Source organism: Pagrus pagrus (genome assembly GCF_965226575.1).
Source record: "Pagrus pagrus genome assembly, chromosome: 16".
Classification (NCBI taxonomy): Eukaryota; Metazoa; Chordata; class Actinopteri; order Spariformes; family Sparidae; genus Pagrus; species Pagrus pagrus.
Window position 1 is genome coordinate 24,276,430 of NC_140200.1, and position 107,889 is coordinate 24,384,318.

General features: G+C 40.6%; 1 protein-coding gene across 1 annotated transcript; it reads right to left on the bottom strand.

Annotated features, from left to right (window-relative positions):
• Positions 1-15,545: 15,545 nt before the first annotated feature.
• Positions 15,546-76,693, bottom strand: opn5 (opsin 5). The gene is made up of 7 exons (XM_084377053.1): positions 76,513-76,693; positions 60,072-60,218; positions 42,214-42,333; positions 33,146-33,316; positions 32,567-32,901; positions 32,212-32,456; positions 15,546-18,204 (listed from the first exon to the last, which is right to left on the bottom strand). The coding sequence occupies exons 2-7, from the start codon at positions 60,193-60,195 to the stop codon at positions 18,138-18,140; spliced, it is 1,062 nt and encodes a 353-aa protein (XP_084233179.1). The 5' UTR covers positions 60,196-60,218; positions 76,513-76,693; the 3' UTR covers positions 15,546-18,137.
• Positions 76,694-107,889: the final 31,196 nt, after the last annotated feature.

Genomic DNA, 107,889 nt, shown 5'->3' on the forward strand with positions numbered 1-107,889 from the left:
TGCTGGCTCTCACCATCATCCTGATGAAGTGCTTTGAGAAACTGGTTCTCCAGCACATCATTGGTGATTGGAAAACTAAACACTCTGGGCTTGAGTACAACACTCAGCAATTGGATATTGGACAGACCCCAGAGAGTACTTATTGGCAGTCACACCTCCTCTACGTTAGTGCTCAGACCCGGAGCCCCCCAGGGCTGTGTGCTCAGCCCCCTACTGTTCACATTGTACACCATGACTGTACTCCCAGGCATCAGGAGACGACACCACCATCATTGGCCTCAATCCAAACAACTGGAGTAAATCAACAATCTTACAGAGTGGTGCACAGAGAACAATCCACTGCTCAATGTCAGCAAAACCAAAGAGCTGATTGTTGGTTTTAGAAAGAAGGCGGCAAAGACACTCACTCCTGTCTACATCAGTGAAGCTGAGGTGGAGCAGGTGAACAGTTAAAGTTTCTTTGGAATTACCATAACTGAGAACCTATCATGGTCATCACACATCGCCACCCTGGTTAAAAAAGCACAGAAAAGGCTCTACTTGCCAAGGAAACCTAAGAAAGCATCACAACTATCATGGTTCATCATGGCCCAGGACAGGAAGGCTCTACAGCGGGTGATTAAAACCACCAGAACATCACTGATACCATCTACAGAGCACCAGTGACATCAGTGAAGTGAGATGTCTGCACAGAGCCCAGAGATACTAAAAGACAACACCCACCCAGCCACAGTCTGTTCACCCTGCTGCCATCTGACAACAGATACAGAAGTACCTGCTGCTGTACCACCTTCATTCCCCAGACTGTAACTCCAATTCATCATCAACACTCCACCACACACTACAAAATAGATGAAGCAGGACTCAAACATCATTTAATTTTTCGAACCCCTTGTGATTTAGTAGGCCTGCTTGATCTATTTGATATTAACGAGCGTAAAACCATTTTAAAAGGAGAGCATACCACTGAGGAGTGCTATATTAGAAGAGGGGAACACTGAATCTGTATTAGTGTGATCATTCTATTTATTGATCATGATAGAAATTGTTGCGGCTGTTTTTTGGTTGTTTTGGCAAATATCTAAGTGGTGTCACAAACATTATTATCCCTGCACTCTAAATTGTAGCGTTTCATTAACTTACTGTCATTCAGTGCTTGGAGAATATTTATCCACCCTCTCTGTCCTTCCACCATCTTCTCCTCTGCTTCAGACACTCCTAAGGCTCTTACAAGTCCTCTTCCCCACTCCTAAAAGATGTTCACCCCCCAACTCTCTGAAGGGTCCCTTTGCAAGGATCAAGCTTTTATGTTAAGTCAAAAATTCTTAGAAAATTCTCAGAATTTTCTCAGAATGTCATCACTAGGAGCACCTCTTAGTTCTAGGAAACTTTATGAATACGGCCCCTGATTTCTGGGACTGTGGGCAAAATGGAAGTTTTAAAGGCTGCTCTATGCTTGAAGGGTGCACACCGCACAGACAGTCAGGGGAACAGAGATCAGAGGGGGCAATGGTTCATTTTTGCCCCTTAGTGCAACCAAGGGAAAGAGAGCAAGGACATTATGTAAGAAGCAGCACTATGAAGACTCTTGGAGCCTCTGTTTTTCAGAGGAATAAAAACTCATATGGTGGATTAGATTATCTAATTTAATGTTTAATAAGATGATGTGAGTAGCTTTTTCAATTCATCACTGTCCTTAGATGTAACTAGTGTTAACACTAGTTTGGGTCCACCGCGCTTGTCTTCTATCATCGGTTGTAGAAATCCAAGATTACAGCAGATAATATGATGTACAATACTGTCCACATATAACACAAGTAGGATTTTAGTTTTCATAGTTGTGTAGTTGTGTGTAACTAACTGAAGTGAACACCACCGACACACAGAGCGCACTGCTGGAGACAGCACTGTGGCTGCCACACACACACAGCCTTCTCCAGCCAGCTCACCTGGTACATCTTCACCACCTGCACATATGGATTGTATAGGTTACAGATGCGGATAGGGCATGAAAGGGAGACGACTCACGGATGTGTTTTCCTGCATTTATATTTTATTCATATATATATATATATATATACATATATTGCTCCTGCCGAAGACAATAATACACAGTAATTGCCTTCTGGTCTTTTCTTCACCTCGGTTCCCCCGGTAATGCAAGGCGGCACTGTGTTATCAGTCCATTCTTTCTTTTTTTTCCCCTCCATACACATACAAATACATTAATTTAACATTACAATACATTCTCAGTGCACTGTGTACATTGCTAGCACAGAACTATTGGAATTGATAGGAAAACATTTAACCTTTTTTTAACCTCAAAACCATGAGAAACAATACACAAAAGGGGAAAACAGTGACCCCTGGTAGGCAAAATAAAATGGTGCGTGGGTGAAGGTGACTTAACAGAGACAAGGGAAATAATGGCAAAGAAAAGCACATGCCTGCAGAAGACAGTAATACACATTCATTGCCTTCTCGTCTTTTCTGCACCTCGATTCCTAAACAGGCACAATAACAGAGTTTAACACTAGGAAATGGATGCTGAGATCTCTGCAGCGACGCAGGGCGGCCATCCGTGTTACAAATGATGCCCAAAAAAGTTAGATGAGAACATCTACAAACTTATTATCAATGGTCAGAACAGCACAAAACACCTAAGATGTAATAGTTTTAACAGTAACCAATATACAGTAAAGTTTACAACATAAACGGTTCAAATTCCCAAAGAGCATTTTTCCACACAACTTACCCCCAGCAATGCAAGGCGGCACTGTGAGGGTCAGTCGGGGCTACGGAAGCTCAGGAGGTACAGAAAAGATGATGTAAGGAAATAGGAAATATTAATGAAAATAATGGTAAATAAAAATAACTCAATGAGATAAAATTCACACATACTCAACAGAATCATTAAGTGATAAATAAAATTCACAAAAACAAATTGGAAATCAGAACTAATAAAGTGCATTTTAACTCTGTTACATATAAATGATCAAAGCCTGCAAATAAAGGCAGCAACAGCTCTCACACGTTTCACTCCATGTCCTCATAGCGAGTTCTAGTCATAATGCAGACACCAGAATAAAATCCAAATATATATATTTTAAATGTTCTTTAAATGATATCCCAGGGTGGTGGGTACCAGTAATGCTGCAAAATGGATGCACTGGCACTACTGAGGACCACGCAAATGGAAGGATCAGAAGGGAGAGGGTAATCAGAGACCACGGAGATTTACTGGCCCATGATGATGATGACTGGCTAATAAGCCAATTTAGATTCCCTAGAGCTGTGCTCTTGGATCTATGTGTTGAGCTGGGTCCAGCATTAGACAGGCCAACCAGAGGCAACCATGCCATCCCTGTATAATTTCAAGTACTGACTACTCTGGAGTTTCTGGCAACTGGCTCAAACCAGCAGGAAGAAGCCGACAGGTATGTTTGATATCATACCTACAAATTCACCTTTCTGTTTGAAGCCCACTGTGGAAATAATACAATTCTGTTCAATTGTGTCCTTAGGTCGGGGATATTGCGATTCTGCCTGCCCTCCTGAATGGTATTATTCATTTGACTAGTCGATACATTAGATTTCCCTACTCTGTGGGAGAACAGGCCAACAATAAAAGACAATTTGCAGTGATGTCCGGTTTCCCAAATGTAATGGGCGCAATTGACTGCACTCATATTGCTATCAGGGCTCCATATGACAGTGGATTTGTATACGTAAACCAATACGTAAACCAGTGGCATGATGGCCTGACTCAACACATGACTCTTTCATCCTGGCACACAGCAGTGTGGGGAAGCGACCGCAGGCAGGCACTGTGCCTGATGCCTGGCTTCTTGGTAAGTTACTAATGTAAATGTAAATGTACTTTATTTATACAGCCCTTAACAACAAACCTTTCAGTGTCCCAAAGTGCTTTACAGCCAGTAATAAAAATAATAATAATAATAATAATAATAATAAAATAAAATAAAATAAAAAAATAAACACATTGTAAAGCTCTTAACAAGTCAAACATGTACTGTATAATGACTCTTTCAATATGACCTGCAGGTGACAGTGGTTACCTCCTCAGGCGCTGGCTCCACACCCAGACCCACAGAATGCAGAGGAAATGCGCTACAGGATAATGGTGCTCATGGCCATGTGCGCTCAGTGTGCCATCGGCCTACTCAAACGCCGATGGCGGTGTTTAAATGCCTAAGGTGGCAGACTTTTGTACCACCCTGCCAAAATGTGTAAAATAGTCAGGTCATGTGGTGTTCTACAGAACAAGGCACAGAGGCTTAGCCTTCCTCTTCACCCTAACCCCCTCACCCCCAGCATGAGGACCTTGACCCACAGTGAGAGCGGTGAGAGGCAATCCTCTTTTTCGCCTCCAACTTAAGGTCTGACCATTTCTTATAATTTCAGGCATGGTCCTCTCTGACTTGGCTCACAGCAGCAGCAATGTGTTGCCACTCACTGCTTTTTCTTTTATTTCTCACCCCGCTGCTGTGGCCACCAAACAATATGTCTCTTCTCACCTCCACTTTACCAACAAGCACTTCAACTTCGGAAAAAGTTCCTCTGTTTTGTCTTTTTCTCAGTAGTCGCCATGATTCAACTATTAAAAACCACTGATCAGCAGGCTCATTTATATGCATCAGCATTCAGGAGGTGACCATTAACCATTTTTGGTTGAATGTAGGTGTGTAGAGGGCGGGATATGAGGGCGGTTTCATGTGTGCACATTTCAAGGTGGATTGTGATTTATAAAGGAAACATTGACTCAGTCCCGGCGGCATGGGCGGGCATTGGCGGGCCGTGCCCGCCCACAGAGTCAGCCGTGCCCGCCCGGGGCTGGAAGCTGTTTATTTTATTTGGGTTTTGTTTATTACCTCGGAGTGGCCAACGCTCTATTATTCCTATCTCGATTTGTCGATCATACAATTCAACCAACGAACGAAGGAAACGTGCTGGTCAATTACAGGTGGTGGGGGGGCGGGTCACTGAGTCATACTCATGAGAGGGTAACGCTGTTAGTACTTGACGTTCATGGTCGCAGTTGCTTATAGAGTCGCTAGTTAGCTGTGGCGTTCGCATGGATTAAAGTTCTCCGTCGCTACGACGGACTTCCGTCATTCAAACTTAACAGAGGCGACTTGTGAGATCAATGTAGATCGGAGGAGAACTGTTGGCTGATGTTTATTGACAGATTGTCACACTCTACAGCCAATGGTATCGTTAACAGCGTGCTCGCCTGACCAATGACAGTGTAGGGGCGGGATCTCAACACGGAGCGGCGCTAAAGTTTAGCTGCTTAGCTAGCAGGGACTCGTCGCGCTGCTACGTTATCAACTGAGTTCAGTCAGCACGTGAGAACTCGTCTGACACGGAGAGTCTCCTGTTGTGTGCTACATGTGTGAAATAACAACTATAGTCTGGACTTTGTCTGCAGTGTATCTGTGTAAACGGCTTCATTCAGGTCTCTCCCTCCCCTCTGGCACCGTGAGTTACCATGGTTACAGCCCTGAAACTTTATACTGATGATCAATAATAAGCTTTTGGTTAGTTTGACTGTACAGAGTCATGAATGTTGCCTGATTGTAGCTCAATGCTGAAATCTTGTATTATAACATATAGAACAAAGCCTCAGAGCTTCTTTGATTATAAACAGCATGTTAGTGACGACAGAAAGTGAGAACTCGCCATCAGACTGACAAGGCTGCAAAAGTTGCTGCTTGTATGATGTATTTTTCTGTTAAACGATAAGAGGCTCACTTTAAACAATATTATTAATAATAATAATTAATGATAATGATGATGAGAAGAAGTAGAAAAATAGCGTACTGAAAAGTTCTGTAGATGGTTGATTATTTGAAAGAGTAAAACTTGATAGAATTTGAATAAATGCTTGAGTTGAATAAATGGACACAGCACTACACTATTTTGTTTGTTTGTTTTTTAGATTTTGGGATGAACTGCCCCTTTTTAGTAAGAGGAAAATTATTTCTCCGCACTGTAGGAGTGGTCACAGAGCCATTGTTCAGCCTGAAGCAAATAAAATGTAGGTTGAAAAAGTTTGCCCCCCTGAAAAAATGTAATGCCCCCCCTTAAATTGTTTTCTGCAGCCGGGTCTGCATTGACTGCAGGTGTGCACAGTTTTTTTAAATCTGAGGGTTTTTTTTTTTGCTGCACACCATTCTCAGCTTTTGGGCAGGTACACTTTAATTATGGATCCTACGCAATGTTTTATAAATGAGACCCCTGGGAGGAACTCAGACAACAGGCCTGATCTAATCAAACATGTCAGGTTAGGGTTAACCAGGGGACAGGTGTGGGAGGAAAATTAAGGCTGGTGAGGAGCACAAGAAAAAGGGCAAAAATGCCACAAAAAACTTTTAAACACACAGAACACACATAAAGTGAAACTGAAATGACAGGGCCATGACATTAGCACAGATTCAACATGTTCTTAAGTTGTGAATCCAGCAAAATGATATGATGAATAAGGAAGCACTTTCTGGTCAGTCACCTTTCCATTATATGAATATATTTATGAAGTACTGGCACCAGGAGGTAACGGTATTGAGTAGAATACAATCAAGCTGACGACTGTCAGGTTGGTAAAGTGGGATATCATGACTTCTTCTCTAAACAACAACATTCAATAAGAACCAGTTTCCAACAAGCATATCTAAAAACATTGAAACACCTCAAGCTCTTCTGATCTGTATCACTAGACAGTGAGAATTTCCTCTGACGTCAAAGGTCACAATGTTGCTTTTCATTAAGTGGAAATTCAGCAATTGACATTTACATTTCAGCAACTTTTCTACCACAATCAATAATGAAAATTAATTATCTACTCAACCTCATGGTCAGGTGAAGTTTCATAGTTCACAGAATGTTTCTGGAGCTGCGCAGCAAAACAGCGTTACAACATTGTCCTAAACAACTGAAATAATGTTAAAGAAAAACCTGAAAAATATCACTCCATGGTCCGTGTGTGTGACATGTTGGGAACCCCCACTGATCAGTTTGCCAAAAGACTAATCTGCTATGTTGTTACTGGCATGCTGGTCCTACTAGTGATCATTTGTCCTCATCGACTCATTAAAAATAAAAGTAAACAACCAGGATGAGGCAGATCATTACTGTGTGTTTTAAACTGGGACACAAAACCACACCAAGTGATCGCAAGTGAGCATCAGCTACACAGAGTAACGTCTGTTGTGTTCCCTATGTAGTATTTATCTATGCTAAATAACATGTCCTGCTACTGACCCGTTCTGCTCTGTTTAGGATCTCCAGTCATGCCTCTGCAACAGTAGGTGAAGCATGCCGGTCCTACAGTGACCGTTGGCATCCACAGATATGTTTTTAACTGGTGTACAATGCCAAACTAAGTTAACTTTTTTGTCGCAGCCGGCTGTGAGATGGATAAATAACACTACAGGTAAGAGGAAAATATGCGCTTTTGATTTTCAGGTGAACTGTCCCTTTAAGTACAAAACCTAAGTATACGCACTTAGTTACTTTCCACCACGGCTTTTACCTCAGTGATATTAAAGTACTCCTCTCTGTAATCAGAATGCAGTATATTAACAGAGATTATACTGTATTTGTGTTTATGTCGTCTGAATATCTAAATCAATATCAGTGAAAACATGCTGATATTTGTATACTTAGTTTCCTGCCACTGAAATGCTCCACATATTCAGAGAATTGTCTGATGTTTCGATTCAGCCACTAGGTGCTGCAGCAGGACAGGACAGAGACTGACCACAAGCTTAAAGTCCATCCTAAAGCCAAATCCACTCAGGATCTGTCAGTCCCAAGTGACATCAGGCGCTGGCTCATCCTGTTCTGTCCACATTCCTCAGTTCAGAGTTACAGCAGCTTGACCTATTTCCTTAACAGAATTTTCAATTTCTAAACAGCACTACTTGTTGGTGTCACGGGGCAGATGGTAATGGGAGAATTACATTTAATTAGCCTGCCAAGGTTCAGTCCTTGGTGGTCTAGAGGCCTATCGGGTACTGCTTGATCCCTAGTCAAGCAGTAATCCCTGATTTCCATCAGGCTCGTGTCTATGACATTATGTGTGCGCCGCTATTTTCCTCCATCCTCCACGCGAATGCATATCCCACCGAGAGCGTTACAGGAGCGAAGCTTGCCGCTGGCTGCTACTATAGACCTCTTGAGATTTTGCTTATTTTGTCACATTCTCCTTTTTTACTATGGGTGAGTGAGTAGGCTATGTACTTAAATGTACTTAAATGTTCATTGTAGTGAACTGAAACATGATCCTGAACCGTTAAGGGTGTTTTATTTTGAAAATTGACCGGGTGCACTATGCTGTTCCTGTGTTTGACTTCCTGCCCAGCACGATCTGCTCTGTTCAGCTTGATGCGACCTTATCGCAGCTGTGGCGGTCCCAGTGGAAACTATGGGTAAGACTGGTTTAGGAAGAGCTCTCTTTTAACTGGGAGGCTTTTCAGTCCTCACAGAGAGCAGTCTCTTGAGTGTTTTAGCTACTGAAAACACAGGAGATTATAAGAACTTGTTATCAGTGCTGCTGTATTGCAAGTCAAGGCCATCCTTAAAATTATTCATACCAAAAATAGAATGTAGAGGCACAAGATAGAAATATTTTGGATGTGGTTTCTACCAAAAGTATTTCTTAGAAGTCTGGGCCTTTTCCCAGCACAATGGCCACATTATTAGAATTTCGTCATGACACCCAAACTTCATGGCCATAAATGACTGTTGAACATGTGAGTCATGGCTTAACTGTTTTTCCCGTTAATTTTAACACGTTTCCTGAAACTCAGCTCAAATTCTCAGAACACTAAACAGAAAACTGAGAACAGTTCCGCATTTTGTCGAAAACTCCACAGATCTCTTGCCAAATGTGACACTGCACTCAAACCTTGTCCTGTCTCCTCAAAATGTATTCTTTCCACCAAAACAATACACACAGCTATCATATGAATAGTTCTTAAAGAGCATCATTGAAACACTGGTGTGATAAATATAAGACCATCAAAATATTTTTGGCTTCATGAGGCCATCATTGTAACATTAAGTTAAACACACACAATTAGAGAAATGGAGATCACCTCAGTGCAGTGAATGTGTCTCAAGTGATTGTAGTAGAAAGATACCTGTGTCTGAAGGGGACAGCTCATGGAAACAAAAACATTTCCAAGTCACTGAACATCCCCCAGAATTCAGTTAAATCCGTCATTAAGAAATGGAAGGAATATAGCACATCTTCACAAACTGAGTGACCGTGCAAGGAGACTAGTGAGGGAGGCCACTAAGACACCTGTGACTACTCTGAAGGAGTTAAAATCTTCAGCAGCTGAGATGGGAGAGCCTCGCATACAACAACGGTTGTCCGGGTTCTTCAGTCAGAGCTTTATGGGAGAGTGGACAAGAGAAAGCCACTGTTGAAGAAAGCTCATTAAATCTCCTATAGCATTCACCCAAAGGCATGTGGGAGACTCCAAGGTAAACTGGAAGAAGGTTCTTTGGTCTGATGCTTCTCAGCAGTGGGCCCTGGAAGGCTTGTAAAGGTAGAGGGTAAAATGAATGCAGCAAAATATAGGGAATTCTGGAGGACAACCTGATTCAGTCTGCAAGAGAATTATGACTTGGGAGAAGATTTATTTTCCAGCAAGACAATGACCCAAAGCATACAGCGAAAGCTACACAGACATGCTTTAAAGACAACAAGGTGAATGTTCTGAACACTTATGCAATCACTTATTTTACATTATAGTTCTAATTAATTGACATTACTTTGTTGAAATCTGTTTTCACTTTGACACTAAAGAATTTATTTTTATAAATTCTTGTCAACAAGTCATTGTGATTCCATTTATAATAGCAGTAAAAGGGGAAAATATCCAAGGTGTTACTTGTTATAGGCACTGTACATATGATGAGGGTCAGCACATCTAAGTCTGAAGCCATGCGCCTCACTAGGAAAACGTGGGATTCCCCCTTCCGGTTCACCGGTTCATATTATGGTGAGCTGCTGCCCCATGTGAAGGAATTGAAGTATCTCGGGGTTTTGTTCACAAGTGATGGGAAAGTGGAGTGTGAGATGGACAGCCGTGATGAAAAGGGAGCTGAGCTGAAAGGCAATATAGCTTTCAATATATTCTAGTTTTTGTGCGTATGCAACGGATAAAACTGTAATTTGCTGCCATAGACTCTGAATAGACTCTTGTTATGTCAGGCTCTGCACAAGATCTTCACAAAGATAGACCTTGACTGTGGCTTGGATCAAACTAATAAGTCATCATACCAGTGTTACAATAGTTTACACATTTCACTTCAGTTAGCAAACATGGAGGGTGGAAAGGAGGTCCTCGGGAATATAGCTGACCACATGGGTGACTGATTTTATTGTCTTTTCATAAATATCTGACAGTGTTGACAAAAACTGTTGTGATGTTTTGACTTTTTTTGACCGAAAAAAAAAAATATATATATACACACATATATATATATATATATATATATATATATATATATATATATTGTTTGAAAATTCACTGCTTTTAGTTTAACAGATGTTTTACATTCTACTCATCTGGAATATGTATGATATATTTTACTTGATTTTTTTCACAGTTTTTATCAAATTGAAATGTTATTCTCTTGTTTTGGGACAACTGGCGGGTACTGGGCTGACATATAATCATATAAATTATTTATTTTTTAAACAAACTTCTGTAAAAATGTAACCCATGTGCAAAAGACCCACTAACGATCAACCATGATTATTTCAAACAAGAAAATTCATTCATTCATTTGTTTTCAACAGAATTCACACTTTTCTTTGTGGGACAGTCTCAAAAACCACCAACCTCAGGTACAGAGAACTGCCCCTCCCATGAATTCCTGACCTGATCTAAACCTGACAACTCCCAACACCTCAGACGAAGAGGATCTCTCCTCCTCTCACATCCTGATACGTTCTAATCCATACATTGATTTCTGAATCTAAAACTGTTTAATTCCCACAGGAATGATTCAGTGAAGAGTGAAGCAATACAAAACTTTTGCATAAACTCTTGATGCTGTGGTCAGTCAGGCTCTGGATCTTCGGCACTGCTGTATATTTCCTACTTTTTCCCTTCTTACCACTCATATTGTCAATAAACCACATATTATGATGTTTTCTGCATTTTTGTCATTTGGTTCCGCTGGTCAGCAGTTGTCCTTTGTTGTTAGGGTTCAGAATTAGCCTGGAGGAAGGTTTAAGCATAAAAAGAAGTCATTTTTTATTTTTGTGAATCTGTCTGCATCAAAGAAAATCAAATGAGGCCAGTCTTTCACGCTGCACACTGGAGTCTATGAAGCCGGTCCTCGCTGCAGGGACTTGCACTCATGCAGCCACATGAGCATGAGCGAGGTCCAAAACTGATGTTGGTGATAAGACCTGACTCACACAGCCTGTTGTGGTCGAGGTCGGGGCTACGTGCAGAGGCCGGTCATGTTCTTTCATACCGAATTTGTAAAAACCTTCTCTGTTTAGATCAACTGTTGCTCCAGAGCTGGAAGCACTCAAAAAAAAGATATTGAGTGCTGCAGTGTTTCCTTTACTGAAACTAAAGGGGTGAGAACAAACCATGAAAAATAACCCAGGTCAAAATTACACACGAGTGGGCAGCTGTGTCAACATATAATGTATTGCTAGTTCCTGTCACTCCACAGGAGTTCATGATTGACCAAGCACAAACATTAGCTTTACCTCAAACTGTTCTGACTTGTTTTGAAATTCAGATAAAACATAAAACCAACAAGATAAAAATGTTTGTCATATTGAATCCCTCTTTTCATGAGGTCAGTTTTACTGATCCAATTGATCATCAGCATTCTGGTGTATGTATAACGTTTGCCAAATTAACAAGAAGGCCCAAATGTAGTATTTGATGTCGTCAGTTTATGAAGCTCTTCCTAACTCAATTACTCACAAAACAGCATTTTTTCAGGGTAGTCTGGAGACTTTTTCCACAGATTTCAAAGAACTTGTCTATATTTGTTCACGGTTTACTTTATTTGCAAAATGTGACATGTTTACTGTCATTTAATGTAGGTGGTATCGTACATTTTGTGTAAATGATGAAATCAGTTGAAACAGTGAGAAAGTGAGTTTGTTTGTTTTTCTCAGAGATTCACTTGACTGGATCGCTGGTGCTACTGTTGCGACAAATCCAGAGTGGAAAGCAGATCAGTGTTAAAGCTGGTAAGTCAGTTGATTCACAGGTTTTTGACTCAAGAGAGCAGCTGTGTGATAAGAAGTGATGAGTGTGAAAGATGAAAAGAAACACATTTCATCTGAATATATGTGCACGGTTGCACCTTTATTTGCACTTTCATACATTACATCAGTGTGAATTAGGTTAAATGAATAATGGCATGCCTTTTCATAATAATTACAAAACGGACTTAACACTGTTCAGCTGTATCACTGAATACGACAATAAAAAACAACAGTAATTTACACTTTAATTTTTCATAACAGGGTTTATGTGCAACACATTGTTGGCACAAATGTAACCCTGTGCATCTGCATCGACCAACAGACTAGAAACAGACCCAACTACCTCTAACCATTTCCTGAGATTCAGTTTGACGCCAAACAAGGACATCATTGCAGTCTCCACCATCTCACAACGGGCTGCTTCACCCTCACTTCAGCATTTCAAAAATAACTCCTGTAATGTAGTGTTATCTTAAGGCTTAAACATACAAGGTACGCAGTATAGTTTGCCTTCTAGAAAAGTAAATGTCAGTTTCCTTTTTGTAGCAGTGTCTTACAGGCCTGACTGAAATCACATTACCATCAGAATCAGAAGCAAATATACAAAAAAGTCCTTTAAAAATAAAATATTTTATCAAATAGTCCATCTATAATTGTTGACAAAGAATGCCAGCAGCAGGTCATGCGGGTCCAAGTAGACTAGAAATATTAGAAAAATGCATAAAGTGCAGAAAAAAAACAATGAGTTGGTGTCACAGCGGTGTTTTAAGTTTAGTGGAAGTGGATTATTGTGTGCAGAGAACATGGAGATGTTTGATTTTACAGCATCTTCAGTGGCAGAAATAACATAAACACCAGAACATTATAAAGTAATGTAATCCCATACAATAAATACTCTTGCTATGCTTTTGTAATTTTGTTAAATTATAGATGGTAAAATGCTGATTTTAGCAAGCCACTATTTTATACTGTATGTATAAATTGTGGCCTTATCTGAACCACTGTGGCTGTTGTAATGATAGGTAGTAACATATTATTTTATGAATGAATGAGCTGCTAAATGTCTCATTGGCTCTTACAATGATACTTTTTCCTCAATCATTCTGAATTGAAGAAACATTTTTGTATTTTTTCACTAAACTTAATTAATTTATTTAGTAGTTATTTTCATATTGTAGCATTCAGTATGGGCACACATTTATAGACTATGTATGTCGGGTTGTCAGGTATCGAACATCACACTCATGAAATATGGCTTCTCTTTTACTTGAAACACCCTCGAACTGATTTTGCCACATTTGGAGAAGGATGGATGGACATTAGCAGACCGGTCTTTCCCTGGTTGTGACACGTTTAGACAATTTATCATGACATCGAGTATTTGTAAGTGAAAATCATAGACCAAAGCACATTGACAACCTATGGTGAATTGGTATATATGGTGAAACTGGTATAAATCTGTAACATGTTAGAGTGTTCTCTTAAAGCGTCACCATCTGACCACAGACTAATTGAAATTGGGAACATTTTTGGACTCATACCAGGTCCAAAGATGTGAACATCGTGTCTTTTTTTTATATTTTCTTTTATTAAATACAACCAACATCTGGCAAATGTCTTTCCAATATATATAATATTTGGGTAAATAAAAAGAAAGAAGCAGGCATGTTTGTTACAATACAACAGTTGCTTCTAAAGAACTGTCTCTCCTTGTGGATACATTTAGATTAGAAGGATAGGTGGCACTAAAGGATGGCTAGAGAATCCACAAACTGTCCGACCTACTCAAGATGCAGTCATAATGGAGGTCAGTCAGGTGTTAAAGACAGTAGGGCATGTCCAAACACTTGTGCTTCAGCATCAGAGTGCTGACACATGCAGGAAAACAAGAGGCTCTATGCTCCATGGTTACAAAAGACTCGGCAAGACAATGACAAACAAGGTTCAGCAGGAAAGGAAAGGCGTCATCGCCTTACAAGTGAAAGCCTGCCAGAAAATGCCACAAACAGTTGGGAGAGAAGTGTCATAATGAAGGGTTCATTGGCAACAACTGAAGAATCCTAGAAACAGAGATCTGCACTTTACTACCGTGTGTTACTGTTACTATGACTGATTGCTTTGGCATTGTCAAATATAATATTTGAGGTAGGTTCAAATATGTTCTGGTGATTGATTTCACTACTAAAACTGACAAACCACTATTCTACCCTTATATTTAACTGTGGTGGGACAATTTCATTTAATAGTGTACACCATATGTGTTCAGGTGTTTCAAATACTGAAGGCATGAAGATGTGGGCACAAAAACACATTACTTTTCTCTTCTTTGTCATATTTGTATTTGTTTCAAAATATGATTGAGCAATGTGGATAATATATGTATTTTTGTGGTATGTATTTTTACACCACCATATCAATATATACCAGGAAATAGTAAATCTTCTTGTACATTATTTTAGATAGAATAACCATATGGAAAATCGTGTTTAGTTAATGCAATAAACTTGAGACGTATGCATAACAAGGGAAGTCCCCTAGTAGAAACATTCTTAATGGTTGAAAATTATTGCATTGGTTTTACCATTTGCAAAGAGAAAATCTTAAACCCACTAGCTATAGAGAATAGCGGGGATGACGTGTTTTTGTCGGCTAAATCAAGCTCCTATGGGATTTTCTAAATGGATTTTGGATCATTCCGAAAAATAATCTCTGTTCGATGTCTCCGCTAACTAGAACACTAACTTAGAACACTTTAAATTTCACAACTGGGGTATTTGGTGTATCTTGTGTTTTAGAGCAAAACTAAAGCTTAGGGTAACCACAGACTAAACCTTGGGCGTTTAACCAAAAGTCCATTAAAAACACCCACTGACTTTGAGACGAGGGAACTAGAAGTGCAAAAATGCTCCTTCCCAGGGCTAGGACTAATTCCTGTGGCATTCATGACTTAAATACTGCAATATTCAACTTCCACTGGCAATTTATGCCATTTATATCATGTTAGCTAGGGATAAGTGGCCACTAATCTTATCTGTTTATGTTCAGCCACCAGAATGACCTGTATCCATATCCGTACTCCGAGTAGGCGAGGCGCAAATTGATGCAAGTTGATCAGCTGTCGCTATAGTTTTGCCTCAGAGTTGAGCTTCAGATCAATGTTTTCTATCTTATAGGTTTTTATAAACCTGAATGAATAACTTCAGTCAGCTACCCAGTGAGCATTTTCCTTCATCAAGAGTATGGATGATTGACACATGCTCTTGCTACTCGTTCTTGTAGAGAACATAATCTGTACACTATACGTGCTGGATACTCATTTCAATCAAGTGCTCGCTCAAACTTAATGTTAGTCATAACCATAATCTTGCAAATCAGTGTGTAGTTGGTGTCTAGAATAATTACACAACTAAATCTGATCAAAAAAATATTGAGTGAAGAAACTTATAGAGCTCAATGTGGATTCATACCCTCAGGTCTTCACTCGACATGAACTTCACCTGCTGAAGTATCTCAGGCATTATGATCACACCAGAACATTTCATTAGACAATTAACACAAATGAACCTGAGCTTCTTTGTTCTATCTGCTGATTTGATCAGGCACAATGCTGTACTCATTTATCAGGCACTGTGCCATCACTCCTCTTTGCCTCCACAGTAGACATGTGAGCAGTGACCTTTGATTTACCCTGATGCTGCAGGCACCATCTTTCCTTATTTTTCCCACTCCACCCACTTCATTCCAGCTAATCCTGCTGTTGAACCCTCTGAGCACTCATGAGCCTCCCTGTATGTCAACAGAGAATCAATCCCCTTCATTAACTTCCTTCCTTTCTCCTAGTGGATGACATTTTGAAAAGCTTCACATTAGTGCTCATTAATGATTCATGAAGTGAAGGACCGCAAGAAAAGACACAATTTTCATTGAGCAAAGCCAATTTTTTTTTTGAATATTGCTTATCTTCATTCCAGTAATGTGCATACATGAACAATAAACATGAATTTAAATAACATTTTCATGAATGCGACCCCAGGTGTGTACAACAGAGGAAAATGCTTAACCAAGTAGATGTTCAAAAACAAATTCTTAGATGCTTTTTCTTGTGAAACATGCTTATTTGCTTTCTTGAGATCGGGGTACTCAAGTTAGTGCTTTATCATGCAACAGACTCATTTACACCATTCTCATTTATCTCCATTATGCATGGAGCTGGAGGCAGAGAAGGGTTAGCCTAAAAATGGGTGTTGGGGGAAGTGGCTACCAGTATCTGACCAAAGTTCAAAATGTAGCCCCCAGACGCTCTGGAGCTCATCGATTAATATGTTATTTCTTGTTTATGGCTTATTTATTCTATCTGTCGACTAACTGGAATTTCTGACAAGAAAGCGAATAAGCATGTTTCCTAAAATGTAAAACTATTAATACAAGGAAAGGAGATAACTGGTTGCTCTATATAATTCAATGTAGATCAAAATGTGTTAGGTGCTCTTGGGACATGGGGAAAAAAACAGGGTAAATCAACCAAAAAGACAATCCAGGCTCTATGAAATATAAGAAAATGCAACAAACAAGGAAGGAAATATTAAAAAGCCTTAAGTGGCTAAATCTTCAAAAATACACAACATGCTCCGACTACTGCAGGTCTTTGTCAGGGTGAAGCCCTTATATTTGGAGTGCCTGCATTGCCTTTTTGTATGAGGTACTCCATTTCTTTGATGCATCATGAAAACAACACTGCTATCTCTGGCTGTGGCAAAAACCAGACAACAAACAAACAAACAATAAATAGATTCAAAATGGTCCCTGAATTAATCATAATTGTTCCTGTGGCCACAACTGTAGGTCTGGTATTTAGTGAAAGAGTGACATAAACTTTTCTCTTTTAATGAACATGTGAATCCACTATATGTATATATGTGTGTCACACAAAACTGTTATAAATGCATATTGAATGGTTTTCGCAAGTAAAGTGCAATTATCCTGTGTGTGTGTTTTCTTTTGAACTTCAACCTCATTAGTTTCTGATAAATGCTGTAAAAAATGTCAACACCCTGTAAATGCAACGTTTAAGTCTCACTCATTATAGTCACATGAAGTCTCCTTGAGTGCAGTTTAACAGCTGATGAGAACATAAGCTGGAGTGAATCAGTGCATCCTGAAACATATCTATACAAGCCACAGGTGTAGGAGTACAAAAGACAACAGCCTGTACAAACAGTAAAAATACAACTTTGAGCTTGAACGTTACACTCACGCCTGATTGGACACGGCTCACATCAGGATGATTGTTTTCTATTTTAGAAACATTGTTGAAAATAAATTCAATATCTGAACATTGTGTAGCAATTTAACACTATAGCTCCAGTTGTCACGTGACTTTGGTTGGAATCCTCCCACTGTTTCAAACCTGAGTGGAGCTGTATTATGAGAACATCACTGTAAGCAGTCAGCTGGTGTCAGGTCGATGTGTGTTGTCTCTTTCATAGCAGTGACAGAAGGTGTGTCTGTAATACTGAAAAACAACAAAGTCGAGACGCTCACACAACATGTCACTTGTATGTTATAACCACTGTAAAGACAAGGCAACTCCACACATTAAGGAAAACCTTGCTGGGAAAGATGTGTTTCCAAGGAAGAGGAGATGGAGAGCTGCGGGAGCACACGGAGATCCAGCGTGGGTGCAAGTACAAGCAGCGAGACTCTGCAACCACCAGCAGCAGAGGTGAGCGAATGATGATGTCAGAGCAGGTGACAGGCAGTGTGTGATCGGATAGGTGTAGGGCACAGAGGGCAGGGAACAAGGCAAACTGTCCAAGTAGAAGAGGTAAGAAGTTCACACAGTCTAAAGTGTCTTTTCTCACATCTCGATATGAGCTTCTTTGGCCGGTGGAGTGTCCCTTAACGAGCCAGATATGGTGTAGAACCTGCGAGGGAGGAGAAAAAGACATCAGTAAGAAATGTCTGTGTTTAACACTTAAAAACACATAAATGTACATTTAGCCACATTTCAAAAAAATAAGTAACTGTTTAATAGTGAAGCAATTTTAATTCATCTCGTCAGAACATATAAAAAATCCTCACACATTATGATCCACACACACTGGCATGACATTATCACATTAAGTTTGGGCTCATGTCCATAAAACGTACACTTTGGACACATTAAATGTCGGCAAGGAAATAGAGGGCACTCGTACAGCTGGGCTTTCAGCCAGACAATTGAGAATGAGACTGAAATCTACTTTCTCACAAACTGGACCTCTGTGTAAAAGCACTGATACATTAATGGAAAAACTCTGTTACAACTTAAGGTCCTGCATAAAAAATACCTCAAGCTAGAACACTTAAACGTAAAGTATTGGTTTGTTATTTTTTTGTAAAAAAATCTCTCACATCCCGACAGCAATCAAACAATCAAATGCTCTGACAACTAAATAAAAAAATCTGCAATCTGTGGCTGTTGCAGGGCTCTAATTAAGCCATCCAAGTATTTCATTAAACCCATATGAAATGATTGGCCGGCCCTCTTGCCTGTCTACCTTCGTACACCTTCTGCCTCTGTGAGCACTCTGGGGAGTCTTCCACAAGAATGGCAGAGAAAATGCAGTTCAAATTTCCCGGTACTAACATGCTAGTTTGACAGGGGTGAGTACCAACGATAGATGTGTTCTTTGTTTACATTCATTATAATGTTATACAAGATTAAGTTGGAAATGGTGAGCAAATTCAATGATGTGCTGTGATCACAGGACACAGGAACTGGGATGCCTCTTCTGACTGAGCTGACTTTGCTTGAGCTTCTGTGATTGTGCCTTTTCACAAAGTTGTTGATTTATGGATTTATGAGACTTAAACAGGGAAAAGAGCTTGTTGAATGTAGCAAACTAGTCATTCACACACATCTCTCAGCCAGCTAGCGAGAGCTAAAGGCAGCTGGTGTAGTCAGGAAGTGTAGTTGCTGGTTTCTCCAATCTGACCAACCCCAGCTTTAATCAAAGTGCCGAAGTACTATCACCTACAGTACATTTATGTACTGTATCAAACATCAAACATCAAAACAGCAGGGCAGAGTTAAGGTTAGGTATTCGATGAGTTAAATGTTGATGAAACTTCAGTAACTGGCACTACGTCATTTTAGGTTTTATATGAGCTAACAGAATAACATACTCCAGTAGTATCTACTGTGAATCAGAGGGGGGGCAACCGCCATTCACACTTAAACCTTTAATTAAACGTCCCACCATTCCGACAAATTTTTCCTCCTAAGGCGACACATCTTTTAAAAGGGTTAAGGTTAGGGTTAGGGTTATGGGTTGGGTTAGTATTAACCTTGTCGGAATGCCGGGTCGAAACTTTGTCGGAATGGCGGAACGTTCGCAGGTCAGAATAGCGGTATGTCGGAGTGGTGACATGTCGGAATGGCGGTATGTCGGAATTTTGGGATGTCGGAATGCCAGCATGTAACCGAATCAGAGTTTGCTTACCTTAAACTTCACCCAGTGGCATGATTTATTCTGTTATTAGTCTCTGGTAAAAGGCATGTCTTTGTGTCCTTTACAACACCTATACCTTGTGACGGCTGTATCTTCAACTATAAATATGTACTGTATTATGCATCCTCTTCAGCGCCACAGAAAGCTGACATTATGGAGTGCATGCAAGTGCACTTGGTCTTAAGTGCTTCTTTGGGAAATGTGTGTATAAATTATGTGTAAGGGTAATATATTCCAGGGCAGTGGGACTGATTTCAGCAGCTGCATCTGACATGATTGCATCAACGTCACAATTAAATGGACATTTAGTTGTAATGTAAGAGCAATATTATGTCCATGTTCCTCAAACCATCAAAACAACATGCTGACGGGATGTGATGGATATTCCTTCTCTGCCACTGCACATCATAATGACCTGAGGCCGAAGAGGCCGGTCAGGCGTTCCAATATAACCACTTATAGAAACTGCTAAGACGACAGAGGAACAAATCCTCCTGGCTTTGCATTTTCGTGGTATGGGCCACTTCATTTCATTCAGTTTCTGAAGCGCTTATGGGCGGGGATAATGGGGACGGCGGACGCAGCCAGAGAGTGAAGTACAGGTGTTATCTGATTGTATTGATTGCTTTTTGTTCAGACTCAGCGGGAGCGTCACGCCACACCTTTTGATCGTGAGTTAAAAACATTTTGAGATGTAAAGAATCATATGACATAAAAGAAATAACTGAGACAGAAGCAATGACTTTTTGGTTTGTGGACACGCATCGAAGGTCGGACTCCCGCTGACTAGTGTCACCTAATTTGATGCGAAGGTGCCGCTACAATAAATCAAAAGGTAACGTGAAGATTGACTGTCGCATTGAATTGAAATCCATTGGATCAAACGTGCAATAAGAGTGAAAGCCGTGATTTCTGCCTCTGCAATGAATTAAATACATGACTTGACTGTGGAACATAACGAATGAAAACGACGGTGATACTGGCCTCGCGGAAAGAGGCGAGGACGATAAGTTGTATCATGACATCGGTGCAAGGAGGACAAAGTTAAGGCAGCTCACCTTAAAATCAAATCAGATTGAGGATCTTTTGGGAAAAGAAGCGGATTATCGAGACATAAAAATAAAGGTGAAGGATTTCAACGCTGTGTTTGAGACGTTCAAAGAGCTTAACCAATCCGTTCAACAACGTTTAGATGCAGAGGAGCTGCGCACCGACCAGGAGCAATGGTTTCAGCCAAAGTTAAAGAAGTCTGAAGAATTCATCCAAAGAGTATCATTGTGGTGCAAAGATGCCGAGGCAAAACTCCGTAATGACCTCGCTGCTGCTGGGGAGGATGAGTTATCTCAGCTGGACAGTGTGTCAAATGTGTCAAAACAAAGATCATCAACGTCACACAGTGCGCGCTCTAGCGCATCATCGGCAGCCTCCGCGCGCATGAAAGAGGAAACAAGGAGAGCAGCCTTGGTGGCAAAGGCAGCCGCATTGAGACAAAAGCAAGCACTGGCATTAAAGGAGGCACAGCTTGCGGCTGAAAAGGAGGAGCTAAGGATTCAAACGGCCCTGGCGGTGTCTAATGCAAAGATTAAAGTGTATGAAGAATATGGTGTTTCTGAAGCAATTGATGGGATGAATGAATATCTTGATGAAGCACTTGTTTCACATGTTCAAAAGGGTGTTGATGTGCAAAAGGTGACAATCCCCCCACATAACTCATGCAGCCTCCAGTCTCATCACTGGGAGCCAAACCCAAGGTTAAAGGGCCATATGAGACAATCACAATGCATGAGCCTAATGCTGGTCATCAACGAACAATAAATCATGACAATGAATTATATGATGTTATAAAGACACAGACGGATATAACAGAATTGCTTGTCAAACAACAACAGTCAACTTGTTTACCTCATCGTGATGTGCCCGTGTTTTGTGGTAACCCGCTGGATTTCAGGTCTTTTTTGAAGGCATTTGAACATGTTATCGACTCAAAAACTGATAACAATGCAGATAAACTCTTCTTTTTGGAGCAGTTTACTAAAGGGGAGCCACATGACCTGGTGAAAAGTTGCCAACATATGCCCTCTGGCCGGGGTTATAGAGAAGCTGTACGCCTACTGGAGGACCGCTATGGAAACCCCCTCAAGATTGCAACAGCGTTGGTTGGCAAACTGTTAGACTGGCCGCAGATTAAATCTGAGGATGCCAAAAGCCTCCACAGTTTTTCCCTTTTTCTCGTGATCTGCATGAATGCTTTGGGAGATGTTGACTATATGGAGGAACTGGAAAACCCAGCCAATATGAGAGTGGTGATTGCAAAACTCCCGTATAAAATGAGAGAAAGATGGAGAGCCGTGGCCTTTGACATCACTGAGCGAAAGCAAAGTCGGGTAAGATTTGTGGATTTGGTAACCTTTGTGGACAAAGAGGCAAGAATAGCAAATGACCCCCTCTTTGGCTACCTGCATGGAACGCCAGGTGAAGGAAAGGAAAGAAAAATACCCGTTGCTGTAAAAATGTCAAGGAAAGAAAATCCAAGAGGCAGTAGTTTTGCCACCAGCGTGTCATTGTACAGTGAAGCTGTCAATACAAGCAACAGACCCACCACATCATGTAACAACGCTGCCCTCACCAGGCCATGTCTGTATTGCAGGAAAAATCACACAAATCCTGTCACCAAATCCTAGAAAAAATCACACAAAGAGAAACTGGACTTTTTACGAAAGAATGGCTAATGTTTCGGCTGTCTGTTGAAGGGGCATCTCGGCAAACATTGCAGCAGAAGAATGACATGTCAGGTGTGCGCACAAAAACACCCACGCTTATTGCACATTCATAAAAATGGAAATGTTACAAAGCAAACTAACACAAGCTGTCAAACTGAATACACTGAGTGCAAACAAACAATTTCAAGTGCCCTCGTGGGTCTGGATGAGGAGGCGTCTCTTGCTACTGGGGCCGGAGACAGCTGCATCCTGGCAATTCTTCCAGTGTGTGTCAAAGCAAAACTGGGGACAAAGATTGTGGAGACCTATGCATTCATTGATCCGGGGAGCTCCGGAACCTTTTGCACTGATGCACTGGTCAAACAGCTTAACCTGCATGGTAAAGGAACAGAGATAGTTTTAAGCACCATGAACTCAACCAAGCATGTAAAGGGCTGTCTTGTAAGAAACTTGGAAGTTTGTGGGATCAATGAGGACAAATACGTAACTCGTAAAAAAGGATTCCAGTTGGAAAGAAAAACATCCCTCAACAAAAGGACATTAACAAGTGGTCTTACAGTAGAGATGTGAAATTACTGCACATCGATGCCGATGTAGGACTCCTGATTGGCAATGACACTCCTGAGGTTTTTGAGCCCTGGAGAGTGATCCACAGTCGACACAGGGGACCATATGATGTCAAAACAATCCTGGGATGGACAGTTAATGGACCAATCAGGGTACATGTGGAAAGATGAACAGCAGGCTGTCACAGTTAACCGGATAGCAGTGGAAAACATAGAAAAGATGCTGTTGCAGCAGCACAGCATAGACTTTCCAGAACACAGTCGTGGTGAAAAACTGGAAATGTCGATCGAAGACAAAAGGTTCATGGAATCCGTTTCAAAGTCTGTGGAATTCAAGGAGGGACACTATTACATTGAGCTACCAATGAAAGACTCAGAGATAAAGATGCCAAACAATCGAGACACAGCAATCCAGCGTGCACTCACCCTCAAGAAAAGGCTCAGCAGGAACCCTGACTTTCATAGAGAGTATTCTAACTGCCTGGCAGACATGTTGAATAAAGGATATGCAGTCAAGCTCCCTGAAACGCAGCTAAAGGGGCAGGTTGACACAGCTTGGTATATACCACACCATGGTGTATACCATCCACGAAAGAAAAAGCTTTGTGTCGCGTTTGACTGCGCAGCCAGTTATCAGGGGATGTCTCTCAACCAAAGGCTGCTCCAAGGCCCAGATTTGACCAACACACTCATAGGTGTGCTGACTCGCTTCAGAGTAGAAAGCGTGGCCATGATGGCCGACATAGAGGCCATGTACCACCAGGTGAGGGTCCCGGAGAAGGCCACTGACCTTCTGCGCTTTTTCTGGTGGCCAGACAGAGACCTGTCACAAGAGATGGCTGAGCACAAGGTAGTAGTTCATCTTTTCGGGGCCACCTCATCTGCCAGCTGTGCGAACTTTGCCTTGCGCAAAACCGCGGAGGACAACAGGACAAGGTCATCACCAGAAGCTGTGGAAACAATAATGAGAAACTTTTATGTTGACGACTGCTTAAAGTCAGTTAGCAGTGAGAAGGCTGCCATAGCATTAAGGAAAGACCTCACAACACTATGCGCCGCCGGAGGCTTCAAACTGTCTAGACGGACGAGTAACAGTCGTGCACTTTTGAAGTCGGTGCCGGAGAATGACAGAGCAAAAGAGGTGAAAGCATTGGACCTTATTAAAGACGCTCTTCCCATAGAAAGAGCTTTGGGTGTGTTGTGTGAAAACTCAGACTCTTTCAGATTCAGAGTATCCATGAAAGAGAAGCCAAACACAAGAAGACCAGTTCTTTCTACGGTCAGCTCCATATACGACCCTCTTGGGTTTCTTGCCCCTGTCATACTCCCTGCCAAATCCATTTTGCAAAGGCTGTGCAAGGAAAAAATCACCTGGGATGAAGAAATCCCTCAACACCTTTTGCATGACTGGGGAAACTGGGTGAACCAATTGCCCCAGATAGCCGACTTCCAAATAGCGAGGTGCATCAAGCCAAGGGATTTTGGTCCGATTACCACAGCCCAGCTCAATCACTTTTCAGATGCCAGTGAGAGTGGCTATGGGACGGTGTCATACCTGAAGCTGACAAATAAGAGCGGCCATGTTCATTGTGCCTTTATGATGGGTAAGGCTAGAGTAGCCCCGCTAAAACAAACCACCATCCCACGCTTAGAGCTTACTGCAGCGGCGATGGCTGTAAACATGGATAAGGTGATGAAAAGGGAGCTCCAGTGGGACCTCCAAGCCTCAGCTTTTTGGACAGATAGCACAGCTGTGCTAAATTACATCACAAATGAAGCATTGAGGCTGAAAACCTTTGTGGCCAATAGAATCACCATCATTAAGGAGGCCACAAATGTGGAGCAGTGGAACTTTGTAAACACCTCTGACAACCCAGCTGATTGTGCCTCACGGGGACTCACAGTGGAGCAGTTCTTAGCCAACCAAACATGGCTGCAAGGGCCTGCCTTCTTACAGAGCGCAGATGTGGGAGCTGTGGATAAGCCTCAATGCCTGAATCTTGATGAGGATGATCCAGAGGTGAGGAAGACAATCTTGGCGTTCTCTGCAGTCGCTGTAGGCTTGTGTCCAGTGGAAAAATTAATAGACTACTATTCTAGCTGGTGGCGCTTAAAACGGGCCATAGCCTGGATACTGAGAATAAGAGACTATCTAATTTCAAAGGCACACAAAGGATGAAAAACGGTAAATTCTGTTTCCCGCTTCCAAGGGCCGCTGGCTGTGGAAGAATTGAGCAGAGCAGAGGTAGCAGTTGTGCGGTACTGTCAGCGTCGCAGCTTCCAATCAGAAATCTCAGCTCTGGAAAAAGGAAAACAAGCGCCAAAAAGAAGCAGCCAGATCTATAGATTGGATCCTTGTCTTCAGGATGGCCTGCTCAGAGTTGGTGGACGATTGCATAATTCCGCCCTGCCTGAAAGCTCAAAACATCCCATAATAATGCCGAAAGGTCTCCATGCTACTAACCTGTTATTGCAAGACATACATGAAACAACTGGACACTCTGGCAGGAACTTTATGTTTTCTCGCCTGCGACAGCATTACTGGATACCCGCAGCAAACGCAGCAGTAAGAAAAGTTATATTTCGTTGTGTCGTTTGCAGAAAATGTCATGCAAGAGGTCAGGAGCAGAAAATGGCAGACTTGCCTGTAGATCAGCTGATTCCTGACAAACCCCCCTTCACACACGTAGGGATGGACTACTTTGGGCCCATAGAGGTCAAAAGAGGTCGCACCATCATTAAAAGGTACGGTGTATTGTTTACCTGCTTAACAACTCGTGCACTGCACATCGAAGTTGCTCACAGCCTGGACACAAGCTCATGCATACATGCGATCCGGCGCTTCATGTGTAGGAGAGGACAGGTGGATCTCATCCGATCCGATAATGGGACGAACCTAGTTGGGGCCGAGAGAGAACTCAAAGCTGCTATAAGAGAAATGAATCAAGCCAAGATCAAAAACACTCTGGCAAAAAAAGGAATACAGTGGCTCTTTAACCCACCGGCTGGACCACACTTTGGTGGAATATGGGAGAGGCAAGTAAGGGTGGTGAAGAGAATATTGAAGTCAGTGCTGGGAGAACAAACTATGGACGACGAGTGCCTACAGACTCTGCTTTGTGAAGTGGAAGCAATTGTTAATGATAGGCCCATAACCACTACATCCGATGATCCGGGTGACGTAGGGGCACTAACGCCAAATCACTTGTTACTACTTAAGAAAAAGCCATTGCTTCCCCCTGGCCTCTTCAGTCAGCGTGATTGTTACTCCCGAAGGCGGTGGAAGCAAGCCCAGTATCTGGCCGACTTATTTTGGAGAAGATGGACAAAAGAGTATCTCCCAAGCCTTCAAGAGCGCCAAAAGTGGAACAGGATGAAAAGGAACCTCAAGCCAGGAGATGTTGTCATGATAATGGATGAAAACTCGCCAAGAAATTCGTGGCTGCTTGGCAGAGTGGTGCAGACTACGTTGGACACCAGAGGTCTTGTTCGTCGAGTGCAGGTCAAGACTAGGAGCAGCACCCTCGAAAGGCCCATCGACAAGCTCTGCCTTGTCTGTGAGACTGACACCTGACTAATAACTAATGACTGACGACTGATTGACATTTACAAAGGGGTGTAGGCGGATCGCTGCCCCAGAAAAGACTATTTTCTTTTTGCAGCAAAGACCCAGAAGTTCAAGGATCAAGTATATTTCTGTATTGCTAAATTATGTTATGTACATGTATGAACTGTAAAGATGAAAAAGATAGCATGGGTTAGAAAATATAGTAAGTAGTTAGAAAATATTGCTAAAGGTGTCATAACAGTGATGATGCTCTGCTTAAGTTAATTATAATTATAAGTTAATTATAAGTCCCCCTGCCTTATAATTAGGGGCCGGGTTGTATGGGCCACTTCATTTCATTCAGTTTCTGAAGCGCTTATGGGCGGGGATAAAGGGGACGGCGGACGCAGCCAGAGAGTGAAGTACAGGTGTTATCTGATTGCTTTTTGTTCAGACTCAGCGGGAGCGTCACGCCACACCTTTTGATCGTGAGTTAAAAACATTTTGAGATGTAAAGAATCGTATGAAATAAAAGAAATAACTGAGACAGAAGCAATGGCTTTTTGGTTTGTGGACACGCATCGAAGGTCAGACTCCCGCTGACTAGTGTCACCTAATTTGATGCGAAGATGCCGCTACAGTTTGCTTACCTTAAACTTCACCCAGTGGCATGATTTATTCTGTTATTAGTCTCTGGTAAAAGGCATGTCTTTGTGTCCTTTACAACACCTATACCTTGTGACGACTGTATCTTCAATACATAGCACAGCTTAAAGACAGTTAAATATGCAAAGTTACTGCAATAACTATAAATATGTATTATGCATTCTCTTCAGCGCCACAGACAGCTGACATTATGGAGTGCATGCAAGTGCACTTGGTCTTAAGTGCTTCTTTGGGAAATGTGTGTATAAATTATGTGTAAAATGTAAAAGACAAACTTCTAAGATCAGCCATTTTAGGGTAATATATTCCAGGGCAGTGGGACTGATTTCAGCAGCTGCATCTGACATGATTGCATCAACGTCACAATTAAATGGACATTTAGTTGTAATGTAAGAGCAATATTATGTCCATGTTCCTCAAACCATCAAAACAACATGCTGACGGGATGTGATGGATATTCCTTCTCTGCCACTGCACATCATAATGACCTGAGGCCGACGAGGCCGGTCAGGCGTTCCAATATAACCACTTATAGAAACTGCTAAGACGACAGAGGAACAAATCCTCCTGGCTTTGCATTTTCCCTTTTTCTTTGACAACATATGATCACATAATATGTCAACCAAGTTTGTTCATCCAGTTTAGCTCAAGGGACTGCAATTGTTGGTTTTTACCAGCAGTGGTAAAGTAAATCCATACAGTTTTACAACATGTTCTCACTCCCAACTTGTCAACTACAGCAGCTTTGTCAGTGGCCTTAAGATTATCTATGATGCTCTACCTGTCCCTCTAGTGTCAGTTTTGCATGTGAAAGACTCCACAGTCAAGTTAGCACTAAAACATCTGGTAAGACTTTCAAAATAAAGCGTGGGGATACATTCTTCATATTGTAAAACATATTATGACTTTTGGAATGAAAAGGAGCACTATGTAGTTTTGGAGAAGAAATCCAAACTCAGAATTTTAATATTTACAATATTAATGAGGTAATGATACAAACTTTTGTCCATAAGTGAATAAACAAGCTGTTCTCAGAGGAAAATAAGGTCCCAGAACACTAGCCCCATTCACACTGCCCTTTGAGTGCAGGGATCCTGCGCCAATCCTCCGCATCCTCCTCTGTGTGAAAGTTTCTGATGCGGCGGGGGGTGAAATTTCGCTGCACCTCTGATGCACCTCCGGAGGTAGTATCAGAGGTGCAGTATTGGCTTACCGAACCTGTGTGAATGGATAAGCCGGCGGCGCGGAGCGGGGCCGTGTCGGTCTGATGGTGTTCACCAATGATGGTGTGGACCAAACAACAGTAATGTAGTAACTGGTTGTGTCTTTGGTAAGGAAAAAAAGCGCCGCCGTGCTGTATCAATTGAGCTGCTTAGTTCTGTGGGAACAAACAGAGGTGGAGAATTGGCGAACCTCCGCTGTGGAGATAATGCGGCGTCTCTGTGTGAAAAGGGCTAATGAGTCTCTTCCCTATGGTATTAGAATTCACATTGTAAAATGTGATGCCTCTTCACTCTGATGTTTTCTTTTTCTACGGCTAATTATCTTGTGTGTCCTGACCTCTTCCAGGTCACCACGGTGGAGAGGAGGTTGTGTGGCTCGGGCACCACTTGGTGATGCTTCAGGCTGCTCAGTCGTCTCCTGGATCCTCACACTTTACATATATTATATCATTTGTATCAGATATTGTGTCAATCCAACTTGTAAACTGTGATTTTGTTGTTCTGTTCTGTTTTGTTGATCCCTCCTCTTCTTTATTTTTTTTCAATTATGGCAAGTTTTTCTTCAGTCGACTCGAGGGTCTAAGGACAGAGGATGTTGTTTACTGTACAGACTGTAAAGCCCACTGAGGCAATGTGATTGTGATTTTGTTTGGCTATATAAATAGAATTGATTTTATTTTATTTTATTTTATTTGAATGACTAACCCAACGACCACAGCTACCCACTCAGGCATCAATGTGACTACTGTATGTGTGACCTCCTGGCATTGTTAGCAAAGCCTTGTCACAGGCATTACGCTCTATAATTCAGAAAACTTAAGTGAAAATGACCTTGCCTTTTGTAAGTGAAAGGCTGAAACCGAACACTGCCTGCGTCAACTCCTCTGAGCCCACTCCTGCATTCAGAGGCTGGACAACAGACAAGTGTTGCCAAGGCAAGAAAGAAGGAAGTGATCGCCATCCTCACAGACACTCCAAGCAGCCAATAAAAAAAGAAGATAAAAGCCTGAAAACTAGTGCTGAAGGCCTTTAGAATGATCTTGGGTTGAAAGGAACAGAAAAAATGAAATGATAAGTCCTGTGAGGATTTCGTTGTGTGCAATGAAGATTTAGCCTCTGTCCCTGCAGAGAAACTAATGATTAAAACTGATTTAAACTCACCTATCTTTACAAATTGTTGTCTATTTATAGCTTTTCAACTAATTCAGCACATCCCTATAATACCATTCATTTCTATTTTAATGAGTAATTTATCATGATCAAGGGTAAAGATCTATAAATGCTGCTGCATATTTCTTTAGTTATTCATTCTATTAACTAAACTTGGACAACATAGATGTTGATCTGTTTGGTCCAAATCCATACTGACAGCAAGTCAACAATTCAACTGTCAATGGCTTGTCAATGAAATTGTGTAACCTCTCAATGATGAGTTTTTCCAGCCTTAGAAAACTGGGATAGTAAAGACGCAGGCCTGTAATTAGTAAAGTTACATCCTTTCTTCATTTCATTGGAAATTTACCCTTTAGGAAGGATGTTTACAAATGTAAGTTAGTGGCTTTACAATATCAGTGATGTTCTTTACTATCATCATATCAATTTCACTCCAGCCAGTACACATTTTGTATTACACGTACTTATGATACTGATAATTTCCTTTTCTTCTACTGCTCGAAGAACAATCTTGGACTTCTATCCCCAAAAACATCAACAGACTCCCCCTCTGTTGATTGCTCCTTGCGATTTTGATCTAAAATTATCAGCCCCTTTAACCACATCCTTCATATTATTTATGGCCTTATCATTTTCAGTTGAGTACAGAGGGTAACTTGAGTTTCTAATAATGCACTCTTTATTTCCCCCGTTGCTGTTTTTCTTATCCTCTAAAACTGTATTATAATATTCCTTTTCACATTTCTACATTTCTTATTTTTATGCTTTCATATTAATTTTCCACTTTCTATACTTAATTACTTCTCAATGTAGTCATTGTTTTTAAAAGACACTTTTTGGCCCAAGGACTATCTGTACATTTTAGATCGCTGCTGCATCATTTTTTCGACAGTTTTTGTCATACAATGATTAGAGTTTTTGTTAAATGTTTAATACGCTTTGTTGGTATCAACTTCTCCATATATTATTCCATTAGGATCATTTCCAGCAACATTACAGTCTTTGCTGACATTGGGCATATTAGATTGCTGGTAAATAATAAATAATACACATTCATCACATTCTGTACAGTTAATTGCGTTTATTCACTGTAGTCTGTCATTTCAGCAATTCATTGTATTCTGCTAATTATTACATTCATTGCTCAAGGCTAATTGCTCATATTCCTCGTATTTGGGTTAGTGGGTTTACATCCATTGTTCTGGTAAGTTGTGTCATATTCTATATTCTAGTTATGTCATGTAGTCTTCTTCATTGTACTTTGTACTTGCTTCATATTCATTGTATTCTGCTAATCACTACATATGTATTCTTTGCTTTCTGCCAGTTGTGTTATGATTGGACTCTGGTGAGGCTGGGCGTGGCTTTGCTGCTGGTCGGAGCTGTGCCGGTCCACACACCTGCAGCGCATTCAGTGTAATCAGCACCTGCTCTTTTACCCAGACCATCCCTCTGCAAGGTGCCAGATTATTGTTGCCAGCTCCAGTGTGTGACCAGACCATACCTGTGAACCAGCTCCTCAACCACCCAGCCTCCCGCACCCCTGCCACCCCTCACAACCTCTACTGCTTGAGCCAGCCTCCCGCGTAAACCGTGAGTCTTCACCGGCACCACCCTGGGAGCCCTCGGCCTGCGCTCGGGCTCACTGTCCCAGCCTACATGTGAGTGACTGTACCAAGTTATCATGTTTTATTGATATTTTACACTGCTCCACAACTTTTTTGAAAGTTGGGCTTCTAAAACGGTTCATAGTGTGTTAGATGGACTGACTTTATTGCCAATTTGCCTTTGGCTTCTCCCAAATCACAACGAAAGTACATACACAACAAGTGGCACAGCACACCATTAAAAACAGTCTTATGTACATCATGAGTGCGAAAGGGCAGGTACCGTAGAAGCAAATAGGTCTCATAAATATACCACAGAAACTGAGTAACCCCCAGATTCCACTAGGACCGTCTCAGTAGCGTTACGGCTGCGATACGGGCGACAGAGCTGATCATTGCCATTCTAGACCAAGCTCGTGTTTCCACTGGCTGTGCCACGGCATATTTCATCAACCCAGTGTTCAATCCAGTGTCTGCTCCGCGGAGAATACGCACCTAGTCTATTTTTGATGGGAGCGGACAGCACAGAGCAGATTGAGCCCGACAGGAAGTCTTACAGCGGAACAGCATAGTGCATCCAGTCAGTTTTCAAATAAAACAATGTGTGCCAACTCAGGCTCTACAGCACAACAAAGTCCGAAAAATATTAACAATAAACACTTAAATAAGATGTATAACGAAACAGTTTAACTACGTAACCATGGAGAAATTATGAAATAAACACAGTCTGAGCAGTCAGTAACATCAGTTTAGTCAGGTTATAATGAATATGTTGATGGATCTGCTCAGCTGGTAGCCACACAAGTGGTGCATCAGTCAATGGTTTTGAAGCATTAAAGAAACGGCTGGTGCCAACAGTGGTCTGCTCGAAGCGCTGCTATGCGTCAACAGTTTCACAGGAATACAGACTCTTAACATTAACTCCCTCTGTCTTACCTCGACTTTCTGAAGTGCCTGCGCTCCTTCAGGGCCTTAAAACAGGAGTATTTGGCACAGGAATTTTTCAGGTCCAAGACCTGGTAGATGATGGGGTTGTACATGGCTGCGGACTTGGCAAGCAACGTGGGAATGACAGACACGGGGATGGGCACCGAGTCGGGCTCGCCAAACGCTGACACCACTGACACCACTGCATAAGGGATCCACGCAATCAAGAAGCCTGCACAGATCAGCATTGCCACCTGGGAGAGGATACAAAGAAATATTCAGATCAGAGATTTGTCCCTAACATTTTTCTTCTCTGAGCAAGACTAAAAAGAGCTTTACTCTTTCTCTCCCACCTCTCACCCACCTTTGTGAGTTTCATCTCAAGGTTGTGGCTGTTTCTGATGCGGGCGTCGAAGTGGGAAATCTCCTTTGCGGACGACTTGACCTTAAAGATGATCATGACATAGGAAAAGACGATGATGCCTGTGGGGAGGACCAGACAAAAGAACAGGATTGCCATGACGAAGCTCTGGCCGGAGATGGAGGCCTGCGCCAGCCACCAGTCCAATGTGCAGGAGGTGCCGAAGGGCTCCGGGGCATAGCTCCCCCAGCCGACCAGAGGCATGGTGGCCCAGAAACCTGCATACGCCCACACAAAGGCCAGGCACAGGAAGGCGTGGTGGCGCTTTAGCCATGTTCCTAGGAATGAAGTATGATAGACTAGTGGTGAGAGAGACAAAAGACTTAAATGTTACTTTCTTGAATGGAGTGTATATATAATATATAATATTCTAGGAATGGATCTTGGTCTGCATTGTGGAAAGTTACTGATTTTTGCTCAAATCAAAGCTCACTCCACAGTCAGTGGTCTAATTTATGTGTATAGGTGAAAAATTAATGACTGTATGGCGTTTCAATGACGTTTAAGGAGCTCCTGACTTACCGTATCTGAGATGGCAGATCTTGAGGTACCGGTCCAGACTGACCACAGTCATCGTGATGAGGCTCCCGCAGCCAAAAAAGAACCCAGCCCAGCCGTAGAAACGACAACCCTCCCAGCCGAACAACCAGCGGTGGGAGAAACTAGATACAACGAAAAATGGCTTTCCTGTCACTGCAAGACAACGGAATGGAAAAGAGAGAGTGGGGTAGGAGAAAAAGAGAAAGGGGTGAAATGTAAAATTAGTGTTAAATTCTTAAGTTTAGGTTTGTCAGAAAACTCAAATTTCCTAAGCAGGAAACACTGTCAGAAATCATATAACATCAGCTACATGAAAGTGGCTATTGAGTCTCACCAGACAGAAGGAAAGAGAATAAACTACAATTTATAACACTACTAATATCTATTATGAGTTTAAAATTTACTATTTAACTGGTAAACTAATTGCTTTGATCAACACAGATACATGTTTTCTACCTCTCAGAACCTCCACAACCATTTTTCCACCACAGATTACACACACAATTGACATTTACTTTGCTGTGGCATTTGGCAGCCAGTAAGCCAGCTTTGCATCACGGCAATGTTGGTATGCAAATGAACAATCATCTTTTCTCCATTTTGCCTGCCAAACCCAGAGGCCCCCCGCTCTTCTGCCATCAAAGTGTGCAGTGCATTCTGGTTGTTGTAGGTTTTCTACCTTTTTGAGCAAAAGGAGTACCACAGCCCTTTCTCTCTGGTCATGTAGCACTGATTTCAACAGCCCAGTATTAGGCAAGGGCCATCTTTCAAGCAGTGTCATCCCTCTTTTAGAATGAGTAAATACATTTTTTGTATCATTCAAGTGTCATTTATAGAAGTATAACCAGCCCTTAGAAGACAGCACACATTCTTATAAGCTATATGCAAAATAGTGTATTACATAGAATCAAAAAGAAAAGAAAATCAACATCACAAAAAACGTTCAGGGATGGCCCAAGACACACACAGAGCCCAAGGTGCAGACCTGGCCCACAAACTCCCAGATCTCAATACCATCAAGCGCCCTTGGGAGCACCCCAGAGCAATTCACCACCTCGCTTTATAAAAATCATGTAAAATTTGATTTTTAAGAGAGTTAAAAGTGTAAAGCATTGCGTGATTTCCTCTTTTTTTTATTAGATATTAATTTTGTGTGCTGCGAGCTTCAGCCACACATAAAAGCTAACTCAGTGCGCTCGCCTTGTGACTAAATGAACAGCAAAAATCCCAGTCAGGGTCCTTTAGAGTTGATGACAAAAGCCCCTTTCTCTTTTTCTGATTCAAAAGATTAAAAACAGGAATCCATATGACAGTTCTCGTGACAACTTGTGACAAGTGCCTCATTACTGAAAAGCATAAAAGGAGAGTGACAAAGGAGAGAAAATCGACCAATTATGCTGATAGCAACACAAAGCAATACGAAGCTTGCTTGAAAGGTAACACTCTTATGAATGTGTGAATGCTACGGTAGCTTACCCCTTAACTGTTCACGCACAACAAGGGTTGATGAGGTGGACAAAAGGCTCAAGTATACTCCTTTTAGAAAACCACAGTGACTCACCGATTAATGTGTGTTTCAGATGTTGGCCCCTTTTCCTGGAGAGCAGGACAGGCCAAGAGCCATGTGGCACACCAAGCCCAGGCAGCATAATGGGGATAAAAATCAAAATCTCCTAAGGCCAGATTGCATGAGACAGGATGGGCCAAGCATTTTCTTGGAAACACTGAAAACCCAGAGGGTCATGCACAAACACTTGCAAACAGTTGCTCACATGGTCAGTGGCTTAATAGCATTTAGACATCTACTCTGAGTCACAGCAGAAAACGGCAAAGAGACTTTTTGGCAAAACTTGTGTTTACCCGCTGCTTAGTGTTTCTTAGTAATGACGACTGTTATTCATGGAAGGGATCAATAAATGGAGAATATTTACAGAGACGTCTTGTGACTTCAGACCCTGTCACAGTTCGCCTCTTCCAATCTCCAACAATTTAACACATTAAAGTGTGGTTACAGGTTTTGGGGTGTACTACTGTACAGTATATGTGAAACAGTAGTATAGAACCCTTTGTGGCTCTAGAGGAGGCTACAAGTAATCTGAATTCCCTAAAGTGATGCCAGTCAGTGCTAAGTTGCATTGTGGGTAATATAGTCGACAGGTTTTGAAAAGGAAGAAGAATACGCGTAATAAAAAAGATGATATCTCTGGTTCTGAGGTATCATATTGGAGGGCAATGTTAGACACAGTTTCAACACCTAGTGCCAACATTACCCACAATGCACCTTAGCTCCTAAGTAACATCATATATGCTGGTATCTATAGAGTGCTACAGGAATAAATCCTAAAACCCAGAGAATAAGTTAGCATTTTCAATGCTGACTCTTTGGTTAGCCTACAAAAACACATCACATTTCACAGTAATCTGGCTGGTGGAGGTCATAATGACTTGCTCCAGACTGAAGTGTTAGATGGACAGGCCGACCAAATCAATCAGCTGATGACCTCATCATCTTTAGGGCCAACGGGGCAAAACTCGTTGCAATAATGGATTATATTCATATTGTTAATGTATGTGGCCTCTCTTGATCCATAGAGTGTCTGTTCTGGATTGTTCTGTGCACTTCTGGACACAATTAGGTTATTCTTGGCTATAACTTAGCAGTGTTTTCATCTTGAAATGGTAAAAAACTGCATTTCATTTGTGAGATATAAGACAGTTTTGGACACCCTAAGGGATTAGTTTCTTCTAATATATTGTGTGTTACATGATGGTGAGGAGGCGCACACCATGTACTTATAAACCAAACAAAAAGGCTTAATGAAAGAATAGGTCGACCCGTGGGTGGATTAGTGAGGATTAGAGTACTGAGGATGACATCAAGTGTTATGCAAGGTGAAAAATAAGTAATTACACAATTTCAGTTGCATAACATCAACATACTTAAGCTAATTTTTAAACTTGAAAAGTAGTCCCTAGCACTTTCTATGATGACAGCATCTTTAGTGCATTATGGGGGCAGACATAATGAATCATAATGCATTTACAATGCTTAATGACTGCACTCAGAAACATAAACAATGTTTTCTGATGCACTATATCAACAGTCAGAAAACAATATAGACGTGAACTTATAATGAATAATAACTTCAGGTGACTTATGGATGATCTTGACTAGTTGTACGGGTTGACAGATGGGGTTTATACATCATGATCATGTAATATATATATATATAGAGAGAGAGAGAGAGAGAGACAGACAGACAGACAGAGGACTTCACTTAACACCAACCATGATGTTATGATAAGTGTTAGGATGATGTTTTTTTCTTTGTGAGTGTATGTTTGTTAGGTTTTTCAAAGATAAACTACGATGAGCTTACATCATCACCCTATGCTCATTTTCATAAGGGGTTATGGCTGCTGGAGTTAATGACAGAACAGACCTTACATCACAGCCCACCATTGTTGTAAGTGCACTACCTAACATGTCTGTCCAATCATTTGTTTCTCCCTCTTCATCTCATCCAGGCCAGTACTCTGTGATTAACTTATATTTACGTAACCTGAACCTTTGTTCGTCTGTCATGCATTACATGTCTAAGAGAAAAGAAATTCCCTTCCATGGGGCAAATGCTTTTGTCGTAATCAGTAATTTTCAATACCTTCTATATGCTTACAATTGTAAAATTTCAGGCATGGCTAAGCGTGAGTCACATATGTACATACATACATACATATCATAAAAAATGTTGAACTATACCTTCCTCTCTGTTTTAATTCAGTGCCCCCTGCCCCAACTGCCTCCATCGTCACTAAACCAATTCATGTCAAACTTTAAACTCATAAATATACAGTTCATCTTGTGGTATTCCTTTTTTCCAACCAATTGCTAGGCAATGACCAAGGTCAGCTTAGGGGGAGGGTCAGATGGACAGTCGAATCGAGTTACTCTCACCCAGGAGACATTCATGTCCAGTGTGGAACCAGAAGTAAATGGTGAGTCATTTTATCTTACTGAGGTAGTTAAGTCACTTACATAACAACGGTAAGTTCCTAACTGAAGTTATATAAGTAATGTGGTCAATTTAATCCAACCACAATGTTTTCCTGAACATAACCAGGTAATTTTCTTGCCCTAACACAACCACACTGCAAGAGTACAATGAAGATCGGGGCAATGGTCATGGTGTTTTGGGAGTCACTAGCAGTCCTATGTCTCATACCTAAATGACTCGGTGTGAGGTTGTGTTGCAAAAACCATGATGCTATGGCTAAAAAAAACACTTTAAATGTCTGTAACAGCCAGATCTTCTACCACAAAAGTTATTTGCTCCTGACAGGATTTCTCAAGGATTACTCCAAACTGGCACTGACACTGATTCTCAGTCATCCAGGTCATGGTATATCTGTGCTATACGGAGGTAACCAGACTTGCTTGTGTTTCTTAAAGCGATTTGGTCTCTCATCCAAGAGGCTTCTTCAGTTCTTCAATTCAGAAGAAGAAGAATCGCAAGCAAGTCCAGTTGCCTCTGTGTAGCAACTAATAGCTAATGTAGATATACATTAGCATTAGCATCAGCACCACAGGCCGACAAAAAACTGGTCTTAAGTCAAAGGTGCAGTCTGTTTCCTGCTATTTAACGGATACATTAGATGTGCCTACACAGGCGGGTTCAGACCATTCATACACTCTGATTTGATGATTTGAGAGGCTGCTTTCAGTTATTGCATTTCCATGCACACAGTCATTTCACTGCAACAAACATCGTGGCACATTTATCAGCAAAACTAAAAACTGTCGTTATAAACTCTCCAAAGGAAACAAGAATTAAACTTTTAGCTTCTGAAATAAATATTTTTAACCAGGATCTCAGGATTTATCAGGACAGCTGCTTCACTGCAAACTGTTTGACTGTATGAATCTGAACTGTGTGTGACCTTTCTGTGTGTAGAAGAACACAGAACATTCATTAACATGAAATACTTACTGATTCTGTCGGCAAGTCAGGAGTTTTAAATAATCAGTGAAGTTCCTCGTGTGCAAATGTGCATGTTAATGTAGAGATACACCTATGGTTTCTGCTGCTTGAGGATCACTGCAGGTGATGTCATTAATATTTTCCTCATTAAGGACGTACAGTATTTCACCCTCTCATCCCACCGTTATTGGTCAGGATGATACTATTTATGACCCGTCTCACCTGATCCACGGACTGAGATCTGCACACATGGACGAACACGCAGCAGCGCTCCTCCTCCTTATCCTCAGTTTATTTTTTCATATGCAGTCAAACAGAGTTGTTGATGGGACAGATGATTGTGAAATGGGGCTGCAGAGGGTCCAGCAGCCGAGGACCACATCCTTTCCCTCACTGAAGACGAGCACCACTGGTTAATATGGTACAAAGTGCAGTTTAGGGCATGTCCAAATCCATTTTGCTAGTTAAACGGCAGAAAATCTGGGTGCAAAGTGCTGCGCCCGGCGCAAAGAGGTGCTATTTAGACTCTGAATTAGTGATGGGTTTTTTTGGGCAGAGCATTAATCAAACCAATCAGAACGTCGTCTCCCATTCCCTTTAAGAGGCGGGTGAGCCAGGACCTGACACATATTAAACAGTGGCACTTGTCTTCAGTGAGGGAAAGGATGTGGTCCTCGGCTGCTGGTGCTCTGTCCCATTATTTCACAGTCATCTGTCCCATCAACAACTCTGTTTGATTGTTTTAATTATTACTTCATTATATTAATCGATTAATCATTTGGTCAATAAGTTGTGAAAAACATTTCCGAGGGCCCTTAGTGACGTCCTGAAATTGCTTCCCTTGTCCAACCAAAAGTCTAAAACTCTTAATCACTTAATCTATTGTAGAAATAATTTTTCTTAAAGGAGCAATAAGCAGAAATGCATTATTTAAGACTGAAGGAATTAAAAAATCGCTACATGGAGAACGAGAGGTGTAATTTCATCTGGAGTATAGGATGACGTCACACACCCGCTCTCTGTGTTGATCTCCAGCCTCATGTTTACAAGCCGGTCCGGTGGAGGTGGACATGTTTATTTTGAAGGGAAATGACATTCATATTCCCATCATGAAATCTTTTATTAGCTAGGGTGATCTCCTGAGTGCCATCAGATAATCAAAATTTCCATTTTTGTCCTGGTATTTGCTTTATGAATGGATGCCTCCAAAACTAAGGTCAACTGCACATGCTAAACTAAGATGAAAAGACAAAAGAGAATGTACAGAAATAATAAAGTCTGTGGAAATAAATGGGGTAAATGCAAAAGGGAAAATAATACAGAAATAACACAAAATAAATTAAAACATAAAAAAAAAGAAATAAAATTGAAAATGAAATTAAAAAGTGTATCATTGAGGGAATGACTACAAAGATACCCTTGATTGATCCTTAACTGAAGACCCTGGTATGGGTTCATAAACACTGAGGACCAATTTGTATTGTGGCATTTCAACCAATAGTACAAAGCAGTAGGTTTTGGGCTGTGTTGGCATCTCCAAGGAAACCATGCTATTTTGGTCCATGCAGGTGCAGCACTGTAAATTGCAAAAGGACTGGGTGAAGCTGAATGTCAGAGGTTGATTATTAAACCAATCACAGTTGGTCACATCACTAGTATTATAGCTCTGAAACAGCTGAGCCAATTACAGTCAAGTTCGAGAACTACACTGTAGTTCACATGGATAATCAGCCTCTCCAGGAAATCATCAATATCATCATGGCTCTGAGTATAATCAGCACTGCCTAGTGTAGACATGTTGGGTTTGGTAGGTCGTCCTTCATTTAATCCATGACAAAGAGAGAGAGACAGACAGAGAGAGAGACACACACAGAGAGACACAGACAGACCAAGAGAGAGACAGAGACTTGACTTTTAAAACAACATTTACATCATGTTATAAGAAAAAATCCTGTGCCACACACGCTATAATAGGTTAAAAATGAAGGAGCAGTGAACCATCTTCCTTCAGTGTCCATAAAGCCTGTCTGATCCCCCACAGAGCCCTGAAAGTGTCCAGATTGCTGGTCAGGGTATAGAAAGCCTGTTCTATTTTCAGGAGGCTGCCACCAGACCCTTCAGACTCTGCACTCCATCAGTCCAGCCCTGACCTAACATCTGATTCTTCCTGGTCTTCCAGATGGCTAGCTTTGCAGTTCCAAACAGGAAATGAATTAGAGCCAAAATCGATCTTTTTCTTAATACATATCTAGGCCCAAAAACAAACAGGGGACAGAGAATTTCTCTCTCACAGCTTCCACCCATTCTGAGGACAAGTAACCACTTAATGCTCTAGTGTTTCCCTCTGTGCACAGAACATCCCTCCCCAGTGCTTGGGTCCAGGTGAGCTCTGTGTCTGTTTGTGGCTATTGCTCCATGTATAATTCTCCACTGGAGGTCAGCCACGCTTTTCTCAACAGGAGGCTTATATAGGACCCTCCGCCTGCCTTTAGGGGTACGGTCTGAAGCAAAAGCCTCATTCCACCTCGACTCCTTGACTTCAGCCAGACAGCGAAGGTGCAACACTTTCACACAGCTGTGATACAGCTGCTTCTTCCCACAAGAGGTGAAATTGCCCAGCACTGGTGTTTTCACAGAAAGAAGCATTCCACTCTCCTCTCGCCACTCCCCAACAGCAGGACTGATAATCAGGGAGGGAAAAACATACTTGGTACATTCCATCGGTCAACCAGAGCACGATTCTCAGCAAACACTCTTAGTGGCACAGACGGGGACTGCCAGACTTCCTCCACAATCCTCCTCAGCACTCTAGAGGATCTGATGTCAGTGACACCACCAGGTGTTTCCATGGATGCTTTTGTGAGATGGCCCAGTTTAATGATGCCAGCCTCAACAAACTTAGTCCTTAAGGAAGCGGAATAAAACATTGTGTTTGCAAGGAAGTCATTATAGAATTTGTCCCATGGCTGAGGACATGCTGCCCTCCCCACCCTAAGCCCCAGTCTATATCATTTGTACTACCACTGTGTGTAAACCCTGCATATAAGAAGAGGAGAGACAGACCAATAAAGAACCAGACAGAAAAAGAAAGTAGAGAAGAGACATGATCATGGTACTTTTATCTTGAAAGTTTAATTTTCTGAACCCCTTTGGCATTAACCTTTAAATTTTCCTTAGACCAGTGACATTTTCCTGAGATGATAAGATTTCCTGCCCTCCAGTAAATCTAACCCAACAACCTTCTTAAGAGAAGTCACTGATTTAATGAATTTTCCAGCATAAGGAAAATAATCCTTGACATTTATCGATTTACAAAATGTATCATCCAAAAAAACATTAATCTCCTCTAAAGAATACAAGTCTACATTCTGAGAGACGCTGTCAGCTACAGAAACACTATCGGATTCAGCCTCACAACCCACGTCAGCCTCATTATAATCAGACTCCATCACCTGCTCCTCTGCCTCACTGTCCAGTCTGACCTGCAGCAGCTCGGCCTCCTTTACAGCAAAACCCTGCACATCTTTACTCTGCCCTGTTTGGACCACAGGTTCAGCCGCCACTCCCCCGCCGAGTGTTCTTTAGACACAGAGCCACCCGCACCGCTGACCCCGACCAGGGTTTCACAGACACATCGGCCGGCTACGACCATCATCTCAGTACACTTCCGAAGAACAGCGTGTCATCAACAACACAGCAGAGCACATGTTTATATTAAAATTATATTATTAAAATCTATTTTTAAATGAGCAAGAGGAGCTGCATTGTCCATGTTTGCACCTGCGAGCTGAACTACATGTCCCAGAGTCACCACATTAGACACACACAACTGCCTGAGCAGAGTCGACCCCACCTGACAAACTGCACTGACACGGGTCCCATAGATAACTGGTTCCTGTAGCAGCCAGTACACTGAGCTGTGGAGACTCTCTCTCTCTCTCTCTGTCTCTCTCTGTACCTTCCAGTTTGCCTCGTGGGACCTTATTTGAGATTGGGTATGTTTTTGTGTAACAGTGTCCAATCAACAAACCACATTGGTTGACTGCAGTAACTCTACACACAATGTCGTACCTGATATGCCAAAGTCGAAGATGGCTAGATTAACAGTCATGAGCTCAGGAGGCTTCAACTTGGTCTTGCGTTTGATGGTCATAAAAATGACGTAGCCATTCCCTGTAGCAGACATGATTCCTGTAAGACAGAGAGCCAGTTTGAGATAAATGCACTTCTGAGACACCGGTCACAATTACATACATTTCTATGCACCGTGGGTCCTTCACTCTTAGAATGGATGCATTAAATAATGGAACAACGATGTGTTGTCCCTGAGCTGGTGTGAACAGATGTGTTTATTTTTTTTGATGCATCCCACATAAAAGCATTGAACTATGTGGTTCAAGTCTACAGTAGCAGGCAAAGCAAAAAGAATCAACTGACTCTTCTTGCCTGGCCTGTTTTCACCTGGCATCAACGTGTGTCTTGGTTTATCTGCTCGCAATTGCACAATTCTACGTACAGGTGAGTGCACCCAAGAAGTGTACCGATCACTCAGACCACATTCAGAAGTGGTCCTGGCTTCTGTTTCAACTGATCTCACTACAGATGAAGCCACAATATCCCCAGACCCCCTTAAAAAGTAAATTGTTTGAGTTTTTGAGTTACAAGAAACTTTATAAACATAGATATCAGTGAAAGGTGCAGGTAGAATACAAACACAGGTGTGTTTCATGAAGTGGCCAAATTGAACTAGGTCGTGTAGATGAAAGTGTGGGCTGGGAATCTGAAAGTCAAAGCTGAGAAAGAACACAGAGGGGGAAAGAGGCACAGACATAGTACACACAGAGTATTTCATTTTCAATCACAGTGTAGATAAGGCTCACCTTGAGGGAAGGTTTCTGATAAGAAAAGCCCAGTAAACACAAAATGACACTACAATCTTACAGTATAGCTGCCCTGCAGACACAGGTGCATGTTATCAAGATGCCAAAGAGAAGCATTCAAATGCCTGCTTATGTTTAACCTGTATATACAACATATTCATATTTTCCTTAAGGCACATTAGACAAGGTTATTATGTCAATATTATTAATATATTATTATATAAGCTGATTATATGGTTTCATGCAGAAACCAAAACACATACTGCAGATGGGGGCTGTGAAGTCTTGCTTACATGTCAAAGCTTTAATTAAAATGGATTGAGACATGTTTGACAAAAGAGATCACAATGAAGTGAAGATAAATGAAGAGCCAGTTGATTTACACAATACAGAGAAAGCACAGGAAGCATACTGTCATGGTCACCCGACTGGCAGTACAGAATGTAAGACTCAAATGAATTGGCTAAGCCCCATCTCCTGGATAATGTCTTGTAGGAACAGTTCACCCAGAGCAAAACAATCAAGTCATTATCTCCTCCCCCAGTGCTGATGCACAAAGCCTTCTCCTAAACAACTGAAGTAGCTGGAGACTTGTTTTAAAATGTACAGAAACAGCAACAAAAAACAAACATCAGATGGCTCCATACAGCTTGTTCAATGTAATCTTATTTTAGAGATACCAAATTTATTTGTTAAGACGTTTATTTACACACATTTTAAAGTTGAAATCTTCACTGTAGCTGCTAAGCTAAAAGTGTTAGCCCCAACCTGTCTGTAAATAACATCTTTTCAAATCGATTTGGGATCTCTGGGCTTTCAGAAAATTAGATTACGTTGGACATGGAACCATTTTATTTCTACCCCTGCTGTTCAGGAGAATGTTCCAACACTGTTTTGCTGTCAGAAATTATTTTGTTACCTAGACAATTTCACCTGACTTTGCATCAGCATTGGGTTCAATGGATAATGACTGAATTTTTTGTTCTGGGTGAACTATTCCTTTAAGACATTATCCTAAAGATAGAACTTAGCCAATTCATTAGGGCAACTAACAATCAGTAATTAATGAAACTAAGCAAAAATATAGCTTTTGGTCTGGCTGGATTTGAGTCTTACATTTTCACCAGATGGGTGGTTTAAAGATGGTGGAACTGTTCCTCCCAGGCCTGCACTCTCAACAGTCTAATGTCCAGCATGGGTAGCCCTTTGGCTGTGTGAAGAGTGAAGCCAGAGGCCAACATCTTTTGAATATTTTCTGATTCAGACCTATCATTAGGACTTGAGAAAATCATGTTTTATTCAACTAAGACACACTGCTCAGAATGGTTGGTTTCTTTGATTTACACAGACACGGGGAGGGTCAGTGGTGCTTTTATCTCTGCCAGGCTTCATTATAGTAACACACTGTACGCTGGTCCTATAAGAGAGGTATGAACTGAATACAGCCACTGTTGCCAGCTGTCTAACAGACCTAAAAGACGGGAGCGCGCTACCATAATCCAAGAAGCCCCGCCTCTCAATCTGTGAAGTGATTCTCAGATGTTCCTGATATCTAAAGCTTTAAAGCTCATTTCTTTGATCTGTTACCTTCTCGATGATCTTGATCGCTGTTTGAAATCCTCAGGCTAGGGGTTGAATCTCACCTCATCATTAGGGTAGATGGATGTCAGACACACTGAGTCAGGGTCTATACACTAATTCCTATCTGAAAGTATTTGTTTGATATTGTTTTAAAGGTGCAATATGTAAGAAATGGCCACCTGGAATTCATACTCAACTCATCACCAGAGTAACTGCCAACTGTATTCTTTAAAATGTAATACATCCATGACTGTAGCTACTGTTAGCTTGTTAGCTCAGCCCCAACACAGGAGCTTTGGACTGCTGGGAGAAAGGTTTTCAGACTCTGGGCTAGCTGGTTAGCCTGCTAACTTCAGTAGCTCTTCTACACAATACACTACACAGTAGACGTCTTTGTCATAATGTCAAACTGTTATTTCTTCACATTCTGTCAAAAATTGTAAAATTTAATGTTTTGTACAAAAATTCGTATATATTGCATCTTTAAAAGATCGTTTCCTTAATGCATTTCAGTTCATCGCATTGACCGTTCAGTCAGACAACTCACGTCAGACAACTTTGGCGTCTAGGTTCCGACCTCGTCACTCTCCGCAGATATGTTTACATACAGATGTTGGGGAGTGATGAGCAAAATATCTTGAACCCCCCAGTCGGAGTCTACAGGTGGATGCCTGGGTGGTGGTGGGGCTGAAGAACGAGCAGCGAGACTGACGCACGGCAGCGGTGGCAGTGACAGGAGGAGGGACACTTGGGAGATTTTTGCCGCTTAAATAGACTGCCGGATTGACAGGGTGCGTTTGGTAGATGATTATGGACAGTGGGGCATGTCATGTGTATAGCAGTTTAGCTTGAGTTGTCTACCTGAACTAGCTAGTTTTACAGCACTCTAACATAGAAAAGGGATATATAGTTATTTTCATCATGCCCCCCTTTTTTTCTACCCACACCACATACAGAGACAGAGTGCTCATGAGAAGGCGACAACATTCATTTAATGAGTAAATCGGTGCTTTCGTCTGCTCCCAAGATCTCAGCAACAAAAGATATTGATTCAAAGGCCTAAACGCTCACAATCTGTAACCATGGAAATCTTCCCACCACTGTTTCTTTGCTGTCAGCATTGATTTTGCATCACATGAAACGCAACATGAATTGAATACAGCATTGTTTCTGAATACAACTTCAATCATTTGTTTGCGTTTGACCATCTGTCTTAAAGTAAGCAGCGTTACATTTTTATGGTTTTGTTTATGTCTTATATATATTGACATGTCTATGACAGAAAAGCAAAATCACCAAAACCACTCCCCACTGACCCGTGAGAACTGCATGTTACTGATGGTCACAGTGTCGTCACTGCCCCACACACTTCTGATGTTTTTGTCTGCCAGTATATTCTGTCTCTTAAGTGGAGCGGAGGCTTTGGTGGATGCTTAACTCACATGTTTCAAGTCCACCACTAAGTTTATATTGCACTTTGTTGCATTTTCTTTTTCTGATTGAATTAATAAACCTTTCCACCTAAACCAGGCATAAAATGTTTTCCCAATAATGTATTTATTATCTTCTTGAAATAATTATTGTATATTATTCTAGTTTTTAACCTATTAAGTCGATGTACGTACTTATTGTAAAGACATCCACTCGACGGCTATTTAAGCATCGATAAAAATAACTATAATTTTTTATTTTTTTTTCATTCCATTGTGGGCACTACAGTAAAGCAGACACTACAATGGCTCAGTAAATATAGTGCACTTTATAGTTAAAAGGGAGTGAATACTTTCCAAGGGACACAGCATCTGTCTCAAAAAAGCCACAAAGCCTGGTGTTTTTGCCACTTGACCTGGCACAGAGGTACATATATGTGGCTCGTAACTTAAGGTGCAGTCATTCTCACTACAAGGCTCTTGGATTCAGGAGTGTAAATGCAGCGTAAGCCCTCTGACTGTCTTATTCCTTTTTTTTGTGCACATTTTAAGGTAAAATTAAGAAATTACATCTTTATCATTCTTAATAACAGATAAAGTCCTGTGACATCATGAACCTGAACAACTCGAGCATCCGTTTGGCTGAAAACAGCTGTGCAGGTGTGCAGTTCCTTTAATTTTACCTTAATTTTTGCTTTTTTTTTTTCCTCCTGCTAAGGCAACCTGACTGCATCTCATTCCTATCAAAATGGATGCAACTGTGACATCTGAAATTGCCATTTCCATAGTTTGCCTTTTAAAAGCAAACATATGTTGAATGCAGCAGCTGTCTTTCTGTCACAATGAGAACACTGTGAATGCAACATAACAAGTAAAAGCTTCAGGCTGGAGCATGTACATCAGGCAGTCAACTCCCACTGGCAGCAACACATTCATGCCACCATCCCTAAATGTCTGACAACATTACATACAGTGTACAATGTATAGAAATAGATATACAAAGATACTTTTGCCCTAGAGACTTCATTTAGCCGTAACGAGGGAGAAAGAGGAGAGTGGTGGGGGAGACAGATATGACAGTATGGTTATGAACCCATCTACCCCCATTCTGCTTCCACAGTGTCAGCACAGGAGCACAGGGGGCACCATCTAATGACCTGACAACTACATTTTTTTCATGGCTTATTGTGTGTTGATTTAGCTTCAGCATGAAAACAGATTTGGTTTACTGTGGCCAGAGAGACAAGAATGCAGCAGTGTGAGAGACAAAGCCATTTTCTGTTTACATTGACACATGTTTACATCATGTACTGAAGTGTCTCTCATGTATAATGTGGACTGACACAATGAACCCTGACAGGGTTCAGCTCATTGGGCTGTAAAATTGTGCAGATTGTAACTATGTTGACCAACTTTATGCTACTGTGTGTGTATACAACACAACGGTTTACCATAACAGTGTGAGAGGGAGCATTTTTCTTTCTGTCTTCTAAGAGCAAATAATACATAAAATGGCCAACAATGTGAAAGGGATCATTCACGTTCACACACCCACAGAGAACTGTCATCACTGTAGTTTATGAGGCGGATGTTTTCTGCCTAAACAAACTGAATAAACAAACTCTCTTTGTTTTCATGACTGAATAAACTGAATAAACAAACTGACCTTAAAGGACAACACAGTTTATACTGTTTTACTTTGTTTATATGTGGCCTGCCACCTCTCTAGCTTCAAACAGTGTTCTGGGAGTTTATTTTCCTCTGAGAACAGCTTGTTTGTTCATTTATGGAAAAGTTTGTATCATTACCTCATTAATATTGTAAATATTAAAATTTCAGCATCCACGCTGCATTTTCAGCATTAGATGCATTTTCTAGTTGGACTTACATTTGTCAGGTTATAAAGTCAACTCTGAATTATTGCTAATTGCCCTAATTAATTCTGTTGTATGCATAATAGCCAATTGTTTGCTAACAGGTTAGCGATAACTTTATAAGGCAACAAATTGTATTTTGGTATGATATTTCATATTTTTTCTTTCCTGACAATGCGTATAAGCTACATGGTCTGCCATTATTATATTGACAACAATGACATACAGTATGTCTATAGTGGAATCTGAAGCTCTTATCACACAGAGACACCGCATTATCGCCACAACGAAGGCTCATCTTTACGCACCTTTGTTGACACTGAACCAAGCAGTCTGAACCAAAAGAGGCGTGGTGGTACACATCATGACATTGACATCTGTGTGGTTTTTTTAAAGTGTTCCCCCAGTTTCCATCTGTTAATCTTAACATGTGTCCATCGACTGTTTATAATCATGTTGATGCAGTTATAATGTGTTGTGATTGAGATCCTGACCCACCATGCATTGTGAAAAGTTATATTTTTTGCTCTAAATTACATAATTACATAATCACCATCAGTAAACAGCAGACCCTGTGTGACTGTCACTCGCGGGGAGGGATGCTGTTTTCTGGGGGAAAGTTCACTGACTTCTCGGTCAGGAGGGCTGATCGTCGCAGTGATTTTTTTTGATACAAGTTGCCATAGACAGTAATTACAACAACACAATAGTGGAGGGAGACAAAGACATGATGAGTTTAAGTGTTTTGCTCTGAATCAGGTCACATAATCACCACCATTCAACTGTTGTAGCCGCCTGCCCTGACAGACAGGATGACAGAGGCTTTTCAACATATGGATGCAATATTTTTTTCCTCATAAAAGTTGCCAAAGATTCTACCAGTTACCACATTACTGTTGTTTGGTCCTGTAACATTGCTTTGTGTGTTGAAGTGTGGGTCATTTCTCTTTTATTTGATGAGTAAAGGATCTGTTTAGCTGTCAGACTGTGAACACCACCGGACCAACACACCCCTGTACACAACAAGACCTCATGTTTGAGTGACAGCTTCACTATCCATCCTAATATTCATATTACCGCTTATCCATGCTAATGCTATGATGCTAGAACAGCAGTCTGGTTGCGATGGTAATGGAATATGACTATTAACCACTCTCCATTCTCTGTTTGAGAGAGAATGTTGACCGTTAAACTGGAAGAAAAACTGACTAGAGGGGGGCTTTGACAGCTTTAAAAGGCAACATTGTAAAGTTCTTCTGATTCAAGTCTGCAAAAAATGAAGGAAATCAAAAACTGCTGCTTTATAGGTGTAATCTATGTTCAAACGTTCAAGGGAAGAGCATAGTATAGGGTTAAAAGTAAAACCACTATCCCTGATTTCAAAAAAAGAAATGTTTTGAGGGTCAACTGTAAAATGTGTTGAATTTCCCACTCCGCAGAATGTGACAATCCACAGAGAGAAGGCAGGAAATTGAAGGCACTAATTGAGGCTTTAAAGTAGCTTTAATTGATACGTTTGTGATAACAACGTATCAAATGACGTGAAAATAATGTGATAATGTAAAGGGGTTTAGCTGTCAGGCTACAGCTCTACTGTTCTGGTTCACTGCACTGCTCTCAAAAAAGCTCTAAACCTGTTGTGTACTATCTGCTCAGCACCAACATAATGAAGATTTTAGTTGCACAAGAGCCAAATATGTCCTCAGACGCTGGTAGAGACCAAAACCAGAGCTAAAATCAGTGAATGTTGGACTCATACTTGCCAGGTGCACTGACACATGACTTCAAATTAATAATAATTTGTTTACTTGGAAAACAAATTGCATGGAAGAATCATAACTGCTCGTCCACATGTGACTTTTTGAACTTTCCCTCTTTAATTGCCTTCTTTTTGTCATCCAAACAAACATTGCCCAGTGCATCATATGGTGATCCATTGTAGGGGTGGGGTGTGACATTGGCATTAGTTTTGTTTTCTTTCCTTCCCTCTCTCATTCAGTGTGGATGATTGTCTGCAGGTGTCAAGTCTGCGAGAGCGTGAGACTTCAAGGCTAACATAAGCTGCTGATAGACAGGTCTAAAGACCATGATAATAACATGCACTTTGGTTACCTCACCAGACTTAACCTCTACATATTTCTGTATCATGATGTGGTTGAATATTCTGTCACATTTCAAGTGATGTTTTACAAATGTATTTATTATTTTAGACATGTATAATAACTTCTACAACATCCGTATAGCAGTGACTTGTGGCTAATCAAATCAGTAAAGTCCAGTTAAGTCCGGTTAAGTCCAGTATACTCTGCTCTGCCATCTCCACCCTGACAGTTCCTTGTTTTATCCAAGAAACCTTAAAAAGAAGGAAGGGTCATTACGTCACTGAATCTTGCTTTGGGGCCAGACTGTGGTGACAGTTGTATTGAAGTTAATATGAAATGCACAGAGAAACACACTCAAACCCAATGTATCTACGTCCCAAGACTTCTGTTGAAATGCCTCCAGAAACTGAAAGAACACACTTCAGAGAGTAGGTTAGTGACTGATGCTTTTCCCAAATGATTGATAGGGCTGAAAATATTGTGATCAAACGGGGCAGGTCCGACTGATTTCCACTGATGAGACTGCACCTACACTGTGAAATCAGTGCGAACAGGAGCCTTTCCTACTCAAACTCGAGGAATGAAAAACGTGTTAATATAAACATCAGTTGTCAACCTGCTCTCTGAAGTGTGATCTTTCATTTTCTGGAGGCATTTCTTCATCAGCAGTCACACAACGTGGATACTGCATGCTGGGTTTTTCCCCTTGCATCGTCCATTGACTTCAATACAACTGTCACCACAGTCTGACACCAAAGCTAGATTCTTGACATAATGACCCTTCCATCTTTTTTAGGTTCCTTGATTTCATCCTGCTTGTCCTCTTCGCCTGTTCAAGTCTGCAGCTCATCCATAATAGACCCTTTTCGTGGCAGACAGTTTGACTTGTCAAAGCAGAAAATGCACAGATTTGACCAATAACTTTAATGATGGCTCCACTCTATTTAGTGTCCCAGTAACCATGTCAGTGAGCGAGCATGGACAATACCAGAGCCCTGGAACTAGCTCACCCAAATGGAATGCAACCCTCATTAATGTCATAAATTCCACCTGCACTTTTCCTGCTCTGAACAGTCAAAATATCTGCTGTGAAAAGGGTAGTTACCTGCAACTTTGCCCTGGATACGCACTCACCCAAGTACCCCAGGAAAACTGTCTTGACCAGCACCTCTCAGCTCTGTTCAGCCTCTACTCCCTGGTCCCTTCCCTCAGTATCTTTCCAGCTTTGCAAAAAACCCTTAAAGGTGCAATTTGTAAGAATGAGCCACCTGTTCAATTCACACTCAATACAAATAGGGGGCAGTACACTTCTATAGTAAAATTATTTTGAGTAACTGCCAATGGCTGTTAACCATAGCTGTTTGCTAGTTAATTCAGTTAGCCATGCCACTAGCAGTCAAAACTTGGACCTCAGAGAACTGTGTTAGCGTAGGAGCTTTGGACCGGGGCGAGGGTGGCTGGTTGGCATGCTAACTTCAAGAGATATCTCAGCAACACAACACACATAAGTCATAATGTCAAAACTGTTATATATATATATATTTTTTCTTTTGATAATTTTTTTAAATTTTGAATATTTTCACCAATTCTGACATATTGTGCCTTTAACTGCTTTTCTTGTTGTCTGGTTTTGTCTACATTTGGGTTAATTGGTCATAACCCCCTTAACAATTTGTGTTTCTAGTTATCAATGCATAGCTTGACCTTCAATAAAAAGTTGTTCACAATAAAATAGCCCTAAAATATTACAAGGGACATCTTGACTAGGGAACCAAAATAGCCCTGGACATACAGAATGTATGACCACCAGTTTTGCTAACCTTGAAATTTAGGTGCAGAGAATATAAAACCGTGCATAAATTTAGGCTGCACCACTAACTTATACACAAAATTATTCAATAGTAAGCAACACAATGTACTATTCTCACATCAACAAACCAAGATACCTTCCATTGTCTTTATCTGTTCCACTGCATCTTACACATACATGTCGTTTTTCTGCACAACTACTCGAGGCGGGTAAAAAAAATCCATTCACATCAAACGAGATTCTTATCTCCCACGATTCACACATGTCAAAAATCAATTTTCTAAATGTTAATTGGTAGCATGATGTTGGCGGAACAAAAGGTGGAAATAAACAAGCTAACAAACACACACACAGCACAGCATCAACACTTTAAACAAGCTCCGTGGTGAAGAAAATAACTGCACCAAAACTCAATGCAATGATGGACTCTAACAGTGCAGCAGAGAGGCTGCTCTCACTGCTGGACTTATAACGTTAATAACACAGCAGAGCACACCCCCTGATTTTGTTATCCACATACATGCATTACTGTTAGATGTTTTCAAATAAATTAATTATTTATTTATTGACTTAATATTAATATCATTGCTATTAACTTTTTTAAAAAGATTTAAAAAATGCTGCTGATTGTTTATCTTTATTTCCAGTTGTGTTTCAAATTGTATTTCAGCAGATGATCGAAATGACCCCAATTAATTGTTTAACACAAAATATACTGAAGCAGAAGACTGAAAATATTGCCCCCATCTATTCACTCAATAGGTAATCCATTTTCAATTGAGAATGGCTTTGAATCGAAGATTTCAAACTGAATCGAATCATGAGATTGCCAAAGATTCACAGCCATAACAGCTGCACAGAAATTAACACAGGTCCAGTCTCTTATCTGACAGTCCATACGGCATCACAGTCACTACAACAATCTGACCTCTGAGCAGCCCAGAAACAGACTGAAGAAAAGCTCCCCTCTCTTTCTGTTACTCCCCAGTTTGCTCAAAACAAACAAAGTCTTGGCCCGGGGTGACCAACGTTTACACCTCTAGTCATAAACCTGCTGGCTTGTCAGCTGCTCTCCATTCACCCTGTTTGAGCTGTTTAAACATTTTCTTCACTTCTGAATAAAACTCATTCATTCCAATTATTTATTGGTGCACTTGAAGCAAAATGACATATTAAATATATAAATGACACAATGAGTGTACTGTGCCTCTCCTCATTTCCATGCACTCATATGACGCACTGGACCAGGAAAATTAAATAGAAATAGAGGCTCTCAGTTGAGGTTGGGCTGTTGGAGCGTTCCCACACGAAGCAATGTGCGAAAATGGATCTTACAATTTTGGCAATAACAATAATAATAACAGCTTGGATTTATATAGCGCCTTTCATGAGACCCAAGAACGCTTTACACAGTAGGATCAATGCTACACAAACAGACTAACAAACAAATAGAAACAAGTAACAAGGATTAGAGTCTAGAGCTAAGACAGGTTGTAGGCTGTAGAGAACAGGTGGCGTTTGATGAGTTTTTTAAAGATGTCCAGAGATGAAGCGTTACAGATGTCAGCAGGGAGAGCGGAGGGTCGGGGCTGCGACCCTGAAGGCTCTGTCTCCAAAGGTACGGAGTCTGGTATGGTGAATTGAGAGCAGGACAATGTTTGAGGACCAAAGGTTCCGGGATAGGGTGTATGGATGAGGGAGGTCGAAGAGGTACTGAGGGGCATGAAGGTATTTGTAGGTGAGGAGGAGGGTTTTGTAGTGGATACGGAACTTAATTGGAAGCCAGTGAAGGTGGAGGATTGTTGGAGTGATGTGCTGCCAGGGCTTGGCAGAGGTGAGAACCCTGGCAGCTGAGTTTTGGACATACTGGAGATTGTCCAGGGCTTTGCTGGGTACCCCAGACAGGACTCCAGTAGTCAAAATGGGAGGTTATAAAAGCATGGATGAGGGTACCAGGTACCAGGAGTTGCTGATAGATTGAGTTGACTTTGGCCTGGAAGAAATCCAGGAACTTAGAGTAATGGTCAGGGTCACCTGGAGGTTGGTGAGGGTCAATGGAGTGGAGTAGGCGGTTAATGGTTGAGAATAACATTCTGGGGTGGGTTTGCTGGTTGCTGATGAGAGTGGAGTAGTATTGTGTCTTGGTTTTAGAGAGAGCCCCCTTATAGGAGCTCAGGTGATCTTTGTAGGCCTCCAGGTGGACAGTGAGTCCAGATCTTTTGAAGAGTCTCTCCAGTTGACGACCAGAAGCCTTCCTGGAGAGTTCAGTGGTGTACCATGGGGCTGGACGGGTGAAGGAGACAGAGCGGTTTTTCAGGGGTGTGAGAGAGTCCAGGCTGAGGGATAGAGCAGTGTTGTAGTGGGCTGCCAGGGCATCCACTGAGGTCATGAAGGGTTTAGAGGCCAGGTGGGTGGTTCACACACTCGCTAGAGCTGATTTGTTCACTGATTTGATGCTCTGGAATGTAATAGTACGTTTAGTACGCTGCCTATAGAGGCAGGCAGGAGTAGTGGTTGTCAGCTCATCCTCTGCAACCATCAATCACCTTCATCTGGAGATGTGTTCAGCTGTGCGTCACTTAAGTTTATCATCAGGAGGATGAGAGCCTGCCTTTACTTTTTCTGGCCCATAATAATCAAGTGTCTCAGAGTAGGAAACCTACTAGGATTAAAAGCATTTCATCAATTTTCAAAGGTGTCGTTACCTGTTATGAGATGGGACATTTCCTGAGGAGCAGGAGGGTTTTTTGTGATTGTCATTTTTGTGATTGTGTTTGTGCAGGGTGCAGAGGAGAGTGCATGCTGTCACTGCTGAAACCAGTGTCCTCATTCCTTCACACTGTTTTGCAAAAAGAAAAACCCAGCTGTGGAATAGGGATGACTTTTTCTGCAGTAGTAAATTGACTTTGCTTTGACAGAGCTTTAAAAAAGATCATGTGCATGAGGAGGGTAGTCAGCATTCAGGTCGAAATCCAAATGTACCACAAACTCAAATTCAAATTTAAATACAAATAGAGAAAAGGGGTCGACCAGTATGGCTTTCTCAGGGTCGATGCCAATACCGATGATGGTAGCACTTTACACTACTGCACCGTAATAGCATGGTAATAGTGTGGTAATAATGAGGTAACACCATGTAATTACCAAAGTAATTACCAGATAATAACAATGGGTATATCTGGGTACTATTGGACTGAAATCACCTTCAAAATCACAAGAAAATCCTAGATGTCAAAATTGGTAATTACCATATTATAAAACTGAAATTCATCCTCCGTTATGTTCCAAACATTCCCTTTTGTTTCAAGGTAAGATTGCACAAATGATATGTTTAATACTGTGACTTGTTACTTGGAAACACTGGTGGTAGTTTCTGTCTAATAATCATGATCATGCCCTGATAGCCAGGGCCGATAATCATGCTACCCCTACTAGAGACAGTCTTGTGATGGGAACACACCAGAATGAAAACCACCCGTATACATTTTCACGCTCTGACCCTGACTAAGGTGTCACCAGGCCATATTTGCCACGATGACACACACACAGTCCCAAAATGTAAACATTACCAGCTGACGCTGTAGCTGCTGGTAGTTATGGCACGTTACCATCCGCTACCATGATGTGAATATTCATCTTACATTGCACGCAGGATTATTAATTTTTATTTGCGTTACTCGCATCTCACCAGTGAATTTCACTGTGCCCATTTCTCAGCTGCAGAGCACCTGTCCATCTGTCTCTGGTGAGTGGCAGTGTCATAACAGGAGTGTGAAAATCAATAATTGTAAGTGCAGCCAGCAAGTAGGCGTAGACTGAGTTAATCTGTTTTACCCCATTGTATTGTATTAATCCAAGACAAAGAGATTTCTCGTACATTGTACATACAATGAGGACACCTACAGTTGTCTCTCACTGTTTTTCACTCTAATGGGAAGAGTAGCATACGCTAAATTGCCACGATGACAAAAAAAGGGGCAGAGAAAATACAGGTAATAACAGCCCATTGATACCAAGGGTACCAGGGAAGCTGATGATAACTAAAGCTGAGAAGCACATAAGCCAGTAAGTGTTGATATGAACCTGTGAGCAGTTCTCCACTCAGCCAAATAAAATAATTCCTGAGAATGTGTGTCTGTGTGGGACCAACACGCAGATTACGATGTTCTTCTCAGGCCTTTGATTTAATGATGCCTCTTTTGGATTATCCTGTTTCTTACGGGAGGTTGGGAGGGAGAGGGAGAGGGAGAGAGTCTGTGTTGATGTGATATAGTATGCAGTGAAAAAAATTATACTTTCAAATGATGCCTGTTATACTGCAGCAGCAGCTTTTTCCCCGCTGCACTATCAAAGAATCACCGCTAACAATGTGCCTCCGCTAATTCAGTTACAAACATGTTTCATATTCTATAACTTCTTCACAATAAAAGCCCCCCCATTAATAAGTCATTTAAAAGCTTTTATTATGAAGCAGTATTACAGGAAACGTTGCGTTTTCAGCAGCAGTAACTAAACATGCACCGGAGCAGGTCCGTCGCCAGTGCGGCTCAACACAGCACAGTAACACTGGTGATGGTAAAGCAAGTCGGTGCGGCTCGGTTTGACTCGGCAAGGCCAAACATGCTAGTGGAAAAACGGCATTGGTTGTTGCGTTGCACTTTTCTTCTTGGCACTTGTTGACACTTGTTTCTGCAAGTGTTTTATCAAGTTTGTGGTGCTGAAGTTTCCAACGGTGCTGCCAACCCTTGAAACACTTGCATTGCATAAACTCAGCTGTTTTGCTTTTTCTTCTGTTAGGTTAAAGTAATTCCACACAGCTGACATGATGAGAGTCTCCCTCAAGCTCTCCCTAGTAATAATACAAACTCAGAAATAAGTATTTTTTCCATAAGTGAATAAAGAAGCTGTTTTCAGAGGAAACTTTGGGCCCAGAACACAGTTTGAAGCTAGAAAGGTGGCAGGGTCCGCCACATATAAACAAAGTAAAACAGTATAAATTGTGTTGTCCTTTAAGGTCAGTTTAAGTCTCATTCCCAACTTGTTCCCAACTCGTCAAAAACTGACGCTTTGGGACTGTAGGACGGGTCCACTGCCATCCCAAAGCGTACATTTTTGATGAGTTGGAAAACCCAGAGCATCATTATTCTACTGTTTCTCTGTTTATTTCCCTCACCTGTGTTGGTCCACCTCACTCCACCTGCAGCTCATCCCCTCATTAGTTGTGTGTGTATATAGTCTTTATGCCCTTCTTGTCTTTGTCAGTTTGTCATGTGTTTCTCACTCCATTTCCAGTGTCTCCCTGTGGTATGTTTTCTGGCTTTACTGTATGTTTCTGCTCAGCACTTGTGATCGCTGGTTTGTACTTCGTATTTAGGCGTTTTTGCACTTCTTGGTTTTCTTGGATTCTTGTTTTTTTTGGATTATCTCAGCTTTAGTTAATAAAGCTCGCCGATTGTTTCTTAATCCTGCCTGCCTCCCAAGTGTTCCTGCATTTGGGTCCTCACCTTTCCACAAATTGCAACATTTAACAGGATACCTCCCAGGGTTTTCCAGGTTAAATTTAATACTTTTTGAAGACCTTTTTAAATACCACTGAAAGTGCTGAAATTTAAAGCCAACTTCACAGCCATACTGGCAAAGGTATGAACGATATAATGGAAAAAAGGTGGGGATTTTAAGCAATAGAAAATAAATATTTACCAAGTCCTTGTATTTATTAGGATATTTTATTTTAATGCTCATGTATATTAAATTTACTGTAACTTTGAGTATTTTGTGTGAACTGAAAAATATGCACATGGCCTCACATGGTGCCTTTTGGTCACATGAACTGAAACAAACTCAAGCTTATGAGAAGAAAAGATAACAGGCATGGTGTGCAAAAATATTAGAAATAAAGAAACACATGAGAATATGTGTCGAAACTTTTGACTTGTACTGCGTATTTTTAGCCTAGAGTGTGATTTAAAAGCACTTCTGAATGATACTTTTACACAGCTTTTGCATGCCCCATAAACTGTGACCTGAAATGCCTGGACTGCACTGGTCACTGATCCAGTGGCGCAAAAGAAGGTCCAGCTGCTTAGTCTTAGACAACCTACAGAAAAAAAATCAACCAATCAGCCCTGTTGGTTTTATGCTCGTATTATCAGCTGGATAGAAGTGTTGAACTGGGGTCAGTCGAGAAACTCAATAGCTGTTTGAAAATGGAACTGAGTCTAAGTTCATGCCCCCCAGAGTACATTCAGTTGTAATCTCCTCTATCAGTGCTCACAAATTAAATACTGAAGCAGGTCACCTTTATTTTACCTCAAAGTTAATGTTTTCCTTCTGTTTTGTTGCTCTGTATGAATCCTGTTTCCCATAAATCCCCTTAACTCCCTTTAAAAACACAATGTGTGCTTCCCCTTGCCTGTTAGCTTTAATAGAATTTGGTCATGATTCATAAAGTGGGATGTAGTGAAAAAGGCTTGCCAGTCAGGTCTGAACTTACACTGTAACCAAACGTGATCCCAACAATAACCCCTTTCTACTCCTGCCGGCCTGACTGCAGCATGATGTTATTACCAGGAAAGGTCAGTCATTTGATCTGCTGTTGAACGGTTGGAGTTGCACTCATTCATCTGCACTTGTGATTTGGGATCATACATATCAAAACGGCATTAAGTAATATAATATATTACAACCAAACAGGATACAATTATCAGTCTGCACTCTTGACTGCTTACAAGAATGCATCATGACCGTTTATATAATATACTGAATGCCGACCTTTAAAATAAAGTCCAAAGGCAGTTTTCAGTGGGCCTTGTCTACAAACACAACAACATGGCTTTTGTGGACTAGAGAAAAGAGAAAAGGAAAGTAATGTTTGCTTGACTGGCTGAGAGCACAGCTTCTCTGGGTCCTCTTGAAGTAGGAATCAATACCCGAAAGCAATTTCGCAAGTATGAAGAAGCTTCTTCTTGTTTTAATTGCTGTTGGTCTGTAACCAGATAAAGATTCAAACACTTTCTCTTTTTTATGAACCCAGTCACTGTCATGGATGACGTTAAACAATACTGAATCATATGTTTAAAGGAGGTCAAAGATAACACTGTTGTCTAACTGTGGAACACGTCTCTGTGTCTGTCCAAAGTAAATAGAGAAACTAAATTGAATCCACTTTCTTATACAGTTGAGACACTACGTTGAACTTTGCTTCAGCAGCATTGGTATGCTCTGTGTCATCTGTATCTATATGTATCTTTGTCATTTTATTTTGCTGATTTAAGGGTCTGCCTCTGAAGCAGGAGTGAGAGAGGCAGCAGGGAAAAACAGCGTGTAGAGCTCAAACATTTCAAATCTAACGCAGCGAATTAAGGGTTTATTTAGTTGGTGATTCTTGGAAGTGGAAAAACTTACTGTCCCAGACATCAGGTGAACTCTTTTGTGAAGTAGTTGGGGTGACACCACCATCATTGGCCGCATTGTAACGATGACAGGACATCAGGCGGAACTCAACAATCTTGCAGAGTGGTGCACAGAAAACAATCTACTGCTCAACGTCAGCAAAACCAAGGAGCTGATTGTTGGCTTTAGAAAGAAGGAGGCAAAGACACACACCCCTGTCTACACCAGTGGAGCTGAGGTGGAGCAGGTGAACTGTTGGAGGTACCTTGGAATTACCATCACTGAGAACCTGTCATGATCATTGCACAGCACCTCCCTGGTGAAAAGGCTCTACTTCTACTGAAACTTAAGACGGCTAAATTCCAACAGAATCGTCTAACCAGCCAACTACCATACTTGATTCCTTTGTCGCCCCTGTTGCTCTGTATTCATGTATTGCCTCCATCTGAAAATGATGTGCTGCAGGACACGTTATTTTCTAATCAAGCCCGTCACACCCACAGGGGGCTGCAAGGTGTTGAAATTTCCTATTTTGCCTAGTAACCACTGTGTCTTTCCTCCACAGCCAGCCAAAGTAAACTCACACCTTATAGACAGCTTCCTGTGTGTCCAATCAACCAGCATGAGAAATGACACACTGAAGTGAACTGCTTCTCAATGGGAGGATACAATCGTACATCTTTTCACCTTAAGCATTCATTGCATGCCAGACATGATCATTTTTCTTTACATTTCTGTCTCTCAGTGAGATGTTGATGTGCTTTGAGCCTGATTGAAGTGACACTTGTTGCCATTTTCAATTCAAAAGAATAAAAGAAGAAGAGATGAATACAAAGAATTCTTTGCAATCGTAGACTGACCTATGATACAGATGTAAAAAGCTGCAACGATGTCCGCCTCTTTGGAGAGTCTCGAGGCGAAGGGGTCACCATGGAGGAGATAATGGGGGACGTATGAGGGGTGCGGCCACGTCTCGTTCTCCATCACTGCCTTGAGTGGGGAATGTCCTGTGAAATGGAGGAAAAGGCTGAAACAATGGAGCTCCTTCCTCAGATTGAAAACACTTCACACACACACACACATTGGATAAACAGGACACATAGCTGCACAGATGTACCCATACCTGCAGTGTATGAAATGTAAACAGACACATGCATGGAATAATTCATGAGCCCATATCGACAAACTCTATAACACAACCATGACCATGACTCCTTGCCAGCAATCAAAAGCAGATGCCACAAGTGTCAAGAGAGAGAGATTGTCTGACGTCAGTCTGCTCATGAGGAGAGACCAACTGCACATTCCTGACAGACAAGATAATGAATGTGAAGATTTATTATCGTAGATGAGGTTTGTCTCAGTTGTGCAGGTTCAAGAAAACAGAAAACGAAAACCATTTTGACAGAAGACATTTTGAAATGTCGCAGTTCGAAAGGCACAGATACGAATAATTTAAAAAAACATGGCTTAATTCCATTTAGCTGCTTTAGTTTCAAGGTCCTGGTGTAAGCTAGCAGCTAGCAGCAAAAGGTCCACATTCCAGTAACTGACCAAAACATGGGAAATAATAATTATGAACCTATAATGTGAATGAAGTAAGAGCCAGTGTTATGAGAGTTGGCTAACTCCTACTGTATCAAAATGTGGCTCTCTGAATTAACGAGCTAATGTTAGCCATCTCTTTACTAAGATGCTAAGCGATAAACCAAGCTCACAACCCTGCGCTGTCGGCTATAACCAATTCCAAATAAGTTGGGACGCTGTGTAAAAGGGAAGTAAAAACACAATGCAATCATTTGCAAACCAATACATGTGCAAATGGAGTTACAGTAAGAAACAAGAAAAGATTAAGGTGTGAATGAAGGGTTCCATATTTGTAGTTTATAGTATATTGTTGGTTTTTGCAATTTCTCAACTGACAAAAGCAAGAAGCAAGCAAAAAAGTTAGGACCTAGGCTGTGACGCTCCTGAACTCATCCTCACTGTTTACAAGACTCTATTCAAATAGCTGACAGTGGTATGTACTCAGTACTCATTTCACTGATGCAGAGTGGAAAGTAGGGCGAGATGGAAACAAGATTATCGAGATTCAATTCAATTACTGTGCCAAATTCTGTTCTTTTATTGTCTTGAGTTATAAATCAAGCGCACTGCTTCACTGCCTTATAAGTTAACAAGTTAACACGACAGGTAACTAATTCAGCTGTTTTCACAGGGAGATATCACACACGCTCATACATAATGAACTTATTGGGAGAGCAGGCGGGGACAGCTGTTACGCACTGTGGCAATCCCAAAACCTCATACAAGTAAGTAAAGTCAGAGCCCAGCATATGACAGCTTACAGCACATGTCTCGGCTCTACAGTGAAGTGTGTGACATGCTCAGAGCTGACAGCATGTTCAGAACTGAATGACTGAGAAAACTCAGACAGAAAAAACTTAATCAAAGGGCACGGTGAAGCCCATGATGCCGCTGTACACATTTATTCTTTAATACTTTTTTTAGTAAAGTTATATCTAAAGTTCAGGGAAAACCACTGTTTAGAAAAGTTGTTTTAAAAGTTAAATATATGCATGATTTTCAAAGGTCACTGAGTAATCATGCTATATAACAAGCAGTTAAAAAGCACAAAAAAGGCTCTACTTCCAATGGAAACTTAAATTCTAGAGCAACATTCTGGTCACTTTTATAGAGACTATAAACAACTGACTGGAAACATCACAAACTGTCATGGTTCATCACGGCCCCGGACAGGAAGGCTCTACAGCGGCTGATTAAAACCACCAGAACATCACTGGTACCATCTACAGAGCATCAGTGACATCAGTGAAGTGAGATGTCTGCACAGAGTCCAAAGATACTAAAAGACAACACCCACCCAGCCACAGTGTGTTCACCCTGCTGCCATCTGACAACAGATACAGAAGTATCTGCTGCTGTACCACCAGACTACAGAGAGGCTTCAATCCCCTGGCCTTAGAATGTTGTTTCTTTTTTTTAAACCCATGTGAATTAAAAAATGACAATAAATTTACCTTGTACATTGAAGTACTCTTGATTATGATGTTTGCCACAATCAAGTAGCGCTCGTGTAAAGAGGACTGAAATACTGCATCCAAAATGTCCAAACTGTGTGCATCAAGATCCAAAGTCAGAATCCATGCAACACCTCCTTCCTTTGATCACTGATTCAGATGTCGATTATCATTGCAACTGTAGGAGCTTCAAAGCATTTGGGTGAGCCCTAGTTAGTACAGGTTTTAATTATAATAATTGTGGTTCCGAGATCAACCAAATACTTCACAATCATAATTTGTTCCTCAGTCTGTTAGGAATCTCACACTGTGTGGGCACTAGTTAGAGAGACAGTAGAAGACTTTGTAACAGCATCCTTCTTGATAGAGTTAAAGGTTTATTGATCAAGTGTCACCTATCGAGCTGTAAAATCCTGTGCCTCAGGACTAAACTGAGAGATCACACGACCAGCACACGTTTTTCTCAGTTTAAATGAGTGCAGCCCATGTCAGTTCAGTTCATGGCTCCGGTCTTATCTCAAATGACATTCAAACCACAGATTGACACCAATTGATTCAGCGGTTGAGCGAACCTTCTGGTGACCTCTGCCCTTTATAATCAGCATGGTTAATGGTTTTCCCTAAATCAAGTGAGTTATATCTGCTGTTTGAACAAAGATTCTCATTATCTCATATGACCTCACCAGATACAGGGAGCTCTTAGTGTCCTCACCCTCTTTCTGTCATATGTTAAGTAAGCACAGTGTATACTGTATCTGATTCTCTCTTTCCTATAAAGCACCAGCTTCTGGCTTGAATGCCTTCTCTTCTGTTTCCCATGCCGAGCAAAGAAGGCACGCACTGTGTATTTGCTTCCCTGATTTCAAAACAAAAGCTGTTTCAGCTCAAAACTACTCCACAGACTCATAATGCCTCTGCAGTTATCATGAATAACCACATGTTCTCTGGTTATATCACTCTTTGTGCATGTGAATTCTCATCGTATTGAATAACGCTTTGAAAGCTGAGTCCAGTGAGTGAAAAACATTGAACTGAATGCGTGTTTTTCCCTCATGCTGCTCACGGTGAGAAGTCAAAGCGACACTTGATCCCCTTAGTACTAGGTAACAAAGTGGCTCTGCTACTTCAGTTACAGATCATTTAATTTCTTATAACTTCTTCACAATAAAAGCCCCCCATTGTTTAGTCATTTAAAAGCTTTTATTATGAAGCAGCATTACAGGAAACATTAACCAAACATGACTCCTGAAACATCTGAAAAAGATTCAGTTAGAAGCTGCAAAGGTACTGAGAGCTGAATACACTGACTTTTAAAAACGCCTCTCTCTCTCTCAGGTTTCCTGCAAAGACATGAGTGCAGTATTGATTTGCTACACACACTTATTTGATGGGGAGACGGGTGCTTGCTAAGGTTGGCCGTAGTCACGAGACATCACCGCAGCCTGTTAGGAGGCGGGGCGGGCACGACTTGGCCCTCCTCCGGAGAAGGTCCATTGCTGGCGTAGCTCTACTCAACTCAGCGCAGCCAAAAGTGCTGGTGGAAAAAACCCCATTAGTGTATAAAGTTTACAAGTTGTTGTTTTTTTTAAAATGGATGTATTTCGAGCATCATTTAACTGCATTAGCTGTTTTTTTGATCAGGTAACCCAGTGATACAAGCAATAGTATCACCTTCAAAAAGTTGTTTTTGCTGAAGTGTTGGAAAACAATTGCTTATTTAAACACATAGCGTGCACAGGGTAACAGCATTGATTTGGAATCATGTTTCTGGCCATCTATGTCAGCAACATAACCACTCTCCTTTTAGTTTTTTAGTTTTTTTCCTTGTCGGTCTGTTTTTTGATTCTGGACAGGTAGTGGGCAGTTTTTTATCGGAGCATTTTTGCAGAAAACAGCTGCCTGCTGCTGCTGGAGATGAGGTTAATGGGAGAGTAAACCAAAACACTGATCCAGGACAGACTAAAAGACTTTGTATAGCTGAAAAAAACTGCAGAGTCTTATGACCAATTATAGATCTAAAAATAGTAATTAGCATTAAAAACAACCTGTGGCAATCGTTTTCCAATTGCAAACAGTTGATTTTTTGATTCAACGTGTCCTCCTTCCTTCCAGCCATTCACAGTTGTTTTCTCCATGACAGCACAGATTCAACATAAACATCCACAGGCCTGAAATGCACTTCAGCGATCAATCACAATCAACAGCATGTCTTCTCTTATTTCTGTCAAACCTCTGCTATTACTGTGTTACTGCCTGCAGAAAAGTACCCGTGCCGCTCTTTGTTTACAACCAGTCCCTACAAAGGGGATGTATGGAGGCCCGGAAATGTCCTGGGAGGAAATAAATACAGTTGCCTCCACTGTGTTTGGCATTAGGCATAAAATATACAATAATTGTATCGTAAAGTGCGCTGCCTCTGCACACAAGCCAAAGTCTTAGGCTGCTCACGTACGCACATCACTCATACTTGAGACCAGCACACACACACACACGCTTTCTGGAAATAGCTGCAGGTGAAATGATAAGGTGGGCACGAAATACAAGGTGAGAGATCTGGCCTTGAATGTGTCTACACTGTTTACCATTTTCACTGATTGTCTTATTTTTTTCAGTGTCAACAGCTCTCAGTAAAACGTCTCTCTGAGGCACATTAATAAACATACTAATGAAATCATTCTATCTATTTTTACTGAAGCCGTTACTGAGGCCAATATTGTTCTTTCATTTGATCCTGAGATCCTAAAGTCTGTTTCAATGTGCAAACTACAGATTAATCATTGAACATTCTTCTGACATTTATAATGACGAGTTATTATGGCGGTTGTGTTTACAGGTACATGTGTGGGCGCTGTAAATAGCTCAGCTGTGCGTAATGGTTGCACGCTGATGAATCAGTTGTACTTTTTGCGAGGACGGAAGGAAGGAAAGGAGGAAAAGAATGAATGAATGAAGGAAGGAAGGAAGGACCGAAGAAAGAAAGTAAGGAAGAAAAGAAAGGGACATTATGTACTGAATTGAACCATACTGCACACTGTTTACTGTCTACTGACAGTTGCACTGTTGTAATTGTAATGTAATTGTAATTTGTCATCAGTAGTAAACATTTGTCTGACTGTGGTGTGGTTTTATACACTGATTATTAGGAAGCAGATGATACAGACAGTCAGGGACATCCAGTCCAGAGAGGTCCAACGCAGACAGATCCAGCTCAGAGAGACCCTGCTCATGGAGATCCAGACAACAGGATAGGTGTTTTTTATACACTGAGGTGTAAGCAGATAAAGATATACATAATAGTAAAGGTCTTCCCTGGTCTGATGAAATATCTTTTGAAGGGAAGAAATGCCACTTTTATAGAATTGGCTCATTCTAATTTATAATAGAAAATGATTGTCTGCATGAAACACAGAATTGTATCAGATTGTATCACATCGTACCCAAACCGGATCAAATCGGATCGTACCAAATCGTTCCATAATAAAAAGAACCGTCCCTGTATCGTATTGTAGCCCATGTGTCTAGATTCGTCGTCCTATGAGGGAGAGATGCACACCCCTACATCCCTTACACTTTAAAAATGGCTCTCTACAGTAAAAGCCAGTTCTTCAAGGCTTTGAAATATTTTCTACTGCCATGAAAAAAGATTGATAGATGAGTCATTACTGTATTGATTGTCAGGCTTTTAAAGCCCTTACTCTGTGTCGTGCATCACAACATACAACTTGTGCCTGCGAAACGCCTCCCCTGAACATAAGTGACTGTTGATCAAAGCTTGACAAGCACAGCAGCTTTGTCTGGATGCTGTATCGTAGGCAACTGGACTTGTTGTCCAGTGGAGCTAGATTTACCGTGACCTGCATCAACAGCAGCTTTGTGTTTCACTGCACGTTTAAGGGGTGTGTGGGGCTACAGAGTTTGAAGGATGGTGCTCTTGTGCACTTGGTTTGTTTAAAAAATGTGTTAAGAATAGATAAAACTGCATTTAATCGCTCTCAAGTAAGCTATTACTGTTAGCATGTCCGGAGGCGTGAGGGGCTGTGTCAGGGGGAGTATGTCAGACGCTGTGCTCTGCACATTAGACAGCTAGAAATCAATGTAACCTGCACAAAGCAAGACCTCAAAACAGTGTGTGACTGTGGAAAACTGTTCAGGTTCCATGTGAGCTCTGAATGTACAGTATATGAGATGGTCACAGAGATAGTGGCTTTGGTTTGAGTCAGCAGATTTAAGAACTAGTGTGGATCAGTGTACACAACTGTTGTTGAGAGTGTTTAAACTTTTTACCATCCTGCCTGTAGATTTAGGGATAAATATTATAACTTTGTGTCATGGCTAGCAAAAAAGTTGGCAAACCCCAAAAGCCCTCGACTCAACTTCTTACAGAAAGGATGAGGCAGAAGGTAAAGAGTATGCTGGCAGACAGCCCCTACCCTCTCTTCAGCCACCTCAAGCATCTGAGCCCTCACGTCAAACACATCAGGCTTTTTTAAAAGGACAAGATGTAGTTTTAGGGAAGAAATTCGAAATCAGAATTTTAATATTTACAATATCAAACAGTATGAAATTGTGTTGTTCATTCAGTCATGAAAACAAAGACAGTTTGTTTGTTCAGGCAGAAAAAAAAATCTGCCAATTTCTCTTCTTATTAACATTTCTCCAACAAAACTACAGAGTGCTCCTTTAAGCCCAAAGCACACAGTTTGTGTGGCTTTAGTTGACAGGGGGGCACACACACACACACACACACACACACACACCAGCATCCAATGATGAACGTGATTTGCGAGCATGACGGTTGTTCTCTCTCATAGTCTATTTATACCACTTTTACACCAAAATCAGCACGTATACGCAGATTCTGGTAATGCCACTATAGCCACTAATAATGGGCAATTAACTCCTTTCACATTGCGAGTGGACAATGTTGGTGTGAAAGGAGTATTATTTATGGCTCTTAGATCATGACCTTAAAGTTCATGCAGATAAAGAGGTGTAAAAGTCCATCAATCCAGATTGATATATATACAGCCATGGTTATATGGTGTATATGTATATACAGTAGATGTATAATGACAGTCTTCAGTTCCTATGATTTCTACAGCTCTCATGTTTCTGTGATGAATGAGTGGAACAGAACTACTTTGTCAGAAAAACATTCATGAAGTTTGGTTCAGTAATTAATTTATTATAGGTCTTCTTATACATGCAAACAGCTGTTTGTAAGTGTAAAGTGAATGGCACATTGTGTCACTGCCACGATCAGGAAGAAAACACAAACTATCACCTGCTGCTGAGAGAAAACTGGTCAGGATGGAGAAGACTGACTTGAACCCCATCAGAACATGTGGACTGTGCAGAAGAAACAAGTCTGTGTCAGGAAGCCAACGAAATTAGTTGAACTTCACTGATTCTGTCAAGAGGAGTGGTTAACTGACGGATTCCCAGTTGAGTTTTTTAAAAGATTTCAGGATAAACTGTCCCCATTACTGCATGCTGTATATAAGGAATCGCTACAACATGGTACTCTCCCTCCCACTTTAAGACAAGCCTCCATAAGTCTCCTATTAAAATAAGATAAAGATCCGGTTCTCTGCAGCTCCTACAGACCTCTCTCATTAATAAATGTGGATGCTAAGATTCTTGCGAAAACAGACGGCAGCACATATCCATAAGATTTCATTTTGGTTCAAATCAGTTGATCTGCCATGGTGTGATTTAGAGGCGCAGTCATGTGTTTCATCCTCTCTACCTGCCTTACTTACCTCTTCTATTCCATCCAACCTCTCTGGCTTTACAAATAACCAAGTGGTTCACTCCACACTTAAAATTTGGTATCAATTTAGGAGGCACTTCAAATTTAAGTCAGCATCCACTTTAGCCTTTAATGAGGAATCATTTATTTCGACCTGCATTCACAGATTCAACCTTTTTTGCATGGCATAATAAGGGCCTGAAATGTTTCAAAGACCTTTACAAGGATGGTATTTTTCGCAGCTTTACAGATCTCTCAGGAGAATTTAATCTCCCACCCTCTCATCTTTTTCGTTACTTTCAAATTAGACACTGCGCTAATGGTTTGTTTCCAGTTTTTCCCTCATTACCACCAACTCTACTGTGGGAGGAGCTGCTAAGCCACGATCCACTTCAGAAGTCACTCATCTCTAAAGTCTATAATGAAATACTGTCTTTGATTGCTCACCAGTTACTAAAGTCAAGGCTGTTTGGGAACAAGAACTGGGTCTACATCTGGAAGATGACTGGTGGGACACTGCTCTTCATAAAATTTACACTTGCTCAGCCTGCGCTGGTCTCACACTTACACAATTTAAAGTATTGTTTAGAGTCCATTATTCCAAAACTCGACTGTCACAAATCTATCCCAGTATCACCGATAATTGCAAATTATATGACAAATGCCACGCTTCATCTTGCAATTTAACTCATATGTTTTACTCTTGTTCGTTACTTTCTCGCTTCCGGCAGAATTATTTCGATACCATGTCAAAAATACTTTCAATGACCATTAAAGTCTCCCCCCATGTCGCCATATTCGGGCTCCCAGAAGACCATAATCGTTTTACCTCTAACCAATTAGATATTTTAGCTTTTACTTCCTTATTGGCAAGACGCCATCTTCTTCTTAACTGGAAGTCAACTAAAGCTCCCTCTAGCGCTCAGTGGCAGGATGACACCATGTCCTCTACAGCTGGAGAAGATCAGATATTCAGTGAAAGGTAACTCTGATAAATTTTATAACAAGTGGCTTCCTTTTTTAACATTCTTTAACTCTCTTCAGTCTCTGCCGGATTGATGGACCCCCACCCCCTCTCTTCCTTTTTATTCTTATCTTATCATTATTATTATTATTATTATTATTATTATTTATTTGTTTATTTTTTCTCTTCTCCTGTCTTTTGGCTTACCGTGTATTTTTGTTTATACCCTGTAGCTTAAACACTTATTCACTTATTACATACAAGAATCCGGAGTCACTTATTTATTCATTATTTTATTCTTTTTGTTTTGATTTGCACATTGTTTCTTTGTTGCCCGATCATGTTCTCATTGGGCCACAAATATAAAATAAGAAAACATCCTAGGAGGCAGACTGTTTGTCTTGCCCTTCATTCATCATGTTGCACAGTATTTCCACTGTATCGATATGTTTATATTTACAATTGTGATGCGGATGTGATACTCAATGTGATGATTACATTGGTTCCTGTTCTAATGTGCCTTACCTCCTAATAAAAATATTGAACAAAAAAAAAAAAAAAAAGAGGAGTGGTTAAAAATTCAGCCAGAGGACCAACAGAAGCTTGTGGACGGAGATCAAAAGCATCTAATTGAGGTGAAAATGAGTGAGACATTTAACCAAATATTAGAATTACTGTATGTATATTTTTGATCCAGCAGATTTGGTCACATTTTCAGAAGACCTTTAATAAATTCATTACTGAAGCAAACTTTAAATCATAGATCCATATGACCATTTCTAAGACGCGCCTTTAAATTGAAATTCCACCGGCATGTCTGTGTCACCTTGTCCGTCCAAGCACCCCTCCTTCCTAAATAGTCAGCTCTAGTGCCGGGCAGGTAATGACAAGCACATAACAAGACAGTGAGGACATTTACTCCCCTCTCAGGAATACATTATTAGTGGGGAATTATCTCAGATTTTGAACAGTGAAACAGGACATCTCACTCAGCAGTCCACTAACTTGTTGGTCTCGCTACATTATTATCAGCTGATCTGTTTCAACAATGTTAGCTTGAAAAATGTGCCTGCAGGCTGAAATTCAACCATGGTGTTCTGTGGGAAGATGCAGCGACTTCAACCAGTGGTGAGTGAGGAAATAATACATGTCATATGTAAAGCTATGTGTAGAGGAAAATTCTGCCAGCTGCTAGGCTAATTTTATGCTATCTAAGCTATCTTATGCTATGTTATCTAAAATGACATAGGCTTAAACTGATAATGGAGACTAACAAAAAACAATTATTGTTTCATTGACAGTTAATATTGATCCAAATCTTTAAACTTATGATTAATGTACTGATTGTTTAAAATGGGCTGATGATGTTGAATCGAATTGAAATCAGACTTTGTGATAACTACAAATATCGCATAGTCATCCAATGAATCAATATATCCTATTGTGATGTGGTTTACACCCCTCATGAACAGAACAGGCTCCTAGTCATGCTGTTGTAGTTTAAATTTGTATGAGCAGACTATTACTAAAAAGCTGTCACACTGATGGACACCTCCTTTCTGCATAATAGCTCCATCAGCTTGCTTTAAACGTGTACAATAATATTCCTCAAAATACATAACTTTAGTTTATTGGTTCAACATTTCCCATCTGGCAACGCTGCCACAGGACACCACCAGAGGGCCTGTGTCAACGCCTCGACGGGTCAGAGCAAAGTCCAGTCTTTGGGCTGCAAGTGGGGACTTGTGATTTTGAATGGCAGCAACACGTTTCAAAAAACAATGTGGAATGCTCCAGAAACACCTGTTCGGAACGTTTCACAAGTAAACTGGTTCATTATGACAGGTGATAGTATGATTGGCAATGAAAGGGGCATCCTTGAAAGGCTCATCATAATTCACAAGCGAGGTTCAAGCACATGATTGTGTAGGATATCATTATCTGGGCATTTTGTAAAACTGTTGGCAGTAAATGCAGTTTATCTGCAAATGATTACCAGCTGCGACAGCATCGGCTGATGTTTTGGACAGTGTGTGTGTGTGTGTGTGCGGTTTGTGTGTGCGTGCGTGTGAGAGACATGTGAGCGACATGGTTCAATCCCTGTCGGTGTGCCTCATGAGACCTTATTTCAGAAAAAAAATCTACAGTAGTCAAAAATGTTTTGATCCTGTTAGAATTTCTCCATGAACTAAACGTATGATGTTTGTCAGTTTAAAAGATGATTTTGCAAGTCAACAAAGTCCAACGCAAAGATATTGAAGTATCATTTAGTGTAGTGTAAAACTGATCGGACAAATATCGTATTTACACATCATGGAACAGCTCAAACAGGATCAATAAAATGAATTGCCACACTTTCATTGCGAAGTGTAAAGACTGACAGGCAGAGCCACAGTAACACAGGGGCTGAGCAAGTCAATTAAACAGTTTATTCAATAAATATAAATTGATAAAATAAATTGAAAAAAATGATGACAGATTATTTTGCCAAGAGGCAGGACTCAGGTAACCTGCTGAAACACCCAGCACTGATCATGAAGGTTATAACAACAGATAAGTAGATTATCGTGAGGCGCAGTATTGCACAAGGCTTCAATTTTCTTCAGGAGTAACCCAGTAATGGTAAAGTCTATTAATGCTCTCTAAAATAATTCAGGAAAAGGTCACACCACTCTGAGGTAAAGACATGACAGCCTGGATACAGACAAATGAAAAGAAAAATCTAGGCTTTGTCTCCGTTTTGCTTTTGTGCAGCTCAGAATGACTTCTGAAGAGAAAAGAGGCTTCCCACAGCTCAATGCCTCTGTTTGTTTGGAAGGCTGATCGATACCATGACAAGACGTAATGCAGAATGAGACACTTTGTGTTTGGAAATGAGGGCCTGAGCCAGGCTCAGGGGGTAACATCTAACAGCTGGGAAACACACACACACACGCACACACACACACACATACCACTGCCTACGGCTTTGCATCAAACATCTAAAGGGGAATGATTTCTCTGGTTTCCACGCAGACAGATGTGACCTGGAATACAAAATGTTCTGTACATCAAAGAGTGTACAATATATATATTATATATTTCATATGTTTGGAGTCTGGAGTCTTCCTGGTGAGAGCTGAACAGAACAAAGCAGGACTACGCACAGAAAATAAACAGCAGTGTGACCATAATGAGAGAGAAGTGACCTGAAGACTGAGAGCAACCAAAGGAACATTTATAATGAGAACGATGGATGGTTTATCGGCTGAACATCAGTAGTGACCAACGTTCACGTTGTTGAATCATGTATCATTTAAAATCACGAGTGTCCCTGCTTTTTATCACACACATCTTGTTTGGGCATCCAGGGGCTCCGTAGTGATTGTGCCATCATGTTCTGCAGCCATGATTCGACAGTTTCTTCCCCCGGGCCAACAGCCAATGGTTGCAGCCAAGGCACTGTTGCTCTTCATTTTCAGTGGATGTAATATTATTATATTATTGAATTTATGCGCAGTGTGATGAGGGGCTGAATGACTTTTAAACAGTTAAGTTATTGTTTTCTAACGATGATTTTTATGTTTCCCTAGCAAAAAAAAACAGCACCAGCACTCAGCCATATTGTTGCTTTAAACATTTGTATCGGTCCAGAATTCTACAATCAGTGCATCCCCAATGCAAACATCTTAATACCCCTCTATAACTTTGCTCCATTGTTAATAACAGTATAAAACTGAATAAGAAGAAAACTTTACCCAGGTCACAGGACTGCAAACTTGGTCATTAGTAATTAAAATGTACATGTTCTTTTCCTGTACTTTCATGCATCTGGTCAAACTGTGATGTTGGAGTGAATGTTAAGTATCTACTGGAAAGAAGATACAAGAAAAACAATTCAAATTAAGCAACTAAAAACAGCGATAAGATATAATGATGAAAAGCAGAGAGGTGATGCTAGATTGCATGTTTTTGCAGGTGAGATTAATATCAACAAAAGAGGCTTTCAACACCTCAGCTGGAAGCTCACAGTGTGAGAACAAAAGAGGAAATTGACAATGTGCAGCCTTTTTTCAGCGGCAGGAGTCCAGATAACTGATTCTGTGTGATGAAAGCCAGGAAGTCGTCAGTCGAACGCGTCACCTTAATCTCGTGGCTCGTGTCAACCCTCTTTCTCTCTCGCTGTTATGGGACTTGAAAATAATTTAATTGCTTAGTCTTTCAAACCTCGTCTGTGCATTCAAAGCTTAATTCCTCTGGGCTCCGTTGGTGTTGTTGTTAAAATCGAAATGCGTGTTGATCCGCAGCTGAAAATAGTGCCTGACAAATGCACTATTTCTTCCTGTTTGAGTGATGTTTGTTCCAATGACTGAGCCTTTTTTTAAAATCTAACTATATATTTGTCAGATGTTTTTGAAAATGTACGTCTTTATCTTTGTCTTTAGAGTCTTTTTAACTTTAACTTCAACTTTCATTTTTTTTAAATGTATCTAACTTCCTACTTTGTACCAAATCTATAACCTTTTTAAACTAATGTATCATCAGCAAACGATACAGTATTTGTCTTTATGGTGACATGATGGAGCATTTAAGAACAACATTGGTAACGTCCTCGAATTTTACAATCGGTGCATCCCTAATGAGAACATCTTAAAGGAGACATGTTGTGCTCTTCTGTTTATTTTTCCTTTCCTTCAGTGTGTTACATAGGTGTGTGCATATGTAAAAAGGCCAAATTCTGTGCTAGACACTGCTCCTGAGGAGCCCATGACTTCTTGACATCACTACATCATCATGTCACACATCGGCCTATTTTATGGCTATATTCACGGTAGTAGTGGCGCTAACTGGAAGCTGAAAACACAACAGAGCTGAGCGAGCAGTGTTCAGTCAGAGCAGACTGGGTGTTGTGGAGGGAGCGTCTCAGTCAATGGGGGAATACAATGCTGCTGCACTTAACAGTATGAGAAAACTGATTTCTTGAGCATTAAAGCATGTAAACCTATTCTAGTACTAATCCAGAATAAAATGATGTAATAATGTATCTTTAGCCAGCTGTGTTTGTCTGCATGGTGACATGCGATAAAGCATAATAACAGCACACAGACATGGTTGGAGACTATTTGCTACAGGGCTATTTTAGACTGTCTCTGTCCAGACGCATTTATCATTATCACATTTAACCTCAATAAGATTTAATATTTCATGCTTGAAATTAACCAGACGTGACAATTGTTTGTTGGCAACTCTGACGAAACTTTCCGTGAAACGGCCAAAACAAAACATGTGGTGGTGTTGTGACTTTATTAGCGTATTAAAACTCTTTGATGATAATGGATAAGAATTAGCCAAAAGCAAACCCATTTTTCACTCACATGAATGCTGCTATTTTGGTGTCTCTGGTGGGAAAGGAAAAAATACTGGTCGCTTTACATGAAATTAGATTTCACACAGTGATTTGCATATGACCAACAGTAACTTTTCAGTTACCTTCAGGGCAAGAGCTCTGGAGGACGTTCTGCAGCCAGCATGCAGACAACACCCTTTAAAACTTGAGACATATGGGCACTGTGTTGTATGATAAAGTAGGGTTGTTCCTGATGCTGGATTGGGTATCAGCGAGTACACGAGCCTGTGCACCAATCCAATACCACATCATTTATTTACTGCACAAGTAGTCCATGTCTGCAGTATATGTTTGATGGAAGCGAAACGCAGCCGCGTCAATCTGCACAGAGCAGATTGAGCCAGAACAACATGGCGGATCCAGTCAATTTTCTATAAATATAACACCCGGTGCCAACCCAGGCTCTACAGCACAACAAGTCGGACATGTTAACAAAAAAACACTTAAAACAGACAAATGACAAATGATTTCACTGTGTAGCCTACTCAGCCACAGTAGAAGCACAAAAACCACGGAGATATGATGAAATAAACACAGTCAGCAGGCAGGCATGCTGCTCTGCTTCTGAAACGCTCCCAGTGGGATCTGAAGCCGCAGAGCAAAACAGCGGCACACACGCCAGGTAACAGTCGTGCACAGTGGATTCAAGGTTTTAGTAGTATACAGCTGTTAAAAAACAGTCATTTACATGTTATTTTTGAATGCACTTGTATCGGATTGGAATTCTGTATCAGCTGATTCACAAGTTCAAATATCCAGTTTGGTACCTGGAAGTAAAAATGGAATGAGAACATCTGCACATTTTAAAGTGGCCGACGCACACCTGTGCACCCATCATGTTCAGGGACCCCACTCTTTCTACAGATCACTCTCCAGGACTTTTTCAGTGACGATCTGGCTGTTATGACAGACAGGGAGTGCACCTCTACACTAAAATATTAATAATTCATTTATAACCCCAGTGCCTTTTTCTCTTGTGCATCCAGTGTATGATCCACGGCTGCCTGAACACCAATAACTGAATAGCATGAACACCAGTAACCAGCACAGGGAGTTTTGCTTTCATCAAGAGCAATAGTAGATATACAGTAGAAAAAATGAGACAAGTCTCTTACAATGAACAACAAACTGTTGTGTCATATACACATAATCAGGTATAAATAACAGTTATTGTTATCAGAAGAAGAGCAAATGTGCCGTAAATGTCTGTATTAATGCACTAACCCCAGTGAGAGTGATGGTAAGTATGATCGATGGCTGATACTGAGATAAAGCTCTGTTTACATCTCCAGGAGTTTAAAGGAGCAGTCTGTAGTGTTGGCGAAGAAATGTTAATGAGAAAAAAATACATATTGTTGAGTTTGTATTATTACCTCATTAAAATTGTAAATATTAAAATTCTCAGTTTGATTTTTTTCCCCCCCCAAAACTGCACAGTGCCCCTTTAAAGCTCACATACAGTCACTAACAAAGTCATCCATTGTAACATCTCGTTCATTAGATTCAGTTTGGGGTGTGTCACAGCTCAAAATACACACTTTGCATCAGTGGATTTTCATATGCTCTGTATCTGTGATTGATGTTTTTTTTACACAGCAGGACTCCATCCCAAATGTAAAATATCTGTTTGGATGGTTTTATACCTGTTCATAACAGGTCTAAGGGGAGTTTGTCCTCCATTTTTTATGGAAGTAAACGTCAAAAACACAAGGGTTGACAAAATTACATAAGGTTTCATCTAAATATGATTGAATTCTAGTCATTCGAAGAAAAACTGTGAGAACAGAGGCTCGCAGTTGTTCTCCCTTGAAGCTGTAACAGTCTGTCTGTCTGTGTGTCTGTGTGTCTGTCTGTGTGTCTGTTGAAACGCTGCTTTAAACCTTCTAGCATCAACTTTTACATCACATCAGACCTTTGCTCATCTGGATTTTAGAGACTGGAAACTAAGAGACATCTCTATCCATCTATCTTCACTTGGCTTCAGTTGTGCTCAATTGCATAATATTACGGGTATTTTCAACTAAAGACAAGCAGGAGAATATCATGTCACTGTAGAGAGGGCAGGAGGACACTGTCCAGAGCTCAGTGGACAGAAATGGAAGACATGAAGGGGAAAAAAGAAACAAGCACAAAAGTGGAGGTTTGATTCATCACTCACCTCCTGATCATCGGTCATCAGTCATCCCGAGCGGAGTTTAATTCCCAATCATTAACTGCGGTGCTCAGTGGCAGCGGCAGATGTGAGTGAGTGATGGACACACACACACACACACACACACACACACACACACACACACACACACACAGCTGTAAAATATCCCTGCGATCCAGCTGCAACTTTCTCCTCAGAGCCTCCACCTGTGAGCGGCAGCATCAAGTCCGGCAGCCCGGTTCAGTTCTGATGGTTTTGTTATGTACAGTCTGTAGACACCGAGCGGAGACAAGAAGCGCAACTTCCGCTCAAATCTTTCAAAATAAAACCCTCCCGATCTGGTCGATTTTCACCGTAACACTTAATTGGACTCAGCTGCACCTCATAGAACCGACCTCTCAGCCTAATTGGATCAAATGAAAGCCTTTTAAATTCGATGTATGTGGATGTAGGTCTCTGAATGTCTTTGTGCGTAGGACTGATTCATTGATCAGAGATTTGGAGGTCTTCTGACCTATAATGGGACAGAGAGCACCTATAATTAACCTATTTGCCCTCTACAGTTTCACCAGCACAGCAGAATGGCACTCTGGCATGCTGACCTTGCTTTGTTTTCAGGGCTAATCACTGACAAGTCCATGTGCGTGATTAAAATGTAGATGAGGTAGACATTTTCAACAGTCTATTTCAAGACTTGTTTTTAGCTCTTAGTAAATAAATAAATATTAAACACATGCAGATGAATTTAGTAAAAAAAAAAAAACAATGTTTATTTTGATTCACTCTTGACATGTATATCTATATTCTGTATGTAGTTCACATATTTTGAATATATCAGGTTTATGTATGCTTGGTCCTGATCATCAATAAATTGTTTTAGTGTTTTGGGTTTAAATGTTCTGTGGGACAAAATAAGCTATAAGAACATCTCACATCGTGATCTCTCCAGTTGAGTGGCCTTAACATAAAAACAATAGACTGAAGATGAAGATTGTTTCCTGCCCCCCCAAAAAAACAATATCATCCTTGTATCTTGTATTCAGAACTCCCACCATTCAACAGTAGGCATTAACCTGCCAGGCAGCTGAAGGTAAGTGTGAGTGGCTGGGCTCCTTTTGATTTCCTGCTCCTTCCACTCTCTGTGCAATAAGTATTTCTAGATTGGAATATTACCTGGCCCCAGATGTGCTGTGTCGTAATTTGATAAAAGACTAATTAAGACGGGGTAATAAGGTTAGATAGTAAAATTGACCCACTTGGCCTTTAAATAGTTTTCAATTGAGTTAGAACCAACCTTTCCACACAGGTTGAGCCTGGAGCCTTCAGGGGCCCTGGAGCCCAGAGCCCGAGAGCAGCTGTGAGTCGTTTGTTTTCCTGCCTCGGTCGATGGAAGCTAACAGTCATAGGTTACCAGTGCTGGGAGAAGCACTCAAGATTGTTTACTTAAGTGATAGCAGCATACCACAGCGTTGACACGCAAAGCAAATTTTACCTCAGCTTTTAATGTACAGCGGTGTAGTTAGTTGCTTTCCACTGCTGTAGATGACCCCATGTAAACACAGAAATACCCTGAGAACACTGTGCATGGAAGTTTATCGCATTATGCGCTTCAAGAAGATGCACAACTTTACTTTGGAGGGCTACAGTCCCATTTCCTGTTGTGTCAGTGTCTCTGTGCGTCTGACTTGACCGCCGGCTGTGAGCGCAGGAGCCGCGGCGCTGCTGAAGCCTCGCAGCGGCTCAGCGCAGACTGATTGAATCCCTGCGGAGGACAGAGCAGCAGGCTGGAGGACTTCATCAGGAAAACAGAATATTCCAACAAATAAGCAGGAAAATAAATGTCCCTCCACTCTGACAGTGTCCCGTTCATCTGGAGGACAAACGTGTCCTCTGTTTAAATATTGACTCATGTACACACTGAGTAGAATGGGACATCTGATGCAGAGTCAGCACACTTTAAAGAAGTATTTAAACGAACAAAACCTCCTTTTTAAGCATTTTAATGTTGCCTCGAGTGAAGATTGTGGCCTGAAGTGTGAAATGAACAACAAAAGTAGGTTTATTTCATATTCTCTTTCCAAATATTTGCTGAAAAATGAATGCAGCATTTCTGTTGTAGCTCGTTTACATTTAAAGGGGCACTATGTAGTTTTGGAGAAGAAATACAGAGGGGCAAGAGGAAGTGGCTGAAATCTCTCCCTATGAACTGGAACAACCCTTCAACCCCCAGACATCAGCAGTTGACAGTGATGGTTTTTACGCTACGACCGGACTTAACGATAAGGCGTCTGTTGGAATCCCAGTGTCATCACAGTGCCGTTTGCCTTTTATCTGATGGAGATAGAAAAGCATGGACACTCACAACCCATCCACAACTTCACACTATCAATGAAGTCATCACATTAAATAGAACCCTGCTTCGTTGCTGGCCACTAACGTCAGCATCTTTTACAGGCTAACAGTAGCAACCCGTGCTCCCACCCTGCCAGTCTGCACTGATATAAGCTATACCATTGCAGCAACTTTGCCCGTGCCCCTGGTCTCCTTGAGTTTGTCCTTTGTGTGCAATTTGTTCCTGTTAACCTGTGTTTAATGTGTTAATCAGTCCTGTCTATTTAAGCCTATGTTTCTCTCATACTCTTTGTCAGTTCATCTGTTGGTTCACAGCATCTGTGCGTATGGTCCCTCAGAGTATCAGCCTCATGTTGAGCCTGAGTGATGGAGCGATGCACTGACAGCAGTAACTGGTCCAACTGCAGTTTGAATCAACAGTTTGCACTGTCTTTGTCACTCTCCTATGACTTCACGTTACCAATCAAGTCATCAAATAAAATAGAATGCTTCTTTACTGGCCACTAATATTAGCAGCGCTTTAGGCTAACATTAGCAACCCTTGCTCCTACCCTGCCAGTCGGCACTGGTATAAGGGAAGCAGCACTTTTCCATTACCTGTCTTTATCTGTTGTTTGCAGCTGCCCTCCTGCACTGCTGTCTGTCTCAGCCCATCAGAAGATACCATTCGATGCTCCAATAATAACAGATTCTCCTGCTCACTTCTAGATTGTATCTGCTCCCCTACATTTCTTGACAGACTCTCTTCTCTGACAGCAGACATCACTGATGTGCGGAGACACACAAGCAATTGATCACCTGCCCCAGCCCCTAGGGTTTGTGAGGGACTTCTCGTCCTCCATGTTTGTGTTGCCTTACATGCAGAGGGAAGATGACAGGCTGAATATGCACCAGACCATCCATGTTAAAAAGTGAGTTATGCCATTCTGGCTTGTGAATGCAGTCACCATTGGCCCTGCTTGACTGCACGGACCTGCAATTATGATAATAAAAGGAATTAATTTAAAGGACAAGTGGGAGTGTGGTTTAAGGCAGGCTGCTCGTGACTTCCCCCACTGTCCTCTGAGGGTGACTCACATGTAACCTGTATAATGAGGCACAGCTGGTTTAGGCAGTTAATGGTGCAGTCATTAAAATCTGGTGCTCTGAAGCCAAGGTTGCATTTAAACTGATCGCAAATTTTAAACACATTTTGATTTTTTTCTGAAACGTTTTGGTGACATTTTGGGATTTTCCAGTGGGTTTTTTTTCCAGTGTACATCAAAACACTTAGAGACAGCTCACAAAAGGAAGAACGTTTGGCTTCCAAGTGGACGTTGTGTTGTGTGTAATGAACCAGACCAACCGAAGCCCAGTGTGATACAAAGGTATGTGATATCAGTGCACCTCACTGCCACCATCGCTGCTGCACCTTGAATCAATCAGTAAACTTGATCACTTTTATTGCTGTTTTTATGATGTTTTGCTTTATTTTGCACAACAACAATACACCCTTGTTGCCTTTACATTCTGTAATTATATCTGTCTCATGTACATACACGCATACACACATGCACCTTATCCCTGCTGTCCAACTTTTTGTTCTGCATACAACAACTGCCTTATTATTGTCTTATTATTATTGTATACATTTTATTTACTAATTACTATTTATCATTTCTGTAGTTGAGTAGTTTCAAAGCAAAAGATTTTCCCAGGTGTACTTATACAATTGGACTGACAATAAACATCTTGAATTTTGATTTCAAAAGCTAAACTTAAAGCTGCTGTTATCAGTGGATTTGTTAATAGATTATGGATTTAGTGACTGTGTGTAATTTAAAAGGGGGCAATCATTTCTGTATTGTTTCACAGCATGCAGCTGCTTTCAGCAATCATAGCACTGTTAACCCACTCTACACTGTACAAAATTAGTGAGTAGCTTGTAAACAAACTGGAGCATTTAGAAAGAATCAGGTGGTTGTTGGAGAGCAAAAGGAGAGTAATTATGTGACTTTCATATGACATTTAACAGGTGATTACAAACATATGCTAATGTTGCTGCATAACTGATGAATATGTAAATGGGCAACTGTTTGCACCATACGAATTTTAAAGGAGATCATATGCTAATGTTCCCATTATAGCTTGTTTGTGCTGCCACTTTATCAGCAGCAGGCAAAACAAACAAACAAAAACAAACAAACAATCAAAAAAAACAGAGAGGCATGAGAACTACACTATTTCAGTGTTTTTGTCCTGTTTTTTACAGATATGTCAGGTCCAGTTGCAGTCTTGACTAACACCTCCTGTAACCAAATAAATCGGTATTGGCTACAATAAACCCAATCAAATGCTCATCTTTTTATAATGTAATCTACTGTACTTTTCCCACCTCAGCCTTTAGCAAGCTGCTGTCCTTTATGACCAGCAGATTAATTACTTGTTTAAACTTTTTAGCTTGGACAACTTAAACTGAATAATGTGCTTTACTTGCTAATTCTGAGGTTTCGGTTTCCTGCCTTTTTTTTTTTTTTTTTTTTTTTTTTTTTTTAAGTAAAGTCAAATTAAAAAAATTACAGTGTGCCTATTTAATTTTCTATTCGTAGCTGAAGTGTGTCACCCAAATAGCGTCTGTGTTATCTAGGCAAATAAACATTCCAGATTAGCCTTGCTATCAGCAGATATACAATAAAAAGGGTTTAGATTGGGACTGAGGCCAAATAACTATACATCCAGACATTCCCCAGTGCATAAGGCACAGTGTAATCTGTCAGACATTCTGATAAACTGTTTTATTTTTTCCTCTGTGGGTTCATGTTACGCTAATGCAGGATGATGGGTCAACAGAACCGTCTACACAATTTAGTTCCTGTCAGTCCAAGTTTACACCTCCTTCATCTGTGTGAACATGAACTTTTTACCCCCCTGGATGTGGATCAACTGACCTGTTGTGTGGTTTTGGGGTGCTAGATGTCAAAACAGGTGTCACTGTGATTGTCTCTCATTATGTGATGTACTGGCAAACTCTCACTTGGATATCCCGAGATAGCCTCCAAACCCTGTGATCCTGTTAACATATGGATGGAAGGGTCGAATGTCCCGTGACTCACACCAATGTGACGTAATATCCATTTATGGAATTGTGCCTTTGTCTAAGGCTGCAAGTGCTCATGTGATAAATGTGCAGATTATTTAGTGTAATGCTGTAATGCTTTCAGAAAAAAGATAAACCATTGAGTTCAAGGCTGAAAAAGTTGATGAAAAGAAAGGAAGTGACTGTGTAAGGTTCCACAACCGACGCTCAGCCCGACAAAGAGGATGTTAGTCGACACGGAGCCTCCTCAAGTGTTTGTCATTCATCACACTGAATGCACAAACGAGTGGGATCTTGTTCTTTGTTCTAAAAATGGATCGACTACTACATCACAGACAACAGAAAAGACTTGTATCCTGTAATCTCGGCTCTTGGTCTCGTCTCTTTCAGGCCAAAGAAAGCAAACATCACCTTGTTTAGCCTTTCTGTGCAATAACATTCTTAATATGTAGGTTATTAAAAAAATCCAAAATGGTAGCCAAGAACATTTATGACTTTTGGATCACTAACATATTGTTTTCATTTGTACTTGTATTTGTACTCATGTTTTTCCCAGTTTTTCACTTGTGCTGTTGTAAAAAGAGTGACTCTTTATTGATGTTATATGAGCTTCCACAACAGAAAAACACTTATTGTAATTTGATTTATCTATCTACCAAATAGCAATCACCAGATCAGTATATAATCAGTAATACATGAAAAGCAAGAAGTTACTCCAGCATCCAGTGTGGCCAGCCTGCTAACCAACTACTGGCTCCAGCTACAACATACAGCCGTGAAAATGGTATCCATTATGTCATCTAACAATAAAGTGAACATATTCCAGAAAAATGTTAAACTGTTACTCTTCCTTTTATCTATGGGAAAGCTTTCCATTTTTGGGAGTGTGCTGATTCAGGTTCCACCAAGAGTGAGTTGAGAAGACATGGACCACCGTGTGTGCACACTCTAGCCTATATTAAGTGAAATATCAAGCAGGTCAATAGCTTAGTCCTTTACAAAAGCAGCTAACAAGAACATTTTATGACAAAACAACCAATGACTTAATCTGAAAGATTAAGAAGAATTGTCTTGCCAATAGGGAGCTGAAGTCACACCCCTTCCAGTGGATCTCATGGGACCTTATTTCGAGAAAAAAAAGACTGTACAGTAGTCAATGGTGAGAGACAAATACATTTTTGATTCCCGTCTGAACTGTGCCATGAACTTCAAAAATGATGTTTGTCAATATAAAAGACATTTTTCCAAGTCAATATAGTCGCTGTTTGTCGTAAAGATAATGATATCATCAACTAGTTTTGTGAGAAAGCGTTCAGTGAACTACTTTCTCTCGCTTAACACACATCACAAACACACATCCTCAGCACAGAAAACATATGACAAAGATGAAATCACCATGAAACTGGCCTAATTGATGACTGCAGTTACATGAAAGGATAGTTCTTCAGCTCTGAGCTGCTAATATACGGAACCAGCTCTACAATGTTTAAGTTACGGCTTTTGGTGACGGCTTTTGTTCAACGAGCCAACATCACTAATGCAACTGTTGGCTGTGAAGTCTGTGAAGACAAGAGACTGAATGAACAATGGAAATAGACATCAGCTGCCTGTAAACACCAGACAACATTGATTAGAGAAGCATAACATGTCATAAACCAGGAGTCAGTGGACAGCTAGAGAAAGATCAAGGCTGACAAACATCTTAGCCTAAGACCATCTTTAAGCTGAGACAGGGGGTTATAATTTTGCCCATTCATGACCACTTTATGAAATGATGTGACCAGTTCCATAATTAAAGTCACACCTCATCCTGTTCCATATATTTAAGAAGGATATGAGATGTGGTGTTTAGTATGGGTATGTGGTGTGTGCATTTTAATTTACTTATCAGTCTTTGGCAGACAATCAGTCCAATTAGTCTGCATCCAGAGGAAGAAAGTGTGACAGAGGGTCGTTTCAAGTGGAATCCATTAACCCGTTTTGATATCATCTGACATCTCAACATTTAGGGCATTTCCTGAATGATAGATTCAGATTTCCCAAAGAGGTGTCGAAACAGCTGCCAAATTCTGTCTGGGTTGCCTCTCTCTTCGGTTTGTCATCGGGCTAAAACAAGATAAAAACAGAATGTTTTCTCCCCAAATCTGTCAGTGACGTCTGTATCTCCACCTCAGAGCAGGCGCTTGATGTCACCATCAGACTTGTATATTTGTGTTGCACCTGCAGATGTTTTGGTCACACAGCAGCAAGTGAGGACCGACATTTGGCAAAGAATGGTTACTGAGGGTTTTTAAGGTCGCACATCAGGCCACCTGCCAATAAAACTCAGGCTACAAACAGTGTCTTCAAAGTTTACTCAGGGCAAAGGATGCAACTGCCCCCTGTCTGTTCAAGTACCAAGCATCAGGTACTTCTGGATTGTTGTTGACTGCTAGCAGAAGTGCCCTTTTCTCAAGGCTTTTTCCCCTCCAGATGAGCTAATTGACCCTTCCTTAGTCCCACCCATTTTCACTCTGTGGTCCAATAACAGTTGAGTAAGGTTGGTACCCAAATTAAGTCCGGTCAACTTTACAGTTTCCTTAACTTACATGTACCGTGTTTTTATCTATATATCTATATATCGGAAAGAAAAACATAATTATGTTAAAAAATATTGCTGGGGGACCTCGAAAAGTGGCACTCAACACCCTGACCGTGTGGTTATTTCATTCACAAAACCAAGACAAATTTTGTCTAACATCACAGGTCATCAGCTGAACATCAACACCATCCAAAAACACCTTCATTTGCTCAAAGGTAACATTACAAAGAAGAGTCACATATTGATGCATCGATTTTCGCAGACACATCACATTGTATATAGACACAACCAAGCTTAGCTAATGTTAGAAAAACGCTAACTAACTGGCTAGCTAATGTAAAACATTCTGTAGTCAGGAATAAATATATACAGTACTCATTGGGAATAAGGGGACACTCCTTGGCAGTGCAGGAGCTATGATGACCGTTAATCTTATTGTTAAGATCATCCTTGGCCTTTGCGCAAAGAATGTGTGGCCTCTCTCATTTTCGTTCTGACATGGAGGCCATAATTCATGTTGGTTTGCCATGTTCTTAAAACTTGACATCATGAATAAATCCCTCCATGGCGTACTGCAGTTCTTGCTGTCAGCTTCTTGAAGCTATATTGTCTGATGTCTGACCAGAAACCATCATAAACACTGCAGCACCTGGGTAAATGGGACTGGCGTTGCCATGATTGTCCGACCCTGCAACTGAGGGGGGCAGGACTTAGAATTGGTCAATTGCACAAGGATCTACTTCTTGAAAACATGCTGGCAAACATAAATATTTACAAAACGTACCGACATTTATTATTTTTTGTTTAATATATAGCATGATTCCACTTCAATGGAACTAAAACAGGTATTCCAAAAATATCCAGAAAGGCGATAACCATTAGTGATTTAAAAAACTGAAAACACTTCAAGTTGTGATTACACTGTACATGCATTTGTATGCAGCTTGTTTGATGACAGTTCCAGTTTTGAAATTTAATGTCTAGCATACCTCATTGTCATGTCATCCTGTCTGTGCATTTAGTCCTATTTTCTTCCACAGTGTCTGCTAGCTGGAAGCAGCAGATGGAAGTCTTATTTTCCCCTGTCAATTCACAGGAGACCTGATGATCATGTATGGAAGCATTTGGCTCCGTCCACAATCACAGTTTGTTTTGCACGCTTAGTCACTCCAGCTGGGTTCAACACCTTTAATGGAACCTTTCAAGGTTCAGTCCTGGGGTTAAACTCATTTTTTGAAATGCCAAATGCCAAATCAGGCTCTCGTTCAAACTCCATCCATCCTTGAGATGAATCCCAGAGAACACCAGTTGTTAGGTGAAGGTGTAAAGGGCTCTGGGACATATCCAGAGAGCATCCTCAGGCTAGATCTGAGCAATAGGAAGTTTAAATAACAGACAGATCAAACAAGAATCTGTGTTTTAATCCTCATTTTAAGGCTACTGTCATAACAGTGCTGTGTGAATGCAAATCATTGGAGAAGGTTGAGTACCTGCAGATTTGTTACAGTCCAAAAATATGCAGTGTTTTGTATGCACAGTGGATTTTGTATCTTTGTCAAAAACCTTGTTAAAAATGGAAAAGACTGAACAACACACTTGGAACATGGGGCACTATGACATAGGTGATACCACTTATATGATTAGTGGGAGTTTCACAAGATGAGGTGTTGATCCCATATGTTTTAGAGGTCACCAGTTACAACTGTCTGCCCTTCACGTCTCATATTGAGGCACAGGGTACTCTTTACTCCCTATGAGACACAGTGGCCGCTCAACTAACTCCATTGTAAATCCATCTGCAACAAATTTAGATGCTCAAAGCGAGTCAGGTGACATTCGATAAAGAGCAGCAAAGTTTGCGTACGGTGGGGATTGGTGGATGATGGGTCAAAAAATGGACCTCCACTCAGGAGATGGCTGTTTGTGCCCCGTGCATATGTAAGTAACTTAATTTACATAATGTTCATGACTTACCACACTTACGTAACATTACATAACATAACCCCAACCAGGATCTTTTCCTAAACCTAACCAAAAAGATTTGTTGCCTTAACTTGTTGTGACCATTTCAAATTGTTAACCACATGCTAGTTCTTGTACCTGTAGCTACATGAGTAATCATTAGTAGTTTATTTGACCTAGATGACAATGTTGTCCAAAACTTAACGGAGCTCTTTCATGCCTAAACCTAACCAAACAGCGAGCGCATGACAAAGGTGCAGTGTGCCTGTCACTGGTGTGCTGCAGCGGACATGTTGTTTTGGGAGTGACTGACAATCAACTTATTCATTGGTTTAGGCTTGAGGGTGTGTTGGCTGAAGGTAGAGGGTTCTTCACAGCATCCATGAAAATACAATTTGTCTGGTGTTATTTCTTACTCAGTGCTTTTAGACAACAATGACACCGGCCCTGTTTATTTCACACTCATGATTACCACAGCCCAGTAGGCTGTCTGCTGACCCATTCATGTTTTTTCATGACAAGAGCAGAGTCGCTCCGTGTATTCTCCTACTGGTTACAGTTAATTGGTTTAGAATTGCTCAGTGAATTCCAATTCTGGTGAGGACTGGAGGGTCAAACACATTATTGTCACATAAAAACCATGTGCACAAACACACTGTTCGTACACTCTCTGGTTTTGCCACATATTTCTTCCTATACAGTCTGTATAATGTCTTCCTTTGTCCAAGTTTCTCTCTTCCTACAACCTCCACCAAGCTGTGATGACTAACAGTCATAAGACATAAAAGAACACATTGTTATATCACCAAGCTGCATCTGTCCAATCAACACCATGGCTTCAAGAGCAGTCTAAAATGGAAGCACAGGTGCATTGCACATCACCACTTTGTCAAAATATGTGGCCTTTCATTGAGAAAATATGCATAAATCCATATGGCCTGCTTCTAATTATGACTTTAGTTACAGCAAAGTGTGCATACACATTTCACACATGCTGTACTACGTGTGTGTTTATGTATCGGCTAGCAGCTGCACTGTTAGAACATTAATAAAGGCTTTATTTATTGGCACCAAACACCAACTGGGTTAAAAGATATCAAGGAAACAACACTGTACGGCATACTGCTGTGAGATCCCTGTGTTAACCCGTAAAATGCAACAGTAGCAGAAGTATTTTAGCTACCAAGCTAGTGCTACAGACTCAGCTAGCTATTTGTATTTTTGAGTTATCTTATAGCCTTATACATGATTTTGTCAGTTCTGGGGCTCATAGAGACTACTTTCATGAAAAATAGCGACAGAAAATGGCAACAGGCTTGGATAGGATCAACGCAGATGAAGACGTTGTGGTAAGACGAGCAACACAACTTGTTAACAATCTAGCATCACTTCTTGAATCTCCCATCTAGTGCTGGAGTAGTGGGCGGTGTTTAAATGGGTCATATGCTGGACTTCGGGTTCTTGTCCTGTTTGTGATCAAGAGTCGAGAGTGATTTGTTTATACGACAGGATCAATGCAGATGAAGACGTTGTGGTAAGACGAGCAACACAACTTACAATGTTTCTTTGATTAATGTGAACAACCACAGCATACCAATCCAGCAGCCTGGTCAGTGGCCTTGCGGTTCTAAATTTGACGCTGTCGTTAACAATCTAGCATCACTTCTTGAATCTCCCATCTAGTGCTGTAGTGGTGGGCGGTGTTTAAATGGGTCATATGCTGGACTTCGGGTTCTTGTCCTGTTTGTGATCAAGAGTCGAGAGTGATTTGTTTATACGTATGTTACATTAATAAGTTATGAAAGACATCACTGAGTCACTTCGCTGTGCCCTCACTTCGCAGGCACAGCTGTGCTTGTGAATAGGAATATGGATGTTGTACGGTTAGGGAATGTAGTCCCAAAGAAAGGGCTGTCTGAAGGCAATGTTAAGTGTTAAAAAATTTCAAAATATAGCGTACACTTGATATGTGTTTTTTCAGGTGTGCCATCTTTTAGGTGACTAAATTACGTCTTGCTGCTGGTGCCGTTTAGCAGTACAATAATCTGCTTCCTTGTTGATGCTATTTGCTGCTTCTCCACAGAGGGGGAGAGCTGAAGGCCATCTACTGCAGGTAATACCAAATCAAAACACCCCCACTATCACTGTAAAGCCTCTGACTGAGCTGCTGTATTTGACCAGTGGGAGTGAGAACGTGTTTGAACATCACTAACTGCTCTTAGCGACCCTACCACAGCTTCAGTGTTGGGTGGCACTAATGTTGGCAGAACGTGCTACTAAATAACCCCCTCCCGACAAGATATCTTCTATCATGAGATGCCTGAAAAAGATTACTTTAGTTCTGCACAGAGCTAGGTCAGGTTGCTTACAACAAAAGTTAAGAAACAGCCCAAAATGATATGGAATGATGTGCTATGTGATAGACAATTACTTATTTAAGCTTGGAGAGCCTAGAGCATAATGTCAAATGATGGCAGAATGTGGTCTAGACAGTTGCTTCTACTCGGCTTTAACCTGAAAGGTCCTTAACAGCTGTGAAATCCTCTAAAATTGCTATGGGAAGAAGAGGGATTTATGTTATGTTTATGCTATGTTGGTGACCACACGTGGACTCGGGATAAACATAAGTAATGACCAGCCACATGAGCTAAACGCACCAACAAGTGAAACAGAGGGAGAGAGTCCAGGGGTCTCTAAGAGATAGAGAAAACAAATGTTAACCTGTGTGAAGCCCCTGATGTTGATGGTAGAGCAGGCAGCTGAGGTGTATCGGTGCAGTTTCTCTGCATTATTGAAGAGCCTCCTTTATGTCTCCAAAGTCCAACAAATATAAACAAGCCAACTGGCAAGACATCAATCATCATTTATCCAATGAGAGAAAATAAAAATGAAACAGTCTTTATATCTTTAAACAAACAAATACAAACTTGAGTTTGGAGATTTACTATTTAGTGTGTCGAAAAGCCCAGAAAGACCAGCTTATGTTAAATCCCTTGCTGTGTTGGAAGGTTTAAATGATTCATGAAGTTATCCATGCTACGCCAGCTCTCGCCATTGTGCACAGTAACATTTGCATTCACTAAACCTGACTTGCTTTTGCACTTTAAAATGTGTTAAAGTACTAGATTATCCATCAAAAGATCCTGACTATGACACACAAAACAATTAACACAAAAAAAAGCCTGCATGAGTAAAATTACTTGTTCGAATAGCTTTGCGGGTACTCCACAGAAGTATATTCACGCTATTTCTTATGGTTGTGCTTAGTTTGGCATAATGTTATTCTGACACAGTTAAAATCAGAGTGGTAGTATAGATGGTAAAAGTTTAAACTGGACACTCCTTGTGCAACACAAAGCTATCTGCATCGGTACGTTCAGTATAGGTCTCGTGGGTAATCCCTGTTTGGGTGACTAACTTAAATGTTCTGCAGGAAGGAAATTCCTGTGGTGAAGTCGAGTTAGAGGAAGGATGAAGTGAAGCTTTTTCCACCTGATCCGTACACCACCTTTCAGAGTGGAAACATGCTTTTCAGCTCATGATCAAGGGATGAAGTGGAGGTTGCTGCACTCACATGATAAACTGGACACCATGTGGACCTTAAACAAATCACCCCAAATGTTCCAGCAACCTCCAGATAGACCTAAACACGATACATTATGGGACAGATTTAACTTGCATCATAATAACAACAGGCTTGTGTATATATTGGACATCAGGGTACATGACTGCTCCCAGTAGATAAAGAAAACATTTACAGTACAGTTGTGCCTCTGAGCTCTTTTAATCTCTCTACATTACTGACAGTGTGCAGCCGGCGGCAGCCATCTATCACAGGATTTACATCGAGTCTAAAAAAGCCGATACAGGGAACACTGCTACCACCTAAACAGTGATCTGATCGTGTCTCTGTTAATCCACACAGCCACAGCTGTGATAGCAAAATCTTCATCAAAAAGCTTGCTCCACTCCCAGCTCAGTGCAGCAATTGTGATGGATACTGTCTTATACTATTGAGGCTCATTCCGTCATAATTTCAGACCCTCTATTTGAAGTAAATGTACATACATAGAGTAACTGTGAGTCATAATTGGAAATGTCATTTCATCTCATTGGATTTTTCTCACTTTCTGTCTTTGAAAATTCAAACTTTGATGATAGTTAATTTAAAGAGGATAAAACTGCTTTGGACACATTTGCGGGCCTTTGTCCCTCAGGGTGGGCGGTAGCTGTGCCAGCGGATGACTGACACCTAAGAGCTAGCATTGCCAGTTGTTCTGTCATCTTCAGTGGTGCCCTACAAATGTAGATACAGGACATTTTCCCCCCTTTCCACAAGCCAACATAGTGTTCCATAAACTTTTAGTGACCTGAGCCTTCTGTTCCTTTGCGATATTCAACTTATGGGAGTTGTTTTTTATTCCACTCAAAAAGTGGGAGCTAACTAGTTGGACTTATTGGGTAAGTGGATGCTCGTAAGCCTAATTTACCCTGGCTTCTATTAATTTCCACTCAACGTAACTTTTCAGTTGTGTTGTACCAACATTGCTGAGTCATTCACAGCTCCAACACTCAGTGTTGCCATCAGCCCCCCTTGCAGAAAGAAAGGCATCTAGCATTAGCTGTCTCTGTTTCATCGGTCCAATGTATGTTAAAGTATGAAGAAACAGAGTAATGTAGGAAGTGCAATGGCTTTGCATTGGCTAACGATGATGGTTTCCTAGATGGTTAACTGTCTGTGTGTCTGTTCTAATCACGGATGATTTAAGGGAGCTGGAGAGTGGATACAGCACAGCTGCCAATTAGTCTGCGTGTTGATCCTGGTTTTACCATTTAGCTTACTTTTCAGGACTTGCCTTGTAGGTATTTATAGCTGTCTACATCTGCTATGTTGCCTTCTGGTAGTTCAACCCCTTCAGTTTGGATCATCTTCCCCCTCTTCAATACCATCCGCACACACTTACCTAGTCCAAATGACATTCTGATGTTGTTGCTATGGATCCTGGCGATGTGAAACAGTGAGTCGATGTCTCGCTCACTCCTGGCATACCGCTTGATGTCATCCATTAAGAGGAGGTGGCTGATGATTGCTCCACTACGAAACTGGTATCCATAGCCACTCTTGTGATGAGGGGGTTCAGGCCTATGCAAACAGCAGTGGGGACAGAGCATCTTCTTGGTATATCCCGCACTTGAGGGTGACCTGTCCCAAAGCACAGTGGTTTTGCCCACTGAGCTATTCAGTCGCTATATATCTACATGTACAGTATATATACTGTATATCAAGGCAGTCTTCAGTTCCAATGATTTCTACAGCTCCATCAGTAGGTACAGAACATATCAACAATTACAGTGATATTCCTGCAGTCATGGTCTGGACTGGTCTTGAAATAAAATCTAGTGTTGTAGTGTTGAGACAACACGGAGTAAATTTACCACCAACAGAGAAAACAAAAGGAGGTGGTGTTGCCCCATTTGTAAATAATGAACTTAAATGTAAATTGTAGGAAAAATGTCAATAACGATAGACAATATAACGGAATGTGTTACTATAGAAATATATATGGAGAAAACAAAGAATAATAAGTTGTATCCTCAGAACACCAGGATCTTGTCTTAATGACAAGATGGTTGATATGTACGATAAGAGGAATGATAAAAAAAAAGATGATCTTCGTATGTAGGGATTTGTTAAAATCAAAAGAACACAATAGGAATAGAGATTTTATTGATACAATATATAGTATAAGTCTATTTCCTACAATTTTAAAACCAACTAGAACAACAAGTGACAGTGCAACGTTAATAAATAACATTTTTACCAGTGAAATTGGAAGAGTAGCAAGTGGACTGCTTATTAACGATATAAGTGACCATCTTAGTGACCAAGTGACCATCTAGAATTATTTCAACAAACAATTAGAACAGCACAGAAATGATACACTGGCTACATGGAAGGTGCTTAACAACATAATCAAGAAGGGTACAGGGAAATCTGACTATCCAGATCATTTTATTAAAAATAACCGATCAATAGAAACAAAAACAAAGGAGACTGCTAATGAATTCAACGAGTATTTTGTGAACATTGGTTATAATTTAGCAAAGGAAATTGTGGACCCAACATTAACAGAGGCTGTAAATAGAAACATTATTGAAAAAAATTCAAATACTATTTTTAAGAGACTTGATGAAATGGAGTTAAGGTCACTAGTTAAGAATATTATAAAAAGCATAGCAAAACCACTGACTCATATCTTCAACCAGTCACTACAATCAGGCATAACCAGATGAAAATAGCATGGTCATTCCCATCTACAAAACTGATAAGCACTCTTTTTCGAACTATAGACCAATTTCGCTCCTTCCACAGTTCTCAAAAATATTAGAAAAACTTTATGTCCAAAGTCTCGATCACTTCATAGAAAAACACCACTTACTGAGTGAACATCAATATGGCTTCAGAACAAACTGATCCACTGATCCACAACAACGGCAGTGATGGAGCTAATAGATCGAGTATCCACAGCAACAGACTATACAGTAGTAGTTTAATAGATTTTAAAAAAGAATTCAACACAATGGACCATAGACTATTGATGAGTAAACTGGAGAGATATGAGATAAGAGGAGTAGCACACGAATGGCTCAGTAATTACCTTGACAACAGATATCAATGTGTGCAATTAAACCATAAGAAGTTGGTTACTTGTTGAGGGTTACATGTGGGGTCCCACAGGGGTCACTGCTGGGTCCAAAATTGTTTATATTATACATTAATGACATTTGTAAAGTGTCCAAATTGTTCAATTGTTTTTTGTTCGCTGATGACACAAATCTGTTTTGTTCTAGCAAAAACCTGGAGCGTCATCTGGATACAGTGGAAACAGAATTAGATACTTTAAATGATAGCTCCACATGAACAAGTTATAAATAAAACTAAATATATTTGGATATCAAAAAACAATAATCAAGTACATATAATGATAAATAATGAAATAGAAAGAGTACATGAGAACACATTTATGGGAGTTGTCAAAGATCACAAACTATGCTGGAAACCACGTTTAATCATAGTAAAAAAATCATGTGTGGAGGTTTGGGGTAATACACAGAAAACAAACCTGATCATCTTGCTTCAAAAGAGAGCAATCAGAATCATATCTGATCATTTGCTAATTGTCACAAACCAACAAACAAATTATTCATAAATTCACAGGCACTCAAATTCAGTAAAGTTGTAGATCTTAAAATAGTATCACTGATGTACAAAGCATACAACATACAACATATTGCCAGACTGTATCCAGAGGTTGTTCCAAATAGGGAAAAAAAACAAAAATAAAAATCTGTCCTTTTCTGACTGATTCTGGACTTTTGAATAGCAGTGTACTATAATAATAAATCTGCACTATGCTTTTGTGTGAAGAAAACAAAACACCACAGAAACCAACATCATGAGAAGCAGTGGAGAACACATATTGTTGCATGGCTGGGCTGAATCCAAATTTGAACCTCACTATTGTTGTCTCAGCTGACTCTGTTTGTTTTCCTGTGTTTACTGTAGCATGATCCCACTTGTTGTTTATATGTGAAATGGCGCTTCATGCCTCATTGCATCAAGACATGAGAGGCATCAGTCAGCTTTACATTAGCACATAGCTCTAGACCAATGCATTCACTCTGAGATGTATCGCCTGACTGAAAACATCAGAGGCCAACTTAGGAAATATATTGTTTTTGATCCTGATAGTGCAGCTGCCCAGTAGGCTTAGGGCTCCCAGCAGGGATGTGCCGTAGTCTCCTCTACTAATTTCCCATCTTCCCAGTACATTTCCCCTGTCTGACTCATATAGTCTGTAAACTATACAGGCAAAGAATCTTATTACTTTAATGTTGATGGTAGCACATTAGTATTAACACATGAATACTATTTAAAATTAATACTATTTTAACTGCGCAACAGTTGGTCAGTCTTGTCATTTTGAAATTACACATCATCTAAATAGCACCTAAACATTTATAATTCTAATGCTTAAATAATTCTAAAAACATCACTCTGACTCATCGCAATCGGTCAGCTTAGTCGGTGGCCTTTACCTTCAAACTATGACGCTATACCTTCCCCACAGCTGCAGTTTTGCATGTGCAGGGCTGTGCAGTCAAATACAGCTTACAGACAAACATTTGACATTTTATCACATAGAGTGCCTATAAAAAATGTTCACCCTCTTGGATGTTTTCCACTTTTATTGCTTTAATAAATGAAATCATGGTCAATATAATTTGGCTTTTTTGACAAAAAAAAAAAAGAAGAAAAAACTTGTCATCTGCTGGCAGCTTGAGATGAACGGCAGTGGGATTTATGATTCTGTCAATCTTGAATAGACCAATGAACTGGAGGAAGGTCACTGGAGGAAAGCCACACATTTTGTCCAGGCTGGTACTGGGGAGTCTGTGTGTGGTGAGTATCCACCAGGCTTTGGTTGCGCAGAGAAGAGCAAGTAAGAGCGGCATGCATGGTCCTCCAAATCTCCTTACAACAGGATACACGCGCTTGGCTGGAGGGAACAGCAATCTCCACCTCCTGGACGGGGAAGAGTGGGGGCTGGAACCCGGTGGCTGCCATAAATGGAGACACGACTAGGCACAGGCAGGAGGTGGAGTAAGCCAGCAGGAGGCTGATGAGAGGCCTTACTACAGGCACAAACAGAGCAGGCTGAAACAAAATCATTAACATCCTTGGAAAGTCTGGACCACCAGAAATGTTGCCGGACTAAAAAGAGAGTCCACTGAACTCCAGGATGGCTGGTGAGTTTGGAGGAGTGGCCCCACTGTAGAACTTGTGAGCAGACAATATCTGCCACGAACAGGTGGTCTGTAAGGCCCGTACCTGGATCTGTGTAGACTCATTGAGCCTCTTTCAATAGAGTTTCGACCTTCCATGTAGCCGCACCGACAATGTAGGTAGGTGGCATAATAGGCTCAGGGTCTGCTGACACAGAGTCAGGGGAGAAGAGGCGGGAGAGAGGAATAGAGACCATCTAGCCTGTCGGTAGTTAAGTTGCTTCGCAGAATGCAGGCAAGAGAGGTTTTTGTGATCCATCCAGGTGAGAAATGTTTTTTGAGAACCCTCGCGCGCGTGTGGTCTCTGATCCACAGTGTCTGAAAACAGTTTTTCAGGAGTTGATGGAAAACAAAACAGAGCACCTGTTGGACTTCTGTCAGGTGGACACAAGCACTGCTTTGAATGAATGTGAATGTGATTTATGATTCTGTCAATCTGTGCAGATTGGTGTTAGAAGAAGTGTTAGGTGGTTTGAGCTTAGAATATAAGCACAGCTGTGAGAGTACAGTACACCAAAATGAGTACAGTACACCAATATATATATATATGTGTGTGTGTGTATATATATATATATATATATATATATATATATATATATATATATACTGTATATCAGTAAGTAAGTATGTAAGTGAGCGTGTTCAGGGAGGACTGAGAAAGGACCTAATATATCAAGGACATGTCCTGCTTGATGGGAATTTCCAGTACAGGCAGTCAGAATTAGTTACAGATTAGATGGTGCAATATATACCTTGCAACTTGTTGTCCTTCATATTGTATATTTTTTTTCTTTTGAGGTAGAGGAGACAATAGAGCTAATAGGAAAAGTAAATATTAGACATACATTTCAACAAAAAATATGTTGTTTCTGTAGGTTTTTCAGCATATTATGTTGTTTTTCTGCTTCAGAATTAAATTACTGAATTTAGCATTGCAAATAAACACCTATCTTTGTCCCCCATCTACACAATTCATATATATATATACTTTGTTGAGCATTATGCTTTTGTTCTCACTTCTATCCCATTTTATTTCTTCATTGAAACTAAACTAGACCACATATGTATTAACTTTTACTTATTTCATGCAGGCACTTCACCAAATGCAACACACTTACTTACTTACTACTACATATAATAATATATACTCAAACTTACCATGTAAACTTTTGCTTTCTTTATAAATAAATAAACAATAAATAATAATAATAAACAAATACTGACTGAAGTGATTAAACTGAGTGAACTTTCCTCAGGTCCCAGCGACAAATTCATACTGTTGTGGCTTTTTTCTGTTTTCAACAGCTCTAACATTTGTACAGCTTCTACGACACTTAAGTTAAATGTTTTTCTCCCTTTGAACTTACTGCCAAGTTTCATCTCCTTGTAAGTAATTAGCCAAGGCTTAGCCAGCACAAAAATCTCAAAAAAGAGACAAATCCAAGCACTTCTTCTAATCCTTTGGCTGGGAACACTAACCTTTTGCATTTTTGTTGTTGTGTTTATAACACATACGTACAACTGTGGTCGCATGTGATTCAGTAATTATCGTGGTAACTCCTCGGTCTTGCAAAACGTAGCCAGTGGGGGCTGATGGACGCCGTTCTATAACATACATGCAACCAATGGAATTTCCGGGTAATAGATCACAATGGTTAATATGACTGTCAAGAGCCATTGGAGGACCTGATTCTCTTTGGCATCAAAGAGACTCCATAAAGGACTGTATGGATAATGATGGGGAAAGTACAGAAACATAAACTATGCAATGAAGGCACACAGTTTTCCTAGAAGAACATTTTGAGGGCATGGGTGGATTGGTCTAAAAATAAATAAACATAATATACACGGGGACACCTAAAGGGCCCCTGCCTCCCAGCAACACAAAACAGTACAGGCCCTGTAGTAATCAGCAATAAACTGTGAGAACATCAGCATTGGCTCAAAGTGACTGATGGATATAGGTTCACCATTGTAGCACCACTGCAGGCTATGTATTTTTAATGGCCTCTGGTAAATTTACTCTATTTTTACTGTTATTCGTAATATTGGTTTTGACAGCAGTGATATTATTCTTATTATTACTATTGTATCTATGTATCTATTGTTATATATTTTTGATTATCTATTTATTTATTTATTTATTTATTTACAATATCTATACTCTCCACCAAGACCGTTAATTATTGTTATTATTAGTATTATTATTATTTATATTCTATATCATCATTGGTTGTGGTTGTGGTTTTGTGTTTTGTTTTGTTTTTTATGTACATTTGAAGTTTTGTTCTTTCTTTTCTGATCTCTGAGGCACACTCTGCTCATACTCCATCCACATGTAAAGAACATGTATATCATGGAGGTCTTCTGTTCCAATGATTTCTACAGCTCTCATTTTTCTGTGATGAGTGAGTGGAACACAAACTACTTTGTCACAAAAACTTTCATGAAGTTTGGTTCAGTAATTAATTTATTATAGGTCTTCTGAAAATGTGACCAAATCTGCTGGATCAAAAATAGACATACAGTAATTCTAATATTTGCTTAAATGTCTCTCGGTCATTTTCACCTCAGTTAGATGCTTTTGATCTCCATCCACAAGCTTCTGGTCGTCCTCTGGCTGGTTGTTGATGTAAAACATACCTGACTATGGACATTTAGAAGCTGTCTTCCAACAGCTTCTAAATTTATTGCAGACTCTTGACCATCCTGACCAGTTTGCTCTCAGCAGCAGGTGATAGTTTGTGTTCTTCCTGATCCTGGCAGTAACACAATGTGCCATGCACTTTATACTTACAAACAGCTGTTTGTACAGTTGATCTTGGGACCTGTAACTGCTTTGAAATGAGTTGGGTGGGCACCCAGAGCTGTACGATAACACTTTTTTTCGTACCAAGAAGGAGCTGCCGTGGAGGGACATGACGTGAGTGAGGCGGTCAGGCTACCTGGTAAGTTTTGGAAATATGTCTCAGCACTACACAGCAAAGCTCTTATCGATCCAAACTCCCTTCAGGGAAAAAGTTGTTTGCTTGTCGTCTGGCCGACAGACCTGATGAAGCATGAGTTCAGGCTTTTTACAAGACAGCATTATGATGTTATTATTTCGGTGTCCTTCTGATCCATTTATTGCAGTCAGATCACAGAGAATACCTTTGTTTTGGGTTCATACTGATGTGATTCACGGTTATTTTTATTTGCGTTACTCGTGTGAGTAGACGTAATTAAAAATGTATAACCCTGCGATCAAACTCGTGCTAGTAATGTGACGCAAATGTTTTCTTTGTGTTTGGTCTGAGCACGGCGTAACAAACCTCTGTACCAATGCTGGAACAAAGTAGCTACATCCCGGGCTGCCTTGCTCGTGCCCAGGACAAGATGATCTCCAAAGGCCCCTGCAGCAGATTATTTTTAAGGGCTAGAGGGCCCTCCTGTGACCCAGAGCCCGGGACAACTGCTGTAAAAGTCTGTAAAAGTTGGTCTCAGCTTGATAGCAGTCCCATTAGTTTTTCAGGTATTTGATCATAAATCATAGAATTTGACAAGCGGATATGTTCTACCTTTTGTTGGTGGATCCATGGGAAAAAGATAAACTGCCATGTGATAAAGTTATACAAATAAGCACTCCTTCACTGCTTGCCTTGCACATTTTGCACAATAGAGAGAATATGAAGCAGTGATGTTATACAATGATGTCAGAACTAAAGTGTTTCGAAGCTCTTCTCTTGTTTTTGTTCTAGTTTAGCACATTAGATTTAAGAGGTTATAGTTCAGACCTGTAGGTGCTGGTATGCAGTTGTTTAACTTTTGAACAGAGCCAGGCTGGCTGCCTCCCACGAGTGTGATATCAATCTTCTCATCTAACTTTGGATATTTCCCAAAATGTTGAATAATTCCTTTAAATAATGGGGTAGAAATAAGTGTAAGAGGATGCCATTTGTAAGGATTTGATGAATATTCATTTGAAATGAAACATCATTATATTTATATGGCTGTTTTATGAAGTAGATCATTAAACCACATACTCTGATGAAGTGCTACATGTCAAATCTTTCAGCAGACACGATGGACAGAGGGCCCTGTTAGCTCAGTTATGTTAGTTAAACATAAATACAAACTGATCCCAAAATGTTCTCAAAACAACAACTTTATTCTTAAGACATATTTCTTTTGAAACATTAAACTGCTATTGAAGCACCGACTCCATGTTCTGGCTCGCACAACGCACCAGCTTTGAAATTTCCAGAACATTGTGCAGAGGCTGGTCCTATGACTGAAACATTCACTTATTGTTGCCTCTTTTACATTCTGTCACCATCACACATGTGATGTATACATTCTATTTGCGTCTAAAGAGCCTTTATAACGGTAAATAGTAAATTCTTCTCTGTGATTGGATTAAACCAGCTCACCTGTAACGTGTTGTTGATAACAAATTAACTAACGAAAACAGCATGCCGCATTCTCAGAAATGCCGTCAACCAACACCACACTCCCCACCTTATAAATGCATCAAGGTGTCATGACTAGTGAGAGACGGGAGACGTCAGAAGACGGCTGAACGGTCGTCAGCCTGCTGGGTTTCTGGAAATGTCAGTGGGGCTGAAAAGGCTGATAATTCAATCCTGAGAAGGGCAGCTCTCAGTGGGAGTCTGATGATCGGTTGGCTGTGCTGTGGCCTGTAACACTGCTGAGGTTGTGTCAGGGTTCGGTTGGGTGGGTTGGGTGCTTTGATTCAAATCATTGAGGTCCTGCTCTTTGTCCAGGACACCTGAGGTTTACCACTGAAGAGAGAGATGTATCTGTGAGGACACGTGAGAAGAAGACACACATGTAGTGACAGGGATGTAAAATGGTAGGTAACTTCTCAGGTGGAGGGATGACACTGACAAACCAGTCCCTTGTTTTAAAATAACTTTTATAGTATCAACATTGTTTACTCATGTGTCGCTGACTGGTAGTGGAAAAAAACTTGTGTTGTGCATACGGCCAGACTTTTTAGATTTAGTTTCCCCTGAAATGATAACGCACTCCTCTTAAAGAATAGTTTTTGAATATTTGCTGGTGGTAGATTGTTTTTTGCTATGTGCAGTATTTGTGCGGTTTGAAATTCCACAAGATCAGTGAATATTAGTGTTTTTGACTTCAAGAATAATGAGCTAGTGTGATCCCCATATCCAGCATTATGAACTAACCTTATGGCTTTTCTGTAGTATGAAGAATGTGTTGCCCCAAACCTCCCCTCAAAAACTTAAATACAGTAAAACCAGTGAACAGTAGAGAATATGGAGAGATTTGTGATCCAAAACATTACTTAGTTCTGAAATGCTTCTTGAGTTTGGATTGTCGATGTTTTATGGGAGCTTTCCAGCTGATTCTGTTGTCTACTGTCACCCCAAGACATTTGTACTCATTAACTCTTTCAATGTTGACAACATCTATTCATATCTTTACTCGAGTATTTGCTCTATATTTACCAATTTGAAGAAGAAGAAACAACTTCCATTTTGGGACTATTTTTGAATCTTAAGCGGACGTCCTGATTGGACGTTCAAACAAGTAACTCAACGTCTCAGTGTTTGCTTTGCTTTGCTTCTTTTTATTGTGACCTTATTTATATTCATACAATTTTGAAAGTACAAGACTGAAGTTTACGTATGATAGATAGGAAACAGTCCCTTTTCCAATAGCTGCCAATCAGTTGTTTTAATAACAATATCTGTCACTTTAAGGAATGAAATAATATCAGTATTATTATAATTTAGGTAGAATTCTCAGCTGTATTGATTGAAAAGAAAAATCATTACAGTATCGTTTATTTTCACTTCATCAAATTCAATATGATTACCACATCATAAAAGTGTTACCAGTGCATATTGGACATTTTTCATTGTGATTGAGCCGTTTCTGCTCCAGTGAGTCAAACATGTGACATCACAGTAGAGTACCGTAAACAAGCGTGGTTGACACTCAGCTCTCGAGGTGGGGTAAATGAAATTAATTGAATTGGATGTTCACATGACATCAATTTCAACTGTTATTAACTGTGGAGATAAACACTGAGCCCTATTAACCCTGTTACAGCACGCAAAAAAGTACATTTCAAGAGTGAGTCAAGGAAATCTGATCAGAGGGAGACACACACACACACACACACACACACACACACACACACACACACACACACGACCACATGGTTTGATCTCATACATGGCCTTAGGGCAGCACTGTACTGTACACTATATACTATATGAGAGAAAAAGGCACATTAATAATCTTGTGGGCAAGAGAGAGAGAGTGTGTGTGTGTGACTTTCTTTTTATAATACACATTTAAACATGTATCTAACGCTCCACAATCACAATCACACCTGGTATTAAAATGGGATCTGTATCCTACAGAAGCCCAGAGGTGCATTTTTAAAGCCATTATCTCAGGATCACAAGTTAATTATAACGTTATCTCATATTAACGTTGAATTAATTCATCATGTTACCTCCAGAAAGCAGGCTTGTTATTGTGTGGATTGTGTGGACAAGCACTACATAACAATACTATTGTTACACCTATCCCTGCAGTAGTCAGAGTAAATGCCCTCAGATTAATTTAGCGGAAAATACATTCAAATGGCAGAATCTGAACATGTTTTCTCACGTTAAATTAGGTCGTTATCTCAAGAAATCGGCCGCTATCAAGAGAAAACAAGCGTTGTTGATTCAACAAAGTGTTTGTTGTTGTAATTGTAAGTGCACAAGAAAAAAGAAAAAGAAAATCCTCACCTGCCCCTTCAGTAATATGGTTATGGATAAGTGTTTAGATATATTAATATTTCCATATTTTTTTTTTATAAATTGAAAAAAAAGAATCATTTACTTTATCATGTATTTTCAATTTATCAAAATCAATAGGGTTACCACATTATCAAAATATTGCCAGTGCATATTATTGGCACTTTGTTCTCTCAACATGAGGTAGCTCTGTAGTTACATTGACATAATTTTCTGCCCTCACTTACCTTTTGCATTCATTATCGTAATAGACCCTCTCCATAAGGTGTGAGCCTCATAGACTTTAATTAACAGGGTTGGCTGAGCCCGTTGCCCTTTTAGTGACAGTGTAATTATCGCCTGTGCTATTTTGTCTTGTGGAATGTCTTGACAGTCCTGTTCTGACATACCGGGGTTGATTTGGGTAGATTGCAATGAACAGAAGAGACTAAAGGATGAGCTGAAACTCACAGTAAATCACTGTAAAATACAGAGGAGCTGCAGATTCATGGGATTGTGTTCATATTGTCATTTGATGTATCACTGGTATGAAAACATCAATTACATCAGCTTTAAACTCAGTTTGTGACTTCTGATGCCAGGGGGCGCTCTATCAAAACAAAAACAAAATACACTTGCAGAGTAGAGCTGCTGCTCAGAGCCGGCTAGAGAGCTAAGACCTTCTGGAGGAATAAACACCATGGGCCAAATGTATAAACCATGCGCACACGTGAAAAACGTACTTTCCACGCAGATTTCCAAATGTATAAAAACCCACAGAGGGAGAGAATGTGCGTACTGGGATACATCTTTAACACTATGCATACCGTGCACGCAGTCTTTTCAGTCTGATTATTGTGAGTTGGCAAAAAAGGAAAAGAAAAGTGTGAATCTGGGTGACATTTTATTGAGAGCTGTTTTTTTTTTTTTTTACAGAATTACATCTATAGTTTAAAAAATCTTCACTATGATCACACAGTGATGCACGTGTTGTTACCCTTGTTTTTACTGTCTCCTGTAAATATGTTTGTCAGTGTGCATGATGATAATTATAATGAGAATGATTCTTATGTAAATAAACAAATAAATACATGATCTTTATATACATAAATACATTATTTTCCTGTATTACTGTGGAGTAAGAATACCTTCAGGTGTAACTGGCACTATATAATGGCCTAAGCCTGTGTAATGGCTGTGCCACATGACACGATACCTGCTTTGACATTGCCAATGTACAATTTAAGCTAGAGCGAGTTCTCAGGGGCCGTACTGATGTTCTGGCCCATGATGACGTCTGCCCTCTCCTCCAGGAGCTTACTTCTTGGCCTCCTGCTTGAAAACAGACCTTTTTTTTTTTTTAACTCCTCCAAAGTCAGTGCCTCTGAACTCACAGCGTTTAATGCTTCTGTCACTTTGTGCCATTTCACATGCTTCATTTTGTTGATAAAGTCAGAATCAAAGCCCACAAATAACACTATTTTTCAGTTTGATCAATCATTACTTCAAGGTCACGGTCTGTAAAATTACACTTTTTCTTGTTCTTCAGCTGTTTCTTTACATTTCTCCTCACAATAAACTCAATTCTGGCCCTTTATAAGCAAACCAGGTACCTGGGGGTTAGTTTAGAGCCATTCATAGTAAATTGTGGGGTTGGTCAGACGTAAAATTTCAGAATGATTGAGATGTATGAGGAAAAGCACCGTGGGAACAGACGTACGTGAGGTTTTAAAAATGTTGTTTCCTGTTTTGTGTGTACACATTTCTACACCTGAAGTCGCATCAGATTCTGCTTTGAGCCACAGCTCAGAGATTACTGTTAAACTTTTGGGATTAAATAAGTTTATATATCTTCACTCCTGTTTATCAACCTGACTGCAGCAGTGATCAGCGGAGGTGAAGTACATCGTCGATGTTAATGTATTGTTGACTGCTGACTGGAGCTGGAGGGGGGAAACAAAGGGGAGAACCAGAGTATCTGATGAGTGTTTAATTCACTGACAGTTAACCTGAATCGAAACACCAACATACACAGCCTCTTTTTGTTCCGTTGCTCGCTAACGCTAGCTTACAGCCAATGTCCAGTTAAGTAGCCTGGCTGTTTGTGGAAGACAAACACTGTAAGTAATGTGAACAAACACAAATGATCCTGTGGTTAAACTGACTTCACTGGTGGTGAATACATTATTAAACAATCACCACTGCTGCTGAAAATCTATCTGATATGACTCAGGCACAAATGTTCAAGGTAAGGTAATGTTATTACACTTTATTCGTGTTAATTTTAAGTATCCAGGAAGTAGCAAGTATCAAATGATACACGCCATTACCTTCAGTAAACTTGTGGATTTCTCTGTGTTTGAACATTGTTGGAACCATTTGGGAATGGAAGTACACAACTCAACAAAACATGTAAAAAGGGTTTAGTTGTTATTAGACATTTTAATGCAGAATTCCAACATATGGTATCTTTAGGTCAAACAAATTAAAGACAACCAGAAAACTGTTTTTCTTTTCTTTTTAAGTTTTGCAATGTACTGTTGTGTATCAGCGCATAATTATTCATAGTTTGAAGATAAAAGTGCAGCAAAAAAAAGGGGGAAATTTCTTGACTGTAAGTTCCTGTGGTTGAACCCTTGAAAAAATAAGAAGAGAAAAGGTTGCATAAGATGACAGAGTGCAGATTTATGAAAAGCTCACATTATCCTGCAGCAGATGAAACAGGCATGAACCAAAAGTTTCTTTATGGTGTTAATACAATGGTGTTATCCAGCTACAGTTAAGGCAGCGTCTGAGACCACTCTGACCATTTTCAACCTGGACAATCTTCCACATGTCTATGTGCATTTACTGTACCTGTGTGATAAACCCTTGAGATAAAGTATTTCTGCTAAGTGCAAGTCCTTCATCTTAAGAGATCTACTGTTTGAGACTCAAGCACAGACAGGATGTACTGTTCGGCTTGATTTAGATGTACATGTGCTGTAGGTTAGGCTGTATGCTATCAAGCCGTCAGGGACAAAAGGTCATTCAAGAATAAATCACAACCCTGATTTCCCCGACAGATAAGTGCTTTCAGGTGCCTGTGTCAGCCGGCCAAAGCCATTTGAAACAACACTGGCCTTCCTCAAACCACCACCTCCACCCTCCCCCTACCCACTTACACCAAACCTGGCAGCAGAGAGTGGAACTGCACTATGAAACAGTCCAACAGCGAGTCTACCTGATGCTGACCTACTGACCATGTGCGACACCATGCTGTCTTCTTTACTCGCTCACACATAAACGTAAGTCCTGTGCTGTTACAAAGCAAACTGCTACCACTAAGATAGACATTTAATATTATACACATGTTAACAGCTTGGTGGTTATGTCTTATTTAAAGGTGCAATATGTAAGAGTGGCCACCTGTTGAATTCATACTCCAAACCAATAGGGGGCAGCATATCACCAGAGTGACTGCTAACTGCAGTTGACACCAGGTAGTCAGCTCAGTCAGCTGTGTGGGGGAGTGTTGTTGTCTACCTTCAGTGGACATCTGTTATTGACGTCATAACTTCAAAACAGTTATTTCTTCAAATGCTTCAATCATTTTAGTTAATTGTTTAATGCTGTCTCCTAAAATTCTAACATATTGCATCTCGAAGATCAAATATGCTCGTCGCCTACAGAACGGTAGACGGTGTTGATTTGATTGTAAAGTGTTGGAAACATACATGGAACAGCTTATAACCCTCAGAGTGAAAAATTAGACGATGTTTAAAAAAAAGGAAAGGAAGAAAATGTCTAAAATACATTTAGGTGTACATTTTAGCTGATATTTCTGTTCTGGACATGCATGCAAATCCTGCGCGTTCAGGCCTCCACATCATCCATCAATTCCTGATAAGGTGCACCTCGTCGGGCATCATCCCTTACTTATTAAGATAGCCTCATTTGCTATTTTACACATAAAACATCAGATAACTGCTAACGCAAAATAATAATGCATGAAATCAACTGGGGAAGTGTCATGGTTATATCTTTTAGTCAAAATTTTAATTTTAACTAAATTTTCAAAAAATCCATATCTTTCAAGGCTTTTTTCTCAAAATGTGTTTTTTTCTAATACCAAAAGGAGTTCATATATCATTTTCCTGTTTATTTGTAACATACTGTTGTTCATTTAATTTAATTTTCTAACAAAAATGCATATTTAAAAATAATATTTCAGAAAACTCGTCATTATCTCATTTTATCCTGACTCATCTGTAGCAAGCTGCAGAATGTGGACAAGATGTGAGGATACTAATGAGAGGGTCAACGCAAAAAGACCTGAATTAAAGGAGAGACAGTGGAAGAGAGGAGAAAGAGGAAATTCATATATCACGTCCATTTGACTTCAAAAGAATTTTAAATACTATTTTGCTGCTCGCCACAGACGTGCTCAATATCCCTACAGAGTGGTTTCATTTCAGCACTGCAGGAGGCCTTTGATCGCTGCTAAAGGTGTCTCACTATCTGAACAAACCCTCACCAACATGTTCCAACACTCATGGATGGTTGACTTTAGCTTCTCCAGACCCTCTGTTGGCTTTTTATAAAGGAAAAAATAGATACCAACTGACCTGACCTCAGGGAGATGTCCTGGTTTCTAATTAATTGGCCTCTTCTTCAATTGAAGGTCGCCCTCGTGTCAGAGAGAGAATGACCTTTAACAGCCTGTAACTGCACCGTGCAGCAGCAGCAGTGTTGCAGATCCCTCCAGAGAACATCATGATGGGCTGAGAGTGTCTGTGTTCTGGTCTGTTCTGTTTCACATTTTCAGACAGATACAGTGTAAGCTGAGGCTGCATTGCATTCTGGTCTACTGAGAGAAGACAGCTTCCCTTTCATGATGGATTATTTCTGTATGTCTCTTCAACATTCCTGTGAAATAACTTGTGTTGCCTTTTGAGTTGTTGCAGACTGGTGCTTATCACAGGATAAACAGGTTATCTGTACTGAAAATGTCATGTCTGTTTTCACCAGTAATCTGCAGGAACAAGTAAAGAACATATAGCAATGCAAGATTGACCCTGAATACTGAAGTTATTTCACAGTGGGTCATCCTGTTCAGCTAAGCATTGTTCAAACCCACACATTTTTATCTTAAAAGGTGCAATATGAAATAATTGGTTTGGAGCACTGGGAAAGTGTTGCTGCAGCACAGGGGCTTTGGATGAGGACGGGCCAAGGCTAGCTGACTGGCAAGCTAACTTAAGTAGATACCACTGCAACATAATACATGACAGAACTGTATATGAACTATTTCTTCACATTCTGTTGCTAATTTAGTTACACTTCAAGATTCTCACATGTTGCACCATTAAAGGAGCACTATGTTGTTTTGTAGAAGAAATTCAAACTGAGAATTTTAATATTTACAATAATTCAAACTTTTCCCGTAAGCGACTAAACAAGCTGTTCTCAGAGGAAAATAAGGTCAGCATTAAAAAAGTCAAGTTTTTAGAGGCTATAAAGTCACTTTAGGGGAGATTAAAGTTAGAAATTGGACTGTACATAAGAGGGCAGAGTCCTGCATGCTGGTGGCCATACCATTCAAATGTTTCACAGATGAAGAATATTGCAGCAAGACTTGGAGTCTTAGTTTGGATTAGAGAGGACGTCTTGAGGCAGCAGTATAAATCTCCATTTGTATCCCCGACCTGAGCCGGCTTCGATGCAAAGAAGGAAAAGGCTCGACTCTGAGCTCCTCACCCTATCTGTACTGTAGCTGAGCCCAGGCACCCTACGGAGGAAACTCATTTCATTCTTTTGGT

Coding starts and splice junctions, on each gene's coding strand:
- opn5 (XM_084377053.1), bottom strand. CDS start 60,195: ATGGAGAACGAGACGTGGCCGCACCCCTCATACGTCCCCCATTATCTC. Junction 42,334..60,071: donor TTTTTACATCTGTATCATAG/GTCAGTCTACGA, acceptor TCTGTCTTACAG/GAATCATGTCTGCTACAGGG. Junction 18,205..32,211: donor AGGCACTTCAGAAAGTCGAG/GTAAGACAGAGG, acceptor CCTCCCTCGCAG/GTTCTACACCATATCTGGCT.